The sequence below is a fragment of the Lissotriton helveticus genome, chromosome 5_1 (assembly GCF_964261635.1).
Source record: "Lissotriton helveticus chromosome 5_1, aLisHel1.1, whole genome shotgun sequence".
Taxonomy (NCBI): Eukaryota; Metazoa; Chordata; class Amphibia; order Caudata; family Salamandridae; genus Lissotriton; species Lissotriton helveticus.
The window spans coordinates 1,509,189,496-1,509,333,674 of NC_136065.1; the positions used below are offsets into that span (position 1 = coordinate 1,509,189,496).

Sequence of the window (144,179 nt, forward strand, 5' to 3'; positions counted from 1 at the left end):
TACTACCGCTACTGAGAAACACAGGATTCTGACTATCTGCCTTCCAATGGTGATCGCACCACATGTGGAGGACTGTGACACTTGGGGCACAGTTTTTGCTTCCATTTACACAAAAACACATGGTGTTCCGTCAATGGCGGTAATACCAGATGTGCTAAGACAGATTCAAAACGAATACGGTCCAGAACCTGCTTTAACTCTGGGTATGAAATTACTGAAAGACTTCAAGCTGGTCTCGGCTATATTATTAGCCAACATAAAAGGGGAAGCAGCATCTGTGGCAATCCGCCAGAAATTGAAAGAAACAGATATAGCAGAACAGCCATTTGAACTTGCCAGAATCATAGAAAAATCCTATGAAGAGCAAGGAAGAGATAAGTTTGGGTGGGAAATCAGTAAAACCCCAACTAACTGAAAATCCTGAAAAAATATTTATTAAAAATAATTTAAACACTCCAAAAAAGAGCTGGGATGGAAATAAACAATCCACTCCCAAAGAAAAAAGATTCCAGTCCAGAGGGAGGTCACCTCGGCGGAGAGAAAGATCTCCGGACCAAGGACATAAGTCTCCCCAGAGGGAGCCCTCTGAGAAAAGATACAACCTTAGAAATAGGGATAATTTGAAGAAACCTGATAGATATCAAGATATTGGTACACGTCCCTCTCGATCTTTTCAGACTTCCTCGCAGAAATCGAAAAGAAGAGGACGTTCAGAACACAGGGAAGAGCACATCAAGTCCAAAGACAAAGAACCTGCTCATCAAAATAAAAAACTACAATTTCCAAAAAAGAAGGTAGCCAGTATTAAAATAATCAAACATGCCGAGGATCCTGAGGACACAACTGAAAAACGGAGAGTGGGCTCAGACAATGCTAGATAGCGCAGCAGAAGTGAGCATAGCTCGCAAGATCCTGATGAATCATCTGGAGACAGTGGACACGAATGAATACATTCAGGTGGAAACTGCAGACACCAGAGTTAGCAAACCTCATAAAATATACGAAATAACATTACGTATAGAGGAAGATAAGACCAGGAAAATAAGGGGTCTATTTTGGGATAACCTCTCCAAAGGCTATGACATCCTTTTAGCTGAAAAAGACTGGCCACCGGAGTTTGTCAGGGAGTGCCCTCATGGGGAAGAAATGATTATGCCTGCCTTCTCAAATCACATTCCAATTCATAAAAAATATACACTTGCAAGAAAGTGGGCAGTAGCCCAAGCACCTGCATTATATAAAAACCATGTTGGATGGGATGAGGACTCCCCTCCTCACAAAATCCAGTTAAAATGTCAACCAACTGCACAGAGGCAGTACCCAATTAAGCAAGAAGCTAAAAAACAGGTCAGGGAGATCTTAGATCAACTTGAATACCACGGGGTGATTGAAACTTGCACCTCACAAATGAACAATCCTTTGTTTCCTGTCTCAAAGCGAGACGATTCATATCGTCTAGTTTTGGACTACAGACATCTAAACTCATGTTGCAAAACTTTTGCAGTACAAAACTCACATAGTGCAGCACTAATGAATAACATCGTGCGCAAAAAATACAAAACAACATTAGACATCTCTAATGGATTCTTTTGTCAAAACATAGCACCTGAAAGCAGGTATTTGACCGCTTTCTCAATAATGGGCTCGCAGAAAACTTTCTGTCGACTCCCACAGGGATTCAAGAACAGTCCAGGATTATTCTCAGCAAGAGTAACAGAGTTACTACAACTGTATAATGATGAGGCATTATCTTATGTCGATGACATCTATCTACCAGATGATGACTTGGATACTCACTTGAAAAGAGTGAACACCATAATACTTGGGTTCGCAGCAGAGGGTTACAAATTCATCTGTAAAAAGTCACGAATTGCCCATCTAACTGTCCTGTTTTTAGGATATGAATTATCAAGTGAAGGCAAAAGCCTGGCAGACAATTTCTTAGAGAAATGTGCTGTAATCCAAACACCAAGAACGCTGAAAAACTTACAATCAATTCTAGGTTTCCTGAATTTTGGAAGAACTTACATTCTAAATTATGCAGAGAGGGTTAAACCTCTCTATGAACTAATAAAACCAGATTTTAAAACAATCAATTGGACTCAAAAACACACAGAAATTTTGAGATCATTGCAAACAGACATGTTAGCTAAAACAAAATTGCAAACACGCGATAACACACGCAACCTCGTAATCCGAGTCATCCCAGGAAGATGCGGATTCATGTACCTGACCTCTAATGAGGAAGAAACGGTACCAATAGCATACAAATCACATTTGTACACAAAGGCTGAAATGAAATTTAGCTCAACGGAAAAAAATCTAACTGCGGTTCAGACTGCGGTAGCAAAAGAAAGAGCCCTAGCACAAGGTAAACGAATAATCATCGTTACACCAGTACCAGCTCTAGAAGCGGTAACAAAGGCAAGCATTCCAAATGCTAAAGCGCTACATCCTAGATGGATCCAATGGGTTAATTCTCTTGCTGCAACAGACGTGGTCTACGAATTTGATCCTAATTTAAAAACACAAGAATTTCTCCAATATGAATTTGAATGTCCTCTGCCGACCGAAATCTTGCCTCTTGAACAGTACGCCTGTGTAATATATACAGACGGATATGCACAACCCTCAGTTTGGGGAAAACAAGCCTATAACGCCACATGCGAGATTGTTAAATGCGTGTGGCGCGGAGGTAAATTGAGACCTCTGGTAACAAAATCACACTCTGTAGAAAATAATTCAGATAAACAAACTGAAGTAATGGCGTTAAAAATGGCGCTAGATAATGCCGATCGCGAATTCCCGACACTGATAGTGTGCGATTCATATTACTGCTTCAAATCATACAATAACAACTTGCAGAAATGGGTTGAAAACGGTTACAAAGATGACACAGGTGCCACAATAAAGCAAAAATCGCTTTGGGAACAAGTAGTTCTTTTACAGAAAGAACTACCAAAGACTCACGTGATACATTCATTGAGTCATGAACGTGATGGCGTTCACGTTTCAGGGAAATCATTGGCTGAGAGAGCCACAGTGGAAGCAACTAAGCCGGCTTCCGTAGCTACAAAAAAGCGTTCAGGAAAATACGTAGACGGGGAAACGATGCTGGCGGTAAAAACGTCATCAAAAGGCAACTGTGCAGCGCTACCCGTCAACTATCCACTCAATTATACATACGTAATCGATGCAAACTCCGTTCCTTTTGCTCAAATCCCTGGAGTGGGGGATAGGGTAATTCCAAACACGAACAGGAGAAACTTATTAATAGCAGACGCACATATGGGTGAGGGTCTAAGACACCTTAAGATTAAGGAATCTCTGAAAGAATTACAATCAATATACTGGTGGCCAGGAATGAGCCTGCAAAACTACAAATTTGCATTTTTCTGTCAAAACTGCAACAGAGATCGCAGTGGCGAACTGCCTGGAGTATTACCAATGCCCTTCTTTTAAATATCATAAGAATATCAATACAAAAACCCCAGAGAAAATGCGTTCCATTAATATTATTTAAGACTAGTTTCATTTATAATGTAGACCCCAGCTCTCGGCTGACGTCTGAACTGTTATAAAAGATTTGCGAGTCTACAGCGGCATAGACGTAATTGGCATGCTACATTCTGACCAGGTTCCTGCTTTTAGCTCTCGAGTTTATAAGGAGGCCATTGACCAGCATGGGCATTGCATTGCGGGAATCTTATCACTTCCTTCCTGAGGGAAATGGGATGGTGGAAAGAAAAAACCGAGACATAAAGCAATCTATAACGGCAAAGGTATTAGGTTCGGGGGTTAGGTGGGTCAAACATTTAATAAGTGTCCAACGTAGTCTTAACAATCTGCCAAGAAATTCTCTAAAAGGTTGCAGTCCGTACGAACTATTGTTCGGGACTAGAATGCATATCCAGGATCTCGATAGTCAGACTTCAGTGGTAGAAGGAAAATGCTTTGATATCAAAGATCGTTTGGCTATTTTACAGGACTTAAATGAAACAATAAAAGACCTGAGCAACATAAAGTTGAAACAACAGCCAACAGCCACTGAAGAGAAACCACCTGTCCCAGCAAGGCCTGTCTGGATTCCAAAGATTGGGGATCTGGTCAGAGAGAAAATCGCGGTGAAGAAGCAATTTGGGCCTTCTTACAGAAAAGCAGCCTGTCTTAGCTGTCAACGGAACAAGATCAGTTGTACTACCGCCCCTTGCTGGTAAAAAGGAGAACCGAGTTGTATCCATCGACCTGGTTACACCACAATCATGTGGCCAATAATAAGTAGTAGGCCAAGTGGACTCCAGTTTGCTACAAATCAAGAGGTTCAAACTGAGAGACTAATCACATTTGATAAACCTACAGTGAATCAACAAGGACTATGCAACAAAGCCATGGAACTTATGCCTCTTGAAACCCAAATTGCAACAATTCGTCAAGAAACACCTGTCTACAACGATGTAGCCACAGACTATGCTAATGAAACAAAGAAAAATCCAGAAGCAATTCCAATAATTGACAGAACTGCATCAGGCTACTTCATCAATTTCGATGACTTTTCTGAGGATCCGAGCGAACCTGAGGAACAGCAAACAACAACAAAAACTTTTAAAGACAAAACTAAAGAACTCTTTCATCAACTACAAGAAACCTATCTGATTTCCCCATGGATTGAATTTTGGGTGGTGCTAGGTGTACTTTTCCTCCTGCTTTGGCTCATCATGGTGCTATGCTTGGGACACTTCATTGAGGGAAAATATGTTACAATGGACACAGCAAGCCAGAATATCAACCTGGTCCTAAAACCACACAAGTCTTCACACATCAAGAAAAGAGAACTTTCTTCAGTAAACTTCACAGACAATCCGATACCCGGTGGGGTAGCATTGGACAAAACAGATTACGATATATATGGCCCGGTCGAGCTCTTGAAGTATCCTCATCAATTTAAGGTTTCATTAAGTGACTTTGTAAAACCAAGTACATTCTCTGATGAATGGGATTTTGAAAGTATTAATGATATGATGTCAGACTTAGTTATGTCAGCAAAATTTACAGAACATGATTATTTACAAGGTTCATCGAATTATGATCAGATGTACTGCTACAACCACTATGCTAACCATTATTTGCATAAATCTGCTCAACCTAGAAATGTTTTAAATTATAATCAATGGGAACATTGTGCAACTCCACCAAAAGGTAGTTCAAAAACATTTTATGAGAAATTCTCATACTTCTCAGGGTTTAACACAAGTGAAGCAGAAATGTTTTATTTCAAACTGTTAAATAAGACAGGAATGAAAACCATGCTGACAAATACAAAATTAATCTATTCAGAAACATTTTTTGAAAAAATGAATACATTTGGTTTTGATTTTTGGAAAAATAACATTGAAACAAAAACGATCTGGGGTACCAAAGATTGGCAAGTCCAAGGTATAGAATCATTATTCAGAGCCTGCATGATCCCAGAACAAATTATATTTTTGAATGACACAATTCAACAAACAACCTGTCTTGGCCTAGCCAAAATTAAAGACTTATACAAACCGTCTATTCCAAAGCCAACACCTGACAGTAATAGCACTACAGATGTTGAGATAGACGTATCCCATATTTTAAACCAAAACAGAACACATCCTGATTGGAAGAAATGGTTGATCTGGCCCACAGACACAAATAACTGTCAAGATAGATTCCTGAACAAAATACAGGGGTTCAAATTGACCAGGCCAGACCCTAGATACTCCCAGAGACAACATCCAGGGATAGTAACAACATACAGTGTAGGAAAACTCTGCCTTGAATGGCTACAGACATCCACACTGGCAGAAATTAAGCAACACTTAACTTTACTTAAAGAAGGTGCTGACTTGCGTGATTTCATTATGGGACCACGCAAACAGCGTCAAAAACGTTTCATAGCGGCCTCTATATATGCAGCTTATAACGAAGCTTGGAAAGAAACTCAAATTGAAACAGCAGAGAAAATACGGGAAATTGACCGTATTAATTTGGAAAAATCACTTTCTGTTGTGGACAATGGGTTAATGACTCTGTCTTCCAGAATATATTCACTGGACAGTATTGTATCATCTGCAATCGATATAATGGAGCAGGACTTACTAATGTTACAACATGGTCAGTCCCAATTGCGTTCTATTGTACAGCTTGGCTGGACGTTACAAAATCTGCGTTCAGGCTACGTGCCTTGGCGTTTAATCAACACAACGTCACTGTTCTCTATCTTTAACCTTACTGATATACAAATCAGCTTGGCACAAAAAGGAGCAGAATATACAATTCTGAGCATTGAAAAACTTGAGAGATTACCATTGACAATGTCATCGAATGGATAATACACGGAATCATAAGTATTCCGATAACAACTTTCCAATTTCGATACTGCCAAAAGTATATAAAGGCAGGCCAGTATGAAAGGTTGGGTAAAGGATACATTAAGTCATCATGGAAATTACCTTACACACGCACATGTTATAGTGAAAAAGGACAGAATGTATTTCTTAGTGGTGATAATTGTGAAAAATCACTAAGTGGTATACTTCTGTGTCAGGGTATAAATCTACATGGGGCCTGTGAGGGGACTTCAAATACCCTTTCATGTCACCAGCTTGGCACACCTGCAACTCGAATAGAGCCATTCTTTAGACGGCTTTCGAACGGGAGCTACATTCTAATAGTGGACCACGGATGTTGTGGCTTGGTGCCAGGAAAAGCTTATCTAGTAAGCGCTTCTTCCATGGTCACTTGCTGTATGCAAGTATTGTATCCGAACGACACTCCAGACAGGGAGGGAAAAATTTGGCCCAGTTTGAAAATCTCTTCTATTCGAATTGATACTTTAAGCAGAATGAAGTCTGTTCTTCTACAGATGCCTGTGCCCTTGACGTCATCAAAAGAAACGTATGATCTCCAGGTTGCAAGGACAACGACAGAGATACATGCACTATTATCAACAAATTGCCCCTTACATTTCGCAGAAATGCTAAACCAAATCTTAAACATTTCAGATACGAATGGTATCGCGAGTGTATTTAAGACAATTTTTTCGGGACTGTTGACACCTTTCAAAGCAGTCCTGGGCATCTTTCCTAATTTTGTCCATTCAATCTTTGGCGGCCTTCCACTCCTGTTGGGACTTGTAGCAGGCATTTTATTTTTGATACTACTGCTTCGTTATGGCAAGCCATGTCACAGACAAGACTCCAGCAACAATGGAAGAAACGATCCTAGCTATACGCTATCGGGACCGCATAACTAAAGTCCTTGGATTAGCCCGGCTAAGAGATCTGAATATGACCTGGTTTCTTTCATTCAGACCCATCTGGCAGAATTGTATCTTACCTGTGTTAAGATGTATGCTGTGCGGAGAGGAATGCGTGTTAGACGTCTGTCTTACACTACAATCAGAAGTACCATTGATACAGATACTTTGCTAAGTCCTGTAACGGCTCATGCATCGTGCATCCTGATGACGGCATTCGTTGAGACTTCACCACTGCGATTAAACGGTAGTTAAGTGCAAGATGAGAGCAGCATCAACCAGGTACGACCTTCTGTGAGCACTGCTGATCCTGTCATCGATGATAGCAATCATTCTCACGACTGCACAGTTGCGGCATTTTCCAACCTGGTCGAACTTTCACCTGAAGCGGTAAACTGCTTTTTTGAAAGTCTGTCTGACATGATGTTCTCCTCTGAACAAAAAGAATACGTTTTAAGCAAACGAGCACTCAGCGTTCCCTGAACTCTGAATTTGGCCTTTGGCTTTGAAAAACAAAACCTTCTGAAAATATTTGGAACTGTTTTGACTTCTTCCCCTGAAAAACGAAATTATTTTTTTTCCCGATTCCAAAATATTTACCTTTTTTTGGCACTCAACCTCTGCTTAAAGTAGAACTATTCTTAGAGAACAGAGCTTCTATTTTTAGGAACTCTAGAGACAATATATTACCTCAGCCTCTAGCATATTACAAATAACTGTATTTATATGTGATGAAATGGTCTCGCACTTTTTTTTTCTGTATTAAGAGCCATTTCATGTGTAATTTTCGCAAAATCATTCCGCTGATATATATGCATCCTATTTTATGAATGATTAATCTGCTTAAAATACTGTACCTATACTCATTTTTTGGTGTATTTCGCATATGCCATTTCAGATGCAAAATAATGTATTTTGGGGTGGATCGGTATACACATGCACCGTTAGATATGTTTACTATTGCTTAGTTTCTTTACTTACTCCTTCCCACGTATTAGGCTTAGGTCAGGTACACCGGGGTAGGCGTAGTTAGAAGCACCAGTTGAGTATGATTAGTCAATGTATATATGTATGTATCTATTTTATCCATTTTGGCTAAGAAACCATATCAATGCTTTTACAGTATTATTTCATAATCCTGCTTTTACTGTATGCACTTTACTTAACTATAAGTATTGCAATTGTAGCAATTCATTTCTCTTGTATAAGGAAAGAGATTGCTCAATAAATAACACCTTTTATTGAAAACACCCGTCTCTCTTTTTCTCTGCAATCTGGTGAAACTAAGTACGCACCTTTGACTGAGTGAAATAGCTGTCTTTTGTTTTCACACGACTCTAGAGATATACTCTTAATCAGGGAGAGCAAAGTTGTCATGGTTTATGGTTGTCAGAAACTAAATCCCTTCTTGTCTATCCAGGGAGGTTAAACTCCTCCTCACTTATTCGAGAAAGTTTCTAGTGAACTCTGAGCTAGCTGGAAAAAAACTTTAGTCTAATATAGTCAGTAGAGACCTAGCTAACCTCAGTCCTACGTCTACACTACTGAAGATATTATTCCAATGCGCAGAGCCTATTGGGACTATAGGAACTACACTACAAGATGTGGTTAAGACGTGTTGCTGTTCAAAGGTGTGGACGTATAGATTCGCCAAACTTGGTGCAAAAATGCTGCCCATACTTGTGCCGGACCCCTGAAGATAAATAGTTTCTCCATACTTGAAAAAATTGTCCTTCATAGCTAGTTGGGCTAGAGACATTATGAACGGAACTGGTGTTTGGAATCAAGTGTGGTACTTGTCAGAATCTGGAAGATAGTATCCAATGTTTCATCCTGAGGTATCGACGTGTACAACGATTCAACGTCGAATGACGCTAGGTAATCTTGTTCTAGGTCAAACTCGACGTCGGGCAAAAGACGTAGCACGTCTTTCGTGTCCTGTAAGTACGTGGGCATGGTCTTTACTATGGGTCGGTGAAAAAAGTCCACAAAAGTGGACAGAGGCTCTAGTATCGATCCAATGCCTGATATTATGGGCCTACCAGGAGGCGGTTGTTGAATTTTATGTATCTTAGGAAGGCAATAGAAGTAGGGCATGACAGGATGAAGGAAGCTTCCTGTGCAGTGATTCAACCAGCTGAGAGGCCTTCATCTACCAAATCTACAATTGTGTTTTTGATCCGCTCTGTAGGGTCTTCTTTTAGCGGTCGGTAGAACTTCCTGTCTGACAGTTGGCGCAGACACTCCTCCCTATACGTCGCAGTGTCTTGAATTATGACTGCACCGCCTTTGTCCGTAGGCTTAATTATTATCATGCGGTCTTCCACTAGGGTGCGTATTGCCAATTGTTCTCTTTTTGGTAGGTCAAAAAATTGAGCTTTCTTATTTTTGCACAGGAAGGCTACTTCTTCTTGGACAGCCTTTTCAAATGTCAAACCTTTGGAGGCACACTTGTGATTGGGGGACTGAAAGTTGAACGTTTTCTGAGGCCTGTATTCTTTTCCTCAGTCTGACCTGGTAAAAGTTGTTTATCACGAAAAAAATAGTATAGGCGAATCTTGCTGAAAAACTGGGCCAGTTGACAGTTAACCTGGAAGGCATCTCCTGGGTTAGTTTCTGCAAAGCCCAGGCCTTGGTTGAGAACTTGGGTTTCATCTTCTGTCAGCTGTCTTTGGCTTAGATTCACTATCAGACTCATTCCGCACTGGTTCCCGCTTGTCTGCTCTTTTTCGTTTGACTCCTGGTCCCCATGTATGATGTTGTCGGTTGGTTCCAGTGTACTTGGAGTTGGGCATTCCTTCGTTTGCCTCTTGGTCTTCCTGGGCCAAACCCTAAAAAAGGCTGGTCGGGAAAGTTTTGTTGGTGTGGTTGAAATTGGGGCATAGTGGATTGGAATTGAGGGGGAGGAAAACCCCAAGCTGTTGGTGGCCACTCCTGTTGATATTGTGGTGTAGGTGGTCCACCTCGCCAATTGGCCCTGCAATACCCCCCAGCCTCTATATTGTTGTCTATTGTCTACAGTGTCTTCTCCCTCATTAGAACTGTCCCCCGAGCTAGATCCTGAATATGAGGAGCCATAGCGTCTCCCTTTCTTATTAAATTCAGGGGGGGGAATAGTTATCACTAGTGTAAGGGTACACTACATAGTGCTTAAAGCGTGCCAAATCTTTTAAAATTTCTCGATATTTGTTAATAGGATGTTGTCTTTGAACTCCTTGTTCATTTTGTTCGACTCATCTTGATTTTTCTTGAATATGGTGCTAGTAATGGTGGTTTTGATCTGTGACTCTATCACTTGAATTTCTATAAGTATTGCATCTGTTACCCGTTTTGCTGTACTGATTATTAGAATCAACCAATCTCGTGTACAGCGCCACACTATCAAGGACCAGTCTTTTAAAAAGGTTTTGTCCTGGAGAAAGAGGCGTTGGGTGTTTGTTACAATCAGGCCAGAGGGAGCACAAGTGCCCCTCAGGTATTCTGCCATGATTGCCCCATGAATCAGGGTGCGTGAGTGAGATTTCTTCAGAAATAAAACTTTGCTCCACTTATCTTCATTGATGGTGCTATACTGGTTAGACTATCAATAATACTGGGTATGTTGTCTAGAATCGACTGATAGACTGTTTCGTCTTATGCTAAGCCACTGAACTCTGCCATGTTAGATATGGGAAAAGAACAGCACACACGATGCACTGATCTGGCTACCGTATCACCTTGGGAATTGCCTCGTGGTGTAGTGCCAAAACTTCTTAATAAAAAAGACCCGCAGCCAAAGGCTGTACAAGAACAAATACACAGAACAAAGGGTCTGAGGGACAGTTTAGAGACCTATTTGGATTAAATCCCCCCAATCCTATTAATCATACAACAACAAAATAATCTGTGGTCTATAGAAGTCAAAAAGGGGGGGGGTGCTTCTAGATACAATTGTAAAGAACAGCCTATTGTGCTGATATCCTTGGTGCCAACAAAGGATAGAAAAAGGGAATCGAGATGCAGAGAGGATAATTCATCTAAAGAGAAAAGAGAACTAACAAGAACCACATCAGGATTATTGGTATCCCATCATTTCACCAGTGTCATCATCTGGGGTTCCAAACAACTCTTTCTCATCCTTCCTCGATCCAGGAGGAGAACAAAAAGAAGAATGAGTTGTATCCTCTTGTGGGGTTCTCACAGGAGGAAAGGAGGGGACCCTTTATTTTTTTTGATTTTTGATAAGTGCAGTGCAAGAGAAAAAGGAAATTAGTGTGATTAAAATGGGATAAACAACAGAGACAGACAGTAAAAATATTCCTCTTATTCTCAATCTCAAAGTTGTGTTCCAGCTTAACAACAGTGCAAAAGATGAATAAAATCAGTTGTAACTAATCACTGCTTATATGGTTGACATGTTTCAGCCAATGGGATGACTCTCCCTGGCTTTCTTCAGGACCTCAACACACACAATCTTTGTCACTGCGATTTATAGAGTTTCATACATACTGTTTAGAAGTTACTATACCAGTATTGAGATCCTCTGTACATGCATGATGTTTACGACATCTGAAAGACAAGTGAGGATACAACTAATAAAACTGCATCTATTAACTTCAATTCTGTGGGCCTGCAAAGAATTGAAGTTACTAGTTTTGGCCATCGGGGCACATTTAGCGCCACAGCAAAGGGTCCAGGACTGGTGGGACACCCTTTAGGGGTTCAGAATTGATTCAGGTGGAATCCAGGTGCAGGTTCAAGATGGTGAAAGCCTTTTATGTCCCTGTTGCTCTGAATGGGAGGCCAGAAATCGAGCCGTTAGAGTCACTTTGTGAGTCCTACATTCAGGTGAGGATGCAGGGCTCGACAGCAGGGCTGGCCTCTGAGGGTCCAATGCAATCCAATAAAAAAAAAAGGATCCTATTTAAGGCACTTTTAATTTGCTATAGGATAACCGTTTCAAAAGCCCCTGAATATCTGAAGGATCTAGCTATCCCCTATCAGCCCACCAGAGCACTTCGCTCCACGGGCATGGGCCTTCTGAAAGTACCTCGTATAAAGAAGGCCAGAATGGGTGGACGCTCCTTCCGAGTGTTGGCAGCCAACCAGTGGAACATTCTTCCCATCGAAATTAGGATGGCCAAGACTGAAACTATATTTAGGAAGCTCTTAAAAACACATCTGTTCACCCAGTAGACCTGTCTCTGCTTTTCTGCCACTCTCTCCCCAGCGCGGGGACACGCCGGGATGGCGTCACCAAGCGCTTTAGAAGCCCCTTTATTATTATTATTTAAGCTCCATTCAGTCCTTCCAAAGCAGTCTTGCGGAGTGCATAGCAGGTCACAGTAGCAGGCAGTCCCCTGAGAGTCCTTCAGCAGGTCCAGGATGTGAACTGAAGAGTGAGTCCCAAGTAATTTCGCGACTCCCTTGCTCTGGCTCCAGGCTGGCTGTAGTGATAATTTGGAGGTGATATGTCCTTAGTGTGAAGGCAGAGCACAGCTATTCAGTTGCAAGTGGGGCTGTGCTCACTCCACCTCCTCCCTTCCCATGTTGCCAGCAGATGGCCCATTCAGGCACACCAAATCCATCTATTGTGTGACTGTCTGAAAGGAATACACAAAGTCAGTTACACCCAGTCATGTGACCCAAGATAGGCTGCAGGCACAGATGGGTTAAAGGCAGGAAAATGCCAACTTTCTAAAACTGCCATTTTCAGAATAGTAATAAAAAAACCACCTTTACCATTAAAAAGGATTTTTCATTACAATTTCATACATATGAGCTGGCTACCTGAGCCCAATCAAAAGTTAGCACTTATTAAAGGCAATAAGACAACCCAATGTTATCCTATGGGACAGGAAGACATCACAGAAGTGAAAAACGAATTGAGGAGTTTTTCACTATCAGGGCATGTAAAAGTTAATAGTCCTACCTTTTAATTACAAAGCACCATGCCCTATGGGATACCTAGGGCATACCTTAAGGGTGACTTATATGCAAAGAAAAGGAAGTTTAACCTCTGCACTGCGGCACAAACTCCTCCGCAGTGCTGGACATTCCAATCGTGGGCGTATCATACCGGCTCCCGGCCGTCATGAGCACACGCCCACCGTGACTCATGATGGCTGGAGGCCATCATGAGCATGGAAGAGGTTAAGGCCTGGCGAGGGGGTTATATTAACATGTCCAATTGAGAGTTTAAAACTGCATTCAGGCTGCAATGACAAGCTTGGGACAGGTTTTAAGGTGCTACTTAAGTGGGCGGCACAATAAGTGCTGCAGGCCTACTAGTAGCATTTATTTTACAGGCCCTAGGTATATGAGATACCACTTTACAAATGACTTATAAGCAAATGTAATCAGGTGTAAGCCAATCAAACCATGTTTAAGGGAGGGAGCACAAGCACTTTAGCACTGCTTAGCAGTCCTAACACCAACAAAAAACGATTTTCAGTACAAAAATAGAGGAGAAGAAGCAACAGGTTTGGGGTTAACCTTACAGAGAGGGCCAGATCTAACATAACCCATTTTTATTGATAGAGCGCGCAGGTCACCCGACTCACAATTTTACCATATACGCAGTGGGCCCATAAATTCAATCTTCCATATTTATCAATCGGGTATCCTTACACTCTAATACCAGTATTCCTGTTCCTTCCTATTGTATTTCCAATGTACCCGACTTACCACTCCACTGTTACGGGTACCTATGATCACAATGGATCAGGGAGCTAGCTGTGAAAATAAGTAAGCAAAACACAAATACCATATACAGTTAAATAATGTTTTTGTTATCTTAAATAACCACAAACTCGGGAAGTTTTCAAGACCTTTATCTAATCATTATTATCTTCTAGTGTCATGAGCCAAAGGTTCACCCCAATCAAACTATCTATCACGAGAATCATAACAATTGTATAACTATGTATGAGAGTAAGAAACATTTAGAATCATAAAAAATAAAGGAAGGGAAAATAAGGAACACGCTATTTTAGATAAACAGAACTTCACAACTTCACTAAAGGCGGGTAAAGAAAGGGAACATACTAATCAAAGTAGACTTTCAAAAATCACTAACGATTCAGAGGAAATGAGACTCAGACTATTTGATTTATCCAGATATGCTTATTCTCTATAGGAAGGGTAAGAATGGAACAAACATATATGCAAACAGTTTTAGCATTTACTAAAGGTAGGAAAAAAATGGAACACGCTAATAAACAATAAAACATGAAAAATCTCATTTAAGGAGAGAAGGTTAAATGACATATGTAAATGTATACTTCGTTCACAACAATAGGAAAGAGTTTAGAATGACGAACACCCACATGGATTATATTTACCTAGATTGTAGAACTAACCCTGGCCACGGGTCAGCTGGGAAAAGCGGGGACAGGACCCTCAAGGACTTAGGTTGCCGGTAGGCGAACCGGTACGGCTCATGGACAGTCAGGACAGGATAACCCCAGGATTTGGATCAGAACCGGATTCGTCTAAGGGTACAAAAAGGGGGGTGGGGTCGCACACTACTCACACACCAGCGGTATCGCCCCTAAGGACTCTGGTTAATGTAGTTAAGTGTTCCGCGATGCATCATCTTTCGATCTTCTGCTGTCCTCGCTGTCTTCGCCATCCCTGGACACGTGTTTCGGGGTATCACCCCTCGTCAGCAGGGATAGGCCGTGTACTGGGGTTGCCGATGGCTGCCAAATATCTGCCAGGTATAGTACCACTCAGGCGCGTAGGTGCGGGGTCCCAGGCTCGTCAGCCGGCGGTTCAAGGGAGCTTAAAGTTACAAAAAGGGGGGTGGGGTCGCACACTACTCACACACCGGCGGTATCGCCCCTAAGGACTCTGGTTAATGTAGTTAAGTGTTCCGCGATGCATCATCTTTCGATCTTCTGCTGTCCTCGCTGTCTTCGCCATCCCTGGACACGTGTTTCGGGGTATCACCCCTCGTCAGCAGGGATAGGCCGTGTACTGGGGTTGCCGATGGCTGCCAAATATCTGCCAGGTATAGTACCACTCAGACGCGTAGGTGCGGGGTCCCAGGCTCGTCAGCCGGCGGCTCAAGGGAGCTTAAAGTTACAAAAAGGGGGGTGGGGTCGCACACTACACACACACCAGCGGTATCGCCCCTAAGCGTACGACCAACACCAGCAGCTTCGGATGCAACACCTGCGCTACTCCCTCTCTGCAAGGAATCTGCCAATAACCCCAATTGGGTTCTCGAATCTCCCAGCTAAGTGCTTCGCCAGCACTTAAGGTTTCCAAACCCCGATTGAGTTTGTGGAAATTACGGAGAGAGTGCTCCGCAGCTCTCTGTATCAATCACCTATAGAGTTCGTTGGGTCAGTGACAGGTCAGCTATTCAGACAAGTCGGACAAATTCTCTAGCTAAACCTAGGCTAGTTATACTGTTTTCGGGTCAGTGTACCACCCACTAATGTTGCAAGTGAAAGGGTCCCCAAGTTCTGATTGGACAAAGGAGGGGATTAGGTCACCATTTACCTAAGATTTTGACTTTCCCAGACTTAATATTCAGTTCTTGTACCCACCCCTTAAGTTCTAGCTTTCCAACGACTCAGAAACATCGGAATCCAAGGAAAAGCATTGGAATGGATCACCTCGTTCCTCGCCGGAAGAACTCAGAGAGTACGCCTCCCACCATTCAAGTCAGAGGCCACTGAAGTCATCTGCGGCATGCCACAAGGATCTTCACTCAGCCCCACCCTCTTCAACGTATACATGAGCCCCCTCGCGACCATCACACGCCAACACAACCTCAAAATCATCTCCTACGCTGATGACACTCAACTGATCCTCTCACTCACCAAAGACCCAAACATCGCCAAAACCAACCTACATGAAGGAATGAAAGAAGTAGCCGAATGGATGAAGCATAGCCGTCTGAAACTGAATTCAGACAAAACAGAAGTCCTTATCTTAGGTACCTCCCCCTCCGCCTGGGACGACTCTTGGTGGCCAGAGGCCCTTGGAAAAGCACCCATCCCGACGGATCACGCACGGAACCTAGGCGTCATCCTGGATTCCTCACTCTCGATGACCAGACAAGCCAACGCCGTCTCTTCATCTTGCTTCAACATTCTTCGCCTGCTCAAAAAAACATTTCGCTGGATCCCCACCGAAACCAGAAAAACGGTCACCCACGCACTGGTTACAAGCCGCCTGGACTACGGAAACACCCTTTACGCCGGTACCACCGCAAAACTTCAGAAAAAACTCCAATGCATCCAGAACGCATCAGCCAGACTCATATTAGACATCCCGCGTAAAGATCACATTTCTGGTCACCTGAAAAACCTCCACTGGCTCCCCGTCAATAAGAGGATAACTTTCCGCCTCCTCACCCACGCACACAAAGCTCTTTACGAACTTGGACCCGAATGCCTCAATACACGTCTTTCCTTCTACACCCCCTCCCACCAGCTGCGCTCTTCCAACCAAGCCCTCGCTGCTGTTCCCCGCGTCAACAAAACCACCATGGGAGGAAGATCATTCTCCTACCTAGCAGCCAAAACCTGGAACTCACTTCCCATGCACCTCCGCCTCACTCAAAACCACCTAGCATTCAGAAAGCAACTTAAAACCTGGATATTCGAGAAGTAATTCCCCACCCCTCTTCAAGCGCCTTGAGACCCTCTGGGTATGTAGCGCGCTATATAAATTTGATTGACTTGACTTGACATGACACTAGATTTACAGAATACAATAGAGTATACAGTAGTGAAATACAATTGTAACAATTTTCCCGTTCCCAGGAGCATCTTGGCTTTGGGTGCAAGCTGGCTGGGCTCCACTGCATCATGAGATTCTTTCCCTCATCACATGACGAGTACCAGAAAGGCTTTTCAAGATGGAGTCACGAGTGTTCCTCAGGCCCCAAAGAATACAGTACATGAAAAGTAAGCGAAAACAATTTAGAAATACAGAAAAATTGAATACACTGTATACCATGAATAGCTACACTATACCCCTTACTATATAATAACTATAGCATTAGGATAAGTGCGGAAGGAACAACTTTGCGAAAGCAGCTTTGCAAGCACGGAGCATATGAGAAAACAAAGCAGCCATTTTAGCAGTATTGCACATGAGCAAACCTTTCCCACCAGAACTGCAAGTGCGTCACGTCACGTGGTTATGACCGACGCATGCGCAGACTAAAATTCCCGCGAAGCAGCGGCCATTTTAGTGGCAAGCGTTATTACTGTTTAGTAAACAAATAGGTAAGCATCACTGGGACACCCCGTGTAGTGTAAAATGTGCAATATTAGTAAGACAAACATATTGATTAGACTATTAACACTATTCGAGGTTCATGAGTACAAGCAAGTCGCGTAACGTGCGAATTCTTGCTCCATCAATCCCCTCTTTGATGATATTTACTATCATCACTATTAATGGAACCAGATGCCAACTTCTCACAGCTTTCCCAATTCTATTTCTTCAAACATTCGATTCAATTTTTCTTTTACTTCTTTGTTAGGGTGAGAATTCTTCACCCTTTTGTAAATTTTATTATTCAGTTCCTCCAATTCTAGTTCATCCACATTCCGTTTCATTCCTCTTTTATTCATAGCATATTTCTTTTTGTGTTTTCGACATTTGCAGCAGATTACGACAATTAGCACAATTAAACCTATACGTGCTATTGGCATCAGTATTTTACTCACTAGATTTTTACCTATGTTAGAAAACCAATGACCTACAGAGGAGAGACCATCAGTTAGTCTCTTCCAGGCACTGTCAACCTCCAGTGGTTTGAGATCTTTTTCCAAATTTGTAATGTTCCTCACATACCTTTTGATTTCGACACTTTTGTCAGGTATGTAAGTGCAACAATGTTGCGCTTTCAACATTCTACAGACTCCGCCCTCTTTTGCTAATAAGGTTTCAAGAGCAAGTCTGTTCTGTAAAACCATAGATCTGATTGCAACCATTTCGGTATTGACCATCAGGAAACCTGCAGCAGTTTCAGTAGATAACCGATCCACTACTGTTGACAATTTGCAAATTCTGTGTGTGTTCAGAGTCACTCCCACTGCTGGTATCAATGCACTAAAGATATCACCTAGTATTTCTCCTACGCTTTCTCTTTTACTACGCACTAATTTATTAGTGTTTTCATTGCTTCCAGCAATTTCATTCACATGGTATATTTTTGGGAAGACAATTCCAAAATAGCTGCTTCCACACCAGTTTTCCAGCAATTTGAAATAAGCCTTGTTTCCACATATGTAATAAATTCCGGGAAACACAGGTTCTGACCCATTTTTGAAACCCCAACCTCCAATTACCTTGTAATTGTGTTCACATTGACTGGAACCAATGAAAATGTTATTATAATAACTAGTCTTTTCTCTGTGAAGACAGAGTTTCCCCTTTCTTTCGAAATCCAGTAACAAAGCAGGATTAGCTCCACCATTTGAGGTGCTTCCCATGTTTTCAGCCCACTTAGGAGTTTTCTGTCTTTTATCATTCGCCTTTCTTTGGAAACTTTCTCTTCTTTTCTCTGCCATGTCTAGAAACATTTTCTCTTGTTCATGTAATGAACAGGTCAAGTTATCTCTATGTGCTTCACCTAAATCTATGGTACCTATAGTCAGAAAATATTCTCCCATATAACGTGTTACATCACTTTTTGTAGGTACAGGGTTCAGATTTCCACGTATAGGAAGTTCAGAAAATATCACGTCTGAGTTCGAGTAATAGTACTGTAACGGTCCTCTTTTATAGAATAAGCTAGCTAAAATACTACAGGAAATTCCATATGTTAGTGGCAAGTGATGGTAGGTCACTCCCTCAGCTACAGAAGTAGGTAGCTTCATGCAAACATAACAGTCTTCTATTTCCATGGCTTCTACATAATGTACTAAAAGGTTTGCGAATACGTTTAAATGAGTCCTGTTCTTGATTCTGTGATAATGTAGTCCTTCCTCATCTGGTGCTTCTAAGTCCATTTTAGTTTGTCTAATGCTAAGTGCTTTCTCATGTCCTTCTACACTTTGTGGTGTATTTTTCGTTTGAAGCTCTTCTGTGTCCTTTGTCACAGTCTTTGTAGAGTCAACATTAGTATCTTTACTCATCATATAAGGAATAGTAATTGTTAGTCCTATCCATAGTATTAATACTAAAGCTACACTACATACACATACTTTACAGCATGTTTTACAACAATTGCGTCTAGGTCTTCCATTCACATTGGAATCAGACATTTTTGCTCAAAAGCAGCTTTCCCACCCCTCTTTGTAACTTTGCACAAGTTGCTTACACAGGGCAACTTCAGGTTGGTTCTTCTTCTTCGGTAGACTGGTCAGCAGTCAATTCTTCATCACTTTCGTCACTTATATCAAGATCCTCGAATTCCTCTAACACCAGGTAAGTCCATTCAGGATCCTGATACTTATTGTTCAGTCTTTTTATTCGGGCACTTCTTCGCGTATAGTTTTCTTCAGTTTGCTCTGTTTTACTGGAACCTTGTTTCCTTTGCTCAAGCTTCTCTTCTACTGTTTTCAGTCTTAGTCTCAGTCTTTTGATGTACCTTGGTTCTCTATTCTTTTTCTTGAATCTTTTAACTGGCACTGTTGTTTGGCTTTCTTCGAATGCTCTTTTATGTTCGTTCAGTTGTGGCACTTCTGCTTCAACGTCTTCTTCTTCCCTTTCTGTCTGACTAGTCCCAGGTCTTGTTTCAGTTTCTTCTGCCTGGTTGCTAAGCTGGCCTTGTTCAGGTGTATACTGGATTTGACTATTGGACGTTTCAATTTCTGTGTCCTGAACACATTCGTCTATTTCTATCTGATCCTGTTCAAGCACTTCGAACCTTTGATTTTCTTCCGCTTGAACTTTCGCCCTAATTTCTATCTGTCCCTTTTTAGTCTCAGGAGCTCTTGGAGGTGTGTCGATAACCTGTTCTGTCCCTATATGACCTTCCTCCTCATCAGATTTGACATGGATTTCGATGATCTGATTATCTCCTTCTATTCTTGTCTCCTCCTCACTATCCCACTCTCTATCTGAGTAGGTTTGGCTTCTGGTTCTTAATGGATTGAATTTCAGGTCGATTACTGGGATCCATTCATCTTGACTGGTGCTCGGTTGTTCGTCATCAGCTACTTCAGGACCAACATCTGGAGACCCCTCAGCTGGACAACCTTCAGCGTCAGTTTCTTCGTCTTCGGTTACCTTTTTTGCATGGCTGGAATGGATCCACTTTGGCACACCTGCACACTTCACCGCTGTTGTGGTTACCAGAATTACTTGTCTTGGTTTTCCCCACTTCGGTGCAAGGCAACTTGATCGGGTGTGTTTCTTTAGTACCACCCAATCACCCGGATTCAGATTATGGACTGGAGTTGCTGGCCTGGCGACGGCGTCTTCCCCAATCTGGTGAGAGATAGAACGCACTTGGTCACCCAGTTGCTTGCAGTACTCTAGTACCAAATCATCAGAAATGCTTATCAGTTTGTGTCCTGGTACCCATGCTTGTCGCATTACTCTTCCCATCAGGATCTCATGGGGACTCAGGCCTGTCTTTCGGTCTGGAATACTTCTGATTCTCATTAGGACAAGTGGTAAAGCGTCTATCCAGTTCATGCCAGTAGATTCACACATCTTTCCTAGTCTCGACTTGATAGTGCCATTCAGTTGTTCCACCACTCCAGAAGCCTCTGGGCGATATGCACAGTGCAGTTTTTGAGTAATTATGAATGCTTCACAGATTTGACTTATTATTTCATTCTGAAAATGCCCACCTCTGTCTGATTCAATTGTGACTGGAAAACCGTACATAGGTATTAGTTCTCGCAATAACAATTTGGCTACACTGATGGCATCATTTTTCTTTGCAGGATAAGCCTCTACCCATTTTGAAACTAGGCAAACAATGACAAGGACGTACCTCATTCCTTTACAAGGGGGTAACTGGATAAAGTCAATCTGTAACCTTATAAAAGGACCTTCTGCTTTCCCAATTTTACCCGGTAAAACTACTGTTTTCTTCCCGGGATTGTATTGCTGACATGTCAAGCACCTCTGGCAGAGTGCCTCTGCTACTTTCCTGAATTTTGAATTGAACCATGTCTGTCTGAAGACACGGACCATGGCATCCCAACCAATGTGCACATCTCCATGTATTAGCCGGGCCATAGGAGCAAGCAAGCTATCAGGCAATACAGGCATACCATCAGAGCAAACAATGACACCATCCTCGTTCCTCTGTTGACAACCAAACTTTCTCCATCTTCTCTTTTCCTTTGGTCCTGCTGCATTCTGTAAATCTCTCAGTTCCTCCCATGTTTGTACATTCTCAAACACCATAAGTTGGCAGCTGTTTCCGCTTCCCCCCAATTTGATATTGACTGACATTCTATGTCTTGCACAATGTTGGGCCAGTTGGTCAGCATATCGATTACCTGCTGTCACATTGTCATCGCCAGATTTGTGAGCAGCACACTTGACCACTGCCAATTCTTTTGGTAACTGGATTGCTTCCAGTAATTCCTGTACCACTTTTCCATTTCTGATAGGAGTACCTGAAGAAGACAGGAACTCTCTTTTCAGCCATAATTGGCCGAAGTCATGCACAACCCCATAACCATACTGGCTATCAGTATATATGGTTACTCTTTTCCCAAATTTACAGGCTTTTGCCAATGCAATCAATTCGGCTACTTGTGTAGACTTTACTCCAAATAGATAGGATGCTTCTACGGCATGTGATATTGTAACTACAGCATAGGCAGCACTTAGGCCTCCATCCTCATGTCTCAGACATGAGCCATCTACAAACAGCTCGAAATCTTCTACAGGCAGGGGCATTTCCTTGATATCTGGGCGTGGTTTGGTACTAAACTCAGTCAGGTCAATGCAGTCATGCTCGACCTCTCCCTTTGCTTCTGCAATCAGTGAATTTGGTAATAGGGTAGCTGGATTCAGTATGTTACACCGAGTAATGGTTACATTTGCTGCACCCACAAGGATTCTCTCATACCTAGTCAGCCGACTAGGTGTGAGATACTGGGTTTTAGTTCTGGTCAGTAGGATTACAACTGCATGTGGAACATACACAGTTACAGGATGTCCCATAATGATGGATTCACTCTGTTCAAGACTCATGCAAGTTGCAGCTACTGCTTTCCGACATCCAGGTAATCCAGCAGCCACTGGATCCAAAGTAGCAGAGAAATATGCTACTGGACGTCTAGTCAAACCATGCTCTTGAGTTAGGACTGACAGTGCACAATTGTCTCGTGTATCACAAAACAGTGCAAATTCTTTCGAGTAATCAGGCATTCCTAATGCGGGAGCTGTACACAGACATTCTCGTAATTTTGTAAAAGCTGTCATGCTTTCCTCATTCCATTCCACTGGGTCTTTTTCTCCTTTCTTTGTCATTTTTATCAAAGGTTTTGCTAGGACTGAAAATCCCACAATCCACTGTCTGCAGTATCCTACAACTCCAAGGAACTTTCTGATCTCTCTCTGAGTATTGGGTAAATGCATGTTTCGAATTATTCTAATTCTTTCTGAAGTAACTTTCCTGATACCTTTCTCTATCTGGTGCTCCAGATATTTTACTGAAGAGGTTCAGAACTGTAGTTTGTCAGGTGATACTTTATGTCCTCCTTCACCTAAGTGGTTCAGTAAGGCAATGGTGTCAACAACACAGTCTTTCTGACTTTTAGACGCCACCAAGAGGTCGTCTATATATTGCACCAAAACTGATTCTCCAGGTAAAACCAAGGATTCAAGGCACTTTTTCAGAATCTGATTGAAAATTGAAGGGCTTTCTGTATACCCCTGAGGGACGCGATTCCAGACGTACACGTGACTGTCGAATTCAAATGAGAAAAGAAATTTGCTGTCTGGATGCAATGGGATTGAAAAGAATGCGTGACATAAGTCAATAACGGTGAACCATTCAGCATTCCATGGAATTTGATACAAAATCACTGCAGGGTTCGGAACAATAGGACAGCAAGGAATAACGATTTTATTTACCTTGAGCAGGTCCTGCACTACCCTGTACTTCCCACTAGGTTTCTTGATTCCAATTATGGGCGAGTTACAAGGACTACTCAACACTTCTTGTATGATGTTTGCTTCTAGCAATCTTTTTATTTCAATGGCAACTCCTGCTTTCACTTCTGCACTCATTTTGTATGGTTTAGTATTTGGGTAAACTGCATCTTCTTTTATGGCTATTTTAATTGGGTCAACATTTGCCATTAATCCTACATCTTTCCCAGTAAAATCCCATACTTCTGGTTTCACTGTCTGTTGGAGTTCTTCAGGTAAGTCTTGTATTGTCAGTCTTTTAATTTCTGAGTCAGGTCTTATTAGCATTAATTTGTATATTCCATCTTCATCTGGGGTTTGAATTTCGACGCCTTTTGGTGTGCAAAAGATGGTACAATTCATTTTACACAGCAAATCACGTCCCAATAGGTTTACAGGACTGGAATCACAGACAACAAATCTATGCATTTCTTTGAAATTCCCTATTGTAATCTCCATGGGCTCGGTAACTGGGGTACTAATCAATTGATTAGATACGCCCACTACTTGGATCGCTTCTCCCGAGAGGGGTAGGTTAGGAACGTCTGCTGTTCTCACAGTAGAACGGGTAGCCCCAGAGTCCAACAGAAAGGTGACATCCTTTAACCTTTCCTTCAATGTATGGCCCTGACTGGTCCACCGGCAAGGAGGCGCCAAGCACGCACTCCTCGTCCTCCCCCCTCAGGCACCGTCAGTAAGGTTCATCACAGAGGAAGGTATCATTCAACAAAAATTGCGAAGTTGCTGCATTTCTATCCTCCTTTCCTTCCCAAACCTCGGTGTCTTCACCCTGCTGTGCTTTACTCCTAAAATTCTGTCTAGGTGCACGGGGCAACTGATTCTGTTTTACCTGTTGCTGGGTCTTTCTTGGTTTCTCATTCTGCGTCTGTGGATTTAAATCATTAATTTGGACGTTACCATTCTGTACATGTGGACACTCGTCTCTCCAGTGCCCTATCTGTCCGCACCCGTGACAGGGGAACTTCTTTTTTGCCCCCTCTCGGCTCATTTTTACTCTGGGCTTCCCTCCACCCCCAGAACCTTGATTTTGGGTATTACTGTTCATTTTACTTAACTGCTTTTCTTGTTGTTCTGCTAATTTTATACTTGTGCCCACATGACCTTTTCCTTCAATACTTTTCGTTTGTCAGCCATCTCATCCTCACAATATTTGGCATACTTTAGAACCTCATCCATTGATTTAGATGGCCAACAGATTTTATTATCTTTGATCCATTGTGAAATTTCAGGTCTTAAGCCTGATACAAACCTGTAAATGAAATGGGTCATTTCCTTCATCTCAATGTTATCTAGGCCGCTGTACGTTTTGAACACCTGTAACAGTCGTTCATAATAGGAATGCACAGTTTCATCTCTATCCTGGGTAGTTCTATCTATTCGGGTCCAATCAGTTTCTTTTGCAGGCACTTTTCCCTTCAGATGCAACATTACCGGATTGTACTTTTTCATTACATCAGCAGAAGGAGCCCCTGTGTTAGGGTCCCTCGGGAATTCCTCACTAGGCCAATCAATAGCAATTTTGCATTCCGTCCACAAATCTACCGGAACCACAATGTCAAAGAAGCCATCCAGATCTTTCCAAAGGCATTTTTGTACCTTCACAAACCTTTCTACCTGTCTGTACCAATCTACAGGCTTCTCTCGTAATTTCGGGAAGTCATTGGTAAAGGACAAAATATCCTGTCGGGACCATGGAACATGCACATACTTTCCACCTGGCACTTCTCGCATAGGATATACTTTTTCTGCCTTGTCTGCTTCTTTTAAGACATACTCGGAAGCCATCTGTTTTGATCTAATTTCCTCCTTTTTCTTTGCCCATCTGGATTTCCATTTTTCTAATTCTCCCCATTTTTGCAACAGGTTCAATAATTCTCTGATCTGTACCTTTTTCCCTGACACATTCATATTTTATAAATCTTTGTCTGAGAACTCTGCTGTGTAGGGTTTTTGCAACGCTTTAGATTTCCCAATATCTATTCCCATACTAGCCGCGGTGTCCATTAGTTTTTCATGGAACACTCTAATATTACGGGTGATACTCTTACAGATAAACAGCAATTCTTCCTCGGAAAAAGTATTTAGTCTGTCTAACCCCACATTTCCAGCCATCAATTCTTCCAATTCTATTCTTAATTTGTAAATATCTAATGGTTTCGACTGAGGATTTGGTTTCTCTAATTCTCGACTCCATCTCTCGATTTCTTCAGGAGTCACTACGGTGGCACTTCTAGTACCAGAAGCTGACTCAATCTGCACTTCTCCTGAACTGTAAGGAGTGTTCTTCTTTCTTGAACCCCTTTCTGGTTCCCTTATCGGTAAATCCATCAAGGAAATCACAGACTCACATTCACTTTCTTGGTCATCTACAATTAAGGGCTCTTTTCTCGGCTGCACTACAGCTGGGGTAATAATTGGAGTCTTTGGACACCCCTGTTTATCCCCATACAAAGGAACAACTGGTCCAATAGTTACTGGAATTGTCAAGGCTTCAGGACTTGTATTTAGTTGGGAAATGTTCTGAATTAATTATGTTCTCTGTTTAGCTATAGCCTCTCGCTCTCTTTCCTGCAGTACTCTTTCCAGGTTTGTTTCATGTACTATTTGCGGAGTCAGCGTTGGGGCATAAGTCGGGGCAGTTGGATGCGTCATACTGGGTCCGTCACCATAGTTAGGTTTCAGGAATGGATTCCCTGTGGTTAGAGGTCTCGGCACCTCCTGATAAGGAGGTATTTGACAGCCGTCTCTTACACTTGCTGGTCTTGATCCCTCCTGGTAAGGGGGTCTTAGGCAAGCATCCCCTACACTTGAGGATCTGGGTCCTTCATTATAAGGAGGTGGATTCTTCATTAACAATTCCTCCAAATAATCGTCATCTGAATCCTCACTGGTCATCAAATGTTTCGTTTTCTCTGTCCTTTTCTCTCCCATTGGTTCTCCTAGTGCCATCATAGGGTACAGTCCTTCTACTATCATATTCTGTCTCCATTGTTTCATTCTTTTCTCTCGGATTTCTTGTTTCACTTTAGGATACCATTTGGTTAACCCTTTATCCATTCGGGGCCTGTCTCGCTCAAAAGCCTCTATCTCCCATTCCTCTAAGGCTTCGTACTGTGTCAATCTGGGTCTGGGATGCAAATCATTCATTCGGGTTCTCAAATTGAATAGAATCCTGATATTGAATGTACCATCTAACGGAAATGCCAAAATTCCATCATTCTTCGTGTATTCCACCCAATTTTCCAACCATACACAAGAGTGGTACCCTTTATCAAACATCATGAAAGAGGCGGGAGTATTAGGTGGTGGGATGACAACTCCTTCTCTAGTTTTGATAGGCTTGTCTCTTTTGAAATAATTTTTCACTTTGCTTACTAAGGTCATTTTCCTCTTTTCTCCGTACATAACGCTTTTACGACCTTTCCACTGATCTTTTCCAAACCCTAGATATCTTTGATCCGGTCTAGTCTCCGGAGTATACGAATGCCACATATACTTTTCCACTAGCGACCTTGTTTACGAAATCACTCCCAATCCAAATGCGTCTTTTATTCTTCAACAACCAATCAACACGGTGGTTGCAAAATTTTCTGACCGATGGGTGCGCGGCCTTTTTGTGAGACAAGTTCTCACGCTTCTGCGCTCACCCCTCCTTTACAATACCAGCTCCGCTACACACCCGCTGTCTCTACCAATACCAGCGCGGCACAGAGTGACGTCAGAGCAGCTCCGCAACTGACTCCCTCCTTCACAAGGTAACGGAAACTTGATTTCTTTCTTAAAGTGCAAGTGCTTTATTTAATTTACAACGTAAAACATTCGCCACTGTACTCGAGTGTCTAGAAAGGAAAGATTTGTTTTACTGCAAGTAAACCTCTTCTGTCTACTTTTCATACACTACGGATAGATCTCTTCTGCCTACCCTTCACTCAAGCATTAGAGAACCTGCTACTTCTTCGACTCATCCACTCTTTTCGGGATATATACTAAGTCTAAAGTTTCACTAGTGAACTCTTTTGCTATCACTCAAGCTCCGATGAACCTACTACTCCTTTCTCGTGTGACCCTTACTAGGTTATATCACAACTGAAGTTTCATTAGCGAACTCGTTGCTATCATTTATTCAACTATTCATACAGAAACCCTAATTAGCGCTTCCAGTTCTGCCTAACCATGCACTAATTTTCCTCGAGCCACTGACCTCAGTGCGAAGTGGATTCTCCTCACCACTCGCTATTCTGCCCCGGGGATTCCAGACAACATATAACAATTACTAACGAGTTGTTAATTACATATAAAATATAGCAGCATTTAAGAGAACATTTTCAAACATTTCAAAACATTTCAAAGCAATTTCAAAGCAGTACGATTGATCAATCTTTTAGCAGCAAAATACATTTTAGCAGCATATAACCTATCTACCTATCTTAACTAGTCCTTACCTATCTTTAACTAGTCCCTAACCATAGCTCTGCTACCAGAAAAATACGGATAGAGCGCGCAGGTCACCCGACTCACAATTTTACCATATACGCATTGGGCCTATAAATTCAATCTTCCATATTTATCAATCGGGTAACCTTACACTCTACTACCAGTATTGCTGTCCCTTCCTATTGTATTTCCAATGTACCCGACTTACCACTCCACTGTTACGGGTACCTATGATCACAATGGATCAGGGAGCTAGCTGTGAAAATAAGTAAGCAAAACAAAAATACCATATACAGTTGAATAATGTTTTTGTACTCTTAAATAACCACAAACTCGGGAAGTTTTCAAGACCTTTATCTAATCATTATTATCTTCTAGTGTCATGAGCCAAAGGTTCACCCCAATCAAACTATCTATCACGAGAATCATAACAATTGTATAACTATGTATGAGAGTAAGAAACATTTAGAATCATAAAAAATAAAGGAAGGGAAAATAAGGAACATGCTATTTTAGATAAACAGAACTTCACAACTTCACTAAAGGCGGGTAAAGAAAGGGAACATACTAATCAAAGTAGACTTTCGAACATCACTAACAATTCAGAGGAAATGAGACTCAGACTATTTGATTTATCCAGATATGCTTATTCTCTATAGGAAGGGTAAGAATGGAACAAACATATATGCAAACAGTTTTAGCATTTACTAAAGGTAGGAAAAAAATGGAACACGCTAATAAACAATAAAACATGAAAAATCTCATTTAAGGAGAGAAGGTTAAATGACATATGTAAATGTATACTTCGTTCAAAACAATAGGAAAGAGTTTAGAATGACGGACACCCACATGGATTATATTTACCTAGGACAGATTGTAGAACTAACCCTGGCCACGGGTCAGTTGGGAAAGGCGGGGACAGGACCCTCAAGGACTTAGGTTGCCGGTAGGCAAACAGGTACGGCTCATGGACAGTCAGGACAGGATAACCCCAGGATTTGGATCAGGACCGGATTCGTCTAAGGGTACGACCAACACCTGCAGCTTCGGATGCAACGCCTGCGCTACTCCCGCTCTGCAAGGAATCTGCCAATAACCCCGATTGGGTTCTCGAATCTCCCAGCTAAGTGCTTCGCCAGCACTTAAGGTTTCCAAACCCTGATTGAGTTTGTGGAAATTACGGACAGAGTGCTCCGCAGCTCTCTGTATCAATCACCTATAGAGTTTGTTGGGTCAGTGACAGGTCAGCTATTCGGACAAGTCGGACAAATTCTCTAGCTAAACCTAGGCTAGTTATACTGTTTTCGGGTCAGTGTACCACCCACTAATGTTGCAAGATAAAGGGTCCCCAAGTTCTGATTGGACAAAGGAGGGGATTAGGTCACCATTTACCTAAGATTTTGACTTTCACAGACTTAATATTCAGTTCTCGTACCCACCCCTTAAGTTCTAGCTTCCCATGACACTAGATTTACAGAATACAATAGAGTATACAGTAGTGAAATACAATTGTAACAATTTTAGGTACAAGTCGGCTTCTGCAGCTTGGTCACAGTTCAGGTTCCCAGGAGCATCTTGGCTTTGGCTGCCAGCTGGCTGGGCTCCACTGTATCATGAGGTTCTTTCCCTCATCACGTGACGAGTACCAGAAAGGCTTTTCAAGATGGAGTCACGAGTGTTCCTCAGGCCCCAAAGAATGCAGTACATGAAAAGTAAGCGAAAACAATTTAGAAATACAGAAAAATTGAATACACTGTATACCATGAATAGCTACACTATACCCCTTACTTTATAATATCTATAGCATTAGGATAAGTGCGGAACGAACAACTTTGCGAAAGCAGCTTTGCAAGCACGGAGCATATGAGAAAACAAAGCGGTCATTTTAGCAGTATTGCGCATGAGCAAACCTTTCCCACCAGAACTGCAAGTGCGTCACGTCACGTGGTTATGACCGACGCATGCGCAGACTAAAATTCCCGCGAAGCAGCGGCCATTTTAGTGGGAAGTGTTATTACTGTTTAGTAAACACATAGGCAAGCGTCACTGGGACACCCCGTGTAGTGTAAAATGTGCAATATTAGTAAGACAAACATATTGATTAGACTATTAACACTATTCGAGGTTCATGAGTACAAGCAAGTCGCGTAACGTGCGAATCCTTGCTCCATCATTATTAAATGAATAGTGACTAATGTAAAAAGTGGAGCCCCAACCAACGTCCACAGGGACACGCTGTCACTGTGTTCTTTGCACTGATTTTACTGTGTTCCTTGCACTGATTTTACCACTTCTGATGCCAGAGGTCTAAAAGGCAGTGCTAGTGGTCGCAAGGGGCCAGTCAGGGGTCACAGCTGTAAACCAAGCTGAACTCTAAATGATGTCCATGAAAGATTCACTATGCAAGAGTATGGATGATGGGGGAAAACGGGCAGCTGAGGCAGTACAACAGGTAAATAACACCTAGGAGGGGGTGAACAGAATTGTACTGTGTTACTAATGCATTAGTTGGTACATTCTCTTGAATGTGATACGGGGGTTTTGAAAACTCCTGAATGTACAGTTACCTATGGGGACAATGATATTAATTTGCCAGTTAATTTTTCGATCACCTTAAAACCTTATAGGTGACCAAAATATTTGGAGACAATGGCCCAGTCTTATAAAAACACATGATATAAGCCCAGTATGATATGAGGGAAACAAGGTGAATTTATTAGGACTTGTACCTACGCATATAAAGTTTAGGGGTAACTAAAGTTTATATGGCAAAGAGATGAGATAATCTCCCAGGTGTGAGCCATCAGTGTGATCTGGGAATTAAGTTGCATCAGAACAAGTAATTATGGTGGCGCATGTGAGAATTGATGCTGAAGTCATTGAGATATTTAGTGGTGTGTTCAGTGATGATCTCGGACTTTTAAAGAATTCCAATTATAAAATCATACTTAAAGGTGGGTCAAAACTTGTCCTGCATGAAGTGGAATTTGAGTCGGGCTGTCGGCGGGTCGAGAGACGCGACTTCCAACGGTGGCCTTTTGAGGAGGAACTATTTACACTAAGTGTTGCATATCACAGCGCACAGCGGCATGTTTTAAAGAACGTCAATAGCTTTAAAATGTGGAGCTTTCAAGCAATTTTGAACCGTCTTGTGCGAAGCGTGAAACAACTTATTGAACTTTTTCAGTGAGAATACTTACTTGTGACGGAAGGGATACCTTTATGAGAAGCTTAGATCAAATTGACCTGATATATCAGAGATCACCGCTACACTGGTGGACTCAGTTATATGCCCTGAGGAAGCCCTATTTGGGCGAAACGCGTTGGCAGTACTGAGGCTGTTGAGCTTGATCATCTTGCATCATGAACATTTCAAGGCTGTATTAAAAAGACCGTTTTTTTCGAATCACTGAAGGACATTCTTATTCTTTAGTGTGCTGAAGCATTTTTTTTTAAATATTTGCTTGTTGCCTCTCTAGGTGCTTGTTTCTGGACTAAATGTTTATGGTCTTGTGGTAGTAGACCAAAGAGGTGGGCAACTGTAATGGAGTAATCTATTAGGATTTTCGTGTGTAGCAAGGTGGTGCAACTTTTATCTCCCCTACTACCAATTCATTTTTTTCAAAGTAATTATGGTGGCGCGCATGTGAGAATTGATGCTGAAGTCGTTGAGATATTTAGTGGTGTGTTCAGTGATGATCTTGGACTTTTAAAGAATTTCAATTATAAAATCATACTTAAAGGTGGGTCAAAACTTGTCCTGCATGAAGTAAGAAAGTTCTGAATATGATTTTGAAAGTATTGAGAGTGGAACAGGAGTGGCTAAAAGGTTTGGGAGTAATTGAAGAAATTGAAGCCCCTGACAGGCTTTCACCAGTAGTTTTGGTTACAAAAGATCGCAGCAAAATTATCTACTTTGGGAACGTATGTGACCCTAAAAGAGTATTTGGGTGGACTTGCTGCCTTAACCTAATTTTGTGCAAGAGCTTTCAATGGTGAATGAGGCACACGTTTTCAGTGTGATGAACATGCCCGAAGCATATCAAGTCATACTGCATAAGCACTCAAGGCATTTCATTTCATTTGTGATACCTCTGGGAGCATATTGCTTAATTAGGATGCTATTTGGATTGGCATTGCCCTCTTTTGAGTGAATTATGAGGGGAGATTTGAAAGGTGTAAGACAATACACACTTACACACCCACTCTCTTTCCTTTTTTTCTCTCTTTCTAACTGCCCCACTTGCTCCCTTTCTTTCTCTGATAAAAAAACTCCACAAAATGCATTGTTGAGTACAAATGGATGAAGATTTGGTAACCGACACCGAGATAAAATTCACCAAGACACTCAATAAGCAATTCAGTGGAATGATATTGAGATCAAAACAAAAAGTGCAAACCAAACATTTATTTGTACTAAAGATTACACTTTAAGCAAAAAATCAGCACAAGTTCAAAGCCTCAGATGTAACAATGCCATTAGAGCACTTGTTCTTGACAACAGGTGACTTGCCATCAAAAGGATTCCCTTTCGCACGAGGAAATTCATTAATAACGCTAATGTTAAGCACCATGTGCAGCTCTCTGTGGTATGAATAGTTACTCAGCTGCAGATAAGCTGAGACTTCACGTTAGTCAGATACGCCTCCAGAGTCCGGGTCACTGATGGTAAAATGCAAGACTCCTTTGCCAAGAGTTCCAGGTGACAGACTTGAAAAAAAATTGTTTCTTTGTAAAATAAATTTCTGAGGGAAAATGAAAGATAAATTGAGAATGGCTCCCTAAATCTCTGATGAGGTATTTTCCCTCTTCTGACTACATCCCGTTAGATATACAACCAGCCTTTCCCTTTATTTAAAAAATGCAAAAATAACTGCTGTGCAAACTGATAATTTAATGCGCCCCTTTACATAGTTTAATCTACAAGGTGCAGGATGAGTCTCCATTCACATTCACATTCTCCATCTCCATTCATATTACTTGGAAAGTAATCATTTATTGCATCCAACCCTATCTGGCTTCCGCCCAAGTTTCAGTACGGAGACGACGCTAGTGGAAGTGGTAGATTACATACCTTAGATGTTGTGGGCAGTGTTGTGCTGATTATGCTAAATCTATCAGCAGCCTTCGACACAGTACCCCACAACACACTCTGTCGCCAAGCTATTGGAAATAGGGGGCATTGTGGTACTGGATGGCTTAGTACCTAGAGGAAAAAGTTCAAGAGGTCTGGTGCCCTCCTTTTTTGTAAGGTCTTGCCTACACAGCACGCATGCGCTGCATAGGAGGCGACCTCTTGGAATCGATCTGCTTTTTTGCCCAAACAAATGCACACTTTGCATTGCTTTCAACTGAAACGCGTGCACGTTTGGCATTTCCCTTGTGGGAGCGAGCTTTGGCGACATCTGTTTGTAATTATCTTGCAAACAGATGGTGCCCATGCTCGCTCCTGCAAGGGGAACGCTGTGTGTGCTCTCGGACGCACTAGCCCAACGCCTTCCACTTGTTTACCGAGCGTCAGTTAACCCGCGAGCTACTTTTCTATTTTTATTAGTCGTGCTGTTTTCACCACTTAAGCCCTAAGTGTTCTCAACCCTTTCAGTGAAAACATTTTCTGTGGGTAGTTAGGATCCCCCCACCCCCTCCCACTGATCTCGAATGGAAGAGACCTACTTCAAGTAAAGAGGTGCGGCCTTTTCTCTGTCACTGAAAAACATTGACAGGCACTAAACAGCATAATGGAGTTAAAAAAAATAAAATGCTGCAATCTCCCTTGCTCATGGACAGGGAGAGACCGCAGATTTACACCGAGGACTTGGACAAGCAGCAAAACTGTCAGTACTAAACGCGATACCGGGGATGAATATATGAATGCGGTGTTTCGTTTTGCACAGTGCTGAGAATATATACGCCCCCAAATTAGTGATTGCTTATCACGTAGTGCACGTGTCGTGATCCTCAAAGCTATCCTGCCAGACTAGGTGAGTCAACGGTTCCTGTTCTGAACACTGTGCCGCCGGATTGCTGGTCTGCTGTTGCCAAACTCCGGGTGGCCAGAGGCGATAATAATTACAGGGCAAACTGGCTTTTCAAGACCCTGCTCTCTCTGGTGTAGCCTGTAGATGCCACAAGACTATGTTGGCCCTTTACGCAGAACTGGCGAAAAACTGGTAAATGGACCAGTGAAGTCCACGTCTGTGTGTAAGAGGGGCATGGGGGTATTGGGGAGATGGGGAGACACGGTGGGGGATCAAGAGGAGGACATGGGTGTATGGAGTACCCCTTTTTTAACAAAGGGGATTTGTCCCCTTGACCGGGGACCAACAGACAGCTTGAGTCCCTTTTAAAGCGAACTGAAGACTCGTTGCAACACCTTGATTATGCCCCCGTCACTGTGGTAAGCCCATTAGAAACACTTGAAGTCAGTAGTTTAAACGGGCAGGTACTAAGTACCGGGACTTTTTCTATTTTGAGCGGGAGAGCGTACCTGCACTTCTCAAGAAAAACATAATACTTTTAATTGGAGACTACGAGCACTTGTCAGAAAAAAGCAGGTACTCGGTCACAGAGTACCTGCACTTCTATTCTTCCATTTCAAGCTCAGCTTGAAGTGTGACCTTCCTAGACAACAACCTCAGCTCCTTGGCCTTGAGAATGGCACAGGAGGGGTTTCTGAAGAAGGGGGTGCATACCACAGGCACAAGTAGAGCCAAATTTGGGGGAGGAGGGGAGCTGACCAGCCCCTTTCTATGAAGAAAACACATCTGTTATTTGCCAAAAAGTAACATTGAAATACAAATGTTCGTTTTACATTTTTTGATTGATTATCTTTATTACTTTTTGTTGTTGTTGATAAAGTCATGATGCAATGAAGAGGCCACTTCAGTCCACCATTTAAATATAACATAATCACAATCCTCATTGAACAATGTCACATTTTTATCGTGTCACAAATAACGTCGTCCTTAATATCAAGTAGACCTATTTAAAATATAAATGGTAACTTAAAGTGGGGACATATTTTTCAGAAACCTCTGTATCCTTTAATTTTTGTTTACTGCATGGCAGGTAGATACGTTTGTCCACTATGTTTACTTTCTCTTCAGGAGTTTAGTTTTTTACATTCCAAATGCGTTTCACTGGTGGTGGTAGCAAGGTTGCATTACATGCAATTTGTAAACAACTTTAGAGAGCGTGTCTGGACCAGCAGATGTGCTCTGTGAAACCTGGTGCTTTTTCTACAACGAAGCGCGCTCACTCTACACCAGCTCATGTGAGTAATTACATGGTGGCTGTGAGCCATGCTCCTGCAACCAACACTGCTGCGCTGAATATAACTCTCCATCCCTATGCTTTCAATCCGCGCTGTTTATTAGGGGTGCGCTCACTGTACACCAGCACCTGTAACTAATTACATGGTGGTTGTGAGCTGCGCTCCTACAACCAGCATTATCCAAAAAATAACATTTGGGACCTTATAAGGGGTTAGTTATCCAGCACAATATCCTTGGTGCAACCACATCAACTGCTGCATGGCTAAACACTTGTAAGCTTCCAAAGGTGAGACCTATTGGCTATGCCAGTGCTTGTCTGGGTCTTGTGATCTGCAAGTGGGAGTGCCACAGTGCTCCACTTTGAAGCCCTACTCTTTTTAATATTGATCTCACTCCTCTAGCTTTCTTGGCAGAGGCCCTGGGAGCAAAAATAATCTCCTACACTGATGACACCCAGCTACTGTTTTCCTGGTGCAGTGATGAAGATTTCCCTGGTGAAAAAATGAGAACCTGTTTGACAGCAGTTTTATAATGGCTGTTACACCACCAGTTCAAATGTATTGCTGAAAAGACAGAGCTACTCTTCTTTGGTGTAAGGGTATATGAGCCTTGGCAATCATTTAAGCCGGCGGATGTTCCTCCTCTATTATGCCAGTATAGCTCTGTTAAGAATATGGGCATTGAATTTGATGGCGAGCTTGCTTTTATACACTGGGTTAATGCAGTGGTAAGGAATTAATTTGGTGTGTTGTATATGCTAAGAAAGATTCTGCACGTTCTCTCTTTCTTGGCTCGGAAAAAGGTAATACGTGCCTTAACATCTAGGCATGACTATTATGATGCACTGTATTTGTACTCTTCTCGGCCTGCCATTGAGAACACATCTATCCTCACATTTGAGGGCGTTGCAATGGCTTCTTATTAAGAAGAGGATCCTTTTCAAGACCCTGCTGCTGGTAAAAAGGGCCTGGTACCTGTTGCAAGGGCCTTCAGCATGGAACGAACTATGTCGAGAGTTACGGAACATTTCAGCCACTTCCCAGTTTCGGAAGAAACTGAAAACATGGCCTTTTTAATCAAGATTAATGGTTAGGTCGCTCAGCCAGTCAACACTTGAGGCGCAGAGCGCCAGGACACTTACATTACCTTACATGCACTCTAACAAAACTCAATTAATTATTTATTTTCATTTCATAGCAGTTTTGGAACAGCGCAAATCAATTCTATGGGGAAGAGAGTGAATAAAAATGTACCATAACAATTTTTCATTCCATAATAATAAAAAGTATCAACACAGGAATATTAACCCTATAAGTGTGGGTGTCAGCCATTGGCTGACACTGGAGAGGTATATAAAGCTGATCAGCTTGTTTTACTTTCACTTCTATAATGCTCGGGCATATTTCAGCCCCCCAAGTGCTGTTTCTTTTGGGCGAGGTCTTGTTGGAAAGGAGAGAATCTCCCCTTTCCAATGCTACCTATGTCTACTGGATCCCTGCTTGGGGATTGCCACATGAGAGGGATCCAAGTAAGGATCCACCTACCAGGCACCAGGGATAGCGATAGCGGGAGTGGTCCTATAAGCAAGGGTTTGTGTTACCAAAAGCCCTCATCGAATAACTCAGGCTTTCTGCAACCACTTAAAGGGTTGATGGTGGTAGTTACCCCTGATCACCCCCGGACCCCCCTCCCCCCCCCCCCGGAAGCAGAGAGCCCTCTAGCCATCAGGGTAAGAAACAAAATAAATATAGGGATGGTGGCTGGCCAATATAGGGACAGCCATGACCACACCCTTAAAAATATGGTTACAGTTTGTATGCCTCCCTGGAGGGGAAAAGGGTGGTGATTGCCCTAAATGTGCCCAGGGAGAGGGGGTGGGTCGGGGGGGGGGGCCAGAATGCCCACTAGACACCAGAGAATGTTTTGTTTAAAGCAAATATAGGGACGGGGCCTGCCCGCCATGGACATGCTCCCACCTCAACAAGAGGACAGGAAGGCTTTCTGACCCCTTGGGGGCAGATGGGGCAATTACCCTAATCTGCCCCACTACGGGGGGGGGGTTGGAAGGGCAGAAAGCCCACTAGACACCAGGGTCTATGAAAACAATATAGGGGTAGGGGTTGCTCACTATGACCTAGGCCATTCCCCCATGCCCTCCAAGTGACAGTCTTTCTGCCCGTCCCCCCCGGAAGCGAATGGGGGTATTTACCCCCAATCAGCCTCCTGGAGGGTGCAGAAAGCGCACTAGACACCAGGAAAAATCACAGGCCACAGGCTTTCGGCCACATCAAGGTAGATTGGGGCTATCACCCCAATTTTCCACCGTGAGGGGGTAGTCACCCTACTACACATCAGAGAACACATTTATGCGGTATTTGTTGGGGGGGAGGCTGGGGATTTGCCTTCTTTCAGAACTTTCCATCACAGAAATGGGAAGAAAATTAGTTTTTTAGTCAAAGTTTGAGGTTTGCCAGGGATTCTGGGTAGAAAACTTGATCGAGCCATGCTAGTCACTCCATTCTGGGGCCTAGTTTTCAAAGATGTACACGTTTGCTAGGTGCTGTCTGAGCTAGGGCCTAAAATTTGCTGCTAAACACTTTGCAAAAAAGGGTCAGTTTTGAGTGGAAAAATGTGACGTATCCATGTTGTGTTTTGGGCCGTTTCCTGTTGCGGGCACTAGGTCTACCCACACAAGTGAGGTACCATATTTATCAGGTGACAAGGGAGAGCATAGAATAGTAGAACATGTGTTAATACCAATTGGATTTCCCTGTATATGTGCTTCCAAATGTTAGCCAGAGTGTACGAAAGAAGACATTTTGAAAAATACCCTCTAAATCCTATGCTAGTACTGATATCCACTTATTCAGAGAGGTACAAATAACCATTGTTCCTAAACTCCATATCTTGTGCCCATTTAAAAAATACTTAGTTTTCCTTGATTCCAATTTTTCAGTCTACATATTTCGCCATATGAATAGGTCTACACCTTGGGTTAATGGAGAACTTACAAACCCCATAAATACCCACAATCAGAAGGGTCCAGTAGGTATAATGGTATATTGTTTTTATCAAGCGAGCTTTGTGACAAAAATATACAGATGAAAATGTCACGGGTGGTCGTTTTTTTCTTAATCATTTTCAATATTTATTTCAACAGTTAGTTTTTTAGAGAAAACCTTGAGGGATCTACACATATGACCCTTGCTGAACCCAGAACGTTGTCTACTTTTCAAAAATCTATAGCTTTCCTGCATCACCCATGGGTTTCACACTGGTTTCCACTACTGGTTGAAAAATGCCAACACTGCAGTAAAACCTTTTTATTTTATTTAGCTGTGTATGTTCTTGAAAGCTGGGTATATGGTGACTTTAGCACAGCAAACTGTTTGTTGATATCACTCTAAGGAAAAAAACTGAAATTTTTACCCAGGGTCACTTTTTCCTACTTTACCCAAAAAACACAAGATGTGGCTATATTTTGCCTGTTTCCTCGGTTCCCTCCAGGGGGATATGCAAAACCTGGGTACCTATAGAAGACTAACCCCCAGATGCATCAAGCCCAGATTCTGCGAATTCTAAATTGCGAAAAATACCGAATCGCAATTTAGAATTCGCAGAATGGGATGCATCAAGAAAAGCGATTAAAAAAAAGCGAATAGCAGTCTGCCGCAATTGCCGATTGCGATTTTTGCTAAATCGTACATAATTCGCAGAATCGCCTGTTTCCCATGTTGAAATTGCGATTTCGCAGTTACCTAAATCGCAAATCGCGATCTTGCTAATTGCGAGATCGCAAAAACGGGAAGTCGCATTTCGAGCACAATCATGACATCACAACCAGGAAGTAGGCAGTTCCCTCACTCATTCTGAACACAGAGCCTGAGAGTGGAAGAAGCACAGCACAGAGCTCCACCAGACACACCCTGCAGCACCACAACATGACACACTCACTAAACCAGAATGTCCCAGGAAGCAGCAGGAAGCAGTGCACCTGGCAGAAAACGCAAAATCAAATTTTCTGAGCAGGAGATGGAGTTCCTCATCGAGGGTGTAAGCAAGGACCATGACAGGCTGTTTGGCAAGGAATCCCGGAAGGTGCCTGAAGCAGACAAGAGGCGCATTTGGCAGCACATCCGGTCCAATGTGAACTCTGTTGGAGTGACCCAGCACTCCATTGATGAGCTGAAGAAGAGGTGGTACAACCTCAGAGGTCGTGCCAAAGAGCGCATTGCAGAGAGGCTGGGGGAGCAACATGCCACGGGAGGAGGAGACCCCACAGTTGCGCCCAATACTCCACTTGAAGACCTGGTGGAGGACACAATCAACCCTGCAGCCTGCGTGGGGGTCACCCGGCTGGACACCTCCCGACCCACCCAACAATCCCAAGGTAAGTGCCATGCAACTGTGACCCCGTCTCCTAACAATGCCCATGCCTCCAGAGCTAGCCATTTGATAACCCAGTAATGCAGGCTATGCACTTCTGAAATGCCATATTGCATTGTGGGACCTGTAGTGTGACAATAGTTCCCCGATAGCCACCCACAGCCAGACCTGTCAAGTGAAACATATCCCTAAAGCCAGTCAAGGAATGCAAGCCTTGCATGCATGTTGCAACATCCCATGAGCAAGATACATATCATTAATCATGCACCCATTTACATCACAGGTGCTGCAGAACAACCCAGCACAGACAGCGAGGCACTCCAAATTGAGGAGAACCCTGAGGATACCGAGGGAGAGGGCCATCCTGCCCCACGACCTGGACCATCACAACTACCAGCACCAGTACCACTACCTCCCCATGCGGACAGGGCCACCCCTGCAGACATAGGAGGACAGCAAGCACCCCATGTGACACCCATGGCAGTGGTACAGGCCACACCACCACCCAGGAGGCAGACACGGCGCACAGCCACTGTGCGTTCGCAGTCCAGCAGACTGATGAGGCAGCAGCGCAACGTGGCAACACGCGCTGGCAGGGGGGAACATGTCCAAGATCCAGGGCTGGGTATATAACGCCGGATGCTAGCTGTCCACCTAAAGCAGGCACGGCACATGGCAGCCATGCAGCTGCAGCTTTATAAGACAGCGCGCAACGTGAGCCAGCTCACGGAAAGCGTGCAGGTGCTGACGGCTGCAGTCAGGGAGAACAGCCAAATTATGTTGTCACAGCAGGACATCACCCGCCGCAGCCACCACCAGCTGCTGACCCAGCTGACCAGCTGCTGTCAGCATATACCAGATCAAACCACCTGATTGGTAACGCGACCTCCCAACTTTCACGCCGGTCCCTGGCGATGCAAATTCAGATGGAGCAATGCTGCCAGGACGTTGCTAGGGCGCTGGAACAGGTCACAACAGCTGTCCAGAATCAGCAGGCGTGTGGCCATGGCCATGCAAGGGGGGGGGGGGGGTGATGCCAGTGATGGCACATCAAGTCTCAGCAGCCTGTCCGTGCCGGTGGTAACCGAACGCCGCTGCAGCACCAGGCCCAGTGCAGCATCACAGGCCAATACTGGCGAGGAGGATGTGGAGAGGCGACTGGGTGCGTCCGGCCGGAGGCGCTAGTGATTGCATGTACTCTAGCAGCAGTGCCATGCTGATATGACAAGCACGCCTGCTTCGCTATCATGGGGCTGTATGAGGAAATACAGTTTTTATGTATTGTGGAAAAAAAAATGTAAGAAATATTTTTGTGCAAAAAACAATAAGAATTTATTTCCAACGTAAATTCAACTCATGTCATTATTTCATTTGGCATGCATGAGTGCAGTGTTGTGTGAGGGGTATGGGTGCACTAGAAATAGTTCATTGTGATATTGTTGCGGCGCCTGTGTCCTTCTGCAGGATTCTCCCCGCATGCATGATGCACATGTGCAGGTGGGCGATTTCCCCCTCCTTCTCACTGCCAGAGATCTCCACAGGTATCCTCCGCTTAGTAGCAATATTGTGGAGTATGGCACACACGGCCACGATGCGGCAGCAGACCTCAGGCTGGTATTTGAGGGCCCCACCAGTCTTATGTAAGATGCAGAATCGGCTCTTTAAGAGCCCAAATGTCAGTTCAATGCAATTTCTAGTGCGAATGTGTGCAGCATTGTAACGCCGTTTCTGTGATGTAGCAGGGTTGAGGAGGTACTCACGGAGGCTGTAGGCGCTGTCACCTGAATGAAAGGAGCAGAGGGTCAGTGCCTGTTATGCGCAGCTACATGGTCTTGACGTACTGTATGTGGGCATGTGTACTTACCTAGGAGGTGTCCTTCGCCATAGTCACCCCTGGCCAAGCGGGTGTGTATGCCACTGTGCCGGAAGATGAAGGAATCATGCATGCTCCCCGGGTATTGGGCCACTATGTCAGTGATGATTGTCTTTGCATTGCAGACCATCTGGATGTTCAGTGAGTGGTAGGACTTGCGGTTCCGGTACATGTACTCTGTCTGAGCAGGTGGGCAGATGTGGATGTGGGTACAGTCAATGCATCCAATTACATGGGGAAATTGCGCAATGTTGTAGAAGGCAAGCTTTGTTTGATTTAAGTCCTGCTGGGTGGTTGGGAAGGTTATGTAGTGGTGTATCCGGGTCAGCATGGCGTTCAGGAAACACCGAAGGCAGCATGACAGTGTGCTCTGGGAGATTCCCCCATGCATATGCAACTATCCCCTGGAAGCTTCCGGGGGCCAGGAGGTGCAGGCAGCACAGGACCTGGACATGGGTGGGCACGGCATTGGTCCTCCTTGTTGGGTGCTGCATCAGGGGGTCAAGGTCTCTGATGAGCTTGTGAATCATTGCCCCATTTAGCCTGTCTCCTCTTCAGTGTGGCCCAGGAGTGTTATCCGCAGCCGGAAGATGCGCTCCTGAATTCTGCGTTGGTTCCGGGCTGCGCGCTGGAGCCTCAGCCGCCTTGCCACGATGTATAGACCTGGCATTGTGAATGTACTCATGCAAATTCTGTGTCTCCTTAAGTGTGTTTGTTTTGCTCCGCCCATTGTTCCTGTTTGAATTTCTTTTTTTTTTCTTTCCCAATTGAACTTCATGGTTACCACCTGGTTTGACTTCTCCTTAAATTGCGACTCGCATTTAGCGATTTTGTTTTTTTCCGCAATGTGCGATGTTTGATGAATTGTATTTGCGATTTATTTGCGAATTCGCAAATTAATTCGCAGAATTAGTGGAAAATTGCTATTACAGATTCGCTAAGGGGGTCCAAATGATTCTGCGAATTTATGTTTGCGAATTCGCAAATTGGTGGGTTTTTGCTTCATGAATTGCGGAAGCTGGAATTGCAATCGCAATTGCTGTATGGCTGCTATTGCGATCGCAATTTCGGTTGATGAATCTATGCCTATGTTTGTTGAAAAAAAGGCACAAATTTGGCATGGGAAACCTATGTGGAAGTCTCCTTTCTTTCTTTTGTTTCTTTCTTCAAGAATGCTTAAATTACAGCTGAGTAGTATCCGAGGATTGATTTCATTGATCAGAAGTAGCCTCATTGTTGAAAGTTTGGAGACCTTTGTTCTAGTTGATTATTGCACAGAACAGTTCTGTTTCGAACAGTTTCTCGAACTAAAAACAGTTTTTTCGCTCATAGCTGAGAGTGTTGCCGAGTGTAGTTACCCTAGATTTCCAGTGATCTTCCACCATGGTTCAGCTTTTTGAAAAGGCATAATTTGATTAGCTGAAAAGACCAAGAGTGCTTATGAGTTATGCTTTTGTGTAGGGCATCTCACAAAAGCTCCCTTTCTGATTATCAATTGCCACGTACTTGGTCCTTTAGTTCTGTACAAGATAATCTTACCTCGACATTTTGCAGTAATTGCGAAGGACAAATCAAGGAAACCACAGCTGTCCACACATGAATTTTTTTTTAATTAATTGTTTTTAAAGTGTATATTGTTGTGCTATTTTTTAGCTAAATACTTTTTTATTGCTTTCATATGAACAAGCCTAGCAGAAAATAAAAAATTCCCTTGTGGAAAACAATCCCTGTTTAGCTGTCGACTTTCTGGTGTTGATGGTATTGGCCCTATGAATGTCTTTGAGCGGTGTGGAATACTGAGGTATGATTGAAAAAATTGTATGAACATAGAAAATCCCAAATGGAGGTGGCGCCGCACACTACTCACACACCGGCGGTGTCGCCCCTAAGGACTCTGGTCAATGTAGTAAAGTGTTCGTGATGCATCATCTTTCAATCTTCTGCTATCTTCGCTGTCTTCGCCATCCCTGGACACGTGTTTCGGGGTATCACCCCTCGTCAGCAGGGATAGGCCGTGTACTGGGGTTGCCGATGGCTGCCAATATCTGCCAGGTATAGTACCACTCAGGCGCGTAGGTGCGGGATCCCAGGCTCGTCAGCCCACTGCTCACGGGAGCTTAAAAGTTACAAATGGGGGTGGGGTCGCACACTACTCACACACCGGCGGTGTCGTCCCTAAGGACTCTGGTCAATGTAGTAAAGTGTTCGCGAAGCATCATCTTTCGATCTTCTGCTGTCTTCGCCATCCCTGGACACGTGTTTCGGGGTATCACCCCTCATCAGCAGGGATAGGCCGTGTACTGGGGTTGCCGATGGCTGCCAATATCTGCCAGGTATAGTACCACTCAGGCGCGTAGGTGCGGGATCCCAGGCTCGTCAGCCCACTGCTCACGGGAGCTTTAAAGTTACAAATGGGGGTTGGGTCGCCCACTACTCACACACCGGCGGTGTCGCCCCTAAGGACTCTGGTTAATGTAGTAAAGTGTTCGCGATGCATCATCTTTTGATCTTCTGCTATCTTCGCTATCCCTGGACACGTGTTTCGGGGTATCACCCCTCGTCAGCAGGGATAGGCCGTGTACTGGGGTTGCCGATGGCTGCCAATATCTGCCAGGTATAGTACCACTCAGGCGCGTAGGTGCGGGATCCCAGGCTCGTCAGCCCACTGCTCACGGGAGCTTTAAAGTTACAAATGGGGGTGGGGTCGCACACTACTCACACACCGGCGGTGTCGCCCCTAAGGACTCTGGTCAATGTAGTAAAGTGTTCGCAATGCATCATCTTTCGATCTGCTGCTGTCTTCGCCATCCCTGGACACGTGTTTCGGGGTATCACCCCTCGTCAGCAGGGATAGGCCGTGTACTGGGGTTGCCGATGGCTGCCAATATTTGCCAGGTATAGTACCACTCAGGCGCGTAGGTGCGGGATCCCAGGCTTGTCAGCCCACTGCTCACGGGAGCTTTAAAGTTACAAATCGGGGTGGGGTCGCACACTACTCACACACCGGCGGTGTCGCCCCTAAGGACTCTGGTCAATGTAGTAAAGTGTTCGCAATGCATCATCTTTCGATCTTCTGCTATCTTCGCTGTCTTCGCCATCCTTGGACACGTGTTTCGGGGTATCACCCCTCGTCAGAAAGGGATAGGCCGTGTACTGGGGTTGCCGATGGCTGCCAATATCTGCCAGGTATAGTACCACTCAGGCGCGTAGGTGCGGGATCCCAGGCTCGTCAGCCCACTGCTCACGGGAGCTTTAAAGTTACAAATGGGGGTGGGGTCGCACACTACTCACACACCGGCGGTGTCGCCCCTAAGGACTCTGGTCAATGTAGTAAAGTGTTCGCAATGCATCATCTTTTGATCTTCTGCTATCTTCGCTGTCTTCGCCATCCTTGGACACGTGTTTCGGGGTATCACCCCTCGTCAGCAGGGATAGGCCGTATACTGGGGTTTAAAGCTCCCGTGAGCAGTGGGCTGACGAGCCTGGGCGAAGACAGCGAAGATAGCAGAAGATCGAAAGATGATGCATCACGAACACTTTACTACATTGACCAGAGTCCTTAGGGGCGACACCGCCGGTGTGTGAGTAGTGTGCGACCCCACCCCCATTTGTAACATAGAAAATCCCAAAGGGAATCTTTCTCAGACTTAAGCAGACATGAAATAAAGACAGAGCACAGGGATTGTTAATTTCGTTTAGTGCACTAACTACACTACCTAACTGCTTACACTTGCTTGCTCTTTCTTACATAAGCTAAGGTGGAATTACATAATACACTCCATAACATAGCTAAGAGCACTTTAATCTTTCTGCCTCGATTAGATTTGGGTATAATGGAGAATGTGCAGACTCTTTTAGTCTTACACCTGGAGTCCGCCAGGGATGTGTTCTGGCTCCTATTCTCTTTCTACTATACATTAATAAGCTAGACTTTGTACTCTTGGGTGTCGGGAAAGGCGAGCAAGTAGTAAAGAATAGATTGCTGCTGGCACTTCTGTATGCTGACGATGCAGTTTTGCTAGCTAGGACTCCCAATGGGATAAAGGCCCTTGTTAAAGGCTTTGCGTGCTTTATTGAGAATCTCAACCTGGAAACCAATAGGTCCAAAAAGTTTGTTATGGCATGCAGGCCAAACAATATAAAAACTCAAACTCTTACCATCAAGGGAAAGTACCTGGAGAGTGTGTGCTGTTTCCCATATTTAGCTTTTCATGGGCCATTGGTTCTATCTTTAATGTTTCTTCTAGTATAGAGAATAAGCCCATCCGCCCACTTTTTGAGATCTATAAATTCAGATCTATTCCCGTTTTAACATATGGAGCAGAGGTATGAGGATACTGCAATACAAAACAAATTGCAGCTTGAAGAAGATAGGGTGCTGAGAAACATCCTGGGGGCTTAACCTAGCAGTCATGATTTGATGGTGCATGAAGAGCTTGGCCTGGACTATGTGGAGGATCATATTATACTGTCACCTTTGCTCCTCTGGAGTTCTAGCTGTTGCAGCGACCAGGCCACTCTCAACAAAGATATGATTGAAGATTGTCTGGCATGTGCTCATGGGTCCATGATAACCTGTCTAAAGTATATTCAGTTGAACTTTCTGAATTTGGGCATACCCAATCTCTTTTATGACCTGGGCTTCACCAGAAAGAAGGACAAGCTAAGGGTCAAGAAAACTTTCTGAGGAATAGGGAATTGGTGGTGTGCACATTGGGTACCATTAAGGAATACATGCGGACTCAAATGTGTTCCATGCGGACTCAAATGTGTTCCAAGATGGAGCCATATCTGGAATGGTTAAGCCATCCATGGGAAAGATCATTACTTACTAGGTTTCGTTTGGGTTCCATCAGATGGAACTTATGGTTCTTTCTTGGTCAGTATGATGCTGCCAGAGTATGTTGTCGTTCTTGTGACTAAACATCTGATCAAACCTTGCTGCTTTTTAAAAAAAAGTTATTACAAACACCTGACAAAGGGCTCTCTGAATTCAATTTTACAGAAGGTTCAGATTAACAAATGCAGAGCCACACTGATTTATCTGCCGCTCTTATGCACTGAGGAAACATTTTTTAGGGTTGGCCATTTTATTAAATCTGACATAAGCCTTTGAAACACATTGCTGTTTTAACTTATGAAGCAGGGGTTTTAAAGAAATATGATTTTACGTGCAATTATTGAGGTCGATTTATTTGGGCATTTTCCTTGAATCTTGGGAGTCCAATGTATAATTTACTGGGCATGCCACAACCCAATGCATCATGCTGATTCATGCCAAGGCTTTGGTTACAAAAGGTGGAGTTTGCTTGGCACCAAGACCCTCGAGTAGAGCCTCTACACGGTCAGTAGAGAGACAGGAAACCAGTACTGCCAGAGACCTAGCAGGTAATTTGTAGGTCTACTCTACAAGTCAGAACATTTATACTATCTTGTATCTAGAGTACTTTATTATACTCTGTTGAGGAGCAAATTATATATAGCATGTCTATACCGATAAGGATTATGATATTAGCAAAGGCAAATTTTAGAAAAATAAACAGAATGAATATATCAAACATGCACATGGATACAGGCTGACAAGAACCTATCTTATGACCTGCCACAATGAGAAGTATATTATCATTCCTGCTTATCTATCTTCGTTTAATGTGGCCTTAGATAGACCAGCCCATAGAGCTCAATGAGCTATCTGGTTTTATCCGGCAGAAGGTCCTTTGGATCAGTTCCTCAGATGAAGCTGTTCCTCTCCGTCAAAGTTCAAAATATCAAGGCCTTTGCAGTGATTCTCACCAGAGAATACATGTGTGAAATCAAGCTCTTGTTCCCATGACATCTATGAGAATGTATGTGTGAGAAGGGTGCATGGAGAATAAGAGCAATTTACACAGTGATTCCTGGCTCATACTTCAGGAGTGATCACAATTACACAAACTGATCACCTACATTTCTGCTCCCACAGCCCTGGTATCAACAACTGAAGACTCCTCAGTATTGATCAACTTGGGGTTTATAGCAAGAAACCTGGGTCAAATTCTAAACAATGAGTTCACAACTGGGACTTTCCCTGTCCAATGGAAACATACCTCAATTCTCTCACTTCTGAAAAGAAGATCATTTGGACAGCACTCAGCCTTGTAGCTATAAGCCTATCTCGAGATTTCCTTTCGTGGCTAAACTGATGGCGAAAATTATGAATAAGCAAATTTCAGAATACATAGAAGTAAAGTCACTGCTTGATGAATCGAAACATGGTTTCAGAAAAAACTATAGCACTAAATCCGCTTTAATCATAGCCACGGAAGAAATACGTGAAATCCTCGACGGAGGAGGGACAGCGGTGCTGGTAATGCTTGATCTTTCGGCGGCATTTGATACGGTCAGCCATGAGATTCTGGTGGATCAGCTCCAAGACTTAGGGATTAAAGGAACAGCAAATAAACTCCTAAATCATTCCTAACAAATCGACAGCAAAATGTGGCAATGGGGAAGTTTGTCTCCAGGCAGTTCTCCTTACCATGTGGAGGGCCACAAGGATCAACACTCAGCCCTACACTTTTTAATCTTTATGTTACGCTACTAGCATCAATTATAAAAAATGCTGTTTTTCCCTTGCCTCATGCAGATGACACTCAAATTGTGGTGTCTCTGACAAATAGGGAATTCAGGCCTGGATGCGCTTTCCGCACTTGCATGAGAGAGGTGAGTGACTGGATGGATAGAAATTGCTTAAAGCTGAACACCTCAAAGACCCAAGTCATCATCTTTGGCAACAAACCCTCCCTCTGGACACCAGACTAGTGGCCGCCAGAGTTAGATACATTACCCAAACCTTCAACCACGGTAAAGAACCTAGGTATTATAATAGGTATGGTACTTAAATTTAAAGAATAAGTCAACAAAATTACAGCGGCATCCTTCTGGTCTATAAGGTTGATTAAAAAGATCAAGAAATACATCCCGATCTTTTAATAGAAGTGACCCTAGCCATGATACTTTCACTGAATTGACTATTGCAATAGTCTTTATCTTTCACTTGCAATGGGTCTTGTAAACAGACTTCAGATTTTACAGAATGTGCAGCTGCCTCATTTTTAAGATCCCAAAAAATGAAACAGCAAGAGAAGCCATCAGAAGATTGCTTTGGCTACCAGTCAGACAAAGATGCAAATTCAAGGCCCTCTGCTTGGCCTTTAAATCCTTGCACAGACTGGGACCAGACCAGTTTAAGAACAAATTGAGATGGTATACACCAGCAAGAACATTACGCTCAGGCCTGGCGAAAAACATGGTGGTCCCTCCAGCTAAGAAGGCCACGTGGGGAGGCAGAAGTTTCTTTAGGACAACAGCAATGCTTTGGAACCAACTGCCTTTTGCCCTAAAAACATCTGCCTCGCTGCTCAGTTTCAGGAAGAGCCTAAAAACCTGGTTATTTGTAGAAGCCTGATAATTGAAGCTTTTCTTAGCGATCGCCCATAGCAGCATTCTCCTCCTCTGCTGCACCGGTTCTCAGCTTTCTATAGTGCCAAGACGCTTTCAGGCATTAGTTGCGCTCTACAAGTTTTATTTACATTACATTAAATAGTCCCACTACCTCTATCTTAATGCTCAAACAACACATCGCAAAAACAACAGTTGATAGACAGAATGCAGAACGATGTCATACATTCACCCCAGTACAGAGATCTGGGCCTAAATCCATCGTTTTTTTTAACTCCACACCACCCCTGTTCAGACATGGCCATATGCAAATCAGCCTTGACCCTGTGCCTCATGGGAACAGTACAGCCCGAACAGCCAAGCCATGTCTTTCCTGGACCAGAATCAAGCATCTAGGACCGGTTTCTGGCTATCAGCCGTCTTCAGCCAGGATAGCTTGACTCCAGTGGTGTGGAGAGCATGGGACTCACGTCTGAGCATACCCATCCCATTCGGGGTAACAAATGCAAAAACAACAGTTGATGGACAGAATACAGAACAATGCCATACATTCACCCCAGTACAGAGATCTGGGCCTAAATCCATTGTTTTTTTGCACTCCACACCACCCCAGTTCAGACATGGCCATATGCAAATCAGCCGTGACCCTGTGCCTCATGGGAACAGTCCAGCCCGAATTGCCAAGCCGTGTCTTTCCTGGACTGGAATCCAGCATCCTAGGACCGGTTGCTGCCTATCAGCCATCTTCAGCCAGGATAGCTTGACTCCAGTGGTGTGGAGAGCATTGGACTCACGTCTGAGCATACCCATCCCACTCGGGGTGACAAATGCAAAAACAACAGTTGATGGACAGAATGCAGAACAATGTCATACATTCTTCCCAGTACAGAGATCTGGGCCTAAATCCATCGTTTTTTTGCACTCCACACCACCCCAGTACAGACATGGCCATATGCAAATCAGCCTTGACCCTGTGCCTCATGGGAACAGTCTAGCCCAAACTGCCAAGCCATGTCTTTCCTGGACCGGAATCAAGCATCCTAGGAACGGCTTCTGGCTATCAGCCGTCTTCAGCCATGATAGCTTGACTCCAGTGGTGTGGAGAGCATGGGACTCACGTCTGAGCATACCTATCCCACTCAGGGTGACAAATGCAAAAACAACAGTTGATGGACAGAATGCAGAACAATGTCATACTTTCACCCCAGTACAGAGATCTGGACCTAAATCCATCGTTTTTTTGCACTCCACACCACCCCAGTTCAGACATGGGCATATGCAAATCAGCCTTGACCCTGTGCCTCATGGGAACAGTCCAGCCCGAACTGCCAAGCACAGGGTCAAGGCTGATTTGCATTTGGCCATTTTGGAACTGGGGTGGTGTGGTGAGCAGAAAACGACGGATTTGGGCCCAGATCTCTGTACTGGGGTGAATGTATGACCTTGTTCTGCATTCTGTCCATCAACTGTTGTTTTTGCATTTGTCACCCCGAGTGGGACGGGTATGCTCAGACGTGAGTCCCGTGCTCTCCATGCCACTCGAGTCAAGCTATCCTAGCTGAAGACGGCTGATAGCCAGAAACCGGTCCTAGGATGCTTAATTCCGGTCCAGGGAAGACAAGGCTTGGCAGTTCGGGCTGGACTGTTCCCATGAGGCACAGGGTCAAGTCTAATTTGCATATGGCCATGTCTGAACTGGGGTGGTGTGGTGAGCAAAAAACTATGAATTTAGGCCCAGATCTCTGTACTGGGGTGAATGTATGACATTGTTCTGCATTCAGTCCAGCAACTGTTTTTGCATTTGTCACCCCGAGTGGGACGGGTATGCTCAGACGTGAGTCCCGTGCTCTCCACGCCACTGGATTCAAGCAATCCTGGCTGAAGACGGCTGATAGCCAGAAACCGGTCCTAGGATGCTTGATTCCGGTCCAGGGAAGACATAGCTTGGCAGTTTGGGCTGGACTGTTCCCATGAGGCACAGGGTCAAGGCTGATTTGTATATGGCCATGTCTGAACTGGGGTGGTGTGGTGAGCAAAAAACGATGGATTTAGGCCCAGATCCCTGTACTGGGGTGAATGAATTACATTGTTCTGCATTCTGTTCATCAACTGTTGTTTTTGCAAACAACACATCAGCACATATGAGGTGGGGTATGCATACCCTAAGTTAGGCTATGCAATGCATACTATGTTGTATACATAGGTTGAGGTGGCGTCTCAATTCTTTACTTAGAGCAAACTGTGCTTGTTTAATGCTCTATTTCAAAATTCTCGCTCTTGGTAGGGGGGTGGGAATACAATGACTAATAATTTGATTATGTATATGGTGCTCTGGAATGTTTTTTGTGTTGCTCTGATCTTATTCCAGTCTTGGGCTGGATGTTAAAAGATACAGAAAACAGTATTTTTGCAGTATTTTTGCTGAAGTTCATCCCCCTTATCGGGTATTAGTCATTGCATTCCTTTCATTTGTTTTTAAAATACCTTTATTGGCAAGCTGCAGGGAGAGTCAAAGAACAACTATCATTGAAGTAAATATCAAAAAGGTACACAATACAGAATATTAGACATAGTTGACAATGTTTTCAAAGTTTCATAAAGTACCTCTTCATCCCTCCCCCCTAAACTAACTATCCTTTCCACCCTACAGCCCTAACCGATTCCTTTCAATTGAAAATGTTAACGTGGCCTATCTGTATGACAAATATATGTATATTGACTGTTTCCAGCAAACCAATCATCATGACAAGCTCTGAGCTACCATAGTGCTGGACTCATCATAAGCAGCTTAAATACAGGTGTTGGACTTGGCCCTTTTTGGCATAATCACCCCTAAACATTTTGCCTTTTCTCTGACATAATATGGGTGGTTTTAGGCCTCTGGGCACGTTAGCACTGTGGTACAGTGTTAAGTGCATGCGCTCTCTGTGTTACATTTGTAAGGTTGGCCTGCCCTCCCATAGGAATGCATTGGGGATTCCTTGATCAGTGTGTGTCAGTGGTGATTCCTGTTATGAGAGGAGCAGTGTGGTCAAATCTGGTATGTATGAAATTGTGAGAATAAATGCTGTACAATGGTGTGCGCAGATTTATTGAGGTTATTTTAGAAATGAAACTTTTAGAAACAGGCATTTCTGTGTGCTATGTGTCTGCCTGACTGATATGAATTGCATATCTGGCTTGTGAGTGACAGGGGCTGAGAGGTGTGTGTGGCTCCAGGATGGGCAGGGTGAGTCAGCGCTGGGCTGAATAGGACATCTGTGCTGGGAGTAGTGGGAGGGGTAATCCCCTAACTCTAAATAAGATGGTGCCTGCCCTAGTGAATGCTGGCTCCGCCCCCTGTGGTGTGTCTGATCACCTAGCCCCCCCCTGACAAAGGGGAAGAGGAGCTTGAAAAACAAAGTGCTCCAAATCCCCCGTGAACCAGTTGCATCTGGTTCACCCCATGCCCTGCACTACAGAAAAAGAAAATGTTGGTATAAGCAGAGGGGCTGTGACCCCATGAAAGGGTGCAGTTCTTGTTCCTGAATCCTGCCGGGGCGTGCTGCTCCTGGGGCCCAGGGGGGCTGCCATGAGGGCTTGCCTCCCTGGGCCCTGCATTGCCCCCTTGATCCCTCAGGACTTGATGGGACCCATTTATTCTTCTTTTGGCAGTCCAGGACCTTCAGGACTTTGTGCAGCGTCTTGCGCTGAGCTGCCCGTGGAGGAGGGAATCCCCGGCGTAGGGATTCCCGTGCGTTGCTGATGAGATGGGAGCCCACCACGCATTTGGGTTGTTAATTGCCTATTTTTGTTGGAGAGCGGGTGCCCATCCCGCTCTCAAGCCATCTTAAATACGGGTGCCCAGCCCTCTTATGCCGCTATTTGGATTACGGGTGCCCACCCTGCTTCTGCATTATTTCATTTTTGGAGCTGCCGCTATCGAGCGCGGCGACCCGACGCCAGGCAAGGCTGCCTGGCGTTGGGCAGAGATGGCAGAGGAAGTCCCGCCCCCGGAAAAGCCGCATGGAGCCTCGCGGGCTCCCCTGCCAAGTCCTGTGTCCCTGGAGAGGGACTGGGTGAAGCTAGAGTGAGAAGGGGAGCCTCTTGGGTTCCTCCGGCCGACATTCCACGGATGCAAAGGAAGAGGAGCACAAGAGGAGGAGTTCCCAGCAGATTGGGTGACTGGGGCTCCTCCGTTGTCCATGAGGGGTTAGTGCCGATCGAGGCACAGGACCGGTGCTTAAGGCATCTGAGCGGACCTGCCGTTGCAGGCCGCTCCAACAAGGGGGACACATTGTTGTAGAGGGCGCAGAGGGGCTCGTGATCTCTTCAATTGGCCATATCCCCTGCTGCCCGCTTGCCAGAGGGTAGCTGCAATGTGGGGCATGTGTGGTTTCAAGAGCTTGTGTGGCTCCAACGTTGGGAATATTTGTTTCCAGAGCCCCAGTGAGGCCCAGAGGGCACAGTTGTGCCAGGGCCTATTTGCGTATTCACAGCTGCCCTGCCAGACAGAGGGAAGCTGCAACGTTCTGCATAGTTCTCCAGAGGGCACCGAGGTGCCCGTGTCTGCTCTTGGTGTACGCACACCTGCCCCGCTTCAAAGTGGGCAGCTGCAACGATTGGGCACATTGGTTTAGAGGGCACAGTGAGTGCCAGTGTCCACATTTGATTCACAGCTGTGCAGCACTTCGGGCCAGCTGCTACGTTTAGGCCACAGTTTGTTGCCCCAGCGCAATGGCGCACTTTGGATTCCGCTGAATTGGCAGCCGACCTGACTTTTGGACATAGGGTAATTGAGCCCCTTTGAAAAGGCCAGTTGGCCAGGGGGACTGTGAGGATTGTAGGGCGCCAGGCCCTAATGTGATTTATGTGGTGCTAGGAAATGTGATTCATGTATTTATGCCTCTAAATGTGATTTTATGATTTGGAGGTTTTGCATACTGTGTTTATGTTTTAGTTATTCTCTACTGTGATTCATGCCCCTAATGTGAGTTATACTTAGGAGGTTATGGTCTAATATGTTTAGGCTCATGAGGTTGGCACAGAATATATTTCATGCCTAATGTGATGCAGTGCATAATATGGTTTGTGTTACAGGATGATGCTGAGTACAGTGTTTGCCAGGAATTACTGTCTGTGTCCTATATTTCTTATATGTTCTACATTTACTAAAGTTCACTTTGTGATGGTTCCGACAGTGGTCCAAGGGGCCCTGTCATGTGTATATAATCCCCTGTAAATATTGCCCAGTGCCAGTTGGCACAGTGTATATTGTGTGATTACTACTCTAATGTGTTTTATGATAATACAAAGACTATTTGTTATATATAACCTTGTGCGGAGTTCCTTTTGTGGTGTTTCTAGTATGTTGTTGCTGTGTGTGTGTGTTGCGCAAAAGCTTTATACATTGCCTCCGGTATAAGCCTGACTGCTCATGCCAAGCTACCATGGGTTTGAGCAGGGGTTATCTTTGGCGTGTAACTCCCTTTCCCTGACTAGAGCGGTGGTCTCTGCCTGGCTTTGGCGCAAGCCTTATCCAACCAGAGATCCCATTTCTAACAACAGGTAGTCTTCAATACAGGAAAAACCACTGACATGTTACAAATGTGGTGAGGTAGTCAGGGAAGGTGTGTGTTATCTTTAATAAAACGTGGAACATGCTCAGCCCCCGAAACCCAGTCATGGGCTATGGAGAAATTATTACATAAGCCTACCCTCTCCTCCCTTCGTAAATGGATGCTTTCGGATGACAGCCAGGGAGTGATCGCTGCTCCCCAGGACTGAACAGTTAGCGATAATTATTGTATTGTAATGTGGTGCATTGCCAATAGAAAAGTCAAGTTGGTGATTTTTCCTTGAAGCCCTGTCTGAATAAGAGTGAGGGGAAAGTCCTAATATAAGCATCTCTAAAGAACTGGTCAGATGAAGTCCTGTGACTTGGTACAGTACTGCGATGACTCCATCCCAGTAAGCTCTTAGCACAACGCATGACCACTACATATGTGGAAGGTCAGCATCAGAGGAATGACAACGGGGCAAACTAGGGAGGACCCTGGATATTTCTTAGAATGACAACGGGTGAGGTAGGCCCTATCCAGAATATTGAATTGAGTATATACTAAGCATGAGTTGCGAGAGACCGTATGGAGGTAGGATTAGACACCGCGCCATTCTGAATCGTGTAGTGGGCAGCCTATATCATGCTCCCATTTCTCCCAAAGGGAAGTGCTGACCTGATCCCAGTGTTGGGGGTGAGCTTTATGCAACTAGCAAACTAAATGTGGGCTACCTCCTAACATGTAGAGTGCCATTATAACCACATTTGTAGGGGGCTCTGTGTCTCTGGTCAGGATTATTTTTCTTAATACTTGTTTGAGTTAAGCATAAGCGAGAAAGTTGCTAGGGGGGATTGTGTAGTCTGTGTGGAGCACAATAATATTCAAGAGGTAGGTTTAATAGTGACTTACTATGATTTGTTATTTTGTGAAACAACCTATTAGTACATAGGTCAATTCACTAACAGATGCATCAAGCATCCATTTTGCGATTCCTTATTAGCGAAAAATAAGGAATCGCTAATAAGGAATAGCAAAATGGAATGCATCAAGCAATCACTACAAAAATAGCGAATCCTTAGAATTCCTTTATTGCGAGTCGCAATTAATGAATACCTCCCAGAGGCCCATAGGAATGAATGGGAAGACAATCTCAATTTGCGAATCGCTATTAGCGATTCGCAAATTGAGATTGCGAGTTCAAGGGTGCAGGGGTGTCCAAAGGACACCCTGTTGCACCCCTGATTTAGATCTGTGCACATATGTTGCGCACACACATGTGTGTGCGCAACATGAAACTTTGAAATATGCACAAAAGTGCATTTTTCAAGGTTTTTGCAAATTACCATGAAGTTGTACTTTCTGGTAATTTGCGTGCCCTAATAGCTAATTCGCTATTTTTGAAACTTTCATGCATTGCATTTAAGGAATCTCAATTTGAGATTCCTTAAATGCAAACAATCGCAATTTAGCGAATTCTCTATTTGCGATTTTTGCATTTGGGATGATGCATCCCAAATGCAAAAATACCGGTCGCAAAGGGGCAGATTCTCAGAATCTGCCCCTTTGCGACCGGTTTTTAGCTTGATGCATCTGGCCCTATATACCACACTGGTCGCAAAAATACTGGTTGCCAATTGCGACCAGTTCTTTCCGTCCAGTGTTCAGTACATATGCCTGTTTTTTTTTAGTAAACTGCCTTTAAATGGATGGCAGATATTTTTTTAAGTTAAGTTCTAAAGTGAGAATTTGGTTTGAGAATTAAGGGAAAACAATCAGATTGCATTGCTCAATATGCCTTTTTGTGTCACATCTGTTTTTCTGTATATAACATCAACGTTGATTCTGTTCTCACTCTCTGGTTCAGTCCTATGACTGGAAACATTCTAGCGTCCCCATCAGCTCCTGTGTTTGTCTGTGATCTTGTCCATAAACTACTTTCATAATATCAAGAGCCTCTCTTAAATTATCCAGGCCTTTACGTTTGCTTCCAACAATGCACTGCATCCTACCCACTTTTCGCAAAAGAAATGCCCTCATAAGACTAAACCCTGAACAATACAGTCTATAGGGTCCCAGTATCCTGAGGCCATATTGCAAACACTCCCGGGCCATTTCAAGAAACATACAGGCATCCATGGCAGCAACTAGAATTTTAAGTTGGTAGATGTTTTCATCTGGAAGATGGCCAATGTTCTTTTTTAACTGGACCTTGCACAGGGCAAGGATCTGAGGCCATTTTTCCTGTGCTTGCAACTCCTTCACTCTGCATAGCACGTCTTTGGTCTCCTCTGAAGCTTTCTTGTCACCTGATAACATTTGGTCATCTTTGTCATGCATCTGACAGCGTCGACAGTCACACTCAAAGCAATATTTGCGCTTCAGTTGACGCTGGCGTTCAGCAGTGGTCATCAGCGGGTCAATGTAAGTCAGGGTGAGCTCCTCTCCGGCCTGAATCTCTTGAATTGTACGTAGGTGTAGTTGTCTTCCCTTGAAAACTGAGACACAGTTGGGCTCACAGCTGTGATTTAGCAGAGACATGGCCAGATACAAGCCATCAGCAACATTCTCCGAAGTGTCATTGATAATCATAAACTGGTTACAGAAGGCTTTGGCAAAGTATTCTGGAAGGTTCAAGTCAGTTGTCAACTGGGAGAGATCTGGGATTTCCGGTCTCAAATACAAATGTAGCATTGCTGCAAAGCACTCAAATGTAATTTTCCTTTCCTCGTTCTGTTTGTTGAAATTTGACACAAGGTCAGACACAGAATAGAGGTCTTCAGACAGGAAAGGTTTCTTTTGATGTAATTTTAAAATGATCTTCCCAACAACTCTCACTGGGAGAGCTTCCATTTCAGACTCAACACTCTTCAGACATTTGCATTCTATCTTGTGTTCTGGCCAGGCCTGTGCCTGACAACTCTTGCCACAGTATTTGGCAAACTTACATCTGGAGCATTGAAGGAGATGGGGTGATTCGCAGAGGCAGAACTCACAGACTTTACCCCAGCCATGCACATTGACCGTGTAGGCAAAAGGCTCCTCAATGTACAGCAAATCTCCTGGTGACAGCCTTGAAGTAGCACGAAGACCATTGCCTTTGCCAGGGCTGTTGAACTTCTCAAACTTGAGCTCTAGAGCAGCCATAATGGGAACCCCAAAAAAGGAACACACAGTCAAAGAGGCAGAGTGGATTAAGTCTTCAATATTTAGCACATCACCACTTTTTTTCAATTTTAGTGTTCAGTCTTGACTTTGAATTCTGGATTGCGCCATGTTGAGAATTTAAACTGCATGGGGGAAACAGATTGGAAAAATATAAGTTGTCTTTGGAGATAATTCTCAAGTTATAGCAAAGCGCTTTACTGTTTATTACAGATACAAAGACCTATAAAAAGTACAAAGATGTATAAATATATACACTGACTAGAGAAATTTGCAGAAATGTTAACTATTTCCGGCATATCAGTTGTGATTTAAATAATGTTTTTCGAGAGATATTGGGTAAAGTTTGAACTGTTGAGTTTACACCCCTATTCAGAGGTTCAGGACGGATTGGGTCGTCCACCATACATCTTCATTGTTCACCTTTTCTTTCCCAGCTTGATTCCACATCTGCCCATATTATTTCCTAACCCCTTATAACTTCACCTTTATAGTCTTTCGTATTGACCTCAATGTTTGTCTTCACCTTTATCCGTCACCTTTATCCGTGTGTTCCATCATGCTCTAGCTTCACCCTTAACACTTTGTCCAAGATGCATTTCTGTTTCAGAATAAAGTCTCAATTTTCAACTGTTTGTTCTTATTGTTCAAAATAAACAGATGAATAAACAGCAAACACACACAGATAAATTAAATAGTATGGACGAAGAATATACAAAAATAGGCACTTGTGCTGGGATATTGCTACATAAACACAGCAAGTTATAGACACCAGCACACCAACAACTTTGACAAAGAGTCTGGTTGTGGTGGGTGCAACAAACAAAGTGAATATCTTTAACTGTGGTTTTAATCACTTGCAATCTCTGTTGACAGCCCCAATTGGCAGCTTGAAGTATAAGTTAAAAGTGACAAAAATGCTGAGGTTTGAACTGTGTACACTACCCAGACAAATGTAAAGGATATGATGTTCTGCTCCCAACCAAGCATCGCATCACCCTGCTTGAAATGCCGTAGGAATGAGCCGACCATCATTGAAATGATGCAGGCATAACTACACACCTTAGTGCCTGTTGTGATCAGTCCAACAATTTACACTTGTACATCATTATCCCCCCCAAAAACAGAAAACCTTCTTTTTCAGTAGCAATGAAAAATGAATTCTCAAAACAACCATATAATTGTGGAAATGCCTAAACGATTCTTAAGCTAAAGATGCTTCTACAGTTTTAATGAGAGGAAGGAGGTGACTAGATGGTCTTAAATGTTAGAAGGACATTTGAGAGTGATCAACTGTTACAGAGAAAGGACATAATAGGCTCTTGCTGTCCTTCTTCACCTACAGCCAAGTATGGTGTCCTCAATTCAGGAGTAGGTTGCACGTGGCCAGTTTGCTTTTGGTTCTTCATACCAGATTCCAACTAAAACTACTCATTAATTTTAAACCCTTCCTTCCTGACTAAGACCTTTAGATTGCTGTCAAGGCATTTACTCTTTAGGTAGCAGCCCATTTGTTCTCCATTACAAGTTGGAGTGCATCACACGCCTGTTTTTGCATCCCTCAACTGGATTCTATTTGAAATGTGACATGTTATTAAGCTTACAGACTCAGATTTTAAAAAGACATTGGTATTAAAGGATTTGATATTCTCTTCCAAAGCCCATTAGAAGGGTCTCATTAGTCAAGGGAGATTGAAAGCAACACTCCCTAAGCAATCCTACTCTTTCCTCTGAACTCCACAATTCAGCTAGCACCCTTCCACATATTGCTCATAATTGGGCATTTGACATGCTTCCTACTTCTTTATTGCTCGATCTTCTCTATAGCCTCCTTCATTACACCCACAGCATATCTAGGTGCAAGACTTCGAGAGCTATGGGCAAGGCTTACTAAACTCAATTTTAGTTCTAACAGGCCGTTCAGAGATCAAGTTGGACCATACACCAAGTGGCTCAACTGCAATCCACTATAAGGAAAAATTAAGCCCATCATTTTCAGGACGACCGAGGATATCCTTGCAAATGCAACACTGGAGCCTGAGGTGTGCTCGTAGCCATTATTACTAATTATATTGAGGCTTGTCAGTTGCCATATTGTGACAGCATTGTGGCCTCAAACAAGCCACACAAGAGTGGTGAAAAGAAAAGATTTAATACTGTGGGGGCATCTACGTTGCCTTGTGTTGACGCAAGTCACAAGCTACTGTGAAGCCAAAAACACCAGAAGGATTTTATGTCAAATGGACCCCAACATGCTTCAAATTACAAACAAGATGTGGGTAGCATCAATTTAACTTTCATTATCTTAGCCACGCAAACTGATGTTATCAAAAGGGGATTTATGGTGGTAATGGTAAACACAAAAGAAACCTATAATTCCTGATTGCACTGTATGCAGTCAACATTGGCTGGATAAAGTGAGTTACAAGGAATTGTTAAATTTGCTGATGGGTAACTATTAAAACTATTAGATTTAGAGATTTATAATAGATTGTAAAGGATGTGTGCTTAAAACACAGAGGTGTTAAAATGTAGTAGAGAGAGTACAAAATATGTGTGCTATAAGAATTTCTTTTAATCACTGCAATTAATCCATATTTAGCAAAACCTACTTCCTGAGGGTTTGGAATTTTCACAGTATCTGCATCCACAAGTCGCATGCCCTTATCGATAAGATACAGACTTACAGTTCTTTGAAAAACAAAGTCACTTATGCCCCCTATATGTCCAATGGCGCTTTTTAACTTTTCCTCAGTTCAATAGGACAACTACCTTGGTCCAATTAAAAAAGTTACTGAATATGTAGAAACTAAATTACACACACTTACGGTTAGAACAGAATATTAGAGTCTGAAGATAATGAAAAAATATAACAGAAGTAAAGTTAGAGAACTTTTAGTCTGCAGATTAGCACATATGGTCAATATGCTGATATATTCGAGGCATACAAGTAATCAATTAGCTCTCACGTACATATACAAGCATAACACTTGCTCAGTCACAAATGTTACCAGTTACTGTACAATAAGGAAACACAGACGTGTTGAGCCAGTTAGATTAGAGTAATGGTCTAAGCTTTCTTATGTACGTAAAGTCTCTGAACAAGATGTTTTGAAACTTCCTTGACATTCCATTTTGTTCTTATTTTTATAATTATAATTCACAGCGACTTTCGTGGCCGCGCCCCACTAACGGAACCTGCAGCAGATTCTCCGGACGTGTGTCAGACAAGGCACGGTGAGCGAGGGGCGGTCAGGAGTTGGTCGGCGATCGTGTGGGTGAGGCAGGCTGTTTCGTCGTTAGGGGACTGTCGGCGCTGTGGCGTACTGACCAGGACTCGGGCGGCAGGTGGCAGGCTTACCGGTAAGTCGGCAAAAAGCGGCATGCGGGAGAGTGTGTGCCGAGAGGTGTGTGGCCGTCTCTGCCGTCTCCGCTGCAGCCACCGCCGTTAGCGGTCGCTGGTTGTGGGCGGGGCGGGCGCTGGACGCTGGGCGCTTGGCCGGGCAGGTTCGTTCGGACCGACATAGTTCAGCCTCCCTGGCCCTCTGAAACGCATGCTGCCGCCGCACGGGGGCTGCTCTTCTTGCGCTGCCTGGGCTGCCTCCCGGGTCAGCCGTGTCAGCCTCACATCTCAGTGCCCCCATAGGAAGGAAGCCCCGTTGTGCCTTGCCTTGCCCCCTTCAGTCGGCGGCCACTTTATGTACTGTCTCTCCTGGCCAGCTTAGTCTACCGTCCGTGCGGTGCTCTCGGCTGCCCTTCCAAGCTCTGGGGCTGCTCCCCCCGCCACCCTCCCCCCCCACCCGAGTTTGGCAAACACCAGCCAGGCTCCGCTGTTGCCCGTACCTTAACTGTGACCGGCTGGTTGGTGTGTCTATCTGTGCTTGACCCCATTGGGGGGAGCACAAGAGGAGAGGTCCTGACCCCCAGTCCAGTCTAGCTTGGTCTGGGCTCAGTGGAGCGGTTTCCTGTAGGCAAACAGCAGTGGTCGGAGATAAGGTACAGTGCGGGGGGGGTGCCTGAACCCAGCTCGCCTCGTTCTAGCCAACGACGAGACAGAGCTCAAAAAAGTGCCAACAAAAGAGCCAAAAAAGCGTTAAAACTGCACCCCCTCTAGCTAACTCCTAATTGGCACCCCCCGGTCGACAGTGCAGTAAGCCATCGGCACGACACCAGTTAACTAGTTTCCAACGCCAGAATCGCCTAAGCGTCTAGCTTCCAGACCCCGGATACGTAAGAGCCTGCAGACCCATTAGATCCATTAGAGATCTAATACACCACTACCTTGTCAGATCTTCAATCTGCAACCAGCTCCGGCGGAGTCTCCCCAGCCGCTTCAGTTACAACTCTCACTACAGTACAGAATTGGTTCTAATAAACCTCTAAGCAATGAGATCTGGGAAAATAAGAAAGACTTCAACGGCACCTAAACGGCGGAAATCAAAACAGCTGGGTCTAAAAGATGAGCCCCATCAGGGTAACCACAAGTCCGTCTTGGCCCGTCAGGAAACAGCGACAGCGACTAAAGCCTTGCCAGATGGTGGCTGCAACCTCAGCCTTAACAGCAAGAGTATGGACACGCCAACTGGCTTAAAACCCTCGAATCTACTGGACTATTTCAAATAAATTCCATCAGCGACCAATGTATTCTTAAAACCCCAGTCCCAGGAGTTAATCAATCCCGTACCCTCGGATCAGCTCGCCGAGATAAGTACGCATTCCCTGCAGCCGCATTCTCCCCTACAGCGGCCAATGAGAAGCAAAGAGTTAGCGCAACCACCGGGAGTTTACATCTTTGGAGCAACAACGAACGACCTATCCCCGGTCTGGCAGGGGAGCCCAGATCCCAAACAAACCCTAACTATTCATCATTCAGAGCCGCTACCTGGACAACAATGCTCACGCACAGGAGAGATCAACCAAGGAGTACCCCCGCTGCAATCCCCTCCGGGGAGCTTACAACACCCTCCAGGCCTTCTGACAAATCACACTCAGAAACCAGAACTAACAATAACCTCTACTCAACAAGACCTAGATGTGACAAAAGAATCCACAATGATTTCCCATCGTCAACTAACCCTAGCACAAATACATGCGCAAAACTCATTCGCGCATAACAATATTCTACAACTGTCCCAATCATCTCCAAGTATAAGCACATCAAAGGAGCATTTTGTTGCGTCGAGTCCTCGGCATACAGCTCTTTTATCACCGGCATCCTTGTCGATCCCCCCACAAAAATCACCCAAAAACCCTGATCCAAACGATCAACTTTTAGCTGACCTCTCATTCTTCTTTAAAAACCAACCCCACGCCAAACCCGAAGCCCAACCAAGAAGAGTCTACAGCTATAGGGGTTTGGCCGCAACTTCTTCAGACGATTCAACAAATAGTCAAAGCGCTCAACTTCCATTCGGACAAACTGGATATGCAGGTCGATCTTCTGAATACTCTGGCATTATTCACGGCGGGGATCGACAGCAAACTTGACAAACTGAACAATCTAATAATAGGAGCGCAAGCTTCAACAAAGCTTATACAGTCAGTCTGCTGCTGCTCCCCAATTATTGATTCACTATCATCACTTCCAGGCTTTTTAACCAGTGTAATAAATGAAGTTAAGCTGCTGAAGGGAGGCAATCCACACACAACTCCCTGTCCGCAAACACAAAGAACAGAAGATCTATATAACCCATGGTCTACTGCAAACAAAGGCATTAAGTCAAGCTGGGGAACCACTCTCAGGCCAAACCTGCTGAGCGAACAGCTAAAAACCAGCAAACCCAACGCTTCACCAACGGGTCCTGCCCCGTCCCAAACGACGACCGAAAACGCTGGGGCCCCTAGCGAGTGTACCACCCGTCCGGACCACCAAGTGACAGGGCAAACGGCCTGTTCAATGACTTCAGACCTTACTAAAGTGGAAGGACCATCAGCCCCTCTACCACCCTGCAGTAAGAGAGAGCGTAAACATTTGCGCAAACAGAGAAACAAAATAAGGGTAAAAGCAACAGACGCCCACCCGAAATTGTTTCCCCTTTTCGAAACGGCGGCCAACAAAAAAGCCCTAAGTGAGACAACTACACCGTCACCCCCAGTAAACCTTAGTGCCAACAATATTAAAGCAGTTCCACTAGAACCCACAATTCAATTAACTGCGGGGAACGCTCACGACCCAATCAAATCAGCTGCGAGAACAGCAACAGACTAGTCCAGCACAGTGATAGAACAACAAAGGATGATTACTGACGATCCAATCTTACCCGAGCCCATAGTGCCTCAAGAAAAATCTAAATTAGCAACAGTCACGACTCTGTGTAAACCCCAAAACAACGACAATGAACTTCACAAAAACTATTCATAATCAAAAAACAACTACACCTAAAAACAATCAGTCTTTATGGAAGGCCCCTCATCGGCCATCACAACAGGAGCTTCAATAAGATGGCTCCAAGTGAAAATAATAAGGAGAACAACAACGACTCATCACACTCCCACATCCTACTGGTTCCAGAATACAAATCAAAGGTACGGCAAGATATTCTCAACAGCTCGACTATAATAAAGTTAGCGGTTGGTATCCCGGGGCTCGCAGGATTGGTATCAAAGGACATCGAAGCTATCGAATTCCTCCCACCAAGAGGCGCCCAACCTTCTGAAGTTACTTTGGTGTCTTTTAAATCGGCCAGCTGGGTCGGAGCATTTCTGGATCATAAGGACATCCTGCGGGATTGGGGGCATCCGAGTGTATCCATACTCCATCCCAGGCTATCCTCCAGCTTTATTAAACCAGCCAATTACTTCTCGGAAAGCCAGACCCATCAGACTGGAGGATCACCCAAGACCCTACTCAATTTTAAAAAATGCATCGGGCCCAGATGAACAATACAAAATCCCTCCAAGACTGGTCTCCCACGCCGACACAACCCAAGATTGGGAGTGGCTTCCAGCCATTTTGTCAACTAAAAGTTAAGTATGACCGTCTGAAGTAGAGTGCAGGGGCCCCAAGCCAAAAACCTCGGCAAAGCCAACACGCTCAGTAACCCCACCAGCAACCGTGCCTAACCTACAAGCAGACTCCACTTTCTCAATATGCTCTTGGAACATAAGTGGCCTTCACCAGAAAATTACGAACTCTGAAACACTCTCCTTTCTACGTGAGCATGCCGTAATAGTTATACAGGAAACTTGGGCACAACAAGGATGCCCCGTTATTGGTTACACAGAAGTATGGAAACCAGCACTCAGAGCTAGCCGCTATGGCCACCCTAAAGGGGGCCTGTCTATATACATATCAAACAACCTAAAAGGCCCCCACTCACGATTACTTATCGATGAAGAATGGCTACTCGGGGTCAAAATCAACTCTTGGCGGAATCAGCCGTCACTTTTCCTTTTAAACGCGTACATTTACCCAAGTACGCAAACAAAAAGAGATCACCTGGCCCGTTTATCGGAAATTATGAGCGACATAGCTGCGGAACACCCCAACACAGACTGTATTGTCACAGGTGATTTTAATACCAACTTATTCCAATGTATCCCAGTAGACAACGAAGGGCCTTTCTTACCTTTGATCAATGAGCCTGTTACACAATCAACACCGCTCAATCAAGTTCATTGCGGACTGGGAGAACTCTGCGTGACGCGATTCTATAGCGCTGGCTACCTGGTAATCAACGGAAGATCGGAGGGAGACATCCCTCCTAATTGGTCCTGGACAAATGGTAGCAAGTGTTCTTATTTGGACTACACTATCTGCAATTCATCCTTGCTCCATTGCCTGGCATGCTTCCACATCTACCCACGAACCGAAAGTGATCACAGACCCCAGGTCATATAATTTAACATAAAACCAGTAACTCATAAATCTGCCTCTTCAACTTGCCGTGGAATATACACAGAGAACCTAAAGCGCCTCAGGTGGAGTGAAGACCTCAGCCAGAACATCTTGCAAGAAAGCATGAACGTAATAAGAGGCGGAATCAAACAAGAAGCCTCGCCGACTGCGATATGGTCATTGCCTGCTCACACCTGATTAACCTCTTTCTAGCCAAACAGCAGATCCAAAGGCCATCCCAGCATCGCAAGTTCACAATGTCAACTCAGACAAAGTCACTTAAGAAAGCGAGAAACAACGCCTTGGGGTCACTCACAAAATCTCCAGGGAACAGTGATTGTCTAATCTATTATCAAGCTGCTCAGAAGTCTTTCAGGCTGGCGATGACCAAAGACAAACAGTTGCATGAAACCCAATTCTGGTGTAAATTGGTGTGGGAGAGTAAGAGTAAAAACTCAAGAAAATTTGGGGCCTTAATTAACAATATTAATCAGAGCACATTGAGCTTCGGAACAGCAAACATACAAGAATCGGACTGGGCAACATTTCTAACCGACCACTTTAGATCCTCTGAACATTCAGGACCAACAGGTCCCTATCCTCTAAGAGAGATTAATGGAGTACACTCTGCTAATGAGGACTTGGAGGTGACTCAAGAAAAGGTGGCTATAGCAGTGACAAAAGCTAGATCAGACGGAGCACCTGGCCCAAACGGCCTGCCACAGAGCCTGTTCAAATCTGACCCACCCTTTTGGTCAGGAATTTTAACAAACTTTTTCAACTATGTCTTGAACACTGCAACAATCCCTGACTCCTGGCGGGGCGCCATAATCCGCCCAATTTACAAATCAGGATCCCACTCTTCGCCGAATAACTATAGACTCATCGCCCTATTGGATATTGAGGCCAAGCATTTCGCAGGCCTCCTCTTGGAGGACCTGAGGGTATGGGCAACAGAATGTAACTTGATCCCGTTGAACCAGACAGGGTTTGTGGCCAACTCAGGGACCATGACTAATCTATTAGCTGTATCAACCATAGTCGACAAGGCACTTCTAACATCTAGGCAAGTGTTTTGTTGCTTTGTCGACTTCAAAGCAGCATTCGACAGGGTCCCTAGGGCAGATCTATGGGAAAAACTAGGAAATTGGGGGATCCCAGACAAACTTTTGGAAGCAATCATCCAACTTCACTCCCGCACTTGGGTTCGGGTGAAATTGGGGTCCGGCACACACCTCTTGCGGAAAATTATGACAAACAGAGGCGTGAAGCAGGGATGTGTGCTGGCCCCTCTTCTTTTTAATCTGTTTATATCAGATCTGTTAAGTACCCTGGACGACACAAACAGTCACCCCCCAAAGGTGGGAGGCATGGCCATAAACAACCTATTGTACGCCGATGACCTGGTTCTCTTTAGCCTTACCAGGGTCGGGCTGCAAAGGCTACTCGATAAACTGTTTAGCTACACAATTACTAACCAAATTAGAGGTCAACCTTAAGAAAACACAAGTTGTCCCTTTTGGTAAAAAACGACACGCCGGCGGTGGGTGGCTATTTGATAAAACAAGCCTTACTATAGGTCAGTCATATAAATATTTAGGTGTCCACTTAGACTCCAGAGGTAACCTATTAAAACAGCGCAACGAGATCGCAGTTAAAGCCACCTCCCTGGCAGTGTCACTAAGTAAGCTTTCCAAAAACCTATCAGGCCCAACACTGGCACCTCTCTTGGAAGTCATGAGAGCTAAAATCGGCCCCACTCTTTCTTACGGCATTGAGATACTCAGGGGGAAACTGAACACTGCCTTAAACCAGCACACAACCAGAATTTATAAAAGAGTTCTCCGACTGCCAAAGTCTGCATCCCCAGCGCAGATAAGACTAGAGATGGGGCTTTCTAATTATGAGGCTTTAAACGTGGGCACTTACCTAAAGCTTTGCCATAAATTAAGACAGGCGGACTCAGGCACACTAGAAGCCTTAGTCTGGCTAGAAATCACTCAGAATAACCCATGTGGAACGTTTGGTCGCCTTCTTAAGGACGCCATTGATCGAATGTCAGTGAGTGACCTATGGGTCCTGAACGCCAGTCAGTCAGCTTTTAAAATGGCTATAAAAAAAAGTGTGAGAATGAGATCGCTAAACATGGATAAAGCACTTTTTGCAAAACGTAGCCACTCCTGGGCACTTATAAACTCATACAGACGGCTAGCCCCTGCAACGTATCTGTCTTGTACATACTCTCTGTATCTTAAACGTAGCCTTACAGCTATCAGAATGGGTGACTGACGTTTCTTGCAAGACCGGCCCTCCTGGCAACGTACGGTGGAAGATACAACCTGCAGAGGGTGTGGCAAAACGGGGGAAACTTTGCTGCATGTGGTCTGCCTTTGCCCTTTTTAGGGCTTGGCTATAACGCGCTGAAAGCGCTTTCTCGCCGAGAACTATTGTCGGCTTCTCAGCAGTCTGAGACGCCGAAGTGAGACGAGACCTGGCCGCGCGCAGCGTTTTTCCATAGGATAACGTTGTGCGCGCGGCCAGGTCTTGTCTCCACGGCATTCCAGGGCTGACCGGATCGCGTCGCGCGCCTCTCTGGAATGCAGGGGGAGTCTGCAGAGAGGCGCGCGGCGGTGATAAACAGGCAGGCACTGAGAATATTTCAGAATACTTTCTACTTACACAAATAAGTGGCAGCTGCATACGGTGCCCGCTGAAACATGCCCCAATACATGTGACAGCAGCAAAGCACGCTGCTTGTTAAAAAAAAAAATCCTTTGCAATAATAGTAAAATGATTAAAAAGCATGAACCAACAAAGTCGTTATCGCAGGAACACTGAAACAGGGAACTCCCACATGATCAGGCACCTTTAGTTAAAATCTCAAAGCCTCTAAGGCGGCCATAAAGTTACCAGCACTGAAGAAGAAGGTGTTGAGTCTGTTATTATGTAACTGCACCACAAGTGTCACTGATCACTTGAAACCTGAGCGCACAGCTGATGAATTTATCAACGATTCTTCCTCTCAAATTTAAAACAATATTATGACCAACTTCACGGTTCATTTCAATCTAGTAACATATACAAGAAAGTGATAACTGGAGGTGAACATGTACACTAATGCTTCAGCGTAAGCACCACTGCCATGCACACACAGACACCACCACTCCCATGCACACACGGACACCACCACTCCCATGCACACACGGACACCACCACTCCCAAGCACACACGGACACCACCACTCCCATGCACACACGGACACCACCACTCCCATGCACACACGGACACCACCACTGCCATACACACACGGACACCACCACTGCCATACACACACGGACACCACCACTGCCATGCACACACGGACACCACCACTGCCATGCACACACAGACACCACCACTGCCATACACACACGGACACCACCACTGCCATACACACACGGACACCACCACTGCCATACACACATGGACACCACCACTGCCATGCGCACACAGACACCACCACTGCCATACACACACGGACACCACCAGTGCCATGCACACACAGATACCACCACTCCCATGCACACACGGACACCACCACTGCCATGCACACACGGACACCATCACTGCCATACACACACGGATACCACCACTGGCATACACACACGGATACCACCACTGCCATGCACACACAGACACCACCACTGCCGTACGCACACGGACACCACCACTGCCGTGCACACACGAACAGCACCACTGCCATGCACACACGGACACCACCACTGCCATACACACACGGACACCACCACTGCCATACACACACGGAAACCACCACTGCCATGCACACACGGACACCACCACTCCCATGCACAGACACGGACACCACCCGTGCTTAATTTGTAAAAAAAAAGTGCCAGGGCTTTCATTTGTAAAAAATTAAGTGAAAGGGCACTCGTCAGGAGGCTACTGTAGTTAGCCATACACATTACGCGACTTTGAGCTATTGGCATTGTAAATGACAATGACTTTTATTTCTGTTTTGGTTTTTAAAACATAAATAAAAGACCTTGTCATTTACAATGTCAAGACCTTAAACTCGCGTTCATGTACAATGCTAATAGCTCTAACTTTTGCAATGCCGAGACCGTTGCATTGTAAATGCTTGTTATAATTCTCAACGTAGGTGCAAACTAAAAGCTGAATGGAACAGGTTGGGTGCCCCGACCTGCAGGCAAGCCATCATCATGGCCTTGAACCCAGAAAACACAGTTTTAAATATAAGGCTAGCCAATTTTATACAGCAAGCATACCGTAATTTTAACCAATTGAGTCCCCACTGAGCCTTGCCCAGATCCTTTTAACTACTAATATACCGTACAACATCTATTAACTTCTAAGGAAGTAAAAATGAAACGACTATAAAATTTATTGTAAGAGTATTGGGCTGTTTTTATACATAAGATACTACTGGTTGCGTTCATCTTATAATGTTATTCAATAAGAAGGATCAAGTTGTGGATAACTTCTATTTTTTATACGACCGTTAAATAATCAATCGCGTTTTTGTACTTTTTTAATACTTGTATTATAATGTGAATTTTGTATTCTTCTTTTAAAGATATCTGTGTTATATCTAAATAAAGACATTTGATTGTTCTTATTTTTATTACTGTTTATATTGACTTATTCCCTGTATTTTTGCATTTTTAGACTTTTGACCAGATTTGTATTCTATATTTATGTACCCTCTTTACATTGTTATAAGCTTTCTTATTTATGTATTTTTAAGGTTTCAAAGATGTAATATGTATGCATGTTTGCTATACCTTCCCCTTCCTTTACCCCCTCTTCTTCTTTCTTTCTTTTAAGTAACATTTCTATTTCAAAACTAAAAAAAATAAAAATAAAAAAAATAAAAAAAGAGATTAGGATAAGGGAAGTAACCACCCTGCTAAAATAGCGGCTAGAGGCTCTTGATGCTCACAAATAAACAAAGGATTTTTTTTTTTAGCTATTTAACACTTAAAAGTACAGTTTGTCTTTACCTCTTTTCCAAACTTTAGTTCAGGTCTTTCTGCAAACCCCAACTGACTCTTTCATTGTGTTTAAGGATACTGGCACAATTGTTCTTACTATGAGGCAAACACTGAGCATTGTACTGTCCAAACTCGGAAAGAAGGCGATCCCATCCACCCAGTGCACTGCACTTCTGAATGGAGATGCAAAACCTATGCAGAAGTTTTGGCAATGAAACTGTAACCAATCATCTCTTCCAAGGTGCAGTCAAAATTAATCAGGTAAACGCAAGTAGTACACAATATCATACAATGTTTACACCTGCTAAGATAAAATATAGCAGGAAGGGATTAGGGCTATTTTATTTTGGTTGCGAAGAAAGAGTTCAAAGGAGTATACTCGAAGATCTTAAATAAAATCCTTTGTAGAATGGGATCTGCCCCACATTTTTGTTGCTAGGTGATGGTCCCTAAAATCAATATTACTCGCACCAATTCTATCCACACGTTGTGGCACCTGAGATGGATGCCCACTGCACCCATTACATCGCACCCTAATCATGAATCATTTTGTTCTTATCATTCATACTAACATGGTGATGCAATGTATATAAATAAGATAGAACAGATTCAAACTAATTGTGTTTGTGGGTGATGTTGTCATGAAAAATGATAAATGACAAGCTCAGCACCTCATTAACATTTGTCATATGTGAAGTTCACAAAAACAAGAACGTCCTGTGTCGTTAACTAAATATGAACAAATATGAGAGAAACCAATGTCACACAGGATTTGATGATGAAGCAAAGGAAATAAACAATCAGGCAAATATTTTACTTCAACCACCAAAGAAATCCATGTACCCAGCTACTCCATATTGTTTGCAGAAATTAGAAAAACCTGCTATAGTGAGCCAATGAATCTTTGACAATATTACAATGAGTACCCTATACTAAATATTGTATATTTTTCATCCACTCCTCGACCAGTTGAGAGGGTTGAGCTAAGAATAAACTGAAAATTTCAGAGCATGCCAAGGGGGGTAAGAAAACCAGACTGTATTTTCAGCACATGACAAAACCCATGAAACAAGAGATAAAGCTGGTACTAAATGATATCGAACGGTGCATCTGTTTTACATGTTTGCTTGGTACAAACGAAAGACAACAATACAATGTTGGTTCATACACCATACAATAGTAAAAATAAAATAGAACAGTGTAGCGATTGTAAGCATACAGAAACAAAACAACACAAAACACATTCTGCTTATAATTCACTAGATTTAAGTCATGATAAATATATGAAAAAAGATTGGTGAAAGCTTGGCCTCACAATTTACACATACCCTTTTATCTGGCCCACTAGAATTTAGAGTTCACATCGCCTCCTGAAACGTGTGTACACATTCTTAAGCCTAAAATGCAGACTATCTATGAAACCTTATTCAGAGTAATTGTGACGCAATTTGAACTTTCATAGTTTATATTTAAGATGCATCCTATAAAGTCTTACTTCTTTTATAAAATGAAGTAATGAACAGAAAGTTTGTTGTGGGAGACACATGTACCATCTCAATGTAAGGATAATGTTACATACTCTGTAATCATCTGTTCGCAACATGCATTGCAACTTTGTTGATAACTGTAGGTCTATAGTTGCTTCAATGACTGCTCTGCATAATGCATATGGGGAGGCAATGGTATCATGACATCTCATGATTTAGAGTTAGTGGAGCCTGTAAAAGATGCTAGTGGCCAAATCATCCCTACCTAAACCGGGAGAAACACTAATTCTTACATTGATCATATTATGGTCTCAGCTAGCATAGCACCTTACTGTTTGACAGCGGTTATCGAGGTACCTACTCTAAGTGATCACAATTGCATAGCTATGAGAATAGATATTTGGAATTGCAGGAATCAGCGGGCATTAAGAACCCTAGATAACATTGAGCCTTATAGGTCAAATGGGACTAGGATAAGGTGGAAAGGGGAAAAATCCACAACAGTTGTGCCTATAATTATGTCTAGAACTTTGGCAGATATTAATGTCATTTTGACATCAGGAAGTGGGTCTGTCTCAACCGTAAATAATTTTGTTAACATTAATAAAATTATTGATAGAATATTTACGGGAAAAAGGCCAGGTTTGACCGGCCATGGTAAGGGTTGGTTTGATCATGCGCGTACAGCCCTCCTTTCCCAATTGAAGCAGGACCTAGCCCTTAGACCAAGGGACAGGAATCAAGTCACACTCCTGAGATATGATTACAAAATGGCACTCTCCAAAAGGAAGAGGGAATTACAACAAGAAGCATGGGATAGTTTAACACAGGCTGCAGAAACTTCTGATTGCTGCCTGTTCTGGTCCACAGTTAACTCCCCCTTCCTTAAAGATGATAAAATTCCCCAACTTTCATCTAATGTCAGTAGTGAGGCATGGGTCTCCTACTTTTCAGCCATATTTCAAGCTAATGGTACGAATGAAGCAGTGCAAAGGCGTTGGCCTATAGCCCCTTTAGACATAACCTTTTGAGAGGTTGAATGTAGCATAAAAGCTAGTAAGGGGGGGCAAAGCACAGGGCCCCGATGGAGTCCCCATCGATGTATATAAGGCTCTTCCTCTACTGTGGGGACCGATACTTACTTTGGTTCTCAACGCAGCAATTACAGCCTTGATTCCACCTACTTGGGGAGACTCGATTATTGTCCCTATCTATACGAAGGGGGACAAGACAGCAGCCTGTAACTACCGACCAATTAGTTTACTCGACTCATCAGTGAAAATCATGAGTAGAGTGCTGCTGTCCAGGCTGGAAAATTGGGCAGAGGAGAAGGGGATTCTTGCTAACTCCCAATATGGCTTTCGAAAGGGACGTGGGACCCTAGATCAATGCCTGAATTTAGAACTATTAATTGGCAAGTATACTAAGGCCAAGCCTGGTAACTTATATCTTTGCTTTGCCGATTTAAGCAGTGCATTTGATCTTGTCAACCACTCGCTACTATGGCAAGTTTTGTTAGAGCTTGGTGCACCAGAGGAAATCATCTATTTCTTAGCTAGACTATATAATAAGATGCAAGCTTGTGTGCGGTATGGGGCTAGTGGGGAGTGCACCCCAAACTTTAGTGTAAAGTGCGGGATAAGACAGGGTTGTGTTCTCGCCCCACTGTTGTTTACTCTATTTATTAACGGCGTAGACTCCATCTTGAAAACAGTTAAGGCCGACGCCCCTCAGGTAGCTGGGTCCAGCGTGCCAGTTCTGCTTTATGGACACGATGCCGTGCTTCTATCACGGACCCCGATTTGTTTACTGCGCCTAATGGATCGGTTTTCTGATTTTATAGGGGAGAGGAAGCGATTGATCAATAAGAGTAAAACCCATACTATGATCTGTGGGGCTAGAACTAATAAAAACCATGCCTTTTTTATAGAAGGGGTGAAAGTGCAGCAGGTGGAAAAATGTTGTTACCTGGGTGTTACTTTTTTATGTCACGGAAGTTGGTCCCAGGATTTACTAAACGTTAGATCGAAGATGGTAAAAAGCGCCTATGACATTTTTAAATTCGCCTCTAAGCTAGGGGATAGGCGAATTAGAGATATGTTGCAGATTTACAAGGCAAGGAGTGTCTCTATTGCATTATATGGGGCAGGGCTGTGGGGTTACACCAATATAGGGAAAAGGGAAGAAAATATCTTCCTCAAAAAACTTTTGTGCTTACCTACTTCAGCTGCAACTGATTTGATTCACAGGGAAGTATGGGCAGCCTATTTAGGTGACCTTATCCTGCTAAGGCCTTTGATGCTTTGGCAAGCGATTTGGCGCAAGGAAGAGACAGTGTTTAATCAACTTGTTATCAGGGATTGTCTCAACCTGGAAAATTGTACTAGGATACCCTGGCTTTAGTACGTTGTGGACAGTTTTCAAACTATTTATGGGATCAACATAATGTTAGATTCATGTTCCGCTGGAATTATTTCTAAACAAGAAATGAAAGATATTTTTATGTTGTATAGAGCCCAAAACCGTCTAGCAACGAATGGTTGCCTTACTACAGTTCAGCTTTATAATAAATATACTGAAAGCAAAGGCTACCAGCTGTACTTGAGCATGGTAACTAGACCAACACATAGATATGTTTTAACAAGACTCAGATTTGGAATGGCCCACGTTTTAGTGGCCTTCCCCCAACAAAAAAAGTACCCTGTTGGCCCCTGCCCATGTGATGGGCATTCGAAACAAAGCACCCTGCACTTTATGCTAATTTGCACCCTTTTTTTGAATGTTAGGGTTACTTACTTGAAACCATTGTTCGTAAAGTATGGTATCTGTAATGTGGATGACGCCATGAAGTTGATCTATAATATGAACTCCCCGGACAAATGTTTTTATATTGCTACTTTTATATATAAAGCTATCGAATTCAGGAAAAGTATGATATTTAAAAAAAAATCATCTATTTTAACTTTTGTTTTAATCTGTATTTTTAACTTGTATTTGCTTATTGCATTGCTCGTGCTTTTATGGTCATGTTTTATGTACCGAATAAAGCTTCATGAAATGAATGACTGCTCTGACTTTGGAGAAGCAGCCCCAACAAGTCAGTTGGACTATGAAATGTCAAGGCAGGCTCAAGCAAGCTCTGATGGAAGCCCTTAAACTTCAGGCTTCGTTCTACAATAGTCCCTCAGTAGTCTACTCCGAGACGAAAACCTGCAACAACTGCAAAAGAGACTTGCGCCATGTTTTTAGCATTGGAAAGGTACTTTATACTGGCAAAAGACAATAATCAAAAGTTGCGTTAATAGTATATTTTGTTGCAAGGTTTAGACTTCTTTATATTAGTTCTATTGAACTAATCACCCACTTTCTTTAAAATAGCTTTGATCAGGCGCCAGTGCTTAATTTGAGCCGGGGCTTTTCGGTGCTTAGCACCTGCCCTTAATTGTTTTCCAGTGCTCGGTACCGGCACTAAATTGTCAACACCATACTCAGAACAGTCTACCACATGGTGGCGCTGCTCATCTAATTTATAGATGAGCAGAACAACTGTAGTTTAGGAATACAATATACATTAAAATTGCTAATACCTGCCTCCCCAGCAATTCCTTTAGCTCTGGGGACCTGGAATAATCTGAACTGTCGCATTTACATGCGAGAGAGATGTTTAGAAGTTGTTTTGGCAGCGATGACCAGGGCGATGGGTGGAGCAAGCTACAGTGGCCTCCTGGTCAGAGCCCTGTGTGAGAAGTTGGCCTGATATATGATGTTTCCAATTCTGGAACCACCTTGTATCAGTCCAAACTATCCCTTATGGTGTCTGGTTGTAAGTCAACCTTGTAGACAAGCTATCTTAATGGTAGCTTAGACTAAGCAGCCTTAAAGGCTAAACTCAAGAGGTCGTGTTAAGCGAGCTGTTTTACCAATCACAGTCCTGTAATATCAAATGAAAGGACACCACACAAGTATATATTATAAAAATATATGTGTTTATTCTTAAAATAATCCCCAGTACTCTTTATGAACAAAGGGGCACAAGCGTTAAATCAAAAGCACAGTATAACATACAAAGTTGCACAATTATGGATGAGGGCGAGGGGCCACTCAGACCATATACTAAGAAAGTGGTATAAGAGATACCAATCGAACAGTGGTTAGGCCTAGGGCATCGCTGGGAGCAGTCGGGACAAGCAATGCTGAAGTCGGGAAAAGCCCGCGGGATTCGGGTGCAGTGCTTTAAGCACACGCATGCACCAATGCAAGTCAATGGTGTGTAAAAGTTACACAACCAGAGTTTTAGGATACTTCCGATGAACCTAGAAGGACAAAAACTTTAGACACAGACCCTAGAGGTGTGTACCAGTGTGGGAACACCGGCGTTGCAATGTTACCTCACCCACAGGAAGCGGGTGCATAGGGTCGAAGTGGCGTCGGGTTTCGTCACGCAGGTTCTGGGTGCTTGAAGCTGAAGAGGCTGCAGGCGATGTGAAGGGGAAGTGTCCGGTGTGATCCAAGGGTGGATCAGAGTCGAAAAGTACCTGAAAGCAGAGGAGACAGAGTCTGGGTCACTCAGCAGTGACCGGGGTGGAACCAGGACGGAACCAGGCAATGTCGGGCGCAATCAGGTGGTTGTCGAGGAGCTTCTCTCCGCTGCCACGTGGGCTCTGGGGCATCTGCGACGTCCAGGAGCGGGTCACTAGCTGTCCCACGTAGGCTCTCACCGTCGGCACTGTCGGCTTCAAGATTGGAGCAAACAACACTTGGCAAGAGCAATCCACGCGGAACTGGAAGATTGCTTCTCACTCGGACCAGGAGGGTCAGAGTGGGTGCTCCTTTTCAGAGGAGCTGGTGTAAGTCTGGAGCAACCAGAATCACAAGTCGTATTTAGGTTTTCGCCGGCACAGGGGCCACAAGCCAGCTGGCAAGTGACCGGGCCAACGCGTTGAGCCAAAGAAAGCAGAAGGGCCCCACGCAGCACTCGTCGAGTGTAGAGGGGTGAACTTCGGTGCAAGAGTGGCTCAGGGTTGGGGCTTCTCAAACCCCGGTGTACAGCTTCGAGGGTCACTCGTGGGCTGCACGGTCAGAGTCTCATGGTCTTTTCAAGATGGCATGCCCCACGCTTCCGGTCGCCTCCACGGGTCTCAGCTCTGCAGGGACTATGGATCGGGCTGTAAGAAGGCAGGCAAGCTTGATCTCGTCGATCTCTGTCGCTCGAGTTCCAGCGGGAACTGCAACAAAGCAGACGTCGATGTACTGGATGGTGCCTGTTTGCACAGGGTGGTCACTCCTTGACCACAAGGGAGATTCTTCAGTCTTCTACGTCGAGTAGGATGTCGAAGGGTCCAGAGTTTCGTTTCTTATGTTTCATCAGGATAATCTGAAGTGCATTGGCACTGCTCCCATTCTTATACCAATCTAGGGGGCTAGATTACCTGCTAGGTCCCCTCCTATGGGTGGGACCCAGGAAGGGGGTGGGTACACCCCTTTCCTTTGATCCAGGCCGCGCTGGGACGGGGGCTGGTGTGCCCCAGAACCGGTTTGGCCGGATTATGCAAGGGGCAGCCTTGTGCTCCCCATGCAGTGTCTGGTTTCTTTCAAACCTCCCTGCTACAATCCACTATCTCCTGTCTGGGGGGGTGGGACACCTCCCTGCGACAGGAAACCCTTTGTCCAGGCCCCCTTGGCTGAGTTTCGGTCAGCTGCAGGGGTTCAGACCCGTGTCTGTGGCAGAAGCATCCATTTTGTGGATCTGAGGCTCTTTTAAAAATCAACCGCATTTCAGTAAAGTAACAGGTCTTCTCCCTCTAGAGGGGTGGAATGCTATCCCCGTCGCCAGAACTGGCGAGGGGATAGTATTCCAAATCGTATGAAACCTTAAACGACATGTTTTGATAAAGCCAAACGAAAGTTGCTATATAACCGCGAGGATTATAATGCACTTAATAGTATATGGTATGGCATTATCCTGGAACAGCTTAGGGAGTTGTTCCCGACAGCTGCAGACAGGCTCAGCTCATGCTAGAGCTCCATCTCACATTAAACCACGCACTCTGCCTCCAGGATTGATAAGGCCTTCCATAGGAGTGGCTCACAGGTTTATATGTGTCCAGATATAGGTTTAGATATAGGTATACTAGATCTAAGCAAGAGGTGATTACACCATCTTGCCCCAGCTGAGTGATCAGCCAGTTGTGTCAATTTAAGAACCTGCCAGGGGTGGCAAAAGATATGCTGCAGCCCCTGGTAGGCCTTGGTGGCACCTATGCCCTGAGCACCTATAGTGCATGGTACAGGGGCTGACAAGGAGTCCATTTCCAATTGTGGTATGTACCTATAGCACATATATTACTAATTTAGAGAGAGAACAGCAGGCTGGGGGTCTGATTAGCAGGCCCACAGCATCAGTAAGTCGAAAACCAGTGAAGCAAAAAGCAAAAATTTGGGGTGACCATAGGATAGCAGACCCTACTCTCCTACACCCTGGCACTTAGGGGCAGATTTATGAGGCCCTTGCGCCTCTTTGGGCCGCAATTGCGTCATTTAATGTGACGCAACGGCGGCGCAAACAATGCGCCCTATTTACAACGTGACGCATCTAGGAGATGCGTCACGTTGGAAAGCCCTGCGCCATAAGGAGGCGTTCCTGCGCGGGGGGGGGCGTTCCTGCGCAGGAACGCCTCCTAAAAGTGGCTGAGTGAAATCTATGAGATTTCACTCAGTCACTTTCTACGTCAATTCCTTACGCCTGCTTAAAGCAGGCATAAGGGTGACGCACCATGCATTGAAGAGGTGGCCCCTGTGCATTGCAGGAGTCATGTCGCACTTGCGACATGACTCCAGCAATGCGCCGCCCGTACGCCGAGAGATGTGTCACGCATCTTCACTGCCTTGCACCATGGTGCGCCGCATTGTAAATGAGGCGCACCATGGGTGGCGGAGCAGTGGCGCACTGTGGCGCACATTAACTGGCGCATCCCTGGGGATGCGCCAGTTAACATAAATCTGCCCCTTAATATTTTACAAACTAAGCACTGTTAGGCGTTCAACATTTTTTGCATGGTCTTCATCAAAAGAGGTCGGAACTATGATGGGTGATAGTGGTGTACCGAAAAGGGCCAAAAAAAAAGGGGGGACTTTTTTTAACCATGTGTAAGTACCGTCCCCATATCCTGGTCATCAAATGACTAACAGTTAGTGGCAGCTGATTACAAGTTGTGGGATCCCCAGTATGTATGTAGGATATGATTTTGTATGTTGGCTCATAAGGTTTATTGGAAGTCTAAATTGTCTTCCATTCCCTACATGCCCACCTATGGGGCCTGATTCACAAAATTAAGTTTCACTTTTGAGTAAGTTTACACTTTATAGTAACTTTAATACTTTCGGTATTCACAAACTCGGAGTATAAATTTACTACAAAACTGTACGCTAAATGTCTTTACCTCAACAGTAATGCAATTGGCTTACTCTTCAGTGGGTAGGTGATGTCCCTCCCTAAACACCACTTACTCCTCCCTAATGCCATTCCCTTAATAAGGAAGTCTAGCCCTTTTCCCACCCACTCCTCTGTGCCCCCACCCACATTTACTGCTAAAATCAATACTTACATGTGCTGCGACTCCACATTCGAGGCAGAGCACTCTGCATATATAAGTGTAGGCACAATCTACATTCTGTAGTACTACAAACCGTACTACAAAGTGAAGTGTGAGAATCAGGTCCATAATGTTTATCATCCCCCTACCCTCCTTACTACCGTATAGCCACGAATACTTGTCTGATATACATCAACATCATTTTAAATGGCTTGTGCTCACCTTCCCTCGAAGAAACCAGTTCCAGCAGGTCGACCTGTGACTGAGTGGTGCAACAGGTGAACAAAGGAGTATGGTCATTGAGCTGGTCAGAGATACATATCTACACACAAGAAACAGGTTAACCTGCCCATCCTCTGTCCAGTGCTGCTGGAAAAGGAAGAGCCCAGCCTAAGTGGCAAGTGGTTATCCACAAGACCTAGTGATTTTGGGGAAAGTTTGCCATCACCAACGACGAAATAATGGCGGAGTACCTTCGGTTGGTGGTTGCCAATAGGTTCTACAATACCTACACAGGAATGTGTACATTTGGAATGGTAACCTCCAAAGTTCTGGGGGCACCTTTCATCTAAGTAGTCAGATGGCTTTGACCTAACAGCCACTGTTTATGAAAATAAGCTAGCCCCTGTTGCCAATTCAGAGCTCGCCTTTTGCCTTAGAAGAGCTCTATACAAAGAAATGCTGATACCATAGGCAGGATATCTTGTCTGTCTCCCCTCAGAGCATAAGGAGGCATAACCCAGGACTTAGTAAGGATGTTGGTCCTGCTGCTACAACTTAAACTGAAAGGGCGGTAGACTGCCTAGTGAGTAAACAACCAACTTTAGTTCAGCTCGGGTTGAGCCCAGTTGTCCCATTTCATCATGATATGATTTGACGGCTACCCACCACTGCCCAATCTCACCCCACACTGTAACCTCAGCTTTCCATAGCTCCTGGGTGGGACACACAAAAGAGGGAAGAACGCCATTGAATCAAGACCAGGCAAACGAGATAGACAACAATGAGATTTAATCATGGGTAAAGGGATGACCCAAAGCCCACTCCAAGTACAAGATATGTATTGAAACCAATAAGTCTTGCCAACAGATAGCTAAAGCTGTCAGTAACCGAGGCCTCAAAAGCAGCTGCCCCCAGAAATCTAATGGGAGCCTTCTTGGAAAATACAGTTTGTAATGCAACACCCTTCCTTAAACAAGCTCCTTCACTAAGGCAAGGGTACAAATACCCTCACTTGTCCTGTAACATCTCGTTTTTTTGTCTGTCTCGAGCAGACGTCCAGACCTCCTCTTTCTTAAGAATAAGACATATTTTGAATTATTTCTGCCCTCCGACCTCTACCGTGCTCACCCGGCTGGGGGTTTTCACCTATATAGAGATATGAAGCCATGAGCAGATCTGAGAATCTCAAACAGGCAACCGGATGAAGCAGATGCTTGCACTATATTGTGTACTTTTTTCTAGGTTTGTTCCACAAAGCTGGTAGAACATTCCACTTGTCAATCCCTGGCATAGAAAAGTTAAAGACTACACCACAGCTCACCCCACTAGAAAATTAAGGGTCATGGGAATTGATTCTTCTCTCCCTGAAGAAATACTGTGCCTGGTTTAAATATCCTGCCGAAGAAGAATGGCAGCCATCTCACCCAACCAGACTCTTCAAACCTAATGGTATTGACTATTCACCCTCTATTTCTGAAAGGGTAGGACGGAAATTAACAAGAAATCTGAGGGGTATTTCTACCTCTTCCCATCAGATCGTTACAGTTGTCAACAGCACTCTACTCAGCTGTAAAAATGCGGATTTCATTTAGAAACTCACCGCTGCTAAATTCTGCAGCCAAGCTTATTTGACAACTATGTTAGACAAGTTCATGTACACTTATTTAGAAAATATGAAAAATGGTTGAGCACACACTATACATGCAAAACGCGGATAACAGGAAAGCATGGACATTTTTCAACCTTGAAAGGATGAAGGGCTGAGCCAGTTTCATTAGGATTTCATCCTTTGATACCTTTTTAATGGCAAGCTAATGCCCTCCTTACGTGCATTAATAGTGATTAATCTCACTAGCTACTAAGATATATTTTAAAGAAACAGAAGCATCACTGGCCCTGTGGACTGACATTATCCATTGTCATATCAGAATTCTCTAGAGGAGAGAGCAAATGGTGGTAAGGATGAAATCGACAAAACAAACAATAGACACGAAGGAAAACAGGAAGGAAGAAAGAAGAGAGAAATGAGGAATAGAAGCCAAGAAGAAAAGTGAGGTTGTGAGTAATATAAGAAAGAAGGAAAGAAGAAAAAGGGAAGAACGGAAGCTAAGAGAAATAAAGATAGGAAAAAGATTTAATAGGGTAGAAGGAGGAACAGGAAGTGAGGAGAAGAAAAAAAGACAATGGAGGAAATGGATAAGAATGAAGAAAGTAGGGGTTGGAATGGATAAAGAATAGGAAGGGAGAAGAGGGTTTATACTGGAGTGGAGAATATAAGGAGTGGAGTGAGGAATATGAGGAGAGAAAATCCTGCTCATTGTGTGTCTTGGTTAAATTACTTTGAACACCACTGACTTGGTTGTTTTGCTCACATAAGTGGAATTGACATGTGAAAGTAACGGACCAGCAGGTGGAAATCCGGATCCTGATCAGCTTTCAGAGAATGAGGATCAGTGGATATTTCTATTCGCAGATGCGGCATTTAATAGTGGACCATAAAACAGTTCTGCACTGGTAAATGTAGGAGTCTTTTATGTTATGTTATATGTTATGTTATAGATGATTTGTAGCGCGCACTGATACTTTGGAGTGTCCTGGCGCGTAAGTAGGCTGAGGCTGTGAAAAAAGAATGAGAGTGATTAAGAAGGCTGGTTGAAAAGATGAGTTTTGAGCAATTTCTTAAAGATGCGGAGGTCCTGTGTATGACGCAGACTGTCCGGGAGGTTGTTCTAGAGATTAGGGGTTTTGGCCAAAAAAGACTGGCCCCCCGTCCTAGAGCGACGGAAGCGAAGCGTGGCATGACCATCTGACGATGAGAGGCCGAGCATAGCGTGCGGCTGAGTTTATAGAAAGCAAAACGCTTCCTAAGGTAAGAGGGTCCCTGGTCGTGCAATGCTTTATGAGCTACGGGGAGGACCTTGAACTGAATGAACCCTCTGGGCCATGGGGAGCCAGTGCAGATCACGGAGATGTGCTCTCACACTAGATCTCTTAGAGATATTGAACAAGAGCCTGGCCGCCGCATTCTGAATCAGCTGAAGTTTATTCAGCAGATAGCCGGGAATGCCGATGAAAAGAGCGTTGGCGCAATCCAGCCGAGAGAGGATGAGGGCCCGAGCGACCATTTCCTTTGCTGGCATTGGAAGCAAAGGGAAGAATTTTCTCAGGAACTTCAGGGTGGCAAAACAGACGCCTGTAAATTTATTTATGTGCTTGGAGAACTGGAGATCTTCTCCGAACCACACCCCTAGGTTCTCCGCTGGGCCACCCTCAGAGGAAGGGCGTGGAGAGTCTGGGGGCCATAAGGCTTCTCCAAAGAGCGGGGGAAACTGACCGTACAGCAGTACCTCGGATTTCTCCACATTACACTTGAGTTGGGCCCGTGCCAGCCAAGTGAATACGGCTGAAAGGCACCTTGAGCGATGCCTAAATCTAAATCAGGGCCCTTCCAGTTGAATAAAAGTTGGGTATCGTCGGCGTATGCCATGATTTTCGCACCCAACTCCTCAGCCAGAAAGATCAGGGGGGTCAAATAGACATTAAAGAGCAGAGGGCTCAGGGTCGAGCCTGCATGACTCCGGTAGTTAGCTGCCTGTTGGTGGATGAAAAGGGGGGCATCCAGACCTGCTGGGAGCGTTCATCCAGATAGGATTTGAGCCAGGCCCACACCGAACCTGAAATGCCAATGGAAGATAGGCGGGCAAGAAGGAGCTGATGAGGCACCGTATCGAAGGCAGCAGAGAGGTCAAGCAAAATCAAGGCTGCTCTGCCGCCCCCGTCCAGGCACTCTCTGATGGCCTCCGCCATTTCAACCAGCGCAGTTTCAGTGCTATAGGCTGACCTGAACCCAGATTGAGCAGAATGAAGAGCCCCCGTTGTTTCAACATAAGTCTCGAGCTGGCGGAAGACCACCTTTTCACACCCTTTGGCCAAGGCTGGCAGTAAGGAGATCGGGCGGTAGTTGGAGAGGATGGAGGGGTCTGCAGTGGTTTTTTTTAGAAGAGGAAGAAGTTTAGCCTGTTTCCATTGCGCCGGAACCATGGCCGACTGAAAGGAGTGATTGATAATGGCAGCGACTTCCAAATGCACCTCTGCCACTTCCGCTAGAATTCTTGCAGAGCACGGGTCTGATCAGGAGCCCGATTTGAGCGATTTCAGAATGGCAAGAATATCGGATCCCTCGGCAGGTGAGAACTGAGTAAACCCTGGACTGGGGTGCTTGGATGGCAAGGGGGTAGTGGCAGAAGGGAGCAGCTGGACCGCCAAGGAAGGGCCCAAACTGTCCTGAATGGACAGTATTTTATTAATAAAAAATTACGATAGCTCTTCACACCACTGGGTAGAAACTGGGAGCGTCTTTTTTTCCACGCCAGGAGACATAAAACTGCTGACTATAGTGAAGATCTCCTTACTATTATTGTTGGCTTTTGCGATCCGCTCAGCAAACCAGACGCTCTTAGCTCTCTTGACCGCTGCATAGTAGTCTCTTTGAGCCGCGCGGAGTGCAGATTTAGCATTGGGACAATACTCCAGCCGCCATTGGCGTTCTAGTTTTTTACAGCCTAGTTTCAGCTCTTTTAGATTAGGGGAAAACCAGGGACTGGAAGGGGAGGACCGGAGAGATCTGCGGACCAGTGGGTGAGAGGAGGAGTCAATCCCCTGGCTGATCCAGGCATTAAAACAATCCACCGCCCCTCCAAGGTCAGACGCAGGTGCCGGATGGGAAAGTGCCAGCGCCTCTGAAAGCGCAGGAATATTGATCTTCCAGGATGGGGGGCCTAAGGCCGTGGCCAGGGGGGAGAGGGTTTTCCCGAGTCCCATGAGAACCTTATCAAAAAGTGGTCGGTCCATGTAACTGGGAGTGGGTCTGTGGCCATGATATCAAAGTTAGAGCACACCAGATCTATCAAATGCCCCCCTGAATGTAACGGCATCTTAACCCACTGAGTCATCTGAGACAAGTCCAGTAAATCCAGCAGGAATCCGGAATCTGGAGCTGCTGGTACATCAAGATGAATGTTAAAATCACCCAGAAGGAGAAATTTAGGAAAGCGAAGAGCACGTGAGGTGACGGCCTCACTTAGAGACCTCAAGAAAGCCCCTGGAGGACTGGGAGGGCGACACACCAGCGTGCCCCCATCGTAAAATGTGGAGAAAGGACAAAGGTGAAATCCAAAGCCTCCCCCTCCACCAGCTCCCTCACAGTTTCACTCGTAAAAGTCCAGGTCTCCCTAAAGACCACCGCGGTGCCCCCTCCTCTCCCGGAGGTACGATCGGCCCGGGCAATACGATACCCTCTCAGGACTGCTAGCTCCACCACTGGTGCACATGACTCACCAAGCCAGGTTTCCGTGATGAAAAGAGCGTCTAACGTATTGTCTATGATAAGCTCATGGATATTAAGGGCATGTTTCACTATTGATGAGAGCCGCGAAAATCCGAAGCCCACTAGCAGCTTGGGGCCCTAAGTCGGGCAGTTAGATTTAAAACAAAAGTCACAAACAGGGCATGTACTAGACAGATTGGGTAGGACGGCCCACTGTTTGTTGCCAGCACAGGAGAGGGAGTCAAATATGGTGCATGAGAGTTATGTGATGTCACACTAGAAGGCTTTTGTGATATCTCACTAGAAGCTTTTTTTGACAAACAAGGGAAACCCAGCGGGTAGCTAAGAACCATGGGTATGACTAAGTTATAGAAACAAAGGTTCAAAGCTTCTTTAGATTTTAACAATACAATATAGCACACAATGGACTACTATATGATAACTTGTTCCTGCCCAGCCGGGCCAGGAAGTTTATTTTCTCAAACAATGTCGATTTAGACACAATATTTTCAAACAATTAGTATGACACAAGCCTGTGCCGTACTTAGAAGAGGAGAAAATAGAAGAAAGGTGAAAGGGATGTCTTCAGGCAAGGAAAAAGAGCAAAACAGGGCACTTTATAGTTGAAAAGAAATAATAACAGTGTCGCCTGGAGTGAAACAAACATTCTTAAATTATGAATTTCTACATGTATGTACACTCATAGGTGTCGACGTTTCGATCCCTTCGCTCAATTAATTAATTGGGATCATCATCAGGACTTAGTAAATAGGGTTGCCTGAAAATAACAAAGCCTGTTGGGAAGATAAGAAAAACAAGCACAAGAAGAAATCTTTTAGAGAAAATTTTTGAGAAATTTTTAAGAGAGCAGTAAACACATGCCTAAAACTAGCTTTTTCCAGCTTTTTTCCACTGCGATCGCAAAATGTGACATGTGCCAAGTGAGTGTGCCTTTGTGAAGCAAACAATCAGATTCATAATTTATATTTGCGTTTTGACATTTACTTTACATACTGATCCTCGGAATCGCAGTGATTCAGGTGCAGAAAACGCCGCAGGTTCGTGCATAACGAGTGACTGTGAGGAGTATAGTGAATATGAGAACCTTATGGCTCAGTGAACTGGTGTTAGAGCCGGTGCACATGCAGGTTTGGTTTTGTTGTGATATTGGGCTTAACAGACACTATTGGGCATTCCAGCACATACCTCTATAATAAGAAGAGTTTTTTTGGGTGAGGCGTCAACCTTGCTGGGGGCGCCTGGGGGCAGTGGCATCCAGGATTTCAATGACTTGTCCTGGTAGAGGGTTTTAATTGTTACCCATCGTGATTTCAAGCCCCCAGCAAGGTTGACGCCTCACCCAAAAAACCTCTTCTTATGATAGAGGTATGTGCTGGAATGCCCAATAGTGTCTGTTAAGCCCAATATCACAACAAAACCAAACCTGCATGTGCACCGGCTCTAACACCAGTTCACTGAGCCATAAGGTTCTCATATTCACTATACTCCCCACAGTCACTCGTTATGCACGAACCTGCGGCGTTTTCTGCACCTGAATCACTGCGATTCCAAGGATCAGTATGTAAAGTAAATGTCAAAACGCAAATATAAATTATGAATCTGATTGTTTGCTTCACAAAGGCACACTCACTTGGCACATGTCACATTTTGCGATCGCAGTGGAAAAAAGCTGGAAAAAGCTAGTTTTAGGCATGTGTTTACTGCTCTCTTAAAAATTTCTCAAAAATTTTCTCTAAAAGATTTCTTCTTGTGCTTGTTTTTCTTATCTTCCCAACAGGCTTTGTTATTTTCAGGCAACCCTATTTACTAAGTCCTGATGATGATCCCAATTAATTAATTGAGCGAAGGGATCGAAACGTCGACACCTATGAGTGTACATACATGTAGAAATTCATAATTTAAGAATGTTTGTTTCACTCCAGGCGACACTGTTATTATTTCTTTTCAACTATAAAGTGCCCTGTTTTGCTCTTTTTCCTTGCCTGAAGACACCCCTTTCACCTTTCTTCTATTTTCTCCTCTTCTAAGTACGGCACAGGCTTGTGTCATACTAATTGTTTGAAAATATTGTGTCTAAATCGACATTGTTTGAGAAAATAAACTTCCTGGCCCGGCTGGGCAGGAACAAGTTATCATATATCTCACTAGAAGCTGCATTCTTTCTTGAACTCGCCCACTGAAGGAAGAGGTGGGGAGTCGTTTAGAACGTGTTCCCCGTCAGAAGACACTGGGGGGGGGGGGAGAAGGAAGAGATGGTGAAGAGGCAGGTTGAGAAGTGTTGTCAAGGGAGCTGCAGAGAGAGTATATCCTTAGAAACAAAGTTTAGGGTAGTATTTGCCTTACAACACTATCTGAGCTCCATTTCGAATTAACAAGGAAGCGGACACTGGCCGCTAGAGTTATGCTCTACCCAGTAAAATCTCCTGGGGCGGGGGATTGACAGGGGAGTAAACTGCTGTTGGTAGGGAGTGGATCCCATGCACAGAGATTCGAAACAGTAGATAATGCTCATCTAGGAAGACAGGGTGAAAGCAAGGACCGTCACACACACACAGAAAATACAACAATCTGCCAAAGGCAGACTAAAGTCCACATAGCTCAATGTGGTGGTCCGGCTCTGCTAGGAATACGACTATATAAATGAAAAAACTTAACAGAGATAGCAAACATTTCAAAATAGGGATAATGACAAATATAATAAATTAACAGCAGAAGCAAGGGTTTCAAAACACTCTACAATTTACCGGTACTTTGAGAGATTTCAAATTTGAGGAGCTCTCTTCTGGCCTAAGGTCCTCGGAAATGTGTGGGTTCTGAAAAAAAAAACATGCAGTTAAATGATACTATGCCGGAGTGCAATAACGAGGCAGATGAGCATTTTGTAAAAACATTACAATGTTTTGACCCCCTTGCTGGGGAACGTCGTTTACGACGCAACTTTTAGCACGCAGTGCTATTACAACGCGGTCTTTAAATCGCATTCTATTACAACGCATGACTCTGGGGGGCGCTCAAGGATAGGGAATACTTTTAATTTACTATCCAACACCATCCCTAGTGTCAACGGGGACTGGTGTTGGAATAGTAAATTAAAATATTCACTATCCAACACCCCTTTCTGTTATGCGTTGTAAAAGAATGCGTTATAAAAACCGCGTTGTTACAGCATGCGTGCTAAAAGCATGCGTTGTAACAACGTACATCCCCATTGCTTGTTTCAGCGACCATGCCAGTGACTATACACAATGTATAGAAATAGAGACTGCTAAAGCTTGCTCCAAGTAGTGTGTCACTCAGAAAACCAGTTGCCCAACCATAAGGAGTGATAGCTATCCTATAATGCATACAAAGCTGTCCATACAAACTCTGTACCTACCTTTCCAATCTTATCAAACTATCTGGCGGTATGGGGAGGTTTCAGTAGCAAAAACAATTGTCTTCTGAAAAGCCACAGCTACACATCCTCTCATGCACAGCGTCCTTCTCAGGAGCTGCTAGGGTCCTTAGCAACTCTTTGCCTGCAGACATCCGGACAAAACCGAACCTGCAGTCCTCCCATCGACACCCAAAGACGCACTCCTTCAGACTGTATTTGACTCCTAATAAGGTCGAAATGTATTTTACTTTATGTAACTTGAGGTTCTACTTCCAAGCATAGCAGACTATCCCCGAATCAACATGCTGCTCTTAGCCTTCATTCTCCCCGATTCCCCCACATCCTGCTCCTCCCCTTGCCCCCTATTCTCCCACTTGCTATCAACACCTATGTCTTGTTCCTCTTGTACTTTTCTCTTGGTGTTCCCCTAGCTGCTGCTTGCCCTCCTTGCTTCAGACCCTAACCAGGGCCCCTTTTCCCTATCCCTCTCTAACTCACTCCTCTTCCACCTATCAGTCTCGCAGGTCCCTTCCTCTCCTTCCCTGGCTCACTCGCCTCTCACCTCTGCTCTTCTCCATCCACATCTCTACCTGTCTCTCCTTAGGTCACTTCCTCACTATTGTTCCCCCTCCTATATTATTCCCTATCCACATCTCTCCCTTACCATTCCTCTCTATCACTCCAGCAAACTCTGATCTCTGCGTACCTGGCCTGCTCCCCGACACCTGCCTCTTCCACGCTTATGTTCTTTCCCATCCACTTCTCTACTGGGTCACTTCGCGGAAGATCAAATAGGCATGATGCGGAACACGCTTCTTGACCAATGTGTGACCACATGAGTATTCGCTTCCGCCAAGACCTAGTGGTCTGATTCGTACCTGGCCTGCTCCCCAACACCTGCCTTCTCCACGCTTATGTTCTTTCGCATCCACCTCTCTACTGGGTCACTTCGCGGAAGATCAAATAGGCATGATGCGGAACACGTTTCTTGACCAATGTGTGACCACATGAGTATTCGCTTCCGCCAAGACCTAGTGGTCTGATTCGTGCCTGGCCTGCTCCCCGACACCTGCCTCTTCCACGCTTATGTTCTTTCCCATCAACTTCTCTACTGGGTCACTTCGCGGAAGATCAAATAGGCATGATGCAGAACACGCTTCTTGACCAATGTGTGACCACATGAGTATTCGCTTCCGCCAAGACCTAGTGGTCTGATTAACTCCGAGTTAGGGTCTTATTTCATACTTTTGATTTTCAAGATAATACCTATTCTTCTAGTTTTCTTTTAGGAGGCAGTGATCTCTATTCAAAGCACAAGCGGGATGTGTAAGATCAAGATCGATACTACTCGCATCATCCTGCACAATACAAGGGGTTTTTGCTTTCCCCATTCCTTTTCACTGATTGGGTGGTTAACAATTGTGTTGTGTTTGTGGTCTCATTAGGATCCATAAGGGGCCCCGATGGGTGCACTTCTGCAGTGCCTCTAATGCGATTTTTACCAAGTTAAGTTCTGTGGAAATGGCACACATCGCCATCGTGAGATATGCAGTCATGGAAGGGTTAGAGCCCCTGCCCTTCTCCCCTCCTTTTTTCAGTGATATACTCTTCGCCCCCATGGATGAAGAGATCATAAAAAACTCGACAAAAAATAAAGGTCAATCAGAGAAAAGGCAGGAGAACAAAGGCAAGGAAAAAACCTTTTAGGCACAGAGCTTATTGTCACTCTCATGGGCCAAAGCCCCTTTAGCCTTTGTAGTGAGTATTATAGTCTATTTAATTCAGATGATAGAGAGCTACTTATATAGGAAACACCCTGAACTCAGGTATTTCATGTGCTCTCAAATGCAATAAGGAACAGGAAAGCACAGTGAAATAAAATATTTGCCTAGGATCTCAAAATATGATCAAGCTGGGATGTCAGGAAAACCCCAGGTTTTCTGATCCCACATTGAGCCACTCATCCACGAAATGTGAATCTTTTTCCCTCTCCTTAACATCAAAGGTTAATGTTTTTTTTTAATTCTTGGTGTGTTAGGTTAGAGAGTGGGTACAAGGTAGAAGTCACATATGATAGCTCAGCTTGTTTAAGGCTCGAGGGTCCAAGAGGACCGCAGGCAGAGCCAGATCCAGGCACCTAGCCGAGCCTAGCTCAACTTACCAGTGGCTCACCCGCCTTTAATAGGCAGCACAATATTTAAGGTATTGCAGATATTTGTCTTTGATTTCATTCCTCACTCCAAATATCAACTTGATGTATTTATGTAACTAGATATGAAATGATGCTGAAGATATGATAACAAGAATAGTTTATTTATGAGACCTATCTGGTCATTAATTATTTTTAATTACAAAGCAGGAATTTAAATTAGTTCATTATTTTATACAAAGTAGATGATTAAGCGACTACCAGTGTATCTGTTATTCTCTAAACATACTTCGGTATTGTCTAAACCATGACTGATTTGCTTTTTCAGATACAAATGTGCAGTGTAGAAATGAAATCCTAAATAAACACACCTATATATTTTTTTTCCTAGAGCTGCAACATCACTTCCTGTGATGTTATTAGTGATCTAGGTGAGAGGATGTAGCCTTACGGCTAGAGCTGCTGACTTTGGAGCTGGGGAACCAGGTTTGAGTCTTGGCATCGGCACAACATCCTGTGATTCTGGGCAAATTGCTAAATCTTCCCATGCCTACCAAAAATAAATGTGTCCTTGTGTAATGTAACTGGTGCTCATGTAAAGCACTCTAATTCAGTTTGGTCGAGTTCACGCTAAAGAAATATATATCACCCCATGTAACCTCATTGCCAATATTAGAAACAAGGGACAAGCTGGAAAAAAATCTGGGTTATTTATTTTTTCATTGAAGCAGAGGCAAATGTGAGCAGGAGGCAGGAGATGGTAATGCATGGGTTTCGCCTATGTAATGAATAAAGAGCTGTTTTCATCAATCATCGTCCTGGAGAAGGAAAGAGCTCCCTGACACATAACACAGGAGTGGAGAGGATGTGGCGCAGTGGGCAGAGCTGCAGACTCAAGAGCTGGGGATCCCGTTTCAAGTCTAGGCAGTGCTGCAGCAACATCCTGTATTCTATGCAAATCACTTAATCTCTCCAGGTGATAAATAGTTATATAAATATGCTGTAATAGTAAAGGGCAACACTTTATGAAAATATATTTCCACCAAAGTGGATGTTAACAATATTTCGGCAGCGGGAAACTGATAAGAGAGGAAGGCAAAAAACAAGCATTGGCAAATGCAAGAAAATATGCTAAAGCCAAAAGAAATGGTGGAAAGGTAAGTGGCACACACATGAACCAATGAGAAGCCCGGAAAGAGAGGAGGCAGGATGTAAGTCCCTTTTAAGTTTATATTAAAAACAATAGATTTCTTAGGCAAAAAATCATCATCTTCTGTCTGAATTCGGTTGATTAAGGCATGTATGTTAAGTTGTAATTGCCCCAAGTATACTCTTTAGGGCTTGTGCCAAATTTCAAACATATTTTCATTGATCAAGTGATGGCACCTTCCATTCCCCTAATTGCCAAGAAGCTGATTCTAAAATGAGGGATTAGTCAGTGGATGATTTTATTAACGTGGATGGAGAATGCACAGTTTTTGGAGGGTGTTTTTTTTAGGGTGATATTGGGTTTAAAAGAGGGTGACCTCACTAAATCTATGAAGGAAGTTTGCTTATCAGGAGGCTGAACATCAGTGAAACGATGATGACAAGCCAGCAATTAAGGGTGGGTTGACAGGTATGTGTATCCCCTTTCCCTTCAACATTTTTCAACAAACATCAAGAACTTCGGAAGTGTCAGAAATTTTGTACCCACAAACATTGCTAAGTTATCCCTGCTGAATGCTCTGCAATAGGTACCAGCTTCTGTAGTGCAAGAAATAAGGGAGATCCTCCCGGATCTGTCGGATATTTCCGAGCAGAATCTGGGATCGGTCAAAAATATTGTGAATTTTAATGCAATTTACCAACACCTGGACATGAATCAGGGGACCCACGGGTTGTGTGCTTTCTGTTTGGAGCAACAGCGTGCAGGCGGTGAGGGTATGCAGACTTGGTGACTCGTTTTTTTGCCGGTGGGCATTTTGTCGTCTGAACTGCAGGGCCTAATTGAACAGTCCTGCAGTTGGATGTTGTGAAATGCCCCTGGGGGAGATGGGGAGGAGAGCTGGAGCATGGAGGGCACCCACCTACCAAAAATAAAATGGAAATCACCATGGGATAAACACTGTGTCAAGAGAGTGTTGGTGTTTGCCCTGCACTGAAATATATGCTAACCGGTAGCGAGGGGGCTTTCTTATTGTTTTCAATTGTTGCTGGGTCTAAAACAAAGGTGTCATTTAAAGGGCCATCATAGCTTCTTTCGTTCAAGTATCATCATGGCTGGGAGTCATATGGAGCCAACACCCAGCCGCCAATGTAATGGAAGGAAACCAAGGCACATGGCTTATCACTTCACAAGCAGTGTAGCACAACTATGTTTGGAGGCAGGTTTTTGACTTTGCTCAAGACCCCATCACCATGTAAGACATGCGCATGCACTGCAAGAATGCCAGTTGTATCTGTGAGTATGAATACTTAAACAAATAATTTAAATTACACTTTTTGTTATATATATTTAAATTATAGTGCTACCCATCCGAGTGTAGGGTGCCAGAGCGCTATACATTTACCGGCACGTGTCCTTGTTTACAATTTCTTTGCGGTAGATTTTTTTTTAAATGAATGTATAAATCGACGGTCAGCCTCAGCATCCTGTCTCTACACCCATTACTCCGCCACACCCTGAACCCCAATTTGTTGTGGTTCCCGGAGTAAATGTCTTCCAATGCCTCCAGCACCGCCCATCTGAGAACAAAATGCCAGCTGCTCTTCTGATAAAGAAAGGAACTGCCTTACCTCATTAAATCTCAGCAGCCTTGTCCTTTCCGTGTGCTGGAACAGTCCGTGCGGTAAAAGTTCTAGTTTTGTCAAACACCCTCACTGGGCACTTCGTACGCAAAGCTGTTAATAATGCTAAACTGCTGACGCCCATCTGTTACAGCTCGTCTCCGATCGCTGCTTCAAAACTTTTTGCAAACAGGCGGATCCAGAGAGCATGAAACGAAAGTGAAACTTAGCTGTCGTCGTGCTTTGTCCCAGCACTCCGAGAGTAATCAAAAGAAGCAGTTTCGGACCATTTTTTTAAGGCAATACGTTTGCCTAATAGCAACCACCTTTTTCAGTTTTCAGCCCGGCAGAAAAGAACTACCATCTTTCAAGCTTCTGGTAAACAAGGAAGTGGCATTGCTGCGTCGACTCACTTATTCTGCCAGCACTCCTACCCTTCCAGTATGGGATGAACCGTGACGAGGAGGCGAGAGGCTATGGAATTGATGCCTCTCATCCTTGACGGGGGCGGTGCCTAAAAGTAGTCCGTAGTTGAAACACGGTTTTGAAACCAGTCACTATCATAAAGCATTGGCAAACTGACATTAGTTAGAAGACATGGACGATGCCTGAATTCGACTTGGCTGTGTTTGCATACCGCTGCTCAATATTTTTTTATTTTTTTTATTTAATGCGATTTTCTATAGTGCGAACTTTACCCGAAGGTGTCAGAGCGCTTTACATAAGAACCAGTTGCAAAACATAAGGACTTAGGATTCAAACAGAAAAAATTGCAAATGAACAAGATGTAAAGTCACACAAGGAAGAGATACAAACAGAAATAAAAATTGCAAATGTACAAGTAGTAAAGTCATTGCTACCTCTCATATGTTTAGGTCTCGCCTGTCGATGCGCATGCGCATCGAGCAAGGCGAGAGTATTGGGACTTATCCACTCTTTATCCACACTGCAAGGAATCGTGGCGATTCCTTGCAGTGCCCGTGACTTTTAAGCTCAATGCGCATGCGCATTGAGCTTAAAAGCGCGTGCACGTCCGTCTTTGTTTACCCGCTCCGCCCCCTCCCCTTCCCGCCGTGTCGCATTTCTCCTCCCCCCTCCCCTCTCTTCCCTCCATCTTGTTTATTTTACCCGCTCCGCCCCCTCGCATTTCTCCTCCCCCCTCCCCTCTCTTCCCTCCGTCTTGTTTATTTTACCCGCTCCGCCCCCTCCCCTTCCCGCCGTGTCGCATTTCTCCTCCCCCCTCCCCTCTCTTCCCTCCGTCTTGTTGCCTATGGGCGGCTGTGCTGGCAAGCAGCGCTGCTTCCTCTCCTCTTTCTGTTGAAACAAACAGCAGGGAGGAGAGGCGTTTCCAGGGCCAGCTCACTCTCGCTCTCTTCGTCTTGTTAGGGTTTTCACCACCAGAATCAAGGAGTGACAAACCAGCCAGTATGTACATTTTCAATTCAGAACGCCACCTTTTTTATGCACACTGATTTACACAATATTTCTGCGCAGTGTCCCGTTATTATTTCAAGGCGCTACATTTGCTCGTGACAAACATCTCGCAAACCATTTCAGCGAGCAAAGACGCGCCTCGCGCTGCCTGCGTCTATGTGACAGCGCGAGACGCTTCTTAAAATAGAGCAGCGGTCGCTGAGCTCCGGTTCAAGCCCTCGTAAACTTTATTTTTTCAATGCAATACGTCTGTTCCAAAACAAGCAGGCCCTCGGCCCGCCGCTGCCGCTGCACACAGGCTCCGTTGTGCCGCCGCGGTGAATCACTCCTCCTGCAGGCGGCTGATCTCCTGGGGCTGGCGGGAGGCCAGGGCGGCTGCAGCTGGGCCTTGCTGTCTGTTCTCCAGGCCTGGGGGGCAGGAAGGCTTGGCGCTCACCAGCGCGCCCTGTTATGAATGCTGCCTGTACCCAATGTGCCCTCGTTCCTCGCCTGTGCCCGGACCCCGTCTTTTGCCTCTGGCTGTGGAGCGCTTCTCTCTGTTTCCACCTCGTTTCCCCGAGCGGGGGCCGCACCTGGTACCCCCTCCAGCCTCACACCCTTTACGCTTCCTGTCTAATGAACTGTGTTTCCATCACTGCTCTCTCTCCCTGCCAATGTCGCCTTTCTCTCCCATTGCCCTCTGTCTATGACCCTTCACCAGTCGCTGTCTCTTCTTCTCTGCCCGTCACCTCTGCAAGGGGGTCTCCTTTCTTCATGCCCTCCCGTCCTTTGTTGACATTGTCACTCTCAGCTCTCCTCACGCGCCCTCTCTCCTGAAGTGTCAGTAATCGCGGCCGCCGTTTCTCCCTCCCCTCACCTCTCTCCCTACTTCCCTCGATCTGTCTGTAACAGAGTCACTGCTCCTCCCACTCTCTCTCTCTGTCTGCCTGACGCCCTCTCGCCTATCCTCCTATCCTGCCATCTCTCTCACATCCTGACATCTCTCTCACATCCTGACATTTCTCTCACACTCTCTCCCATCCGGCCATCTCTCTCTCCCATCCTGCCATCTCTCTCCCTTCCTGACATCTCTCTCTCCCATCCTGCCATCTCTCTCTCATCCTGCCATTTCTCTCACACTCTCTCCCATCCTGGCTGCTCTCTCCCATCGGGCCACCACCCTCACCCTCACTCACCCTCACTCACTCACCCTCAACCCCTCACCCTCACCCCCTCAACCCCTCACCCCCTCACCCTCAACCCCTCACCCTCACCCCCTCACCCTCAACCCCTCACCCTCAACCCCTCACCCTCACTCACCCTCAACCCCTCACCCTCACTCACTCACCCTCAACCCCTCACCCTCACTCACTCACCCTCAACCCCTCACCCTCAACCCCTCACCCCCTCACCCTCAACCCCTCACCCTCAACCCCTCACCCTCAACCCCTCACCCTCAACCCCTCACTCACCCTCACTCACCCTCACTCTCACTCACTCTCACTCACCCTCACTCACCCTCACTCACCCTCACTCACTCACCCTCACTCACCCTCACTCACCCTCAACCCCTCACTCACCCTCACTCATCCTCACTCACCCTCAACCCCTCACCCTCACCCTCACCCACCCTCAACCCCTCACCCTAACTCACACTCACCCTCACTCACCCTCACCCTCACTCACCCTCACTCTCACTCACCCTCAACCCCTCACTCACCCTCAACCCCTCACTCACCCTCAACCCCTCACTCACCCTCAACCCCTCACTCACCCTCAACCCCTCACTCACCCTCACTCACCCTCACTCACCCTCACCCACCCTCACCCTCACTCACCCTCAACCCCTCACCCTCACACAGTGCAATAGGTCTCGGAGCATTTGAGTTAGAGCTTTTAGAATTGTTTATGGCTTTTTTTATTTGTAATTCTTTAGCATTGGCTACAGGAAACAAAAATGCTAAAGATTTACAAAAAAAACCCATAAACAATTCTAAAAGCACTAACTCTAATGCTGCGAGACCTATTGCATTTCCAATGGTTGTTTTACCTTTGATACTTGCACAAGTGCCACCTTGCCTACGTAACGCTTGTTCTTGTGCCTGAGTGTCTAGCACATATTGCAGTACTATACCTCTAATTATACTGTTTTCTCTTATAACTGTACACTTGTCACTTTTCCTCTTGTGCACTTTTAACTACCTCATGTATTTTTGGTTGCTCACAATTTTTACTACCTCAAGTATTTTGTTTGCTCACAATTGTCACTATTACCTTTACTACCTCATGTATTTTTGGTTGCTCACAATTTTTACTACCTCATGTATTTTGTTTGCTCACAATTGTCACTATTACCTTATGTAAGTAACGTATGTTTTTGCAATCTGTCCTTTTGTAATGTTTCTCATTATGTTTCATTTCTGTTCCTAATGTGAAGCGCTCTGACGCCTTCGGGTAAAGTCTGCGCTATATAAAAATGCATAAATAAATAAATAAATAAATTCAAGGAAGAGATACAAATGGATATACTCTAAGAATCACATAGGAATGGTAGAGAGTACAAAGGTCTACTGCATATACTGGTGATTAGAGTTATCTCTATATACATATATATATACACACATAGTAGATTTTTTCAGGTCAAGACCCACAAAAAAAACCACAAAAAAAACAGGAGAGCAGAGTTCCATTAAGTGGGGTCGGAGTGGGACGCAGTCACAACACCAAGGGAGGGTGGGAGGGATACAAGGTTATGGCGAAAAGGCAAAACAGAAAAGGGAAGAAACATTTGAGGATCGTCAAGGGGGAAACGAGGGAAAAGGGTAAAGGACAAAGGAATGGACAAGACGGCGGGTCAGGGTCCAGAGAAAAGCGGCCGAGAACAGCAGCAAAAAGGCGACCAGGACAAAAGAAAAAGTAAAGAAGTCCATGAGAGTCCGTGGCAGGACAGGCCGCTCCGATGAAGAGTGTTCTCTGGGGCCTGGGGTGGGTATGTTCCTGAAGGGGCTGCGGTGTGCCGTGCAATATAGGTCGGGATTGGTGGGTAGACATATCCAGGGTTAAATCGCCGGACCGCCATCACTGACTGCAGGCTCCGGTTTCCACAGGCTCCGGTTTCCAGCCATGGATTACACTGGAGCGGTTACTCGCAGGCTACTTGCCGCAATCACCACTCCTCCCGGTCGGATGGGGGAGAGCCGCCAGCTCAGACTCCACAGCAGCGAGGCATCTCTGCCGAACCAGCGGCCATGTTGGTAAAAGCTCTGTGGGTGCTGTCGCAGCGCTGGCGCTCTTCGCAATAACACACCGAGGCAGAGGTAAGGAATGCACGTCTTACTTTATTCCCTGCCAGCCTCACACCGCCTTACAGACTAAACTCCTCCCTGTGACTCACTTCCTTTTCCTGCTGCCGGTCCTGTCTCACACAGGAAGTCAGGCAGGGCGACACTACATCTCCCCTGTTTTGCAGAGTCTCACTTCTTCTATATCTCTTCGACCAGACGTCGGGGTTTCCTGATTAGACGTTGCGGTCGTTCTCTGTGTCTTGGCATGGGACTGTGACTGTGGGGACTGTGGTGATTTGTGGTTTCCACCATTCGCGTGGGGCTATGATGGCTTGGGTCACTGTTGTCACTCTGATTGGAAGAGTCACTTGAGAGTAGATTTGGCACGGTCTCGTGGCCGCCGCGTCGGTTGCATTTCCTGAAGTGTGAGATGTTTCTTGTCACTTGTTTGTGGTCAGCTTTGGCTGTGACCATGGTTCCTTTCTTCTTGGTGACTTGCATGGGAATGTCGAGGTATCGACTGTCTGCCTTGGATCGCCGATCACTTCGCACTATCACCCAGTCTCCTTCTTGTATGTTGGAGTCTTTGGCATGTCTGCGTTGATCAGCATATGTTTTCATTCAATGCTTCCGGGTGTGATCAATGTCCACAAGGGTGTTGTGATCGACCGTGACTGTCCGTTGTTGCGGATTTTCATTTAGCATGGGCAGTCTTGTCCTGGGTGTCCTTCCTAGCATTACAGTTGCTGGGCACTGAGCTGTGGTGTTGTGCGGCGTATTCCGGTACGCTCTGAGTACTTCATTTAATGTCTGCTGGACATCTCGGTGAGTCAGTTCTGCCTGCTGGATTGCTCTTTTTAGTGTCCCCATAAATCGCTCCACCATGCCATTTGCCTGTGGCCATAGCGGAGTGATTTTCTGGTGCTTGAAGTTTAGGTGGGTTGCAAAGTTCGTGAATTCATGACCGTTGAAGGGAGGTCCATTGTCTGTTTTTACTCGCAGTGGGATGCCCCAGGCTGCGAATATCTCATCAAGCACTGGGATTACTGTCGTTGCTCGAGTTGATGATATCAGTTGTGCGAATGGAAAGCGGGAGTATTCATCCATGGCAACAATGATGTACTGTCCTGATTGTAGTGGGCCAAAGAAGTCGACCGCTATCTGTTGCCATACTCCGTCTGGCAGTTCTGACATTTGTAACGGTGCCGGTGGTTCTTCCTTGCTGACTACTTGGCATGTGACGCAGTCCTTCAGGGTTGTCTCGACCATGTAGTCAAGGGTGGGGAACCAGACTCGTTCTCTCAGGGCTTTCTTGGTTGCATTGATGCCTCTGTGTCCTTCATGTGCCAGGTTGATGACCCCTTGGCGTAATTTGAGAGGAATCACAATCCTCCCCCCTCTCAAAAGGAGACCATTGTCACTGATGGAGAGTTCTTCACGCACTCGTTGGAATGCGGCTAGGTCTTGTCGGAGTTGAGCGGACTCGGAGGAGGACTGCTTCACGTCCCTCCAGGAGTTGGAGCGAATTCGGGTCATCACTGCTTGGACGAGGGGGCAAGTGCGGACGCCTCCTGGATGGCTTCGACAGGAACAGTGGGAGGACACGCAGCGTCAACAACAAAGTGAAGATATTCGTCAGCTACAGAGAGTGCAGAACGGGCACCCGCCAGTGGGTGTCGTGACATGAAATCAGCTGGGTTTTCAGCTTTCCCAGGTTTATGGATGATGGAGAAGACGTAGTCTTGGAGACGCAGGCCCCACCGCTCAATGCGTGGTGGCATTTTCGCATTGGGGTTGCCAAAGATTGTAATGAGCGCCTGATGATCCGTGATGATCGTGAAATGTTTGCCATAAACAAAAAGGTGGAAGTGTTCGCACGCCCACACCACAGCCAGGCTTTCCTTCTCCGGCTGGGAGTATGCTTTTTCTGTATCCGTCAGACTGCGACTTGCGTAAGCGATGATGTGTCGTTGGTCTGAGTCTTCTCGGTATTGGGCCAGAATGGCACCCAGGCCCACTGGACTGGCATCCACGGTGATTTCAGTTTTCTTCTTCGTGTCGAAGTACGCCAGATTGATAGCTGACCCCACGGCATGTTTGATGACAGAGAATGCATGTTGACACGCTTCCGTCCAGTCGAATGGCTGACCTTGGCGAGTGAGTTCTCGCAGTGGGTAGCTGATTGTGGCGTAGTCGCGGATGTACCTCGCGCAGTAGCTTGCCATGCCAAGGAAAGAGCGTAAGTCAGTGACATCTCGGGGTTTCTGAGTGTCGGCCAGGGCTGCCACTTTCTCAGGGTCTGGTCTCATGCCCTCCTTCGAGAAGATGTGTCCGTAGAATTTTAAGGTGTCTTTATGAAATTCACACTTGCTGGCATTAAGTGTTAGGTTTGCCGACATCAGTGCATGGCAGACCCTGTCCAGGGCTGTGTCGTGTTCTGTTCTGTCCTTCCCAAATACCAGCAGATCGTCACTGTAGTTGAAGGCATTTGGGATGCCTTGGATGACCCGTCTGATGGCTTCCTGGAAGATCTCGGCAGCCGAGGATATGCCAAAGTTCAGGCGTTTGTAGCGAAAGAGGCCTTGGTGCGTGGTAAAAGTCGTGATATATCTTGATTTGTCGTGGAGCTCCAGCTGGTGATAGCCTTTATTAAGGTCGAGCTTGGAGAATACTGTGGCGCCATTCAATTTGGTGATCATGTCACTGATATGCGGCCCAGGATGGCGTTCCCGCTCGATGGCGGTGTTGGGCGCGCGCATGTCAACGCACAGCCTGACCTTGTTGTCTTCTCCTCGTTTTGGAACTACTACAACTGGCGATACCCACGGGGTGGGACCCGTCGTGCGTTCTATGATGTCTGTTCGAAGGAGATCTTGGAGCTCGTCATCAACGGCCTTTTGTAGATGGAATGGCACCTTCCTGTGATGTTGGGCAATCGGTGTCACATTCTCGTTGATGTGAAGCTTTACTTTGAAGTGATTGAGCTTCCCGAGCCCTTTGAATAAGTTGGGAAATTTTGCAACGATGTCGGGAGTGTCCTCCGTCATGTAGAGGAGTTCTACGAGTTTGAGTCTTTCTGCTGTGGGGAGACTGAGGAGACAATCTGCCAGATCTGGTCCCTCCACTACATGAATGTAGGCATCAATTGTCCGGTCCTTGAACGTGAGAGTGGTGCGGAAACGGCCTAGACAAGGCAGTGGCTTGCGTGACATCCATGTGAAGACACGAACAGCAGCTGGTTCCAGTTTGGGCTTGTGTTTCATGGATTGATGTTCTAAAGCACAGATGTAGTTTAAAGATGCTCCAGAGTCCAAAACAAATTTAGCTGGGTGGTCGCCTATCAGGATGTCGAGCTTTGGATATCGCTTCAGTCGATCCGGGTCAGCAACCATGCATATGTACTCATCACGATCCGGAGTAGTTACCATGCATATGTATTCATCACTGTCTTGTGATGTGGGGGTGCGCGATGGCGACTCACTGGATGTGTCTCTGCATGACCGATAGGAGTCCGTCACATGACGTCTTGAGCGATGGCTACTTCCGGAACGACCTCTTGACTGATGCGAGTATGCTGACTGGACGCTGGAATTGGACGAGCTGGAGGACCTGCGTCCCTTGTCTTTTATGGCTCGGGCGTGGTGGCGTGACTCATGCCCCTTGGTTGATGATCTGTGACTTGGTTGCTTGGCTTGGCATGCAATCTCGAAGTGATTGTCTCTTCCACAGCGGTGGCATCGTTGCCCGATGGCTGGGCACTGTCCTGAGTGTGGGTAGTCCTGCCCGCATCTATAACAGGTAGGCGATGCTTTTGTGGGTCTCGTGTGTCGCGAGCTTCGACGTGATGGGACTTAGAGGACCTGTGTGCCTGAATGCGCAAAGCATGGTCTTTGTGATCCGACGATTTCTGTGTCCCCATCCGCTTCGCGTAGTCCTCCGCCTGGTCATTGATTCTTGTCAGTTCCTCGATTTCATCTAATGTGTATGGTTTTTTTAGAAGTCTCCGGCGCAAGGTTTCAGATGAGCAGCCGTCGATGATGCGGAGCCTCAGGGCGTCTTCCATTTTAAAGTTATCAAAGTCGCAGTATCGTGCGAGTCTACGTATGCGCATGATGAAGTCACTCATGCATTCATCTTTCTCCTGCGTGGCAAGGTTGAACGTGTGGCGCTCATAATCTACATTACGTTTGTGGAGAAAGCGTCTGTCAAGTGCAGCTTTGGTTTCATCATAGGTGGCTGTTGCAGCATTAGGCAGTTCTTTGATGATTTGTGCAATGTCCGGACCAATCAGATTTCTCAGAGCCACAAGTTTTTGCTTGTTATCTTGTACTAGGGATCCGACCATGTAGTCCTCAAAGTCTTCACTCCATGTTTTCCACGATGGGCCCATGCTGTTGCCTGGCGTCAGTGGTAAAGGCTGAGGTTGGCGCATGAAGGAGGCTCCCACTGGGTTGTTCGCCATTGCAGGTACAGTGGGAGCAGGGCCTCTTGTGCTGGGAGCTGGGCTTCCTGTACTGGGAGCTGGGCTTCCTGAACTCGCTGTGCTTGATGCACTTGATGCTGTGGTGGCAGTGCCTGATGAGCTGTCAGGGCCCGGATTGGACATCTGCACTTAACTGGCTGTATAAGCGTTTATTCAGTGCTTATTGGTTGCACGCAGTGTTTATATGTTATTATTCTCTTTCTTGAGCATTTGCGCTTCTCAGTTGCCTCTGTGGACTGGCAATGTCCTTATTAGAAAATGGCGCCTGACCTTAAGATGGCCGCCGGAGAGAGAGTGTGGGTTTGTTGGAGGGCGGCGCCTGACTCCAAAATGGCCACCGCGCGGGACAGTAGGCCTCGTGTCTCTGCCCCTGGGACCAGGTAGACAACACGCGTGAGGGGAGCGGCCGGGTTTGGACTCACCCTCGCTCCTCACGCTGTGTCCCGTTCTGGCTCTTCTCTCCTCGCTCGCGCCTGGGATCGGGTGCTGTTCTCTGGCGCTGCACACTCGGCTGCCCACTTCTGGCACGTCGGGGTCGCGCTCTGGCATACGCGCCTACCTCTTGGTGCAGCAGTTGGGTGCTTGGGGTGTTGTTCGAGCACCCGCGCTCTGGTTTCTTCGCGCCTCTCTTCCCAGGGCAGTAACGGCGAGCGCTTCTCACCGGCTGCAGTCGGGTGTTTTCTGGGCTTCGGCGGATTTTCTTTCCGCTGCAGGGTTCGGTGGTCGGCCACGTTGGGTGGCTGAGCGGTGCTGCTTGTGGGGTTTATAAACATCCCACTCTCGTCGCCATTGTCGCAGCGCTGGCGCTCTTCGCAATAACACACCGAGGCAGAGGTAAGGAATGCACGTCTTACTTTATTCCCTGCCAGCCTCACACCGCCTTACAGACTAAACTCCTCCCTCTGACTCACTTCCTTTTCCTGCTGCCTGTCCTGTCTCACACAGGAAGTCAGGCAGGGCGACACTACAGGTGCTCCCTCCAGAAACTCGGAGGGTGCAAGCAGGCCATCCAGATCGTTCCTGGGGTCCGCAATGCGTGGATGCGTCCGCAAAGCGGTCCCCCTTTACTCCGGCGTCTAACTCTCAATGCTGGCGAGTCCCGGGGGGGGGGCAGCTTAATCACCTCACTGGACAGCTTAATGACCCACCTCACTGGTTTAAAAATACACTTGTATGCGATTCAAGATGGAGACTCACGATTTGTTAAGGAAAAAATGGTTTTATTTGAACTTTCTTTTCCTGGAAATTCACTCCACTTCAACGCAAGTCAATGGAAAAAAGAACATTTTCTAGATGTATGTTTTTTTTAAACTCCCTCATTCCGACTTCCAAAAGTTGGTATGTGTGCTTGCATTGTGGCAGAAGTACATCATTGACCTCTCCAGATCTCTCACTACACAGGAATACACTGTGCACTTTAATAGCATCCGTAGTAAACAAAGGGAGGGTAAGGGTTTCAGTCGGGAATTTATTCCCAGTCCCCTAGGGTCATATATTTATGTAACAATGAGAGAGTATCCCCAGGACACCGAGTCCTAGTGATCGGTAGTGAATGGAGAGAGATGCAGAAAAAGAAGAAGAATTCCTTCTTTTTATATAAACCCCTCACTCACCGCTAGGTTGGTGAGTGAGGGGTTTATATACAAAGAAGGATTTCTTCTTTTTCTGCATCTCTCTCCATTCACTACCGATCACTAGGACTCGGTGTCCTAGGGATACTCTCTCATTATTACATAAACACTTTAATAGCATGACATTCAAACAGGCCCAACATTGAGGTTCAAGACTTCTCTTTCTATTATTTTAGTAGCAGCTGCTCATACAAAGTTCAACGAGTGACCATTATAACTACAAGTTCCACGAGTGACATTAAAACTACAGTTAATGTGATGTAAGCTGTACAATCAACAGTAACCCATACTATAACACTGCTTCAAATTGACTTCTCTTAGTCTTTCCGTTGCTTCTCGCAACTCAGATAAGGGCCACTGTTATCCTCTTCGTAATTCACTGCATTGCTGACTGACCTGCATTAGGCATTAGTCTGATGCATTTTAGTGGGTGTCCCCGCATTATCACACTAAAATGCATTGCCCCAAGTTTTTACTTCCTCTGCTGCATTGTCCAAAATGCTTTACTCTCAGCGCCACATGTGTCCAACTTTTTGATTTCTAGATCGAAGCCTACGCTAAGGACATCTTGAGGGCCTTTCGGAAAGTTTCCCTGGGAATGCATTCTGCCCATTGCTTACCATTGCCATTGAGGCTTGTAACTCACATTTGCTTGGATTCTATTTGCTGGCTTTATTTGTTTTAGACTGCTCAGTTTGAGTTTGTCCCTCCTGCGTAGCATATGCTATTTACTGTATCCTTGCATCAGTTTTCAATTTCTGTAAACAGGCCTTTACATTTTGTTTTTATCTTGTCACATTTGCTGTGAATTCAAAGATAGAGATCATCAGTCAGGCTTTGTGTTTCTGAGGGAACTTGGTGCTAAAGTGAGAGGATTTATGTGACAATTATGCTGGCTACTAGGGTTGTGCTGGCGGAAGGCTGTAGGATGTTATTTCGTTTTCTAGCACAAAACAAAATGTAAATTAACTGTACAGATCTAGAAGAATATATCAGAATTAGGAAAGCAAAAATGAAGCACAGTTTTTTGGTAATTCTGAAGTATGGGGGAAACAAATATTTTAATAGATCAAAACAAACCACTATACTAAGTGATGACATTTCCACACATTATCGTTTGTGTACTTTATACTTTTATGAGTAAAACTGCATGTCTGTGCAACTGTAATGGTCATTTCAATAGATGTGTTGACTGTACTGGCAGTGCTGTCGTGTAGTTCCTACTAATCCGTAGGATCTGCTCATTGTTTGGACAACATAAATTAGGGGCTTGGTGTCAAGACTGATTCCGGACACACCCGCAGGATATGTTGGCCTACAGACCAGCTAGCTCCCAGTGCTACGTAAGCCCCTCTAGCCTACCAGGGAGCAAATGGTTTCTGGCAACCACTGAACATGACAGCCCTGACCCTTCAGGGATGGTGAAAACAGTATAAAACGTTTCGCTCAGTTACTCGTGCTCACTTAGGGCCATATGTATGAACACATTTTCCCATAGACACAGAATGGGTAAAATCATTTGATATATCTGGCCCTTGTTCTCAGAGAAATATACAGAGAATACACAGTGGGACATTTTCAATAATATTTATTATTGAACCCACATTATTCTTGCATAAAATACGTGTGCTGCAACAATTAGTAGACAGAAGCAGATAAATGTGATTATAAGCACCAATAGCGGTAAATAGTAGATATAGTTTTACCATTGTGCTAAAAAAATGTTTATATGCGGGCATATAAGACAAGGCAGTAATCAAGCATACTCCTACGATGTAAACGTACTCTAAGTGTACCTAGAGTGCATGTAGGTGTAAAGCCAAGAATCACCCAAGGGACGACCCAAACCCATTATCTGATGGGATAGAGTGAAGGACCCCGTCTTGGTCACAAACACGACACCCCTGATGAGATGTCAGACCACTGTGTAGTGATTTCTCAGCAAGCAAGGACCTTCAGTGTCTGTAGAAGTGCCTCCTCTACTAATCTATTGGGATGCTTATCTTTCATAATAGTAAGCAGCCTTGCGATGTACGCATAGATTAGTGATGTTATGGATTGCAGATAGCCCTGTTGCCCCATGGGTGAAGATAGTGATGCCATTTGTATATAGTGTGAAACAAGACCGTGTACATGATGTTCAGGGTGTTGTGATAATGTTGTGCGAAGCTAGATGTAAATATAAGTTTAGTTTTAGAGAAACTAATCCAGCATTGTCGCAGTGCAAATATGTGCAAAAGGTCACAGCTGGAAATGTTACTTGTGATGATAATGTTTGAAGTAAGCTGCTTCGCTACATGGGCCTAACTTGGAAATATAACAGTGCTCTACCACACCATCCATACTCCACTTTATACCACTCCACTGTACTCTGCACCACTTCATGCCACTGTACTCTACTCTATACTACTCCACTCTATGCCACTACACAACAGTGCTCTCTATGTCACTGCATTCCACGCTAATGCACTCTACTCTGTACCACTCCACTCTACGCAATGGCGTCACTCTACGCCAATTCACTCAGCATCACTCTAATCTACTCTGCACCACTGCACTCTGTGCCAATGTACTCTGTCCCACTCTACTCTGCACCACTCAACACTCCACCACTGTACTCTACGCCATTCTACTCTGCATCACTGTACTCTATGCCACTCTATTCTATGCTGCACCACTGTACTCCATGTTTATGCTCTCTACGCCACTCTACTCTACTCTGCACCACTCTATGCCACTGCCCTCTGTGCCAGTGCACTTTACACCTCTCTACAATACACACTTGCACTCTACCACACTCTGTTGTGGAACACTGCACTTTCCACCACTGAGCTCTATACCACTGTACTATACGCCACTGCACTCTACTCTGCATTACTGTACTTCACTCTATGCCAGTATACTGTACGTCACTACACTCCACACCACTCTACTCTATGCCACCGCACTCTCTGCTAATCCACTGCACTGCACTCTACCACACTGCACACTTCCACACTGAACTCCATGCCACTGCATTCTATGCCACTGCACTTTACCCTGCATCACTCCACTCTACTCTGCAATTTACAACACTCTAGGCCCTACCACTCTACAACACTCTACATCACACTACTCTGTGACGCTCCATGCCCCACCACTCTCCTTTGTGCCACTAACTTTTAGCCATGCTGAACAGCAGCCACACTGGTGCACAAGATGGGTAAATCACATTGGTAATGCCAATAGCTCTTTCATAGGTGAGTCGTATTGGTTTTGTCAATGCTTATTAAATAGTGGCACATAATCTGCCAGGCCCAGAGAGGTGATTGTGGTTGCGACAGCAACATGCGAAAGGCCTGGCTAGTTACAATGGATACATAGTTTCTCTTGATGGACACAGCTGGCCCTCAGAGCAGCATTTAGTAATCAAAGAGCAAGCTTTGAAGACGGTGATCTGCCAAGTACCCAGGACCACGAGACCCAGCTAGTTGAAGGCGCTCTGCTCAGACCTTCAGGTGCAGTACACTAGACAATTGGTCACAGTAGCAAAACATTTACCAATATCAAATAATTAATGACATTCACAATGCCAACTATGCATACTCTGCATTTAATGCAATTACATTTCAAAGCATTAGTCACATTTTCTTAGGCAACCCAGTTGCTCTCCTGTCTAGCATCAAAAATGCATTCGTAGTAAAGGTGCTGTAGTGTAGGGAAAGGAAGGTTGGGAGTGTTGGGGCAAAGGAGAGGTGTAGTGACATATGTACATCAAATTCACATAATAAAACCTTCCTGGCCTATTACAGGCCAATTGTTCCAGTAAATATACATAGCACTGGGAGGCATTGATAATGAATTTCAATCGTCAGGGCGTGTATAATAGTGGTGATAGTCAACGTTTTGACCCCTCGAATGTACAAGGTGAATGGATCCTTAGGATGAGGTCTTCATCAGGACATAGTGAAAGGAGCACCTAATATGAAAACAAGCATTGGCATAGCCAATAGGTCTTGCCTTTGGGACATTATAAGTGTTTAGCCAATCAACAGTTGATGTTGCACCAAATATATTGTGCTGCATAATTAAATACTTATAAGGTCCCAAAGGCGAGACCTATTGGCTATGCCAAGGCTTGTTGTAGAATGCCTTCTCTTGGCCACAACAGAGTATTTACAGCTAACCGCCGTTTATGAATGGTTTTGTGCCTTATGTGTATGGAACAGGAGGGGATCTAAACAACATTAGGCCCCTAAGTCTACTGTAGTGGGGCTGTAAGTTAAGTGTGAATAGAGTGTTCTCTCTGTTCACCAGATTGAGGCTCGCCTTTCAGTCAACAAATAAAAACAAACAATGCAAGTATTAATTCGTCTAAGATTGAATCTTTTACAAGGGGCAAACTCCGAATTTGCTAGAAAGTTTTATAGAATTAACTTCACATATAGGGAAAAATAATGCGGTATACAGCCAGGAAGCATGGCCCTAAATTTCACGCATAGCTAAATTGTCTTGTATTGTAATTGCATCCATATAGCGCACACAACCCTTGACGAGGCGCTGAAGCGCTTATTGTGTGACCCTGGGTGCATCATTATTTCCGCGTGTCTTGGTTCCTTTTCCTCCGGGAACCACTATACATGACATGAGTGTAACAATAGCAGGTGCCGCAAGGTCCTTGTGCCTCCGCCGGGGCAGTGTGCTTGCATCATGGCCTGCTAAGCACCAGGTCCCAGGAGCACATGGTCTTGTGGCTGGTGAGAAAGACCCCTGTGTCCTCGGGGTCGAGTCTCGAGCGCTCCTGGACAGCAGCACCCCTCCCAGGATGTGAAATGCAAAGGTGCATGTGCAGGTCGGTGTAAGTCGGGGAGGAAGCAGCCTACGGGTGCCCCAGCCTGAGTCTGCCATTTGCATTCAATTGTCACTCGACTTCCTCTGTGGGTTTTACATTTCCCCGCTTCGGGGCATGTCTGAGGAGTCAAACTGTATTGTATGGAGAAGAGAAGCAGTCCAGGCTCCTGTTAACGTCTTAGGGTGATTCAGAGAAGAATGAAATATAGAAATTAAACATTCCACACACTTTGCTGCTATCAGTCATTAGGCATCTGCTCTCAAAGCAGCCCCTCCTACAACAGTTCACTGCCTCCGCTAATAGTGGGACCACATACAACAGAGGCACAATCATCAACAGCAGAAGCGAAGTGGGCGCCGCCACAATCAAGACGAACGCTTGACTTACTACAGCTTAGAGAGACAGAGCATGCGCTGACTAAGCTCGAATTTTAAAAACAACTTGGCACCAGCCTGCTGGAACTCAGTTGTGGGCAACTTATATGGGTTGGGGGGAGGTGGAAGATGTTTGTCATCGGAAGTAAGTCACTGATTTGATGTAAACCAGCCAGCGTAGCCAGTGACGGACCTGTGCAAAGCCCCCCCTTGCCTCATTTTGCAACAAGGGCGGCAACTTTCTTTCTTTTTATTTTTGTTTTAGCCCAAGGCTCACTTGGATGCAATAGTAACAATCTATCTGAGGGTACGGGGGCGCAGTCGTTGGAACTAGATTATCGGGTTTCAAGTCCCAATCAAAACAAAGGAGGGCGAGGGTGAGACAGGCAGTGGAAGGGAGGGTAGAGAAATATAAAGAAGCGTGCGCGGCCACGCTAATTGGAAACAGATGGCCCCTGCACGCCGCTGCTCGCACCCACAAGGTGGATGCTGCCACAAGCACGAGTGTGAGGAAAAGTGCAGACCGATTCCGAAAGGTCATCTCATAGAGCAGCATATGCGTGCAGTGCTAGGTTTGACCTAAACAGCACGTTGAATCTGGCTGTGTAGTTAGAGAGTGGGCTAAAACGAGCTCTAATTAGTCGGAAATGGTACGGCCAGCAGTGCATGCACGAACATCCAAAATACAACTGGTGGGATAAAACATCCATTTCAGAATGGAGATAAATCTCACCAGAACAGCCTCACATCACCAACTCCTCTGTCACAGACAAACAGAGGAGCACATATGGGCAAACTGCCAAAGGCCTAGCTCCTCTGGCCGTGGGCCCTGGAATCACTGAGTGCAGTTGAGACTGCACTTGGCAGATGGGTCTCCTCTCTTCCTCTGAAGAATAGGAGGGCCTGGTGCCTATCAAGTCAATCAAGTACCACTGCCATATGAGACATGTTGTGCAGGGCCACATGCCTGTAAGTGTGCAGCCGGGACTGGTAAGACCTGGTGCACCTTAGTGGAGGCCAAGCATACTGGTCCACGAGACCTTATACGGCGGAGAAACACCCCACAACCGGGGTAATGCTGGGTTTGAGCCGCGGACATTGATGGCTGTTGCGGAATGGAACGTGTCCAGAGACTCACTCCTGTAGTGGGCAGTAAACAAACTCCTGTGGACGATCGTCGGGGTGAGAGCTGACGTTTGGTTGCTGGTAATGTGCCGCACGTAATTTGCCCATATCGGGACCAATCAGATTGATTTATATTTATTTATTTATTTATTTTTTACATTTATAGAGCGCAAACAAATGCCCTTAGGCGTTTCGGCGCTGAAGATTTTGTACATGACTCAGGGATAAGTGTTAATGGAAGAGAGGGCAGGTTACTAAGTGCACCGGATGGGTTACTGGTTGAACAGCCAGGTCTTTAACCGTTTTCGGAATTGAAAAAGAGATTGACTTGATCGAATCTGTAGTGGAAGGGTGTTCCAAAGTTTGGCTGCCGTAACCACAAAACGTCTATCTCCCCAGGAGACAGTCTTTTGCGCGGTACCACTAGTTGAAACGCTGTCGTTGATCTCAGTTGTCTGGTGGGGCAGTAGGCAGTAAGCTGTTCTCTGAGAAACTGCGGGCCTTGTTTATGTACCGCTTTGTACGAGAGGCATAGAGTTTTGAATTTTATACGATTCTTGATAGTCAGCCAGTGATAATTCCGGATAGTTTGGGCAATCAGGTTGAATTTGGGAATCCTTGAAAGCAGTCTCCGCGCCGCATTTTGTATCATCTGCTTTTTATTTAGGACCCGAGATTGTGCGTTAGTAAATAGGCCGTTACAGTAATCCAATGAAGAAAGTACCAGCGTGCTTACCAATGTTTTCCCAGCACTATCTGGTAGGAACGGGATGATTTTTTTTATCAGTCTTAACTTGTGGAATGCTGTTGAGGCTACTTGGTTGGCATGGAGGACAAAGTTAAGGTTGTCATCGAAAATGATTCCCAAATTCCTGACCCTTGGGACAGGGATGGGCAGAGATCCCAGAGATAAAGGCCACAAAAAAGATGACCATACCGGGAAGAGTTTTCCAAAGTGGGCCTATAAATTATCACGAGTAGCAGTGGAGGCTGGACTCCCTCTCACCCTCTGCCTACGCAGAACAGCTGTGGTATATGGGGCCTGCTGTTTGGTGGTGTGCTCCTGTGGGTGGGGGGTGCTGCAGCCGGCTGGTTCTGCTACATCCCCGCGAAGACCGCCGGCCCAATTAAGGAGACTATACACTGTGGACAACGCAACAGCTAAAATGCTGGTGAGCCATCACTTCTAGATGGCCCTATACAACCACTAAGCCTGGTAAGATGTACTCCTCAGGAGACAATGCCCACTAGGAAAGCATCTTGTGACACTGGTGCCTACTTATCACACATTGAACATATGCTAGAACTCCGTATGGGCTCTATGCACATTGTATGTCCACTCGTCCACCCTCGAGCCAACGTTACAGTGACCTCTCGATTTAATTGGACAAGGATCTCAGTGCACCACCGCCATAAATATCAAAGGGTCCCCACCCAGGCTCTAACCTGCCCCTAGCAAACAATATTTATTAATTCAGGATCTGGATACTCTGACTCTATGAAACAGTAAACGATAAGAACACTCCCTTGCGAACGCATGGACAACTGGAAAATACACCCCACAGCAGTCCTCACTGCAGACAAACTATCAGGGGTGAGGGGTGGACAGTTTTTCGAAGGGACTGCCTCTATAGGAGTCACAAGCCATATGCACGATACCCCAATTTAGCGCATCATCATAATGGGTAAGCCCAGAGTTGATAATGCACAAACTCAGTCAGGGGGCACAGTAATCCAGACCACTGCTGCAGAAAGGGACTCACAAGCAACAGCCTCAAAACCCACGGACCACGCAGACTTTTCCCATCGGTTCGATGAACTAATGCAGCAGCCCTACACATTAAAACCACGTTGGGCCGTAAGATAGATGCACTTTGTGTAGATGCAGGATTCCTGTGGGAGGACCACAAGAAATTAAAAGGTCGGGTAGAAGAAACCTGTTAGACCTGGCATCACTGGCGCGGGTCTCCCTTCCTCTTTTCGCTTCCTATCTTTTATGTTGTCTGGATTTAGATGCTCTGGGCGCTGTGCCACTGCTAATCAGTTCCACAGCGCAAATGCTCCCCTTGTAAAGATGACTGTATGAAAGGAGATAACCATAATTGGCTCGATTGGTTTACCTGTCAGCCCCTAGTATAAGTGCACTGTGTGTGACCCGGGCTGGTAGACCAAATACTGCTGGTGGGCCTGCAGCGCTGATTTGTGCTACCCACCGATGCAGCTGTTTACTATTGTGAGGCTATCCGTTCTCATAGGCTAGAATGGGCAAGCTGAGAATTACATTCCATAATACTACCTGCCCCCAGGAACCTGATAGGAAATTCGAATTTGATATGTTTAAGCTCAGGACACTGAGATACATCTTTTAGTAAGGATCATTTGCCTATCCCATGTTCGAAAATGCCTCGTCTTAAAACGAGGTATTTTCTTGCCTAAGCTTTCCTGTAGGCTTTGATAGTATGTGTATTGGCCGACTGGTTTTGGAGCAGCAGGGCCAGCTGGGTCAGACCTGGCTGAAGAGAGAGATTGGCATTCAGAGTATGGGGAGGGGTGACTCTTTGATCTTAGCTTGGCCGTGCCTGGCAAGGTGAATAATGGCTCCACCTCCCACTGGACCACTGATAGCAGACCCCCTGATTCTCAAAGGGCAGGAAGTCGCCTCGTAAACCAAGTGCTCCCCGACCCCACCAAACTGGTTCTGGCTGGATTCAGTGATTTGTGACTTTAGAGGACAAAGACTTTTTAGGTATAAAATGCTGCACCGAAACCTTTTTTAAGATTGTTTCTGCTGGATGTCAAGAGGAAACTCTGTCCAAGTGAACAAAGAAAAGGACTTTGAAACTTTCACCAAGCTTGCTGAAGAAACCACCCGAGGGCCTGAATTGATAGCACCTCCTGCTGAATTCTCAGACTTCACCCCGTCAGTCGTCTGAATTCCTGTGCGAGGGATTCTAGGCCTACGTCGAGTAATCTGGAGCCTCTAGTCTACTGTGAGGAACGCAGACTGGTAACCCTTGTTAACTCTGTGTGGGTCGCTGCAGCTAAGAGAGAGCTGCTGCCACTGAGAGCCCACCTTAATTTGAACCTTCGGAACCTTCGCTGAATCTGTGTGGGCCACTGCAGTTAAGAGAGAGCTGTAGCCGCTGAGTGCCCGCCGTTGTGCCATCCTGGTTGAGATCATCCTTTGTCCTGTGGGCCTCCGCAGCTAAGAGAGAGCTGCTGCCGCTGAGTGCCCCCACCTATGCTGACTTTGCATCATCCATATTTGTCCTGTGGGCCACCGCAGCTAAGAGAGAGCTGCTGCCGCTGAGTGCCCACACCTTTGCCAACTTTGCATCATCGTGATCTGTCCTGTAGGCCGCTGCAGCTAAGAGAGAGCTGCTGCCGCTGAGTGCCCGCACCTTTGCTGACTTTGCATCATCGTGATTTGTCCTGTGGGCCGCCGCAGCTAAGAGAGAGCTGCTGCCGCTGAGTGCCCCACCTTTGCCAACGTTGCATCATCGTAAGTCGTCCTGTGGGCGACAGCAGCTAAGAGAGAGCTGATGCCACTGTGAGCCCACCACGGAGCTGCATGTCGAGAGTCATCGGCACCACCAGCCCAGGCCGCCGCAGCCGCGTGCTGCTGCTGCTCAGAGCCCCCCTGTCCCCGAGTGCCCGAATCATTGTGGGTGCACGTTGCAGACTACTGCAGTCAAGAGTTGTGGTTGCTGGGAGTCCGCCTGTCACCATCTCTGCTTCTTCGAGAAGCTGCGTGCTGTGTTCCAGTTCAATGACAGGTATCTGGTGCGCAACGGGTCGCCTAGACCCAGACCTTGAACTCAGTCAGTGCCACGCTCTGGTGAATACAATATTGCCTTTTTAAGTCCATACCGATTTACGTGCATTGTGGCTGGTTAAAACGCTTTGAGAGTCTTTTGTTAAACCTTAGATAAAGATACTATTTTTCTACACTTACTTGAGTTGTGTCCTTTTGTGGTGTCGTTACTGCCTTATTGTGCATGGTCATAAATGCTTTACACACAGCCTCTGAGATAGGCCTAACTGCTCGTGCTACGTTACCACAGGGTTGAGCAGGGGTTATCAAAGGGGGTAGCCCACTTGCCCTGACTTAGGAAGAAGGGTCCCTATTTGGACATTGGCGCCAGCCATTGCCAACTAGAGTCCCCCATTTCTAACAAAACCGAATCGAAATTGGCCTTCTTGCGCCCCACAGTGACATCAACATCGAAAAAGGTCAAATTGTTACAAAAAGAAGTGGAATACCTAAAGAACAGGGTGGATGATCAGGAGGGCAAATCCTGTAGAAATAATGTGCGCATAGTGGGGCTGCCAGAGCGAATCGAGGGATAAAGTATGGTACTCTACTTGGAGACATGGTTTTCCACTGACATTCTCAAAGGCACACACTCTACATTTTTCTTGGTCGAGCGAGCACATAGGGTGCCAGGTGGCCCTCCCTCATTTTGAAAGTAATAAGGGCCTGTGGCCCATGGCAAATCAAAAACGCTACAGTACATATTTATACCAATGACACCTTGCCAGTGCAACGACACAGATCCTCCTATATGGATGGTAAACAATGCCTGCAAAGTCACAAAATATAATATGCACTGCAATAACCCGCCACATTGCGTATCCGACTCAAAGATAGTACCACCCTTTTGTATCGCTTTGTTCGCCCTTAGTGTGGCAGGGTATGCTCAGACGTGAGTCCCTTGTTCACTTGGCCACTGGATTCAAGATAGCCTGGCTGATGAGGATTATGAATCCGAAACCGGTCCCAGGATGCTTGTTTCCGGTCCAGGGAAGACATGGCTTGGCAGTTCGGGCTGGACTGTTCCCACGAGGCACAGGGTCAGCCTGATTTGCATATGGCCATGTCTGAACTGGGGTGGCTGAGTGAACTAAAGAATGGTGATGGATTAAACCCAGATCAGTTGACTGGAGGTGAGTGTTTGATTTGTTCAAACGCTCCGTCCATCATCCCCTTTTGTATCATTTCCCAGAAGAAGCTTGGTCTTGGATGGAGCAGAATGGTCTTGCTGGTGCCCCGTAAATGTCGGTGATGACCCCTCGCCTGCAGTGGAACACCGCAGGTGCGCATAGGGTCCATGTTAAAGCTTATGCACGGCGCCCCACTAGAGCTCATGGGCAAGGGAAAGGGAGGAAGCTATTAAACAGGCAGAACATCACAGCAAGCCAAACTCGCTCTCCAGATCAAGATCTGATACAGACACTGTGCCGGACCAAGTGTACCAGTTAACGGACTCACAACACTCAGCACCGATGGGAGGAGGCCCTGCAATTATACCGTAAACTTCGGAAGAACTCAGGTGATTCATCCACGTGTCTCTCAATGAACTCAAGCAACATTTCTTTTAAAGGGACCTCTATTATTACAGCCCGCCTCACCACAAGATACTCTGGTACAACGAACATGCACTGGCACTATGATTATGGCGGACATACACAGATATGGTGGTCACTCTCTGGATATTCATGCAGCTCGACTACGCCCTCACGTAGATGATAAGCAGCAGATACCGCCCTGTTATGGCTTTCTTTTCTCCCTCTGCTCCTTTATTCGTCTCTTCCTTACAATATTTTTCCAGGTATCCTTTCTCTCGTTATATAGTTTGTTATTTGACATTTTGTAAGTTTGCATTTCAGTGCAGATGTCCTTCAACCCGATGGCAAAGTAGCCTGGCAAGGGGATTTGGAAGTAGTAAATGTTACATGCAATCTGTCCGTACTGTATTGACACCAACCGTATTCAATGGGTGCAACACTATCAAGGTGATATTTGTGATATACCTGACACAGAGGGGGTCCGGTCACTGTTGGCTACACTATAATGGGGGTAATTCCTTCCTGCAATCTTCTACCCATTAGGCAAAAATGTTGTGTGATAATTATCTCCTACTCACATGGAACGTAAGGGGATTGGCTGGTTGCGCCAAGCGACTCAAGGTATACCAGTATCTGCATAGGCATAAGATCTCAGTGGCACTCCTTCAGTAGACACACCTCAACCGGCAGACCCTCTCATCACTGCGCAAGCGTTGGATGGCTGCCCCTCCTTCGTTTTGGCTTTGACGCCTTTCTAACAGAGGAACAAAATAAAACAGGAAAGAAAGACCTCACTACGCCGGCTGGCGTGTTGGAGACGCTGTTGCCCCTCCTTCATTTTGGCTCTGCCGCTTTTGCAACAAAAGGAAGCCGTCCAGATATGGACACTATGGATATATAAATAGAACTATTGGGAAGGGATACTTTGGAATTACAGATTTTGAGATACCGATTTTTGTGGTCCTGAGGAGAATCCCAAGACCAAAGGGATTCGAAACGCGTAGACCATCGGTTCTGCCATACAGTTTTTCTGTCAATTGTAGTGACGTTGTCACTCTGAATCATTGGGAATTATTCGTGATTCATTTATTCAGCTAAATTGATTAATGCAGAGTGTATATAGAAAGATTATTGGTGTAAATAGCTTGTGTTGGCAGTCCAGTTTCTTCCCAAGAGGTCCATTACTTTTCCCCTTGTGGTGTGTGTCTTTAGTGGGTTGAATGTGGTAGGTTGATTGAGAAAAGAGTATACGTGGGTGAGTGAATGAATATCTGTTTGAGTTCCCTAGTGGTCCCTGTGTCCTTAAGTAACTTTATTGTAAATTGTGTTTTTAAGCATTGAACTTTCTTGAGATGAAAAATCATACATTTGAATAAAAAGCGATTAATGAGCTATCAAATGCATTGTCGTATGGTTTATGCATTTATGTGAAAAAGGATTTTGAGTAATGAATCAGTAGCAGTCTATAGGCCTGGCACAGCACGTGAAGGTTTGGGCCAAGGCTTATGCAATTAAGTGAAGCCTGGCATAGCAATCACCCCACAGCAGGCACATATTCACATTATTCACCAATGCACAACCTATATACTAGGATAGATGCAATATTCTGTTCAGCAGATTCTTTGTCCAGAGTATCACGTGCAGAATATTTAGCCCGCACACTGTCAGATGAAAGCCCCCTTCAGGTACACCGGTCATGGGGCACGCGTAGAACTAACATCCCAACATGGTGTCTTCCCTTGGAGGCGCTCAAAGATGCACCACTGCGCACCTCTATATCACAGTCTATCACCTCATACTTTCAAGAAAACACAGGCAACGCCACATCTGCAGGTATAGAATGGGACGCATTTAAGGTGTTACTGCGAGGGGTGGTAGTTAAAGCCATATCCGGCTCCTGAATGACGCTCTCGAAAGAGCTACAGGACCAAGAATCCGAAGTAAGACGTTGCAAACTCCTTGCCCCTACGGACATGAGCATTGTGTCCACATTAGCTAAGGCTCAATTGGCCTACATAGAGACTCAAGACAATCTATGTGCTCTAGATTACAAGCAATACTTGGTGGCCAGGCAGCATGCTGACAGCGACAAAGCGGGCAGAACACTGCTATGGCTGCTTAAGGCTGGCTCTTCACAGCCCTCAAACAAGGCCATATGAACACTGGATGGGCAATTTAGTGAACACACAGGAACAGATTAATGACTCCTTTTATAAATACTATGCCCCCCTCTATAAAGCCCCAGTAATTAGCACACCACAGGCAACTCAACAATTTCTGTCGCGCGCCACCCTTCCACAGATAACTCAGGTCCAATATCGCTCGAGGCTCCTAAATCAGAAATTAAGATCTCTGAAATGATCAAACAGTTGGCGAGAAACAAAGCACCAGAGGCGGATGGTTGGCGATCGGAGTTCTATGGGACGTACGCGGAGTTGGTATCACCCCGATTATGCAACATTTATCGGGCGGCGTTCGATCGTGGCAATCTCCCATCATTTGTTCGGGAAGCCATATTGGTGGTACTACCAAAGCCGGTGAGAGATCCTTTGCAAATGGGTTTATATTGTCCTTTGTCGCTCCTGAACACCAATTATAAAATTTTGGGCAAAATACTAGCTGACCAATCAATAGACACAACACATCCCTTAGTTCACAGTGATCACAATGGGTTTATACTGGGGAGGAATATTGGACTGATCTGAAGCCGGCTCTTTAAATTGTTGGAGTGAGCAAAATCGAAGCCGGAAACACCTTGGATTGCTGCCTTAGATATTGAAAAGGCGTTTGACACCTTGGGCTGGGGATATTTAATACCAGTCCTATCATAGTTCAGCTTGGACTTTAACTTTCTCAGATGGGTAAAGATACTATATACTAACCCACAAGCCAGAGTAAAGACGGGACACATCATCTCCCCTTCTTTCGTTATAGAACGTGGTACGAGGCAGGGTTGGCCTTCATCGCCCATTATTTTCGCATTGGCCATGGAACCCTTAGCGAGTGTACTTCACAGCCACGTCCTAGATTGGGGAATTCAGGCATACACTCAATGGCACATTGTTTCTCACTATGCGCTGGTCTACTTGCGAGGCCAGAGCGAGGCCCCACAGGGCCTGGGGGAGGTACTGGATGAACATGCCCATATATCCGGTCTGAAAGTGAACTGGTCTAAGTCAGTAGTGTTTCCAATGAAACTCCTCTCTGCGACACAGAGAGGACACTGCCCACTACACTACTCCCATGGGCCTTTGATTCCTTCAAATACCTAGGAGTTCAAATTCATTACTTTCAGACAGACCTAATAGAAGGCAACTTGGGCAAAATACTTGCTAGTGCTTGTTCAGCTCTGCCATTCTGGACACGGTTGCCATTATCCCAAATGGGGAGAGTGGCCATTGCAAAGAAGATATTGCTTCCCAGACTGCTATATTTCTTTTCAACCGCCCCTATAAACTCTTGCTCAAATTCTTTCGGGACCGGGAGTCACTTTTGGTGTCACTGATTTGGGGATGCTCCAGGGCTAGAGTAGCTATCCAGAAATTATACTTCCCTCTTTTGTAGGGGGGTGTGGGAGCACCCAACTACAAACATTATTATGTCGCAGCGCAACCTCAATGGCCAATGTGATGGCTTTCAAGTAATAACCTCGCTAAACTAGATCTCTGGGCAGTAGTGCTCCGAAGGCCAGCCATGCTAGAGTGGCTGCCGGCACCAAAACACCACTACAGGAAAAACAGGGTAATCTGCTGATGCTGGCAGCTCGGTACTGCTGGTCGAGATATGTTCTGTCTGCTCAGCAGTCCTCACTCTATGCTCTGGACTTACCCCTCGAGTTGCAACCTGGCTCCCACACTTGCGTAAAGAGAGCGGAACTCGAAGTGTGGCACACTGCTGAGCTAGACATGTGGGGAGACCTGTTCGCTGACACCAACCTATGTGAGTTTGGGTGCTTGATGGATGACTACGGATTACCAACGGGGACTTTCATGCTCTATGCAACATTGAAACAGCAAATCATCCAGGCGTGGGGAAACATACATACCAAACCCACAACGCCCAAGGTCTTACACACATTACTGACCCATGGTCAAGGCAGAAAAGCGATCACAATGTTATATAACTCCCTTAGGCCTGACACCACCTCCCTACTGGCTCGTTTACGGGAATACCCGGACACTGCATTGGAAGCTAGCATTACTGATAAACAGTGGGCGCAATGCATAGGTTACCCTACATTCATATCAAACAATGCTAGATTGAAGAATACACAATTCACCTATCTTCACCATACATATTTAATCCCACATAGGCTGGCCTGCATATTCCCTACCTCCACAATATATGCCCTAGGCGCCTATCTGCAGATGCCACATTCCCCCATATGGTCTGGATGTGCCCTCAGTTAGGGATATACTGGTATGGTATAGCCAAGATACTTATGGAGGCGACAGGTACCCCAGTGGCGCCCCAGGCCTTACACTTTGTCCTTGGTATCACAAAACAAAATGCTCGCCGTAAAAACCCTAACAGATTTTTAGATCTGGCACTGGGATTGGCCAAGCACAGATTAGCTATGTCTTGGAAGTCATCCACGGGCCCAGACACACACGCTTCGCTCTTGGACCTTCGCAGATCACTGGTTGCTGAACACACAAACCAGTTGGCCAACGCTATGCGACTACCCTCATCAGCAAATCCCACGCAATGGCAAGACTACTTAACTGCCATATAATCAAAACTACATAACGCGACCCCTGACAATCACAAACCCATACGCTGGCCCGCGTTCCCATAGTGTTACATCAAGAACAAGATAGTTGAACAAAGAGTAGGTCCTTTGCCCGTACTTGTGTATCCTGGGCACCGCAAGCAGAGTCATACGAAGCAGCACTGGATACGGATCCCCCTCCTACACATGACGTTGCCATATGGGCATGTGTGTATATACACATATGTCTATGAGTGGATGCCTGGTCGGCCTTCGGTGTGGGCACACATTGCACATGTACGGACAACAAGGGACAGTCTTCTTTGTTATTGTTAATGAAGTTGGAGATAACATATTTATGATATAGAATGTATATACTGTTGTGAAATTAATGCCAGTGATTGCTTGATGCCTCATTAATACTGTGTCAGCTTTATCTTTATCTCTTCAAATGTGAATGATCACACATAATATTGTCACTATGATACAGTGTAATGGTATTTTATTCTTCCTCTTATTTTGAAAGTTAATAAAAAATAATCCAACAAAAAAAAATGAGGTCGTTAGACAACACACTAATCCAAACAAGCATTTTCAATCCAATAGGTCTCGCATTTGTGTGTGTTTAAGCTATTGGCATTGTAAATGACAATGCCTTTCATTTATATGTTTTTAAAAGCAACACATACATAAAAGGCATTGTTATACTTAATGCCAAAAGCTCAAACTCTAGCAAATGCGAGACCACTTTAATGGTAGCCGTGCCTCATTCTGTAGACGTGGCTCCCGTATTCAGGTTACAGTGAGCAGCATCTAAAAAAAAGGGGCGTTGCCAACATTAATGTGAACTCGTGTATGGGGCACTTTCGCCCAAAGTGAAAAAAAAGAATTCAGAAAGGTTCTGTAGTGTGGCCACTAATGTGAATGTGGCCTGCACTGTAAAATAAATAATTAAATAAGAGCTGCAGCTAATGTGAAAGTGGACCACGGCGTAAATTAAATAATTATATAAGCACGGCCGCTATAGTTAAAGCAGACCATGCTGTTTTAATAAATAAATCACTAAAAGCATGCTGCGATGACGTGGGTGGAATTGGGGAAGGTGATTAAAGAAAATAGTGCTCACTGACTTATAAAGCAGACAGGGTTACGACACAAGTAAAAAGACCAGTCGTTATGGGAGTGTTACGACACAAGTAAAAAGACCAGTCGTTATGGGAGGTTACAAATGCCGACAAGGTGGTACCAAGGAGGGACTATTAAGCCTATTTACAAATGAAAAGCAACGATTTTGCAAGGACAGTAACAGGAGCCAATTGAAAAGATGGGGGTGAAATGGGCGGAGCTTCTATGTCTCACCTCAATACAGTATGCCTCGGAGAGCAGTGCATGCTCTCCCAGGCTCAACCTAAAAACAAGCATTGGAAATGCAATAGGTCTCGCAGCATTAGAGTTAGTGCTTTTAGAATTGTTTATGGGTTTTTTGTTGTAAATCTTTAGCATTTTTATTTCTTGTAGCCAATGCTAAAGAATTACAAATCAAAAAAGCCATAAACAATTGTAAAAGCTTTAACTAAAAATCCTCTGAGACCTATTGCACTGTGTGAGGGTGAGGTGTTGAGGGTGAGTGAGGGTGAGGGTGAGTGAGGGGTTGAGGGTGAGTGAGGGGTTGAGGGTGAGTGAGAGTGAGAGTGAGTGAGGGTGAGGGTGAGTGAGGGTGATTGTGAGTTAGGGTGAGGTGTTGAGGGTGGGTGAGGGTGAGGGTGAGGGGTTGAGGGTGAGTGATGATGAGTGAGGGTGAGTGAGGGGTTGAGGGTGAGTGAGGGTGAGTGAGGGTGAGTGAGGGTGAGTGAGGGTGAGTGAGGGTGAGTGAGGGTGAGTGAGGGTGAGTGAGGGTGAGTGAGAGTGAGGGTGAGTGAGGGTGAGTGAGAGTGAGTGAGGGTGAGGGGTTGAGGGTGAGGGGTTGAGGGTGAGGGGTTGAGGGTGAGGTGTTGAGGGTGAGGTGTTGAGGGTGAGGTGTTGAGGGTGAGGTGTTGAGGGTGAGGGGTTGAGGGTGAGTGAGTGTGAGTGAGTGAGGGTGAGGTGTTGAGGGTGAGTGAGTGAGGTTGAGGGGTTGAGAGTGAGTGAGGGTGAGGTGTTGAGGGTGAGGAGTTGAGGGTGAGGGGGTGAGGGGTTGAGGGTGAGGGGTTGAGGGTGAGGGCGAGTGAGGGTGAGGGGGTGAGGGGTTGAGGGGGTGAGGGTGAGGTGTTGAGGGTGAGTGAGTGAGGGTGAGGCTGAGGTGTAGAGTGTGAGTGAGAGTAAGAGTGAGGGTGATTGAGGGTTTCAGTGTTAGTGAGGGTGAGGGGTTGAGGGTGAGTGAGGGTGAGGGTGAGTGAGGGTGAGGGTGAGTGAGGGTGAGGGGTTGAGGGTGAGTGAGGGTGAGGGGTTGAGGGTGGGTGAGGGTGAGTGAGGGTGAGGGGTTGAGGGTGAGTGAGGGTGAGTGAGGGTGAGGGGTTGAGGGTGAGTGAGGGTGAGGCGTTGAGGGTGGGTGAGGGTGAGTGAGGGTGAGGGGTTGAGGGTGAGTGAGGGTGGGTGAGGGGTTGAGGGTGAGTGAGGGTGAGGGTGAGTGAGGGTGAGGGTGAGTGAGGGTGAGGGTGAGTGAGGGTGAGGGGTTGAGGGTGAGTGAGGGTGAGGGGTTGAGGGTGAGTGAGGGTGAGGGGTTGAGGGTGAGTGAGGGTGAGGGGTTGAGGGTGAGTGAGGGTGAGGGTGGGTGAGGGTGGGTGAGGGTGAGTGAGGGTGAGGGTGGGTGAGGGTGAGTGAGGCTGCTGTGGTGGTGCTGAGTGATGCTGGGGTTGCGCTGAGTGGTGCTGTGGTGGTGCTGAGGTGGTGCTGAGTGATGCTGTGGTGGTGCTGAGTGGTGCTGAGTGTTACCTTCACATCCTTCCTTCACATCAGAAATATCTGTGACTGTTCCTATTGTGATTATCAAGCAGATCGCAATGCAGTTAAATTCAGTGGGGTACACCCAATAATCACGAATATCCATGTCTCCATGAACATTATAGAATTTACATAAATTATATGGGTTAGGGAATAGACAGGGTATCATTGATATCAACGGACTTATAGAACATTCGCAACCTGCAATCTCTAGGGGTAAGTGTTCATCCAGGAACTAAAACTTTTTTCTTTGAAGTCTGTCCGACACACAGAAAACAAAAGTAGCCACTGACATGAAGTCACAGGATCCTCCACACCCAACACATCGGTTGCCCTGACAGCTACGTGAAAATGGATACCAAAAGCACACAAGTAAAAAATCGCTCTGCATAACAAACTGCTTGCTTTTAGAGAATATCACAACTTCACAGAATATACGAAATCCACTTCAAAGGATTTACAAATAAACCTGTTCGCCAGCTCAGCTGGCTCAAGTCGGTAAAACACATTAAAAACAAGCCAGATAAAGAAATATGGGCAAAGTGAACAAGGACAAAGAGGTAAAAGAGAAACACGACAACAGTGGCCCGAAGTAGATAAAATTGTGGCAAAATAGAAAAACTGTGGCACAGAAAACAGGGCAGAAATTCATATCTGGCGTTTGCATAACAAACTAAATCTCAGCATAATTGTTATGGAAACTTTTACCAAAACAAATATTTTGCTGGCAGGTTAATAAAACCCACAATAAGTATTGGCGTTTTGATAGAGAACAGTGTTGAAAATCAGGGGCTGACCCCCTATATGCCTTGGCGCTTTCACTGGAGGGACTTCCCATGGTTGGGGGGGGAGGAAACCTTACTGCCCAGCAGCTGGCCGTAGCTTTGCAGACCTGATGAGCAGGGAGGGTGTGCGAGGGGTGAGCGAGGAGGGGCTGGGAGGGAAACTGAGGCAGGCAGCGGAAGTCTGGGGAGGAAAGAAAAGAAGCCAAAGATAAATAAATAAATAAATAAATACACTCGGTCGGCCGCGAGCGTCGTCTTCAATGCGGCGCTCAGGATACTTTACAGCTCAGCAGCTGGTCAAATGGACGTTGGTATACTCCCCATAGGGTACTGCTACATGAATAACACACTGTGTAGCTTTGCAGACCTGATGAGCGAGGAGGGGGTGCGAGGGATGAGTGAGGAGGGGGTAGCAGGAAAACAGCAGGAGCAGGCAGCGGATGTCTGGAGAGGAAAGAAAAGAAAACAACAAAACAAAAAAACAAGCAAAAAACTACTGCGCGACTATGAAAAACAAAAGCTAATTCAGCTCTTGACCACATACAAACTATGACACGATTTAATGTGTTACCACATTTACTGCTCAGTTCCCCCACACACAAATAGAAATATAATCTGGCATCAATGGCCTAGCAGCACTGTATTAAAAAAAATGCAAACATTATTAGGCATACTTCTTATGAAGCATGCCTCGATGATGGAGCGGGGTCACCTATGTGAGAAAGTAAATTTTGTGGCCTGTACGCGTGCATCATCGGTAATAGCAATAATATTAGCAGCGGATGCTTGCGAGTCGGCCTTCTAAAGCCTTTAATTTAGCGCTCTGACGTGATGTGATAGCGCTACGTGAAACAATGAACGACGCTGTAGGAGCTTACACAGCACATACAGTCGAAGACTTGGAGTCAACCATTTCCACAATCTTTCTAGTCCTAGTCAGGGGAGAAGTATTAAACCATCTGCAGTCTCCCGTGCCCCTCCCATTGCACAATATAGCGAAGATCAACGATATACTCTGGCTGCTGCAAGAAATAGGTACGTTTATGCTTTACAAGTTAGCAGGCAGTAAGCAGCGCTGCTGCGCATGTTCTAGCCCGTGCACTGTTGGAGGGCATATAACATGAGCAGCTATGAAGCGAAAGCCTGCATTTTTTAGAGGAATTTGACCTCACTCATCCAACCCATGAGGGTGCAGAATGGACAGCCAGAACTGTCGCACACATACCTTCGACATGGAACACTTGCACACAGCATGATAAATACGAGGCACTGTGATATTACACCATCCCCGATTTCACTGGGAATGGTGGAGGGGGTATAAATGTTTGTCTACCTGTAACACTCGCCATACGATTTTCCTTGACAACTTAAATTGCATGTGACACGAAAATGCATAGCTAACAACTCATCACGACACAAACGTTGCCACGTGGTTATGTTTAGTAAAAAAAACAAAAGTATTAAAGACGTTTGTCAGAACAAAAGCTCTAGCGTGATTAGAGCAAATAGGTGCAGAGATCAGAAGCTTTGGGAGTCTCCGGAATGTTTGGAACGGAGGGGGGAGGGACAGCAAAGAGAGTGGGGTGAAGGAGCGAGGGGGAGGAGAAGTCTGGGCAGGCAGGATGACTCAGGGGAGGGGGCGGAGCAGGGCAGAGCGGCATGTGGGTGTGAAGAACCGGGCCTTTGAAGTGAAGCTAAGCTTCACTTCAAAGGTGTCGGAGGAATGCGGGCGGCTGTGCACGCGCTTTTAAGCTCAATGCACATGCGCATTGAGCTTAAAAGTCACGGGCACTGCAAGGAATCGCCCCGATTCCTTGCAAGTTAGATAAAGTGTAGATGAGCCCCTATAGTCTCGCTTGCTCGATGCGCATGCGCATCGACAGGCGAGACCTAATGATAAAATAAGGAAATAATATCTGTAACAAAACATGCTAGGTTACGCCACATAATATGCCTTTTTTTTGCTGCATAATTTAGTTAACCTTGCCTCATGATTCGGCTCTCCCTCACACTTAATTTCAGTGGCCCTGCTACAGGATATTTGCATTCACAGACATCTCAGCATCTTTTTTCACGTTTTGTGTTTTCTGAGAAATACAAGCACTGTTTCTTTGCACGAGCATCTTCAGCCTAAAACATTTCCCTCGAGTTTTGAGGAGAAATTATAATTTATTTTGTTGGAAGCATTTACAGCAGAACAATTTGAGCACAACATTTCAGCGGTGCAAATATGCAAACAATCCTTCTGTTTTTATGTACATTGACAGCTGTTTATAGGATAGGAAGATTATTTCCCACGGGGACATTTTACACCGTGACCTCTATGCGTGTGTTTAAGTGTTTACTTTGAAAAAAAACTGCATCTGTTTATGCAGTGTGCGCCTGGAATGTGGTAAGTTGCAACATTTTACATATATTGTCAACACAGTGGTCGCCATCAGATCGAAGGTCTTCAGATGAATGAGAAAGTCTCCATGCACTTCAAAGTATCTCTTTCATATTTCGCAATCTACACAATTAAATTGACCATACCCAGATTCTATTAAGAATGGATTATTTAATGCGAATGAACATATGCACGAAGCTTTAATTATGATACTGCTCTTCAGATACATGTGCAGGAAAAGTGAATGTACTGTAACCTAAGAAGAGCATACAATTTCTTATGTTTGTAAGATAAATCTTTTGTTTCACCAGTAAAGAGAAGCGGGAAATGCTTTGTCTTTATTTATGATACTGTTTTAATTGCTCAATTGACTTATGAGGGCTCGGTGACATAGTGCAAGTATTAATGGCACCTGTAACAAGCACAGTGTGCGGTTGCCCACTGTGAAGGGAAAATATGATACTTCACCAGAGAAACAGAAGAGGCAGCAGATGAAAGGAAAACTCTCTGTTGTCATACACACAGACTTCTCCATTTTTTATTTTTTTCCCTTTTGGCCTGTTGCCATTTAAAGCCAGCTGGCTCATACAAAAAATACATCAGTTGGGAATTGTAATGGATATTACTTATATACGTTATGCAAGAAGCCGTTTCTATTTACATTTCTAGTAAAGGGAAACCTTTGTTGCGATTCATCAAAAGGGCACCATGGATGTGTCTCGGAAGGATTGGCGTCAGTGACACCGCCTCTTTTGCCAGAGGTGATCTCCACACGAGGGCGAAAGAATTCAATGCGTTGTGGTGAAATATGGAATCTTGTAGAAGTGTTGTGCTACTTTTGAGTAAGCGCCTTCGCGGAAGCAACATAGCACAAAATAGCTTGCAAACTAAATTCCATTTGCAGAAAAGGATATACTTATGTCACAGAAATAAGGGATGCTTCTTGACGTGTTAATGCGGAGGCAACCTGGGAGGCGGGCGCACACGTTTACACGCACGCTGGTACTTACGCACATTCCCCTGCATTGAGAGAGCGCGTCGAGCTCCTGATCTCTGTGCGGGTTGCTGCTGGACTGTGCAATCTGTCTAAATTGTTCCTGGGTTCGTGAGGCTACTTCTCGTGGCACCCGCTCCGCGGGTGCCGCTCGTGGAAAGAACTTTGTAGCGGTGCATAAGATCCCTACCTGACCCTGCGGGACTGCGAGGACCAGCGGGCTGTGCGGATCCCAACTCGCCACAGCTGGTCCTCTTCCCGCCCCCACCTCACATCGTACTGAAAAGAGTGAGCTGAACTTCTTTCCTTGGATTCCCCTGCATTGAGAGAGCGCGTCGAGCTCCTGATCTCTGTGCGGGTTGCTGCTGGACTGTGCAATCTGTCTAAATTGTTCCTGGGTTCGTGTGGCTACTTCTCGTGGCACCCGCTCCGCGGGTGCCGCTCGTGGAAAGAACTTTGTAGCCGTGCTTAAGATCCCTACCTGACCCTGCGGGACTGCGAGGACCAGCGGGCTGTGCGGATCCCAACTCGCCACAGCTGGTCCTCTTCCCGCCCCACCTCACATCGTACTGAAAAGAGTGAGCTGAACTTCTTTCCTTGGATTCCCCTGCATTGAGAGAGCGCGTCGAGCTCCTGATCTCTGTGCGGGTTGCTGCTGGACTGTGCAATTTGTCTAAATTGTTCCTGGGTTCGTGAGGCTACTTCTCGTGGCACCCGCTCCGCGGGTGCCGCTCGTGGAAAGAACTTTGTAGCCGTGCTTAAGATCCCTACCTGACCCTGCGGGACTGCGAGGACCAGCGGGCTGTGCGGATCCCAACTCGCCACAGCTGGTCCTCATCCCGCCCCCACTTCTGTGACATATTTGAGACGACAGGGTCGCGCGCACGCGGGTCGCGCGCACGCGGGACGCACGCGGGACGCGCGCGGGTCGCAGCTCGGGGCGAAGCTCGGGCAAAGGGCGGGTCCTCTGAGGTCCTCAGAGGCCGGAAGAGCCCGGCCCGGGTCCCCCCCTCTTTCCCGTGTGTGCTGGGAACTGTCACTGGTGTGGCCAAAAGTTGAACTAAGCTTTCCCGGTGATGCACGCTTAGATGGCATTCTTTTGCACCTAATTGATTAATTCAACCTCAGGTAACGACTATTGTGACCAATTTCATAAATATATTGTGTTTGCATTAGTGCATCTTGTGTATTAGGTGGCTGAAATGATTTCTCCGGTCCAATCAAATCCTAGTATGGAAGGTGGTAGTGAAAAACAGGCAACCCTGGATAAGTATTTCAAAAAGACCTTAGTGGCGACAGAGAGAAATATTACCCTAGATGATTGACGGGCTGATAGACGTCGTTCAATTGAATTATTAAAGAATAAGCGGTCCTCATTGGGCCCCTTACAACAGGCCCTGTCCCCACTACCCCCGACTGATTGTATAAGTGTTGGTAATGAAGTTTCTCCCACTAACAGTTTGGTATTCCACTTCTTCTACAAAATTCTCCTTCACCGACAGCTACAACCAATGACCTTCTTATAGATCTTTTGTTCTCCCCAGAACCCATGACTCAAGCGGCCGGGGGTTTGTCAGTACCACCACCCCCGGAGGTCAACACTGCCAATAGTGACACACAAGCCCTGCCACATCCCAGGCACAAAGGACCCCCTTCCAAAAAAAGAAAGAAAGGAGAAAATAGACCCCAAAATCGCAAATCAAACTATATAGATTGTACTAAATCAAAAAATCCTGTTCTCCCTATATCAGAGCCACCAGTTCTGTTTTCCGAAATATCCCCATCAACACTTGACCAATTAGGCACTCTTTTAATGGGAAACTTTGAAAAATTAATCAGATCATTTATATTACCTTTTTCAGAGAGGCTACAAAAAATAGACCAACAACTGGGTAACCTGGAGCAATCATTAGCCGACATTAAAGGAGGAACAAAGACTCCCGACCCTCCTCCCGGAGTACTGGTTGCGAAGGAAGCTCCGTCTAACAGTATAGACTTATCAGCTACCATGACTGTTAAGACCCCTATTTTGGTACATTTCTAGTAAAGGGAAACCTTTGTTGCGATTCATCAAAAGGGCACCATGGATGTGTCTCGGAAGGATTGGCGTCAGTGACACCGCCTCTTTTGCCAGAGGTGATCTCCACACGAGGGCGAAAGAATTCAATGCGTTGTGGTGAAATATGGAATCTTGTAGAAGTGTTGTGCTACTTTTGAGTAAGCTAGGCGAGGAAGCAACATAGCACAAAATAGCTTGCAGACTAAATTCCATTTGCAGAAAAGGATATACTTATGTCACAGAAATAAGGGATGCTTCTTGACGTGTTAATGCGGAGGCAACCTGGGAGGCGGGCGCACACGTTTACACGCACGCTGGTACTTACGCACATTCCCCTGCATTGAGAGAGCGCGTCGAGCTCCTGATCTCTGTGCGGGTTGCTGCTGGACTGTGCAATCTGTCTAAATTGTTCCTGGGTTCGTGAGGCTACTTCTCGTGGCACCCGCTCCGCGGGTGCCGCTCGTGGAAAGAACTTTGTAGCGGTGCATAAGATCCCTACCTGACCCTGCGGGACTGCGAGGACCAGCGGGCTGTGCGGATCCCAACTCGCCACAGCTGGTCCTCTTCCCGCCCCCACCTCACATCGTACTGAAAAGAGTGAGCTGAACTTCTTTCCTTGGATTCCCCTGCATTGAGAGAGCGCGTCGAGCTCCTGATCTCTGTGCGGGTTGCTGCTGGACTGTGCAATCTGTCTAAATTGTTCCTGGGTTCGTGTGGCTACTTCTCGTGGCACCCGCTCCGCGGGTGCCGCTCGTGGAAAGAACTTTGTAGCCGTGCTTACGATCCCTACCTGACCCTGCGGGACTGCGAGGACCAGCGGGCTGTGCGGATCCCAACTCGCCACAGCTGGTCCTCTTCCCGCCCCACCTCACATCGTACTGAAAAGAGTGAGCTGAACTTCTTTCCTTGGATTCCCCTGCATTGAGAGAGCGCGTCGAGCTCCTGATCTCTGTGCGGGTTGCTGCTGGACTGTGCAATTTGTCTAAATTGTTCCTGGGTTCGTGAGGCTACTTCTCGTGGCACCCGCTCCGCGGGTGCCGCTCGTGGAAAGAACTTTGTAGCGGTGCTTAAGATCCCTACCTGACCCTGCGGGACTGCGAGGACCAGCGGGCTGTGCGGATCCCAACTCGCCACAGCTGGTCCTCATCCCGCCCCCACTTCTCTGACATATTTGAGACGACAGGGTCGCGCGCACGCAGGACGCGCGCGGGTCGCAGCTCGGGGCGAAGCTCGGGCAAAGGGCGGGTCCTCTGAGGTCCTCAGAGGCCGGAAGAGCCCGGCCCGGGTCCCCCCCTCTTTCCCGTGTGTGCTGGGAACTTTCACTGGTGTGGCCAAAAGTTGAACTAAGCTTTCCCGGTGATGCACGCTTAGATGGCATTCTTTTGCACCTAATTGATTAATTCAACCTCAGGTAACGACTATTGTGACCAATTTCATAAATATATTGTGTTTGCATTAGTGCATCTTGTGTATTAGGTGGCTGAAATGATTTCTCCGGTCCAATCAAATCCTAGTATGGAAGGTGGTAGTGAAAAACAGGCAACCCTGGATAAGTATTTCAAAAAGACCTTAGTGGCGACAGAGAGAAATATTACCCTAGATGATTGATGGGCTGATAGACGTCGTTCAATTGAATTATTAAAGAATAAGCGGTCCTCATTGGGCCCCTTACAACAGGCCCTGTCCCCACTACCCCCGACTGATTGTATAAGTGTTGGTAATGAAGTTTCTCCCACTAACAGTTTGGTATTCCACTTCTTCTACAAAATTCTCCTTCACCGACAGCTACAACCAATGACCTTCTTATAGATCTTTTGTTCTCCCCAGAACCCATGACTCAAGCGGCCGGGGGTTTGTCAGTACCACCACCCCCGGAGGTCAACACTGCCAATAGTGACACACAAGCCCTGCCACATCCCAGGCACAAAGGACCCCCTTCCAAAAAAAGAAAGAAAGGAGAAAATAGACCCCAAAATCGCAAATCAAACTATATAGATTGTACTAAATCAAAAAATCCTGTTCTCCCTATATCAGAGCCACCAGTTCTGTTTTCCGAAATATCCCCATCAACACTTGACCAATTAGGCACTCTTTTAATGGGAAACTTTGAAAAATTAATCAGATCATTTATATTACCTTTTTCAGAGAGGCTACAAAAAATAGACCAACAACTGGGTAACCTGGAGCAATCATTAGCCGACATTAAAGGAGGAACAAAGACTCCCGACCCTCCTCCCGGAGTACTGGTTGCGAAGGAAGCTCCGTCTAACAGTATAGACTTATCAGCTACCATGACTGTTAAGACCCCTATTTTGGTAGCTCAAAATTCAACATTAAGCCAAGCACCATTGACATCAGACATAAATAGCGCTAGCGCAGGAGTACAAAAGGGTAAACAAAACTCTCAAATGAGTGCTGACAAAGCCACCGTCCGTGAAGCCCCTGTAAGGTCGACCATCCCCAAGAGGCCAAATGTAGACCTGCCTCCAGAAGCACTACCATTAGTGGTGGTGCTTACTGGAGTCCCGCCCTTGGAGGAAGGGTTAGACGGTAAAAAGAACATTAATGAAAACTATAACCAACTAAAGAATAAGGTCATTTTTTGGCTAAGAAAAAATCGACCACTTCCCCCACACGTAAATGGAGAAATCTTACATGTGAGGCGTCTTCCCTGGTTAGGTCCCAGCACAAAAAACATTACGGGGGATATTGTGATAGTAAATTTTAGGGACCCTAGGGCAGTTACACATATTCTTGAGTGGTCTTCCCCAAACGGTGCAAATGAAATTATAGCCTGGGACCTTATGTTTTTCTACCCTAAAAATCTGGTCTTCCCGACTAATACTAAGCCCCTGACTAATTTTCAGTCAGACGAAATAGGATCTATATTTGACGAGATAAAACTGCCGAATAGATAATATTCTGATCTATTTATGGAGTACCCCAGATTCCCACCATATCAGCAGGCAGTTCCATCTAGGCCTTCTCTATCATATCAGGCGAACTGGCAACGACTCATGCCTCAACATTTTGCTGATCCGGTCAGGCCTTGTCGGGATCTTTGTCCCTCGCCATGGACAGGCACTCACACATGGGGATGGAGATATAATCACCCCCCGTCTGTGAGACCCTTTATGATTCCCACCCAGAATCGCTATAACACCCTATCAGGCCTAGATGATAACGAGTGACTATTCACTCCAATTTCATCAAATTGTTATAATTCTCATTTTCAGGGTAAGGTGACCATGGCGGTAAAGCGTAATTTGAAGGAGGCACACTGTAACGTGCCCATTGTTGAAATGGACCCCTTAAACAGAGCTCCGGATAATTGTGCCTTGAGAGCCGAGCCCAGCAGTCAAGTCCAGGTCCCCCTTATACCGACCGAAAGTCAGACCGCGGTGACGGTCCTTCCCTCTGTGGATCCTAATGCTAATATTCTATATAAAACAGTTATCCAAAATAACATCAATGATGCTGGCTCTTATTCAGAAGGGCTTTTTACTTTACAACATAACGCACTTCCACTGCCTAAAAAGCCAGTTGAACTCCAGACAATAAAGTGGCAAAATTCCACTAAGGTTTTAGAACCGAGCCCCCTGACTCTTTCAATTATATATTGGAATGTCGCAGGTCTGCGGACCAAGATTGAGCAACCAAATTGGCTAGAAATAGTCAGAAACCATACTGTAGTATGCTGTCAGGAAACAGGGTCTGAATCCGAAATTCAATTACAGGGATACAGACTGTATTTCTCGAGCGCTCGTCCCTCGTCTTCAGGCAGACCGAAGGGTGGTTTATCAATTTACATAGCTAACACCCTTTTATTTAAGAAAATTACTGTAATAGCATCTGAAGAGAACTACCAAGTAGTTGAATTGTCAAGGGAGCGAGGATCTAAATACTTAGTGATAAACTTTTACAATAACATGTTACCCCCTGAATTGGCAAAAACTGTCAATAAGATAACTGCCATTGTAGAGCAGCAGCGGGAGCATAGTCTTTCTCATCCAATTGAGTTAATCTGGGGAGGGGATTTTAATACTCCGCTTTGTAGCGAACACTCAAACTCTAAATGTGGTATTGTGGATGAGGAGGGGAGTCCCCTAACCCATTTTGCTCACTCAAATGTCGGGAATGCTTTAAACAAGAAACTTTTTATGTTAGGATTGGGCTTTGCAAATTAGTTGGTTGTACCATCTATCAATTTCTCATCTACCTTTCATGGTAGGGGTTGTAGCACAATAATTGATTTCATTCTAACTTCGATCCACATGAGGGATGATCTGCAATCATTTTGCACAGGGAATGATGCGAGTAGTGATCACTTCCCAAACAGCCTGAGTATTAGAGCATCGTTTGGATCCCCCCCAACCGTCAACCTAGGCTTGTTGAACCAAAAAGCTCTAAACTTGAATAAAAGTAATGGGTACTCGGTAAAATGGGCAAAAGTTGATCCAGACATTATTACACAAAACGTTATCACTAAATCCCTTCCTATGTTGGAAGTATGTCTAAATCCTTTCTCTACAGCTGAGAAAATTTTGAATAATTTTACAGACATAACTAATGTGATCAGTAAGGAGCTCCTTCGTAAACAAAAACAGATTGCCCAACAAGAAAAAGGATGGTTTAATTCAGACTGTCGTAAAACTCTATCTGCCCTAAAATTAGCTTTACATAAAACAAAGAGGGATCCATCAGAGATTAGTAGGCTGAGGAAACTCTATAATAAGGCGAAAAACGAATCTAAAAAAGAGAGGAAAAAAGAGCTTTGGGAGAAGCTCCACGAGAGCTGTAATAGGAAAGACAGCTTACAGTTTTGGAAAGTGGTTAATTCTCCCTTTCTTAATACAATTAGAAATGGCCCCAGTGTGGAAGTAGCGATTCCAGCAGAGGAATGGGTCTCCCACTTTTCTCAGATCTTTGAGGGTGAAAATTCACAATACTGTTTAAATCCTCACCCTACGCCTTACCCCATTGAACTTTCCTTCAGCCATGAGGAAGTAATTATGGCTTTGTCTTCTTCAAAGTCCGGCAAAGCACCTGGGCCGGACGGTGTCCCTTTGGACATTTACACGCACACCAAGGAGCTTTGGTCACCGGTATTAACTAGAGTAATCGTGGCCGCCTTAAAAGGAGGACTTATAGAAACCTGGTCTACTTCCATCCTGCTCCCTATCTTCAAGAAGGGAGACCGTAATAATCCAACATGTTATAGGCCCATTTCCCTCCTGGATTCACTTGGTCGCCTGATTCTGGAGAGATTGCAGGTTTGGTCCACAGATAATAACATCATGACAGACCTGCAATATGGCTTCCAGGAGGGTTTGGGTACCGTGGAGCAGGCTTTGAATCTCTCCCTTTTAGTTGGAAAATATGTACAGGCAAAGAAAGGCAACCTCCATCTGGTATATGTGGATTTGACCGCAGCCTTTGATTGCGTATCACACTCTAGGCTGTGGTGAATCCTGGCGGAAATGGGCGTGGACCCCTGTATAATATCCTTTTTACGTGAGCTGTATTCAGGTGCTTCGGCAAGGGTAAGATTTGGGGTAAATGGGGAGCTCACCCATCCGTTTGGAGTAACTAGGGGAGTCAGACAAGGGTGTGTCCTGGCTCCTTTCCTATTCAACCTATATACCTATATGCAAATGGCCTTGAGAAGGCCATGTTAGAAGGGAGCCAGGACCTTCCATCAATCGCCCGTCATCCGATCCCTGTGTTACTCTATGCGGATGACGCAGTAGTTATGGCCCGAACCCCAGTCCAACTTCAGATCCAACTAAATTCATACTGCAATTTCATGGCCTCGTTGGACCTTAAGGTCAACATAAAGAAAACATTGGTCATGCATTTCGGGAAAAAGAGATCTAAGCATAAGTCGATCTGTATTGATAATGCAAAGTTGGATTGTACCAAGACTTATCCCTATTTAGGTATTCTTTTTGATAATACCTCCTCCTGGAAATCGGCCACTGATAGTAGATATCTCCTATTTTTAAGAGCCAATTCCGCTTTGATTGCCTTTTCCCGAAAAATAGGTAAGCCGCCCCCCAAAGAACTTTTGCAAATATACTACGCCAAATGCCACAGTGCAGCTATATATGGCGCTGGGGTGTGGGGCTATGTACCTGTGTCTAATTTACAAAGGGTTGAGAACATCTTCATCCGATACCTTTTGGCCGTCCCCCAGTCCTCTCCAACTTACGCCTGTCACATGGAACTAGGCATGGAATATATTGAAGACCATATAAAAATCCAGCCTATACTACTGTGGCGTCGTATTTGGACGACGGAGCAGTGTCACCTGACCCGTACATTAATCAAAGACTGTCTGACTTTAGATAACTGGTTGAATGTCCCATGGTTATTATACGTCCATAACTTCCTAAAGGATCTGGACCTCCTTATATATCTTAATGACCCGGCTTCCCTAAATACTATTACTAGAAAGGCCTTAAGGGTGTTGTGCTTATCTCATCTGGGTGAAATTCGCTTGGCTCAAGAATCCCAAAAAGTCACAAATCGTCATATTTTAACCATTCAATGCTCTTTGGGCATTCAGTCCTATCTTACTTTCTGTTTGACAACTTATGAAAAGTATCTGCTGACTCGGTTCAGATTTAATATGTTTTTTCGTTTGGTTATATTTCCAGGGAGACAGGACTGGTCAATTCCCATCACTCAGTGTCCATGTGATGGCACCTCTGAACAGTCAAATATACATGTATTGATGTTCTGTAAATATTATGTAGTACCACGCAAACGATGGATTATTCCTATCCTATCGTCCCTTGGTCTGAGAAGATGTCGTCCCGCCTTTATGGCTTTACAATTCTTAGATTCTGTATCAAATGCCAAATGTATAGCCATGTACTTAAAAACTTGTCTGAAAATCCGAGCCACTTTGGAATCTAACGGTAATTTTATAGAACAATTAGATCACTGTTGACCGATATGCCTATCTCTGTATTTTTAGCCGTTAGAATTATAGTATGGATGTAAAGCTTTATTTGTATGTGCGTTCACACACTTTGTATAATACTTCATTTTACTGTGTAATATTTGATGCAGATAAAATTGTATATATTGACTGTTGCTTTTATGATTTTATATTTGTACTAAAATCGAATAAAGCTTTCTACTACTACTACTTACGCACATTTCCAACGCATACAGAGGTGGTATGGAACTAAACAACAAGTATTGATTGGCATAGCCAATAGGTCTCGCCTTTGGGACCTTATAAGTATTTAGTTATGCAGCACACTATCCTTGGGGTAACAACATTAACTGTTTTATGGTTAAACACTTATAAGGTGCCAAAGGCGAGACCTTTTGGTTATGCCATGCTTGTTTATATATATTTCAGGAAGCTAGGAATGAGAACATCAGTGTGATGGGTGGGGGGACTTCTATCAGAGTGAAAATAAACAAACAGGACAAAAGTATAAAGTAAAAGTCTTGAAATGGAAGAAAGGTTGTAGGCTCAGGGGAACAGCTGCCTCTACCCAGGACTCTTAAAATGGCCAGGAATGTGATGATGAAGACTAAGGGTATAGAAAAGTACTAGTAACTAATCGGGTAATTTGGCATCACTAGTAACATCGCTGATGAAATCATTGATAACATTAGCATGATATTACTAATAACATTCAACGGGAAATTGCCATAAATATTAATAACATCACAGGTAAAATGCCAGTGGCCGAAGCTGTTATTGGACCCCCGAGGGAATTCTTTGAAGATACACCTCAATCTTTCCACTGACTCACCGCTGTATCACTGCCAGGGCTGCACAGATGCGCGCTTCCGTAGTGACACTACCATAAGTAGCATTAGAGCTATATTTTGCTGCTTTCTGGTTGTAACAATCCGATGCCCAAGCCCACCAGGTATCCATCTCAAGCTCCTCCCTTAGCATCGTCATGCAGTAGGCGCCAGTGCTTAATTTGTAAAATATGAAGTGCAGGTGCTCACATTTTTTAGGAGGCCACTCCCACTTCCCTGGCTCCACCCACAACCTCCAGTGGCTCCACCCACTTCATTTATTGACCCCACCCACATCTGCAAGCCTAAACACATTAGAGCTACCTCCTCCCTTGAGTTTCGCAAGGAGATGAAGACCTAGTTCTTCACATTGGCACATCAAATACCTCACCTGATTAGTGCGCTATATGAATCAATATAACATATTTTAACATTTGAGAAACCTATGGCAACAACTTTTAAGTGAACCCAAATTAGAAAATGTGTGCAAATCTCAGAATGTACCATTAGTAGGGTCATTTGAGGGCCTAAGGCAGCTTTATAAACTAAAGAGAATGTGCTTGTACTGTGCTGTTTAAAAGAAAGCAAGGTATGAAGGAAGGAAGACATTAAAGAAGACAGCAACAACTTCAGGTTTGAAGGTGAGTTATGGAATGAGGAATTAAATGGTAATGGCTAAAAAAGGAGGAAATAAGAAAATAAAATAATGTGAAAGGAAGAAATGAAGGGATAGAAGGAATGAGGGAGAACGGAAGTGGATGATGTGTGATGGATGAATAGAAAGAAGAAAGGAAATGAGGAAGAAAAGCAAAAGGAAAGGTTGAAGGTAAGAAAAAAAGAAATTAAAGAAGGGATGAAGGAAGGACCAGGAAAAAGGAAAGTATGGAATGAAAAGGAGGAAGAAGGAAGAAATGCACCAAGGATTGGGAGGATGGGGAATGGATGAGGTTGTAAGCAAGCAAGAATGGGAAGAGGAAAGGAGGCATGGCTGGAGGTGCTGAGGGAGAGAACAAGGAAAGAAGAAGCAGGCATGAAGGAAAGAAAGGAGGTCAGGGGAATGGCTATGTCTAGGAAAGGTACTGGGTCAAGGAAGGACAAAGGGAATAATGGCTGGGTAATATTGCAAAGAAATTGAAAAAGAAACAATTAAAATACATATCTGTGTCTTTAATACACCGTTTATGTTTTCATAGCACATATTCACCAGAGGGGGCCTTGACACCGAATACAAATGTTGTTATCCAGCTCAATGGCACTAATTGTATCGACCTCGGATAGAAAAAGACTGAGTGGTCACATCAAGATTTAAATTTATGACCTTGACATCAAAGACAGATTCCTGCAGTGGATATACATATATGCTCAAGAAAGAAAAACATAAAAGGGAGAGTGAGGAAGGGGGAGAGGTCTGAAGGCAAAGATAGATTTAGTAGACAAAGACTGTGAAGAGATGTGGGGAAAGCAGAGATTGGGAGTGCAAGATTGATTTTGAACATGATGAGAAAGAAAATTGGAAAAAGGAGAAATTCAAGGGAAGAAGAGCAGACACCGTGTGCAAGGAAAGTGGTAGGGAAAGAGAGGAAGGTGAAAAGGCGGCGATTAAGAGGAAACACGGACATAAGGCAGATAGTGAAGGAAGAATGGAGAGAAGGAAAGGAGTGAGGTTTGAAGGGGAGAAAGACAAGTGGATAGTGAGGGAAAGCATGAAAAGAGTACACCTCTGCTTTATTACCTATACAGTAATTCATTATGTAAAGTTGAGGGGTGACAGGGCTGTATCATTCTTGGCCTGTCTCCTCAATGCATTTCTGTGCTGTTCAAGACACACAATAGCAATTTTTTAACCAGTGTTGTGGTTTTATGCAATCAAAAGATGTTTTGCATCACAATAGCTAATCCTGATAAAAGTGTCAGTTAAATGCCCAAGTTCGGGGCTGAGATGGCACAGCAGAGCTGTGAGTGAAGGGCCACTGCCCAGCCTGTGAGAACTACGGATGAGGAGTGAGCAGCACTGGCAGAGACGTGGGGATACCCTGATGCTCTGGAATTAGTAGAATACCTGTGTGGGCTTATTGTGCTGCGGCCATCGGAGGAGAGCAGTAAAGCTGAGCTCAGCAATGCCTTCCAACATAGTTTTACCAGTGTTGTGAAGGTTCCTAAAGTAAGCTGCAGCATTAGGGTCCACAGATGAGACCAGGACAACACATTCTGGGCACAGACACCCTCTGAAATGTTATCACTTGGTGCAGGCCAGACTGGGCCCCTCCCACCTCTGTGCTCCGGTGCATTGTACCGGCTGCACCAATGGTCACTATGCCCCTTCTATTAAAACCACCTTTTCTTGCTTCTGTTCCTCACTTTTTGTGAAACGCATGTTCACTCCTGTGTTTCTAACTCAAGAATTCTCATATTGTCTCGAGGATGAAAGCCTGCATGGCCTCGTAAGGTTTTGAACATATGCCTATGAGGCCAAACACATATCGTTGCAATAAATACATTACTCCACTGACTCACCAGGCCCTGCATCCAGGCACTCTCTCCATCATCATATAACGTGGAAATTGCTGACTTTCCTGTTATTTTCTCAACAGTGCCTAGAATTATTTTAGGCTAATGGAAATACCACCTCTCATCTCTAGATTTCCCTCCCCAAATGACCTATCTGATGTGATTCATCTTTTCTATTAATTCCCTGGGTTTTTAAGCTAACATTTCCAAAAGTTGAAATAATTGCAGCCTACACTGTGTCTCACAGATTTTGAAAGTTTTGATTCAAATAGTAGGCCCTGCTTGTGCACCTTCCACACCGGGCCAAAGACAGCCCAGCAGCCATGGAAAGACAGTGTGTGGACCCTCTGCGACACTTGCATGAAAACAAGGAAAAAACACAATCTCTCCACGCAGCACATTGAGATGGCAGTTGTTGGACGCTCCCATTGCCCATTTACCACCAATAAATATCACCATATAAGCAATGCTCTTGACCCAGTCTGCCATTCAAAACAAATAGAGCTATGAGAATGACATATTTGCCAGAACAGCTCCAAACTTGTGCACCAAACGTGACATTACACCTGGCATAAAATGGTACCCTGGACCATACAGCTCTTAAGGAGCATTCTGTAGTGTCTCAGAAGAACCCTGGGCATGTTTTGGAGGGTGGGACGGGATGAAAAAAATGGATTCATGCTCAAAAACTGCATCACGTTTTTTTCCCTGCAGTTTTATATAGTGCTATCTCAATTGAAGATATTGGAGCACTTTACATGATTGTCCCTGGCTGGGCAAGAATGGCCTTCGTGCAGAGGAGCATGCCAGTAGTGAACAGCATTTAATGCCAGGTGCGAGTGAGCACTTGTGCTGTATGGTTTCAGTTTCTGTTCTCTGCTGTTTCCTTCTCAATGCATGCACTGTCCAGGGCAATGTTAATAAAATAATCTCAGACCTGCCGGTGTTTGGGATCTCTTTTGAATCCGGTCAGGTGATTTTGAACTTCGGGAGAATGGAGAGCAGAGCTTAGGAGGCACCGCAGGAGCTCACAGCCCAGCCTTTGGGTAGAGCGCCTGGCTCTGCTGTTCCACTTGTACACTTATGTGTGTGTGCATGGTTCTCAGCAGTGGGATGTGTGTTATCTCTCTCCTGCTCCACTTGATTGTTTTTGGCCACTCCAGTACTTGGCCTTGCCGCTCGGCTGGTCTAGGAGTTAGTGCTCTTTATGCAGAGCCTGGGTGTTGGCACTCCTCCTGCCTCGGTGATCCAGCGTTTCTTTAACCCTCCCCTAGCCTGATAAAAAGTAAAAACAAGTGCAGGTCTTACCAGAAGAGCCCGAAACAAGACAGGCCCCACACATCGAGGAGAACATGTTAGATTGAAAGCATTCAGCTTGCACCAATGTGGATTTCCCGTGCTAAATGTTTATGAATGATTCATTCTGCTCACCCCTACAATAGACCCAGCCCTGAGAAAAAAGTGCCGGTGCTCAGCACCTGAAAGCACCGGCACAAATTAAGCACTGGTAGGCGCTACCTCAGACTGTGTCGAGGCAAAGGTGGGTCGAGTGACATCTACGAGGGGTCATGAGGAGGGAGAACGGAGAAGAAGAGCAAATAAATAAATCCGGTCGGAACCCCCTGAAGCTGTAAGAGCTAAACTGACAGTGAAACGTGAGCGTGGAGAGTACCGGGCTAGGGGGACTTCCTGCCGAGGTCACCTGTCCATCATGACTCTGTGTAGGTGACGCAAGGACAAAGGAGTCGGGGTCGCCGGGGGAAGTTGCACTTTAAGGGCATGTGCGGTGAGTGCAAGTTGTGAGAGAGAGTGCACGGAGAGCTCGTAGAAATAACGCGCGTGCACAGACCGTGTGTAATACTGGGTTTGTGTGAAGGGTGTCCGGCTGCCAGAGCGCAGAGTTTTCAGTAACAAAGCATTTCAGAAGCAAAGATTATATTTTGGGTGACGTTGTCTGTAAGGTAAAGGACGGTGTAATGGAGAAAGTTAAAAGTGTGCTTCAAGCTTAACTGGCACACACACTCAGACATTCTCGCTCTCTGTTTACATGCCCCCACACAGACGGATGTTTGTCTCGAAACTCGGGGTGCTCTAGAAAGTAAAATTATGCGCGACCAGGTGTCAAGTTTGAAATCTTAGCAAAACAAATGTAATTGCATTTATATAGGACGCGGCACAAAGTGTTATGGAGAATAATACCTGTGTTTTTATAACTGCGTGCCATAAAAACAAGCATTGGCCGTGCGACCCGGCCAGGAGTTGTGTAGCCAAATGACAGCTGTGCACGATGGCAGCTGTGCACGTCAAGCACGCGCTTGTGCGCGTGATAGTAAGCTGGTCGCCAGGAAAGTAGCACTTTTCAAAGCAGCTACTAAATGTCTCGGCCAGGCCAGCGCATGCGCTGGATCAGCCCGAGACCTAAAAATGATGTCTCTACAGAGCGCAATCCCATGAAGCAATCCATGGCGTCTATGCAGTCCCTGTTTAAAATTCTCATTTGACTTCATCTTGCATTCCCTAAGAGTATATGCTTTTTCCAGTTGTGTTCCTTTAGGTTTTTTTTCGTGCAACATGTGACTCTGTATAGCGCACATTGTTTACAAAGTTGCCTGTAGATGTCTGGGTGAGTTTAGGTAAGAGCTCTGAAGTTAGGACTGAAGTCAGTCAGAGTTTCTCACAGGGGTGTCCATGGGTCATAAAGTTTTTTAGGTCTCGCGACCTATCGATGCGCGTCAAGCGCATCGAGCAGAGCGAGAATTCAAGTCGGCAAAATCCTCGTGAAACTAAGGGCTTTCAGCTGGCGTTTTGTTTATGTTCACGTGAACCACGTGACAGCAAGCTCCTTCGTGCACGAGCTTGCCTGAGCCTTCTGCCTATCAGCCTGCCAGTTCTCCTCCCCTAATTATTCACTTCACTCCCACATCAAAGCCTCAGCCTCCCTCCCATGCCATTTGCTTCCTAACCAGCCTGCCTCGCATAATTGCATCAGACACTTCAAAGGAATGCGCCCTCCGAGACGTGCATTTCTCTTCCCCCCGGGTATTTTCTTTGGAAACAACAGACAACGTGTACACTATTTCAGCACATTCCAAGTCTGCAGTTTTAACTACCAGTCACCACGTCAGATTTTACTTTGTTGTTTTTTGCAGATTTATATAGGCAAACTCGACCCAAAGGTGCAGGAGCGCTTTTCATGAGCACTAGTTACGTTTGTTGTTTAAACAGTCGAAAGGTGGATTTACACAAGCAGAACTGTGCGTGCACTTCACTAAATCCTCGAATACCCCTGTGTGGTGACTGTGCCATTTGAACACGTTCTCTCTGTCTGCACGCAAAGAAAGGCTACAAACAGAAGCAAACAAGGAAAGGGGGTGCTTAAAAAGGCGAATTAATTTTCTCTTAAACAAATTAGCAACAATAAAAAACAAGCATTGGCATTCCCAATAGGTCTCGCTTGTGGGACCTTATAAGTATTTAGTTTTGCAGCACAATATCCTTGGTGCATAATCGGATATTGTGCTGCAAAACTAAATACTTATAAGGTCCCACAAGCGAGACCTATTGGCAATGCCAATGCTTGTTTTTTAACTACATGCTCCTCCATTCCTTAGCCAGTCTGCAGGGCACACATGCCGATTGCCACAGATATGGCAAATATAATTACCATTTTATGTGAAAGTGTGTGAATGAGGTACACAGTTGTCAAAATATTGACAGCATGAAACTAAGGAAAACAAATTTCTGTATTTACAAGTGAGGAGAGAGAGAGTAGGGATGTCGAAAAAGTGTTTGCACATTTGATCCCCCAGGATTTCTCAGTTTCGGACTTCCTGGTTTGAGATTTTTACTACGAGTGAGTCTTACTACCTGAGTCTCACTCACAGTAATTTCTGCAAAAATGGACTGAGAGTGCTAACTGCCAGTGTCTGCCTTTCAAGGTGAGGGTGCTGCTGAGTAGCAGGGTTTAGAGGGTCTGGTCTGGTCTGGGTTGGTTAAATGCAAACATATAACCACATGCTTATGCACACAGGTACAAGCTCAGCTTGTGAGACTACAGTTCTAGTTCAGCCCAGTGTCTGCGCAAAGGCCTTATAATGCTTCCTGAAAAGCTGTGTGCTCACTGCTCTACAGCTATTGGTTGAAATCTGCACAACTGCACAGTTTTGCCATACTTAGGCTTAGATATACTGTTCCGGTATCAACCTTAGGCTAAAAATGTTCAGCAGGTGCAGATCCACTATCAGTCTTGTGACAATTGTACTCCTTATGGCACTCTGAGAATTGCCACA

General features: G+C 45.2%; 1 pseudogene across 1 annotated transcript; it reads right to left on the bottom strand.

Annotated features, from left to right (window-relative positions):
• Positions 1 to 51,237: 51,237 nt before the first annotated feature.
• LOC144755513 (histone-lysine N-methyltransferase SMYD3 pseudogene) lies at positions 51,238 to 93,715 on the bottom strand (annotated as a pseudogene). The gene is made up of 3 exons (XR_013594916.1): positions 93,275 to 93,715; positions 87,716 to 87,784; positions 51,238 to 57,596 (listed from the first exon to the last, which is right to left on the bottom strand). The product of XR_013594916.1 is annotated as a histone-lysine N-methyltransferase SMYD3 pseudogene (transcript).
• Positions 93,716 to 144,179: the final 50,464 nt, after the last annotated feature.